This window comes from Cygnus olor, chromosome 13 (genome assembly GCF_009769625.2).
Source record: "Cygnus olor isolate bCygOlo1 chromosome 13, bCygOlo1.pri.v2, whole genome shotgun sequence".
Lineage (NCBI taxonomy): Eukaryota > Metazoa > Chordata > Aves > Anseriformes > Anatidae > Cygnus > Cygnus olor.
In genome coordinates this window covers 21135974-21280152 of record NC_049181.1, presented here as the reverse complement: position 1 = coordinate 21280152, position 144179 = coordinate 21135974, and the positions used below count along the sequence as shown (strand labels likewise).

The 144179-nt window shown below is 41.3% G+C and overlaps 1 long non-coding RNA gene across 1 annotated transcript; it reads left to right on the top strand.

The window, feature by feature from the left end:
• The first annotated feature begins 28300 nt into the window (after window positions 1-28300).
• On the top strand, window positions 28301-141991 carry LOC121077461. Its single transcript, XR_005824058.1, has 5 exons — window positions 28301-28447; window positions 115310-115413; window positions 124849-124923; window positions 140074-140142; window positions 141866-141991. It is a non-coding gene; the product is annotated as an uncharacterized LOC121077461 (long non-coding RNA).
• The last annotated feature ends 2188 nt before the right edge of the window (window positions 141992-144179 follow it).

Here is a 144179-nt window from a genome sequence, read left to right as displayed (position 1 = left end):
TTAGAGCCTGTTTAGCAAAGTAGGCTCTCTGCTCCCCTGTAGAAGGGGAATTGATATTGTAGGAGGTTTAATTTTGCTTCCTTTGTTTCAGAAGACTTGTCAGTGTTCTAGGTGAGTCTTCTGACTGCTAGGCCCTTTGGAGTGGGGAACAGCTGGCTGATCAGAGAGGGAAGAGTGAGTATGATGTCGTCATTCTGAGATTTGGACACACTGGGAAAGGGAGGAACTGGGAATGCTAACATAAAATATCAATATTTGGGAGGTGGGAAAGGGCTGCAGCACAGGAGTTCTCATCTGCTAATATATCTTGAGCCCTGTGCTCCTCTCTGGTCAGTGAATGTGTAACTACTCAGTATGGAATAGCTCATGCAAGTGCACGTGCTGCTTTATTTCATTTTTTTCCAAATAGTCTGGTGGCTAGAGGGTATTCCTTGGAAAAGTATGCTTGAGTCTCCTGAGATGAGGAAGGACCTGAACCTGTGACTTTGTGTACTTGATCCTGGGGTTGGGTTGGCTTCTTTAAAGTGAAGCTTAAAGATGACATGTTTCCTGTGAATCTGTAATTGCTACTTGCAGGCAAGGTCAACAGCTTTTGTCTGTCCCTAAAAAATGTCTTACATATAGCACAGATAGACAAGGAAAAAGTACTTGTTAGCACAGCAAGAAAACAGGGACATTAATTCAAAGAAACTTTTTTTTTTTTTCCCCCCAAAGAGTCAGGAGATTTTTCAAGGTATGTGGGAAGGTGTATCTCTGCAGCTGAGAGAAAAAAGCACTTCAGAGAAATCTCTTCTGTGCTCTCAGCACAGGTGGGAGGCATTTGGAAGTTATACAGGGCAGTGGGAGACATCCAGGGGACACTAGAGTGCAGTGGAGAGCTACGGGAGGCCTTAAGGCTGCACTGGGAGGCCTCGAGGGCATTCTAGAAGACACTAGGGGCCACTGCGAGGCTTTTTCCTTGGGGGGGGGGGGGGGGGGGGGGGCGTGGAGTTAGAGTACACTGGGGTGCCCTGATAGACATGGACAGGCACTGGAGCACACTGGAGATTCATGGGAGGTGTGTAGTGAGCACTGGAAGGACTTTATAGGATGCTGGAGAGCCTTAAAAGGTCTCTAGCTGGCGTTAGAGCACACTCAAATGCTCTGGGAGGCCTTAAGTGTGCACTAGAGAGCCCTGAGAGGCCTACAAGGGGGCAGTAAATGTTACATATAGTAAGGGTCCCTAGGAGGCCTCTAGGGTGTATTCTTGTGTCCCCTTGTGCCCTCTACTGCCACCTCGAGGCCTTCTTCCTCTTGTGAACCCTGGAAGTCACCTAGAACCTCCTTTTGGATTATATCACTTTCCCAAGGCCACCTAAGCCCTGTCAGTTAGCTGTAGGATTACCTAGAAACCTCCCAGGGATGCCAGTGCACTCTCTTATGTGACCTAGAGGCCTCATGGTGCCCCTAGAATTTTCCAGTACTTCCCAGTATGCTCCAGCACCGCCCAGAATCCCCAGAGCCCCCTGGTGTTTTTAATGCACTCTGGAGACCTCAAAGTTGTCTACAGTGTCCTCTAGTACAGCTTAGAAGCCTCCCAGGATACTCTAGAGGCCTACCAGCGGCTTTCACTGTAAGCTCATTTGTTCTATAGTCCTACTAGTGCAACCTCAAGTCTTCCCAGGGATTATTACTGGAATCTACTTCCCCCTAGAGGTCTCACTGCGCTATCCAATGCATTCTAGGACATGCTAGAGGCCCCCCAGAGTCCCCTGGTGTGCTATGTTGCCTGCTTGAGGCCTTTCACAGATGTCTGCTGTCCTCTTGGATGCCCTAGAGGCTTCTCAGTGCAGCCTCGAGGCCTCCTGTCACACTATGGTGTGATCTAATGCAATCAGGCGGACCACAGGGCTTCCCAGTGGACTCTAGTATGCCGTGAAGGACTTGCTGGACTCCCCAGTGTTTTCTAGAGTATCCAGCAGGCTTCCTAATGCTCTTCAATGTGCTATAGTGCTTTCTACAGTCCTCCCAAGCCTCAGAGTACAATCTTGTGTCCCCTAGCTGCTTCAGAGGGCCTCCCAGTAAACTCTATCGCATCCCAGGCCCTCCCAGATAGCTCTAGGATGCCCTAGAGACCTGAGGAACCCCACTGCACTCTAGAGAGTGCTAGAGGTCTCCCAGAGGCCCCCTGGGCCTCCTAGTGTAATCTGGTACCTTCTAGAACATTCCCATAGCCCTCCCAGTGTGCTCTAATGCCCCTGTAGACCTCACAAGGCTCTTAAGTGTGCTCTAGCATCCCCTAGAAACTTTCCAGGGCACTATAGAGGCCTTGGAAAGTTTCCTGTAACCTCTAGTATCCCTTGCAGGCTTCTGAAGGCCCCTCATTACACTTCACAGAACACTAGAGGCCTCCCAGTGCACCCTAGAGTTTTCCAGGGTCTACCAGTGTAGTCCAACACCCCTGGAAAACTGTCAGGGCTGCCCAGTGTGCTCTAATACTTCCCGGAGAACTCATGGGACTCTGTGTTCTAGAGTCCCACAGAAGATTCCCAGGGCCAGCAGAGCACTCTGGATTGCTGTACGGTCCTGCTAGTGCACCACAGAGGCCTCCACTCTAAGGCCTTACACTACGGTTCCCTCGAAGGGTGCTCTAGTGCACCGTAGGGCCCACTAGAGGCCTCCCGGGGTCTCCCAGTGTGCTCAAAGGACAAGTGGAGTCATCACAGGGCTCTCCACTGTCCTCTAGGGGTTCCTAAAGACTTCCAGTTTCCCACGGCCCTCCACTCTGTTCTAGAGCCTCTGGAGCTCTACAACGGCACCCCAGTGCAGTCAAGCTCCCCTAGTGTCCTTTAGGATGTCCTAGCAGGCTTGAGGTCTCCTGTTGCCTTTTGGTGTGATCTGATGCATTCTGGAGGTCTTGCAGGGCCTCCCAGTGGACTCTAGTGCTCTCTGAACATCTTGCTGGACTCTCCATTACTCTCTGGAGTATCTGACAGAAATCCTGGTGCCTCTTGGAGGCCTCCCAATCTTCAAAATGCCCTCTAGTGTCCTGTGGATACTTCCCAGGGCCTATCGGTTTCCTCCAAGGTGCCCTAGAGGAATCATAGGGCCCCCCACTGCACTCTAGAGAGTCCTAGATGCCTCCCAGTGAGCCCTAGAGGCTCCCAGGGACTCCTAGTGCAATCTAGCACCTGCTGGTGTGCCCTAGGGCCCTTTGGAGACTCCCAGGGCACCCAGAGGCCTCCCAGGGCCCTGCAGTGTACTCTAGCACTAGCTAGAGGCCTCCCAGGGCTCTCCGCTGTCCTTTGGGGTGCCCTAAAGGCCTCCTAGTGCACACTACAGGCCTCCCATGGCCCTCCAGTTTGCTGTAGAGCCTCTGCAGGTCTACAGCAGACCCCCACTGCACTCAAATTCCCCAACCTTAAGGGGCTTCTGTTGTGTTCTTGGGAATTTGCATTAATTGCTGCTAGATGGAGGCCTGTAATAACAGACAGTCATGAACATTGCAGATAACTAATAAGCCACAGAGGGAGAAGAATGTGGGAAGGAGCACTGGTGTTATTTTTCTTCTGGGCTCCATACTGGTCAGTGACAACTGGTTCTAACATGCCTTACTAAAATTGGGTTATGTTTCAGTGAGAGACTTATAAAGGACTCCTTGTTTAGTGAAGGAACCTTTGTAGTTCCTCTTCTTCAGTGTGCTGCAGTATTTGTATGGTGCTGAGGGACCCTGGAAGTGTAACTCAGTGTCACACACCCCTCCACAAGGCTAAACAGCTAAAGCATGGGGAGTTACAAAACTCTGCTGAGATGTTTTGTGGCTGCAGTTCTCATTTCATTCAAAATGGTACAGTTCGATATTGAGATGAAAGAGTGTAGGTTTTTAACTAATTCAGCTCTGTTTTTCTTATAATAGTTTAAACCTTAGTGTTCTGAAAAGCATGGTATTTCTCTATCGAAGAGGAAGGTTTATGGTCCATATTTTTTCATTGAACTTCATCCTTATAGAGAAATAGTTCATCACAGATATTTTTTCCTGAGTATTTTTCAAGTACTTACTTGCTTTAATAGAACCATTATTACCATAATTACTTATAAATAAAAATGCCAACTAACCAGAAAAATGTTTTGCTGATCTCCTAATGATGTTTTTCTGGGCTGTATAATGCTGTTACATACTTCATAAGCACAGAGATGCTTGTGTATTTATTTTTAAAACTGGTATCATATTAATAAGCTGAAGGCTTCCTTAAAGCAAGGCTTTAAGACAGCCAGATCTTGCTGAACCTGTAATTGCTATTTGCTGGCAGGGTCAACAACTTTCAGATCTCATCAGAATACTGGATGGTTGCAAAACTGCTATCCAAATACAGCTGCAAATATATTACTGTCTGCCTCTGCTCCACCTGCACATTGTAAATAGCTAGCGAAGGAGAACTGCTGAACTGAAGATTCCGAAATGAGAGCCATCAATAACTTAACCAGTTATAATTTATTTCTTCATTACTCATTGCACTGTGGCTAAAATTAATGTTTTGGGTTTTTTGCTCTTTTCTAACAGTATTACTGTAAGTAAAGATTCCTTATTCCTGCAAATTCAGTGCATCTACAGGCAACAGTTTATCACATCAGAATGAACTGATGTAGGCAAAGAATGGTAGACTGAGAACTAGTCTGCTTGCAAAAACCATGGGCAATCTCTAAAGTGTTTAGGGCACAGGGGGAGAATGTACTTTTAGTTAAGTAACTACTCACACTGGAAATCAGGAGTTTTATTATTATTATTTTTAAGTTACAAAATTACTGATCTAAGGTTTGTACCTAACTCTGAGGAGAACTTGCATGGTTTGCTTAAATCTTGAAAGTGGCTACTGAGCTCAAAAAGTGTCATCATAACAATTGTAGTCAAGGAGAGCCAATGTGGCTTGAGGAAATTTTGTACTTTTTGGACAGTCTGTTCATTGCAGCTTAGTGCTGAATGAAACCTAATTTAGTTTGTGTCAGGAGTTAGATACTTTAACACACAAAATCTGAAGACGGGGTGTTATTCATGATGTTTGGGTTTCTATAGCCCATTGTAGTAATGTTGCGTAGAGAGCATATAAAAACTGAGGTCCTGCTGCTGATATATTTACTAATGCTGTCATAGTTGGTTGGGAGGGACCTCTGGGGGTCATCTGTCCTGCTTTGAGGAGGGCATCTCTTGAATCAGGCTGCTCAGTGTCTGCTCCAGTTGAGTTGTAGATGTCACCAAGGATAAAAATTCCCCACCTACCTGGCCCGTTTCTGGTGTCTGACCACCTGTATAGTGGAAAAAAAAAAACACCTTGCAAATATCTAATCAGAATTTTCTGTGTTCTAACTCACATCCAGTGCCTCTTGTCCTGTCCACATTTCCTTCCAGGAAAATCCTGATTCCATTTCCTCTACATCTTCCCAATAGGTAGCTGAAGACGGCAATTAAGGCTTCCTCCTGCCTTTTTCAGGCTGAAAAAAAACCAAACAAACAGTTCTAAGCTTCTCTTCATATACCAAATGCTCCAGGTCCCCTGACCGTCTGGACTGAATCCAGCATACCAGTGTCTTGTACTGAGAAGCTGAAAACATGACAGTTGTACTCCAGATGTGCTCTCACAAGTGTCAGAGGGGTAAATTTCTTCCTCTGCACTCATGCTGATTGCACCCAGTAGGTGATTGTCCTCCCTTGCTCCAAGGGCACATTGCTGTTAATGTTGTTCATTAGGACCCCCAGCTCTGTGCATACCTGTGTTGCTGCCTGGGGTTATTTCATCCTAGATGTAGCACTTGGCACTTAATGAACTTCATAAAGTTCTCTTCAGTTCATGTCTTCAGCCTGCTGATGACCCTTTACAGGGGTGCTCAGCAGGTATAGTGGTGCTGCTCCTTGGAGCATCAAGTGCTCCCCTCAACTTGGTGTTGTCTCTGAAATTGCTGAGAGTGTCATTCAGGTCATTGAAGGACTTTAAACAGCATTGGCTCTGATATTGATCTCTGAGGGATGTTACTAACGGCACTAGTTGGGCTTGGTGGAATTGAAGACAACGTCGGGGGTTTTTGTTTAATTCTATAAACACAGGAAAACTGGTTTAGGGTAGTAGCTGATGTACACATTTCACCCTGTTGCACATGGTGTGCCTGGATGTACTTCCTCTATTGTTGGCTGACTTTTTCCATTCCCTCCCCATTTTAAAAATGAAAATGCGCCACCTATATTAGTTATGATTGTGTGGCTCATATTTCAAAGAGCGGCAGAGTTCAGTCATGCTGGGCTGAAGGGCCCTTTTCTCTTTTTTTTTTTGAGTGAGCAACCCTAAGTGCATGCTATTCTGTGTATTGCATGCCTTCTATTTCAGGAGAAGCAGATCTCCAGCACATCCTGTGTTTTGGGGTGAAATGTCTCTAAGCTGCTGCTTTGCTGTGTGTACTGCACCAGTGGATCAGGGTGTGTGTTGTACAGCCATGAGGCAGGTAGTGTGCCCAGAATATTAACAGTCATTGTTTTGACTCATTGCCTCGATTGTCTCCTGCCTGAGTTCAATTACTAATGATGGCCCTGGGGCAGTGTTGGCTATAGAACACTGGCTTTGGGAATAGTTTGTTTTAGCAATCATGTATTTTAATTACAAATGAGGGGAGGTTACTTTGCTCCTATTAATGTGAACTGAAGTTTGAATATCAGGTGCCCTGCTCCTGATAGTAGGAAAACAAGTTAGGTGCTGGGGAGCAGCAAGGGCAGGTGAGCTGGAAGCCAAGGGTGACGGGTAGCCAGGTTGGGCAGTGACCTCCCTGAGCTTACAAACAACTCCTGAACCAAGGGGAGAGCCCATGGCCAAGATCTCTCCCACCTCTTCTGCCCCTGTGGCTCTTCCCAGTAGTTGGATCCCAATTTGTCTCTGTGCTGGGTCAGAGCTGGGTTTGAGCAGCTAAGCCTTGCAAGGGAGAGTTTACAGAGCATCTCTGTGTGCTTGGACCCTTACATTACAGCAGGAGATACCAATCTCTTTAATTTGATACCTTGTAGGTACTGCTGAAGGTTAACTATAATACTTGTTTTATAGTCTGAAGCCTTTTTTATAGCTGATAAAGGGAATTAGGACCTGAAGTTTAATCTCTTTTCTCAAGGCTTAATCAGCTATGAGACTGACGATGCAAAACAGATCGCAGGTTGCTAATGAAGATTCCTCTGATCAGTATGAGATATGAGGTGCATTGAGAGCAGACAGGTATGAAAGGAAAACGTATTTTGGCTACAGGCTTGACAAAGTGAGTTAGGGAGCAGTAAAGTCAGCCTGCCTGTGGTATCTAGTCTACATCATATTATGGTACCTTATTTCCAGATTAATATAATGCAAAAAGGGGGATGGTATTTACAGATCAAGAAACTCAAATCCATTGTTTTCCTCTCTCTGACCGAGAGCAGGACCATCTGTTTCTTGCTAGCATTTGTGAGTGTCAGCTTTTGTGGCATTCCATCTTCCTTGCTGCTCAGAGAAAATCACTTGCTACTTAATGAAAAACGCCTCCCAGGATGTAGAAAATGGAGACCTTTCTTTGAACCTTTCTGGCTTTACTAGGACCTGCCTAGCCTTCAGACAGCCAGCACTTACCACATGATGGTACATTTCATAAATGCCTGTAACGCCCCCTCAGATCTTACCTGCTCTGCTCAGGAGAATGCCACTTTATTTGGGAAACAGATGGCCTTCAGTCATAGTTCTGCTACTCTGCTGGCCAAATGACAAAGTATCTCTTGGTTTTACTGCTTTTCTACCATTTTTCTTGCCATGAGATTTCCAACTCCATGCTATTTTTAACAAGTATGTTGCATTGCAAGTGTTTTTGTGGTCATGCTTTCAGTCCCCGCTGGCTCCTCTTTGTTCTGTGCAATTACTATTCACAAATTTAATGTGCTACTTATTTGCTCTTCCAGGTGCTTCAGTAGCAATATTATATAAAATGGAGTCTAATGTTAATCTCTGTAGAAGCACACTTAAATACTTTTCTTGTTCAAGAACACTTCTGCTCAACGTTGCGCTCTGCTTACATTTTCCAGTTAACTTGCAAGCCATCTGACAGTGCTTCTGTCCTAGCCAATTTGATTCAAACATCTTAGTGATTTTTGTGAGGCATTATTGTGGATGCTTGACAAAAGTCTAGATATTGCATCTCCTGTGTTCCCTTCATCTACTGTTTTGGTAACTTGATTTAAAAAAAAAAAAATCCATCTTATTTGGTCCAGTTTATTTCATTGGTTATAGTGCCATTGCAATAGACTCTTCAGGCTCACTCCTATTTTTTGAGTATTGTTTGTAAGCCTCTGGTCACTGACTTGGTCTCTAAGTGCCACAGCAATACGTGTATTAAAGCACTTTTCCTTAGGCCAGGGGGCTCTTCAGAGTTGTCTGAAGGAGCTGCGGTTCTCCAGGGCTAAAAGGAGAAGGGCTGGAAGGTAGACCTGGGAAACTATAGGCCTGTTAGTTTGATGTCAGTGCCAGGGAAGCTCATGGAGCAGATTATCTTGAGTGTCATCATGTGGCACTTGCAGGGCAACCAGGCAATCAGGCCCAGTCAGCATGGGTTTATGAAGGGCAGGTCCTGCTTGACGAACCTGATCTCCTTCTATGACAAAGTGACGTGCTTGGTGGATGAGGGAAAGGCTGTGGATGTGATCTACCTTGACTTCAGTAAGGCTTTTGACACTGTATCCCACAACTTTCTCCTCAAGAAACTGGCTGCTCTTGGCTTGGACTGGCATACGCTTCGTTGGGTTAAAAACTAGCTGGATGGCCGGGCCCAAAGAGTTGTGGTGAATGGAGCCAAATCCAGTTGGAGGCCAGTCACTAGTGGAGTCCCCCAGGGCTCAGTGCTGGGGCCAGTCCTCTTCAATATCTTTATCAATGATCTGGATGAGGGGATCGAGTGCACCCTCAGTAAGTTTGCAGATGATACCAAGTTAGGTGCATGTGTCGATCTGCTCAAGGGGTAGGATCTGGATAGGCTGGGCCGATGGGCCAACCGTATGAAGTTCAACAAGGCCTAGTGCCGGGTCCTGCACCTGGGCCACAACAACCCCAAGCAGCGCTACAGGCTGGGAGATGAGTGGTTGGAAAGCTGCCTGGCAGAGAAGGACCTGGGAGTACTGGTTGATAGTCAGCTGAATATGAGCCAGCAGTGTGCTCAGGTGGCCAAGAAGGATAACAGCATCCTGGCTTGCATAAGAAACAGTGTGGCCAGCAGGTCTAGGGAAGTGATTGTCCCCCTGTACTCAGCTCTGGTGAGGCCACACCTCGAGTACTGTGTTCAGTTTTGGGCTCCTCGCTACAAGAAGGACATGGAGGTGCTCAAGAGAGCCCAGAGAAGGGCGACGAAGCTGGTGAGTGGTCTGGAGAACAAGTCTTAGGAGGAGCGGCTGAGGGAGCTGGGGTTGTTCAGCCTGGAGAAGAGGAGGCTCAGGGGTGACCTTATCGCTCTCTACAGGTACCTTAAAGGAGGCTGTAGCGAGGTGGGGGTTGGTCTATTCTCCTACATGCCTGGTGACAGGACGAGGGGGAATGGGCTAAAGTTGCGCCAGGGGAGGTTTAGGTTGGATATTAGGAAGAACTTCTTTACTGAAAGGGTGTTAGGCATTGGAATGGGCTGCCCAGGGAAGTGGTTGAGTCACCATCCCTGGAGGTCTTTAAAAGACGTTTAGATGTAGTCCTTAGTGATATGGTTTAGTGGAGGACTTGTTAGTGTTAGGAGAGAGGTTGGACTGGGTGATCTTGGAGGTCTCTTCCAACCTCGATGATTCTGTGAGTTGGTCTGGCTGAAAACTAACAGGATGATGAACTCCTGAGTAAAATTCAAGGTAGAGCAACTTTGCTAAACCTAGTCAAGGGAGCTTGTTCTCCCTGGTTGGAATGGGGTCAGAATTATAACATACCTTGGCAAATGCCAATTCCCTAATGCTCCTGCTCCCTGCCAGCACAGTGATGTGCTGCAGTAGACTCTGTATTGCAACAATTGGCTCCATTGCTGCCTTTGTAGTTCTGTATCTTCCCAGTCAGCCTGTGAGCTGATTTTCAGAGAAACCTGTAGCTCTGAAAGTGCTTTTAAGGCCTTTGTATCCTTGACTTTTGTGCTTCAGTGTTGGCACAAGGGAAATGGAGAAAATGGGACTTGGAGTTAGCAGTTAAATGCTCATAGCTTGGAAATGCCTTCTAGTGTGGAAATCCTGCAAGAGGAAAGTCTCCTGTGGTCTCTGTGGCTCGTGGACTGGGAAGGGTTGAGAGAGCAAGGGGAAAACTAAGGCTGGCAGCCTTCTCCTGTGCAGTTGGAGGGTGCAGGGTGCTGGTAATGTGTGTCAGGGTCCAGTTGCTGTGTGCCAGGGTGCTCTCTGCTTTCCTTGTAGTCCTGCAGTGCTGACCAAGCTTCCTGTAATGATTCCTGCATGTGGAAATTCATCTCAAAGCACTTGCTGTCACATCTGTTCAATGTACTTACTGCTTTGCAACAATGACCAGAGCTCTGTGCACATCCCTGAAATGTTTCCTGCTGGGGCACAAACCAAACCGCTTTTAGCAGTGCAATGCCCTGACTTTGTTGGCAATCCCAGCACCGCTGAGGTGCTGTGCTAAAAATGTCCCCCCCCCCAGTACCTCCTGAAAGATGAGGATTCCTGTTTGAGCCTCGTGTGTGTGCTGCCTAACAGCCTGCCTGCGGCTGGCAGCTTGCTGCAAGAGGACCTACATCACGTGTGGGATTTGTGGCTGCAGTTGAGGGGTGTATCGATCTTGTATATTGTGCTGCTGCTGGGCTCTCTGGGATGGTGGGAGGGGAGGTCAGGATTGTTACAGCTCTGCCAGGAGCTCCAGATTTTTTTCCCCCCATCTCCGAACTGGCTAAAACAACCTAATATGCACAGTTTTCTGGGAAATCAGTAAGTAATATGAGGAAAAAATAGCATATGCTCAGGAGCATGTCACCCAAAGAAATGAAATGGGTAATGTTGCCCTGAGCAAATAGGATTTATAGCAATTTCAATATGTGGGTGTGGGAGAAAATGCAGACAAGTGTAATAAAAGAAATATTGGTTGTTTTTCGCAAGCAGTAGCTGTGTAAAATATTGTCCTTGGGACAGAAAAAGTTACCTTGATTCTGAAATAATGCACTCAGCTTCTGGCTGTCAGTGTTATATCAAAGCCTCAGTAAATTTTTTATTCCCACGGGCATTATTTTACAGCTATTGTCCGCCATACCAAACTCCATTCATAACATGTATTTATAGCTGGGGTGATCTGTGAGATTCTTCATAATATATAAAAATGAGGAGGCTGCCACAAAATGGCTTTTGGTTTCCTCTGAGGTTTGCAAAACAGATGTTAAAAGCAAATGATTTAAAGCAGCAATTTTATTAAAAATGTATTATTGCCATTTGTAGCTTTCACAGCTATTCTCCAGAACTACGCTGGGCTTCCAAGAATGAAGTGTGAGGCTTTGAATCTGCAGCTTTGTTTTTAGCTTATTTTAGGCTTTGAGGCAACAAATCTGCTGGACCAAATTTATGCTAAAGAAATGCGTGCCAGATTTATGCCAATAGACCTTCTGGTTCAACCTTTGTGTGTATATATGTAAAAATGTATTCATTATAGATTCAATATATATAAATATATATTCATTCGGCTTTTGTTTCACGTTAATGGCAGACAACTGAAGACTAGCCTTCTAAAGGTATTCAGGCACTTAGTTATGCAGACCACTCTCCAGGTGGATTTACAAATGCCTGAGGAGGCTGTATGTTTCCCTGACATTGGCTTTAGGAGTGACCTGCTTAGGCTTGCCTGAAAGCTCTAGTAAATACCTAGGTACAGTTTGGGAAAATAACCCCATGGGCCAAACATGTTTTTCCCAAAACACAGAATGAGCACATCAGGCAGGGATTTCAGCCCAGGTTTCCATGTTCCGGCTGGTGCCTGCCTCCATTTGGGAGGCCAGACTGCGGCTTTGCACGTCAGGGTCACAATCTGTGTACTGACCCAGGTCTCACTTATTTAGTTTGAAAGGATCAGCATGTACCAGGCTGTATTATGCTGGTCAGTCTAGTGAAGTAATATCACAAAGAGTGATTAAATAGGCCAGACTATGCAGCTGGCAGTGAAGACACCGGACTCAGTACCCAGATCATGCTTCTCTGAAAGAAGTAGGAGTCTAGCCAATGCTAACAGTAAGAAGAGCAGCAAGCACTTGTGTCCTAAGTTCCTGAGCTGGCATGAGAAGACTGATTGTTAGTGTGGTATGCTTCCATTCAAAGTGTAAGACATTTGGCAAATGGGTAACATGTTAGTTTGAAAGTTTAAGGTTTTTGTGTTGTCTACGTACCTGTGCTGGTCCACATGCTCATGTGAAATAATTCATATGGTCAGAGCTCCCAAGCCAGGAAGGAAACACCCCCATCGGGGCAGAAAAAGGGTTTCCTTCTTGCAGAAGATCTGCAAGGAATAACATAACGTATCTTCTGCATTTTCTGGAAGCATGAGGGGTTTGGGTGAAAGCACTCCTGTCCTGCCCAGCTCCCCTTCGCACACTTTGCTTGCAGCTGGGATAGAGCTGCGTCTTTGCAGGCTACTGGAGGAACGTTTTATGTGCTGCTTGGCTTTATGTTGGTTTAGGTAGCTTTTCTTCCATCTTCTCTAACTATTAAAGAGCAAGATAAAATATAAGTGTGGGAAAGACCTTGACAGTTCAGTACAGCCTATTGATAAAGCTGACACTTATGTCAGCAGTAGTGGAGGAAACTCAGCTCCAGTTACAGGGTAATGGTTGTGCTGCAAACCCTGCTTTGTGAGCCTATTTAGTGAGAGAAGACAACTTTGTCTCAAGAAACAAATAAGATCTTCCCTGTTACGTTACGGCATCAAGAAATTACATCATAAATTGCTATTTTTGTCATTAAACCGCAGGGCATTTTTTTGAATGTGAGTGTTCATAAATGAAACAAAATGCAGATATTAAAGCAGGCGGGTTATACTTCAAGGTACTGACTAGATAGCTTTTTTTTTTCCCACCTCCTGTTTTTATTATTCTTTGCTTCTGATAATAGCTTCTTTAGAGGAGGTTTTAAAAATGGATTGTCCATAATGTTCTGCAGTGTCAGATATAAATAAAGGAAAAGTGCCGCATGTTTTCTTGTCGAAAGCTTCTTGTAGAGCTATGTAATCAGGGCAATTATATCTTTGCCTGTAGTTTGTCTTGTGGGTTTGCTGTGCATACCAATTAAATCAGTCAAGAATTGAACGTAATTGCCTGGCCTCCTTGTACATCTGGCAACTTGCTCGGAGTGTAGTGGTTTCTGACTCCCCTGGATCCTACATTATTTATGACAGCAGTTTTTCTTATCCCTTCAAAAATATATTTTGAGGGCTTTCTGCCTCTTGTGTTTTGCATTTCTTTTTCAGTTTAGGGATCACAGTCAAAGATGAATGATATACATCTGGAAAGCCCAGAGCTACTGCCTTTCTCTCAATGGAAGGAAACGAGAAGAAAGGGGTAGTAAAAGCTGAACAGGTGATGTGGCAAAAAAGGATGGCTGACGTGGAGGAGATACAGTGCTTGGGATATCCTGGAAAAGCCAGTATTCCAGTGGAGTGAGACTCCTGGTGTGAGGTGCGTGTACTTGGATGGGGAGGAATGACTCAGTGTCTTCAGACAGTAGCTACTCTCTGCTTTTCTCCATTCAACTTGTCTGCCATCCTAATTTTGTGTTCTTTCTTAATCTTCTGACTGTTGGCATAATGCTCTATACTTACTATATATCTTCCTTTGTGCATGCAAGCTTAGTTCTCCTTTGGAAATATTTTCTTTACCAAAAAAAGTTGAATTTATTTTACATGTTTTCTTTGGAGCGAAGTCTATGTCATGCTCTGCAGAATAGTAACTCTGATGTCCAAATTACAAGAATTCACTGTACAGACCTGTTATTTCTCTTTACTCTCAGGGTTTCCCAGTTTGACACTAGGGAGCTGCTGAGCTTCAGATCAAATTGCCTCCGTGTACCACCTGCCCTCTGCTCCAGCCATCCTTACGTGCAGCAGAGTACCTCGATGGGTAGCATGCCAACACCTGCAGGGAACAGGTGATAGCTGGAGATGGATGGACATTTTGAATAATATAGAAAATTCAGTTTTCAAATAGATTCTTGAAGGTCTTGATTATAGAATGTCATGCCAGCAAAAATGAGGGAAACCAACACTGCCTGGCTGAGAGAACATTATTCTGAATTGAAACTCCAAAATCTGAATTATTTAAAAAAGAAGCCCACAACCCACTTTTGTTTAAAGAATTCCCTATCATCCTATTCTCTACTTCAGCATCAGAGTTGTAGGAGTAATAAAGAAAACAAGATGTGCCCTTGCTTGGAAAAATATTTACTTATATTATAAATGGATTAAGAATGATTAAAGACCAAGTCTTTCAAGGTTGCTTCCAATGCTGTGATATGGTGGCCAGTGAACATTACAGTTGTCTTTTATCAAGCTTATTGCTATGACTCTTCAAAAGCAGTGGAGTTTCTAGGTTTTCTTAAAGATAATGGCTTTATTTGAATTGACATTCTAAATGCAGCTATACTTCTGGCAGGGGAGAGTGGGAATTAATGTCTTGCTTTGTTACGTTATGAGATCTGCAAGTAGATGGCTAATATTTTCCTTCTCCTGAGTTTTGTTTCTTGATTTTAGTAATTTGTTCCATGTACTATTCAATGAAAAACGTATGAAAGGTCTCAATGTTGAAATGAGAGGGCATTCACTGGATTTATCACAGAAATTGATATGTATTGTGAAATATAGGCATCTTGGATAACATCACTTTCTCTTTACTGCCAAGCATCATTACGGGATTGGTAAGGAACATTAGATACTCACTGAAGAACTGGCTATGGTATTGCATAGGTTTGTGGTGATATGGCTACAGCTCATAACACAAGATCAGATTGTGGCACAAAAGCTAAGTAGACTCCCAAGCAGATGAGTAACCTCAGAAGTGCATGAGGTATATGCATTTCTTCAGTCTTCTTGATAGTGGTCAGCAGGACTAGATATCTTATGCTGAGTCTTGAATATCAGCTAAATATGTATTAGAGGATAGGGCTTGAAGAGGAGTTAGCAGTCTTCATGTTTCTGATTTCTAATTTATGAGCTGTAGCATTCAAACATTATTCAGTCTGAGTTTTTGATGTGGTTAGTCCTTTGCACTGAAGGAAGTGTGTGGATATTGTCTGAGAAATTTCTTTATTTCCATTAGTAAATTAAATGACATGCTCAAATATAAGGAATGGAGACCTCATTTTTCAAAAGAATGGTAAAATGAATGCCTAAGTCATTACATATTCCGGGAACACTTGGTAAATTTAGGGCTGCAAGTCTGTTTGCTCATAACAAATTTCAAAATTACATACTTCAGAAAAGAATACCTGTAAAATGTTACTGTATGATGTTTGATTGGATTTGATATACGTATACAATATGACTTTATTTTTGCTTTAATGTCAGAGGTGTTATGAATAGATTATCCATATAAATTACTAGTGCAAGGAGAAACCAGGGAAGATGCCAGCAAATTTCCTCAGCAGATAGAGGTAGAGGAAAACCTCTGGTGCATGGCGAGGCTGTCAGCAAGCAGGAAATACAGACAGAAAGAGCAAAATGGATTCTGAGGAGGTGAGTAAGGGTGTTGACTTGATCTGAGGAAGATATTGCAGTCCCGCCTGGAGATTACCTGTGTCCCAGGATTAATCTCTTACACTTGTAGTTGATAGAAACTATAAAAATTGTTGTCACCTCAAAGATGCCTTTTGGCTATATGTAGCAGTCATGATAATAGCAATAGGCAGTGTTACTGCCAAATGTGCCTGCCATTGTCTCTTAAATACACATAAGAACTAGCAGATGAGTTTCCATTATCACGACATGAGTTTACTGAATCTAAACATTTAAGTGAGATAAAGGAGTTACTAATGATACATATGAATGTATTAAAAGAACAGATTTTTCCTATGGAACTGAGTATTAAAAAAGTTACTTTCTAGGCCAAGCTATGACTCCAGTGCCAGCAGAACTTTGGACACCTCTGTCCGTTTGGGAGAAGGGGATGGTGGTTGGGTGCAGCTGTTGGAAGTGGGATGCTGAGCCAGGCTGCCATGCCAGCCAGCCCTCTGCTAGGCCCTGGGGAGGACAGGAAAGGCTTGTGCATCATGGAACCCCAAAGATCTCAGTGTTTGGCACTTCTGGAGCTCCAGAAGAACAGAAATGTATACAGTAGGAAGCCTCATTTGTGTTGAGATTAAAACAAAAAATAAACAGCTGGAAAAAAGTTGAGGGGGAAAACTTAGCTGTGATATAAACAGACTTGAAGGACAACTGTAGGGACAATTTTGGTCAGGCTTCAAATATCCATACACAAAATCAAATAATCCTACACCACACTTCACAATCCTGCCCAAACGGTTAAGTGAGGATGACAGTACCTGCAGGGAGATAGACAACGCAGCCTGAGAGTTTTTTCTTAATACTAAGGCCTTCAACATAACATAGTAAGATAATATTTAATGATAGTCCTTCATCTAACATGACTTTCTGGCCTTTAGATGGTTAAAACAATTACAGTTTATGAAAATATTGGGGAAACTCAGTTTCTAAAATACCCTGTGATCTTGTGTTAATTTGATTGAACACCGGAATTTCTTGAAAACCCTTGACTTTTGGTAACTGATCAGACAGCTAATTAAACTTGAATTGTAGTAAAATACAAGTAACTTGAGGCATTTTGTCCTCTAAAAGCTACCAGAAAAGGTTTTGCAATAAAAGCTGAAATCCTTCTTCTGACTAAGTTGGGAAAAATGCTTTTCTGGGGGTGGGTGAGGTGTAGAGTCCATTTTTTTTCAGCAAGGTAAACACTACATCCTATCCTTTTTCCCATTAATGGGAACAAGTGTTTTTATGGCTGACTTAATATGTTCGGGGGTGGGGGGGAACAGGGGAAGAGATGTCATAATATGCTTGGGATCACTAACTATGAGCTGCTTCAAGATCTGTAATGGCTTCTTGAAACTTGTTTTGTGTATACTTTCTCTGAAGAGCAATACAGCGTTGTATAATTATGTCACTAAAATGTGAATCCTGCCTCCTCCCTCAATAAATTATAGTGAGATATAGACAACCAGATACAAGTTTCTTTTCTGAGAGTTATGATAGTGGTAGTCCAGGGATTTGCAGTTAGACTTGCCCTCCTCTCGTGCTTTGATTGCACTCCCTTTCTACTGGCCTTAACTGACAATTTTTGTTTTCAAGGAGAAACTCTCAAAAATAGCTTTGTGTGACAAGATATAGCTTGGTAGTAATATAGCTGAAAAGAAAAATATTCTTTTTCAGGTAGTCTTCTAAGCAAGTTGCAGAACTTCTTTAATACACTGAACCCAGCACAAGACTTTGAAGAACCAGCCTTCCAGTCATTAAAAATTAAATGAATAAACAAAACAGTTGTTTTTCACCCAGGGTACTGTCACTGTTAGTTTAAAAGTAGTCATCTGATTTACTTGCAAACCAGAAGTCTAGCATAAAAACTCTTCAGTGCTGCTATAATTGGGTTTTATAGGCAGCAATCTGCATCATCCTTCATTTGCACATATAGTGCAAAGGTATACCTGCTGCTCCTTGTTTGAGTGTAGAAGGACTGGGAGATTAAAGAACAGCAGCTTCTTGAGGTCTCTGCAGTAATGCCTTTTTTACTTTTGGGTTTCTTTCAGGGGGAGAAGATTCATGCATGGAGATTGAGGAGTAAAGGGTATCAGGACTGGCAGCTGGGGTAAGAAGCCAAAACATATTGCAAAGAAATTGAGATTCCATTTTTGAATTCAATTCCTCTTCTTCCTTTTCTCATCTCTCCAGTCTGCAATATTTTGGGTAAAACATTAGTAAAATGTGTTAATTATTTTGTGTGGCAAATAGAAAATTCAAGTACAACTTGAGCTCTATTCTACATTACTGTTTTGAATCAATCCTGAAATATGTCACAAACATCGTGGTCTGTCCCTTACTGATCTCAGAGGGCCTGATGTGCCTGATCCCCAGTAGAGAAGGCAAGAGTGATCCCAAAGCAAAATTTAGGACTGTACGTCTGTACAGCAGGAGCTGTGTCATACAGGACACAAGTTACTTGTGCTTATGATGGATCATGAGAATGCATGGTTCTGTATTTTAGTGGTTTTACGACCTCTTCCTTCTGCAGATTACTTAACTCTGCTTGCTCTGTGAATGTGGTACTTTGCAGCTTGTTTACCCAGGAGCCTTCCTGACATCCCTGCTAGCCTATTGCTTACCATACAAGTTCTGCTGCCATGTAATCTAGTCCAGATATCCCAGTGACTGGAACACAGGACGAGAGCCTCTGCAAAACTCTGGGTGTTTACTGAATTGCAGTGTCAGGATATAAGAGTGGACAGGATATAATCATCTGGGGTGACAGCTGGCAAGACCCTTGGTTTTAAGAGCAAAAACCACGAATGCAAAATCTCTTAATTTAGAAGACAGTCTTCAAGCAAGGTATTTATGAACCCAGATGTATCATCGGGTTATAAAAGCAGGGTAAATAGATAAATTATGGTGAACTCTGACAGAGGTGCACGTTTAAGCGTTTCTGAGAAAGGAAAGAGCTCGCACTAGGCTGAAACACCTAGATATTTCTGATGCTTTTTGACCTGACTGTGACATGTTCAGAGAGTGCAAATTGCCAGGAGAGTAGTGGTTGTCCTGCATCTAATCAATGATTATAAGGGCAATGTGCAATAGGTATCATTACAGAGTAGTGTGGGGCACATGCATGAAAAGAGGCTGGTAAAAGAGAATTTCCTGACTGTTTTAGTCAGGAAAAGCCAGTCTACCAGCTGAGAGGAAACTAAGGTAATAAAACCCCCCTCTGACTAGCAGGCAAGAGGAAAAACACTGAAGTTGAAGGTTTGAGAGCTGCATTTTTTTAATAGAGCCCTCCCTAATGAGATGACTGTTACCTGGGAACAGATGAGTGCCTTTCAGTTCAGCAGAATTTAAGAGCTTAAGCTCCTTGTGGTAAGAGGCCACTCAGAACAGCTTACTCAACTCTCTTTATTCTTCCATGTGTCTCTTCTCCAGGCCTTCATGCTTACCCTACAATCTCTCTTACCTTGTGTCAAGGATCCGCATCCGAATTACAGCGTTGTCATTTTCAGGCAGGAAATGCAGATGCTAATACATGTGGTGATACTTGTTCCCTTCCCCTACTAGTAACTCTCACTTTGTGATTTGTGAGTGTGTTCCACTGTCTGAAGCAGGAGTCTGTTCCTCTGTGCTGCATGTGCTGAGATTTCTTTATAGAGGACCACTGAAGAGCATAATAAAGTGAGCTCATGCATTGGTTGCATGTGGAGAACCTGGCAGTAGCTGTTTTGAAACCTGAGAGGTGGCTCTGTAGCAGTCAGAACAAAAGACACAGAATCACAGAATCGTCTAGGTTGGAAGAGACCTCCAAGATCATCTAGTCCAACCTCTCTCCTAACACTAACAAGACCTCCACTAAACCATATCACTAAGGACTACATCTAAACGTCTTTTAAAGACCTCCAGGGATGGTGACTCAACCACTTCCCTGGGCAGCCCATTCCAAAGCCTAACAACCCTTTCGGTAAAGAAGTTCTAATATCCAACCTAAACCTCCCCTGGCGCAACTTTAGCCCATTCCCCCTCGTCCTGTCACCAGGCATGTAGGAGAATAGACCAACCCCCACCTCGCTACAGCCTCCTTTAAGGTACCTGTAGAGAGCGATAAGGTCACCCCTGAGCCTCCTCTTCTCCAGGCTGAACAACCCCAGCTCCCTCAGCCGCTCCTCGTAAGACTTGTTCTCCAGACCACTCACCAGCTTCGTCGCCCTTCTCTGGACTCGCTCGAGCACCTCCATGTCCTTCTTGTAGAGAGGGGCCCAAAACTGAACACAGTACTCGAGGTGCGGCCTCACCAGAGCCGAGTACAGGGGGACAATCACTTCCCTAGACCTGCTGGCCACGCTGCTTCTTATACAAGCCAGGATGCTGTTGGCCTTCTTGGCAACCTGAGCACACTGCTGGCTCATATTCAGCTGCCTATCAACCAATGCTCCCAGGTCCTTCTTGGCCAGGCAGCTTTCCAACCACTCATCTCCCAGCCTGTAGCGCTGGGAGACATGCAGCTCGGAAGGATTTGTGCAGATCCAGGCCTCTAGCCTCACCTGAGGGAAATTCAAGGCCAACACTGTGTTAATTGTAATCTAATTTAAATATGCACTGTAAGTGTGATTTCTTTCCTTCCTTATTTTCCTGGCATGAAATGTTATTAAACTTACAGCTGTCACCCAGCTCTGTTTGTTGGCACTCTATGGCTCAGTTACTACGTCAGTTATCAAATTAACTTTTTTCCTTTCCATTACAGTTACCAGTCTAATAGCATAATAAAAACTCTACTACCCCCTGGGAGCAGGAGAAACTGCAAGGTGTTTCTTCCTGTATGACTGCCAGGACAGAGCGACTTTAGCTGAAGTTATGGATGCTCAGCTGGTACTGAAAACAGCAACCCACAGGCCTGGCTTTGAGATCTGTATTTATTTTTTTTGTACTTCCAGGTAGCAGTGGTGTTCTGCAGGCTTCTATCCTCTCATTATTAGTAATGAATAATAATTCTGTCCTGACAGGTGTCATGGCATAATCCTTAATTTGCACATTGAGTTTTGCACTGGTTATGAATGTGATGTGCTTGCTGAGTGTGAATAAGGGGCAGTGACTGTGTTGGATCCTACTCCAGAGCCTTTTTCCCAAGATAGGACTGTAGATGTCAGTGTTTAACTAGCGCAGTGTTACTGACAGCCCTGCTGCATTAATTTAAGTCAACGTTTGGTTCTGACTCTTCACTGCAGCGGGGAAAAAATGTGCTTTCAAACTGGGACTCAGCACCTGAAAAGAGCAGTCTTCTTCAATTAAGCAGTGCTTGATTCAAAAGCCCTTTTCCCTCATTCATAACAAAATTCCCACTGTGACCTTGCATCTTGCCACAAAAAAAAAAAAAGCCCTGAATTGCAGGCTTGTAAATATGTGCTGTTGTTTGGAATCTGTTTTTTAATTCATGCGATAGGATGCCATGCACTATTGCCAAATGTTATTCATGAGAAGCAAAGAATAGTTCTGCATGTTTTTAGTATGTCCCAAGTCTTTGAATAAGGATTTTCACCAAAGAATTGTTCAATTAATTTTTTATGGGACAACTGAAGCCTAGTGGGTGAGTTTGAAGACTCCCATTGACAGCAGAAGGCTGTGACTGTAGAACATAGCATATTTTTTTTTGCGCAATATATGCAGTTTTTCATGTCTTAATTATGTAATCGTTAGTCCTGATTCTTATATCTGATTTGAAGGGCACTAAGCATCTTAATTATAGTTTTGAAAATGAAGGTAGGGTAAAATTATCCAAATTCTGGAGCATTTGCCGAACCATGGAATTGAATTTCATACCATGTGAAGGCTACAGATAAAAACAAACTTAACTAGCATGTATTTTGTTCACAAATTAGGTGTGCTGGATGCATTAGAATCTGAAACAATTAATTTCGGCTCCTGTTCCTGCTTTTCAGGACAACAGGCACTGCCTATTATAATAGGCTTTCAGGCGACTGCATCCAATGCTACCCAGCGAAATCTTCCAGCTAATAGGATGAGATGTAAATAGGACTTGAGTTCAACATGCTCTGTTTGTCCTGTGCCAGAAGAAAACCCTGTGGAGTGCTTGTTGCTGTATGCTTGCTTTGGAGTGCTTCTTCAGCATTCTAGTTAACATTTAAGCAGGTGAATAGTATCAGTTCCAGTTGCAATTGGAGGACATAAGTAATTCCAGTAAGAAAATAAAGGAAGATTTCTTGTAAAAGAAATGAGATTTTTCTTCTGGATAATGAACTGTAAAGATATTATGGATGGGAGAGTCAGGGCGGTCCCTTACCTGGTCCTGGTATTTCCACAAGGTGGGGGAGGGAGGGAGTTAATAATTTAATTAGGTGGTAATTTTTGTGTCAAGGTTGTTACTGAAGAAAACTTGTCCAGGTTTGGCCAGGTTGTTCTATTAAACACTCCAGGAGTCCAGCTTGGCCAGGACTCTGCTGCATATGTCCTGTTCAATGCCCTCAGCCATGGCAAAATGGACCAAGTTGCACTGGGTTTGGGTCTCATCTGTCCCCAAGAACCTCGCTTTGATCCCCTGTGGCTTAAGTGTGGAAATAGTGTCTGCTGGGGGGACAGGAGGGAAGAAAACGGGAGTGGGAATCCTGCAGGGACACAGAGGTTGGAAGCAGAGAAGGAGAATTAGTGTGTTTCAGTCAGAGCTGCTTCCAGTGGAGAACATGAATGGGACTTACCAAGGACCCGAATTGATCTCTTCTGGACTATTGTGTACAGCTCTGACCCATATCCAAGGAAAATAAATTGGTGCAAATAGAACCTGCTAGCATGTTAAGGAGAATAGAGAGCTTATTTTATGAGAGGAGAATAGAAGAGGTTGCCTGGCTTGAATAGCATAGTATAATGAAGGCCAGAGAGGATATATTTACTTATAAATATATCAAAGTGATAAATTTGAAGCAGGGAGAGGGCTTCAGCTGGAGGCCAACTAAAGATTAGCTCTGAGTAAAGGCTGTTGGTGGTACGAGGGTGAAGGGCTGGAAAATGACTGATTTTCCTGTCCATGGAAGCGAAAGCCCTGATACAGTGAAGTGAAGCACAGTGCTGAAGGTGGTGATGGAGCAGCATAAGGCCTGGCAGATGGAAGGTCCTGTGACTCCCCAGAGCAGGTTTTGAGGGAAGGGAGCAGCCCAGCACTGTGGTCAGACTGGTCATGATGCACAAGGACCTTCCAGATATAGGAATCTCTGGACTAGATTCTGTTTGTGTTTCTGTTAATATTTATGGACTTCAGTGGAGCTTGCCACAGGCAGGAGGGTTTGCCCGTGCAGATGTCAGACTAAAGCTTGTCCAGAACCTTTTAACAGAAGGATTACAAAGGAAAAGCAAACAAAAGCTAACAAAGGAAAGCAAACAAAAGGATTGTTTGCTTCATGGCAGCCTCCCACTTCTAATTAAATTTAAACTCAGTGAGTTTTCTGGGGTACGGGAGGACTCTGGTGTAAAGCCGGAAATAACAATAACCCAGTTGTTAATTGGAGAGTCACAGAATGGTTTGGGTTGGGACCTCTGGAGGTCATCTGGTCCAACCCCTAAAGGTGTACTGTGGGTTTAACACTTCTCCAGACAGAATTGGGTTCAAACCTTAACTTGGCATCTCATATTTTTGAGTGAGCGAGCTTTACTACAGTGGGATCCAATTTTGTACTCTCTTCTAATCAGTTAGGAAAATTTATTTAAGAAATGCATGTGTAAGCCTATATTGGAAACAGGTGTGTCCTAACCAGAGTCTCTTAGGAAAGTGTGTTAGAGGCAAGAACTGAGAACAGCATGAGCTTTGGGAACTGTGCAACTGGATTTTCCCCGAGTCCAGGTGGTTATTAAAGGTGCTCAGACTACCGCATCCATCTCCATTAACGGGAGGTGCAGACTGTTTCCCTATACTGCAAAGCTGCATTTGTTTGCTTACAGGAGAAGGCAGCTGCTGCTGGCTCTGCTGGTCTCTGAAATCCTTTAAAAGCATTTCAGTTGTTACTGTACTAGTTGGACATAAAGCAATATTTCTTATTTTATCCAAAAATGTTGGTGTGCTGTGGGAAATACAAACTTTTGCTAGCCATTTAGTTAACTTCAAAGATTAATTTCCATTCTTTTTGCACTTTCTCATTCAAATGCACGCTAGGAAATACCACTTATCAGTAAGAGCCTGAGGCTTTATTAATGCAAAATTCTTAATTAAATTTGCTAACAGAAGAGATTTGTCATCACTTATATACCTCTATGGAAATGCTTAACCATGAAAGAATAAACTTGTAGGGTCCAATCTTGCTGTCTAAACATGGGAAGCTCAAGGATTCTTAAAGCAGATGCACGTGGGTCAAAATGGAGCAGGGATGACCCACAGGCTTTTAACTCTACCCAGAGGCTGTTCTTCCCGTGTCATTAATTGCCAATAATTTAACTGCAGTGGCTTTACCCTGTGAGTGTGCTGTCTGCACCAAGGTTCTGTCACTGGGAGCCCGTTAAATTGAAAGCCGACTTAAAGCTCTGCACAGAGCAGCTCCCAGGGGAAATGCTTCACAGTAAAGAGAACAATAAAGAGAAGAGATTTCTCTCTGGGAAGATTTTCTGGATTATATCCAAGCTTTGGACCACTGTACCTGCCATTCCATATAGGAAACGTGTCCAGTTTTCCATGTTGGACTCAAGTTTAACTTTAGCTATAGCTTGAGGCTCTTGTATACTTCAGCATTGCGTAGAATGGCCTTTTGTCTTTGAAAAGGTATAGCTGAAGAAAATGTATTGCTGAAAAATGTATCTGAATCCCAAAACACTTACTACAGCCTATTTTGAATCATTTGTAGAGAGAGTTGTGATTCAGCATCTCCTACAATCAAACCTGGCCGGGTCTCTCCACTTGAACAGTCTCACTCTCTCTTATCCCTTAGCTGAAACAGGATCTCATCTGCTGTGATCTGAGAGTTTCTGTAACCCAAAACAAACTTATTGAAAGTCCCAGGAGAACTTGGGGGTTCACTTCAATACTTCTCCTGCCTATTACAGGAAGAATTGGCATCCAAAGTTCAAGTAGGCAGCCTGTTTCCTGTGTGTTTGCAGCAGGGAAAAATGCTCTAGGGGTTAGCACATTAGCATTTTAGCTTGGATTAGATACCTTTGTTTACCTCATGAGGTGGTCTCAGAGTATATCACCTGGATTCCTTTTGGACAAAACTGAACTATAAAACATGATCTAGGATTGTATCTAGCTTGCTGCAATGACCAGTGGGCGTGTTGGTCTGTGGGACCAACTAGATTTGGTCTGAAGGTGAATCTCTCAAAAATGTGAGTAATGCAAATATTTGGTTTTTAGCACTACCTGTTTTATTCTGTAGATCTGATACCATTGTGCTGTGCTACTTGTCAGAGCAGACATAACCTGATCTCCTTTACAGCCGATAGCAAAGAACCTCTTTGATCCAGGAATTTATTCAGTGTCAAGAAGGTAATCCCATGGAATACATGTAAATTGTCAATAGACAGCCATTTTTTGTAACTCCATAACTTGCAGTTAAGACTTGCATTTAACTTTGTATTATTGGTATAAGTTGCACTGCCTGCAACTCAAGGTAGGACGTTAGTACATTTTAGTAAATATTTAGTACACTTCAAACACTCCAACAAACCTAACTTGATTTTGGGATGGTCCTGAGATAAGCAGCACCAAACGTTGTCATGGGAAGCCAGGCTTTTCATCATTTTTAACTGGTGAGATGCTCAGTAAAAAGAAACAGCAAGCATTTCTAGTGAAATGGAAATGCGGTTGTGCTGGAGCACTCTGTAAAAGGGTGCCTTCCTTCAGCTGGCAGCCTGGCCTTCAGGTAGGATGGTGACCCCCTTGAAGGTAATGTCAGAATTCCTCTGGATTCCACCAAACAAGGCTCATCCATCTGCCAGCCTTTGATACGAGGTTGTTGCGGGGAAAACAAAACCTCTGTTCAAGTCTGCCTATGCTGCGTACAGATTTGCATGTTTTCCCCTAATGTACTGTCCACCTTCCAGGGCTTAGACATTTTGTTCCTGTTATTTCCTTACAGCAAAGCAGAATGTTCCTGTAGGTGGTTGAAATAGGTGACATAATACTGACCTGAGGCTCTGTGTTGTTAAATGAAATGCTATCTCATGCTCTGGCAGGGGGGAACTCACTGAGTGTGTATGTGGCAAGTTCTAAATCATGATCCCCATCACTTTATGTGGGGCTTGGGGTTATTCTGGACAGAGTATTTCCTTTAACTTGATTTAAATCACATCAAATCCCTTGGTTCTGGGGAGGAGAGGAAAGGTGGTGTAATTGCAGAGAATTAAAATCCTCAGGCAGGGTTAGTTCAGAATATGAAAACTCAGTTGCTGGTTCTGGCAGTTACTGGGGCATTGCAGGTTTTCACAACACGTGCCACACACCACAGTTTAGGAGTCAAATCCTTGGTTCACGCCGTGCTATAGCCTCAGCCATCCTAACTTGCATCTGGCAGGCTCGCCTTTATTTACTGGAATAGCTTGTATCAGCCTCTATGTAATCTCCATCATTTATACCCCAATATTTACAGGTAAAGCAGCGTTTCTAGCCAAATGAACCCGTCTGCTTAGACCGAGACAATTCATTGCATGCTGCAGCTTATTTGCAAACGTGCATGTATATTGACTTAACAGAGGGAGCTGTGAGTGAACAGCGTGTGGTTCCCTTGTTTTAAATGTGCCATCTTTGAGGCCTTTTTGTTAAAGGTTTGGTTGCATGGCAGTTTTTCAGGGTTTCTTAGGAAAGGTTCTTCAGTGTCTGAAGTATTCAGAGCACCTGGAAACAGCACTGTTAATCCCCAGGAATTGTAAAGGATGGCAGTAGCGTACTCAGCAGAATGCAACACTTCAGCTTATAGGGTACCACCAAACTGGAGATAAGATCTACTTGTCAGCCCTTCATTAATATGAGCACCCAAGTGACCTTAGGCAATTTCTTCTCCTTGCTTCTGTTTCTATTCCTGTGTTGTTTTTTTTTTTTTTTTCTTCTGACTTTGCTCTCAGTAGAGTGCTTTTCTGGCAAGAAATGTCTGTTATTTTGTGACTCCTGCTATAAGGATGATCTGCTCCTGCTTCACACCTCTGGATGCTGTGACGCAAGTGAAAATAAAAGCTTTTACAGAACAGTGTAATTATGATGATCTTTCTAATACCCAGTTAGTGCTTCAATGGAGTGTCCAAGACAAGCCTCTGAGGTCCTGGCTGGGAACCAGTGGGCATCTTGCTAGAACCTTGCTCCTGTGCTGGTGGAAGTGGGCTTGCTTCATAAGGGAACTGGGAAGCTTGATGATTGTCAGGTTCTCCTCCACAAAAGATTTGTGGGCAAAAGGCAGTATATGAAAACACATCTTCAGAATGGCCTCAACCTTTTGCAGTTTGGATGGCAGCACCCTGAATGAGTGTGACCAACAGTAGTGGAATGCCTGCAAGCAGTTCTTTCTTGTACACGTTTTGAGTTTTCCAGTTGTTGGCTGGAGTACAGCCAACCCCAAACGCAGGCAGACAAACCTCTGAACCCAAAGTCTTTCCTTTTAGCATTCAGGTACTCTGTTGCAACAAGTATGCTAATACACGTCAACACTTTGTGCCAGTGCTTAGCTGCTTCTGCAGTGAAAGACTTCACACTCAGTAGGTGACAGCAGCAGTGGTGTGCAGGTTCCATGCTAACTCTCTGCTAAGGAGGACAGTATGATGCAAAAAAATGTTATCTCAGCTAATTTTGGACAGTATATGTCTTCCATGGGAAGAAACCCTCCCCCTGCCACAAATAAACCCCGACTAGTTTCAGTGAACCCTCTTCCATTTCAGTCATGTGCAAAAGTCTGCTGTGTTAAATGCTGCCGTATTAAAGAATAGTGTGATTATCAAGGAAGTGTTTATCCAGTGGTTTTGAATTATTCACATAAAATCTCCCTGGCTTTCTAAATATTGGAACAATAAGTAACACCAAAAGTTAAACTAGTGGATAACTTCAGAGAGGTCATGCTGATTTCCATAAAAAACTACTAACTACAGAAACAACTTGTTGATTTGTTTACTGAGTGTCAGTAATCTTTCTTTGAGCTCAGACAAATTCAGCAATTTCATGTGGCTTGTTCTGACCTTGGATTTTTTTTCTACCTTGGACGTATATTTGATATGATATTAGAGTTGTCTGCGGTAATCCTTAGGGACGCGTAGTCTCTTTCCATGAGATCAATAGCGCTTTCCTACTAAAGTGCTTTTTTTGTGGGTAGTCATTCCAACCGTGGTGCGCTCCGTATAAAGCCCTCTAAGTGTTATTTGAAACAGATTGAGGTTTGCACCTTCTGTTATAATGTTTTTCAGAATGATAGAAAAATAACTTCTGTACAGAAAGCCTTTTGCTCAGTCATCACAAACGCTGTTATCTTACCAGCTACTGGCCTCCAGTTTTCCTGCATGTTTGTAGTGGGCAATGGACGTGGTATATGTTGGGGACTGCTGATATTCTAATGATGGTTGTGGTGATTATGACACCAAATGCTGACATAATCAGCCTGCAGGATGATGTGTGTACAGAAAAGCCCAGCTTGGGTGGGAATGAGCCATTCTGAGTCTGTTGCTGGATGTTGGTCTGCAGCACTGCAGTAGCAATGATTATATTGGAGAAACATCGTATGCAGGGGCAGCAGCTGTCTACCCACTAGATTACCAGCACGGTAATTCTCTATAGAAATTCACTAATTTCATTTTTTCTCTCTCTGACCATGTAAGCTAGTAATGTATATGTATGAAAAGGATGATTGAAAATTGCAGTGGAAGATTGTGTCCTGAAGGCTTGTTACTTTGCATGTGTAGCTCTTGAAAGAATGTCTATCTATTCCTACAGTTTTAATATCAGAATAAGTGGAAGTACCCAGTTTCTGGTCAATATGCACGTTCTGCAGAACTTAAGATGCTTGAAGTCCTTGAGTTTCCCCTGGCTGTTTGTGTGGGGCTCTCTAGCAAAGTGTGGTGGCTGACAGAAGAGCAGGAGGAATGTGGTTTCCTGGAGGCTTGGTCTCAAGATAGGTAGCCTACAGCTGCCCAGCTGGGCAGTCTCTGGCAACACTCCTGAATGCCTGCTATTCTGGTGGCTGAACGGAAGCACAGAATTATTTCCCACTTTTTTTTTCATGCCAAAGTGCAAGCCCTAAACCTCTTACCCTCTAATTATATTGCACCTTCAGTTTTCAGCTTCCAAGTTTTCAGAGATTCTAAATATCTTTTGATGCTTTTGTTCTTGTTGAGAAGTATAGGAGTTGACCATGAAACTGCAAAGAAGAGAAATGTATTCATTCACCTTAACTTTTGTTCTATCCCTACTCTTTGGAAACAGCCCCCAGACCTCAGAAGAGGTTGTGTGTGGTATAAGGGTATAGACAGTCTGTTAACTAATGTAGAGAATTGGAAGCTCAGGCTGAAAACGAAATAATTTTTAGTCTTTCCTGTAAAAGATGGTGGTAAGTTCACTAAAAGCTCTGATAATGCTGTGTTACTGCTAAAGCTTTTCTGCTCGCCTTTTTTGTGTTACAAGTACTTACTATAATGTTTTTTTTTTTTTCTTAATTGCCTGCTTTTACCTCAACCTTGCTCTACTGTGGTTTTAAACAAGTTATCAGAGGGATCATGCTCTTATCTTTGCATGTTTTGGGGAACTGTAATGTTATCTCCTCTGCCCAATTTGTGTTTCTTCATGACTACAAGGAAGTCACTTCAAGATTAACTGCAATGGCTGTTGGTGAAATGAACTTTTGTATGAAGAAAGCACCTCACCGAAAGGCACTGCAAGGAGTATGGTAGATCTTGTGTGGAAAGGTGTAATAGAAAAAGCACAGCTGGACTGGTAGAATGGTCCAGTAAGAAATATATTACGTAGGGCCTAACTCTTTCCTTTGTAAAGAGTGAATTCTAGTCTTTACCCTGTAATGGTAGATGGAAATGGGGAATGTTCAGCATAGGTTAGGACTGAGCCCTGACTGTCCAAAATTGGTTAAACAAATGAAACGATCAGAAGACTTACAAGGTTGCATCTTTTTTTTTCTCCACCTATTTGAATTGTTGATGGGTTATTGTTCCATGCAAAATAGCTTCAGCAATTTTTCAGAGGGTTCAGTTAATACTAGTTCTGCTTTCCCTACATTTGCTTACTAAACACACTTCAGAGACAAAAGCTTGCAATACTCTGATATCTGCTCCTGTTAGTACTGTTTTATCCAGAGTGCAGCTTCCACCTACTGCAGGGATTTAGGGGGGGGGGAAACAACAACAACAACAACAAAAAACAAGCAAGAATGTATTTTCAAAGTTGTATAAAATGTCTTTAAAGTGCAGGGAAAAACAGCCCAGCAAACCTCCCCTGCCTGGGCACCACAGAAGAACTCATGCTGACCTGCTTGATTGTTTTGCTTGTCTTGTTAGTTGTAGCATGTGGTATGAGCAACACACAGCTCTTGTTTCTCTAGCATGCCCTTCTCTGGCATCACTGGTCTTGTGAGCAAGTACATTTCCTTGTGACTGTGCCCCAGGGGCTGTGGCTCCTGCACAGAGGAGCGGGGTGTGAAGCTGGGCTGCACCATACTGCTGTCAGCTCACAGCCAGCCACCCCCCAGCAGGTGCTCTGTATTCACTTGTGGAAGCAAAAGCAGGTGGAAAGTTGATTTATTCCCTGCCTGGAGATTTCTGCAGCATAAGATTATCTCTGGGTGACATAAAGGCAGCGTAGCTGAATATACAGGGGCTCTGCTGGGAGCTCTCCTGCTTGCTGGCCCTGGGCACACAGAGACAGGAGCGGGGAGAGAAGGACACGGCTGTGAGCCTGTTGTGCTCTGTGTCCAGGCTGTTGGGATAGCCCCTTGAAGGGCTCTGCAGATGAAACAACTTGGCCAGATTGTCAGTCCTTCAGGCTGTTGTGGTTTTTGGCATGATGTGATTTTTCTCTATCAAAACCAAACACAGCCTTTTCTCTGTGAGAAATTGGCCTGCACAGGCTTATCTTCAGCATGGAGGTTGTTGGCTTCTGTTATAAGCTTGATTTAATCATTTTACTTGCTGATATGAGGCACCCACCATGTTGTCCGAGGTATTTTCATTTAGCTGGTGAAGTAATATGTGAGACTTTTGGGTTTGATGCTATGGTGTCCACCTTGGAGGTGTAAGTCTGCAAGGAGGGGACATCGCTGCTGGCCCTCTTGGTCCTCCTTTGTATATGAATTCACCCCTATAAGGCTAGCAAGTTGCAGAGGACCTAGTTATACCTCCTATGCTGTTGGTGACATTGTACCTTGTTCCTGGTGACCACCAGGAAGAAAAGATGCATCCTTGTAGCTACTTATAGACTCCCAGTGTCTGATGGCATGAACCATTGAGTAGGGTGTATGGTTACATGGGGCAGCCCCTTGAACTGGGGTGAATCTCTGACTTTCTAGCCTAGAAAGAGGCCAAGGTAGTTTCTTCCCAGAAAAAAAAGCTGTTCATTTGTACAATTACCATATGGCTTGTAAGCCATTGCCTTGATGTTGCCTGTTCAGGACAGCTTTATTAGTACTTGTGTACCCCTGTTCTTTGTGGGCGCATTAAAAAAGAGGCCTAATTTGTGGAGACTATGCTCTTGGACACGGTAAGAAGTTACTGATCAGTAACTATTTTATGTGACAAGCTCTTGCTGTCCTGATGGTAAGCCTTCTCTGGGTGCCTGCCTGCAGCAGACAGCTCAGCCAGTCCTTTCCTCCCTGCTACAGTTCCTGTGTCACAGCAGCTACTATGCTGTGAGACCTGCATGCAATTCCTTTAATTTAATCTGCTTTCAGAGCCTTCTGCAAGGCAGGTATTTCACCACTGAACAAGAAACGAAGATGATGTTTACTACAGTCACAGTTTGCCCAAAGCCATCTTTAGCAAGACAAATTTATTAGTATGTTTTGAAAAGGTAAAAGCAGGGTTCGTGAGCCTGGTGCCCTGACTTTATCTGAATTTTGGAAAGCCAAAACCAGACAAAATTGTCTGTGCTTCAGACAAGACCTTTGAAAGAAAATTGTTTCCTTTTGCAAGAAATGTTCAAGATTGGAGGACAGTACCTGGCAAGCTCTTCATTTGGAAATAATTATTATTGGGCTTTGGGAAATGAGGGCACACGGAAGCCCTGGGGGAGCCTGGTGTCCGTGGGTTAAGGGGCAAGGGTCACCTGCTGTGACTCCTGTTATGATGCCACAAGTCCAGTGCTGAATTCACTTTCCAGCACACAACGACTGTGAATACTGTTTTTTTTTTTTTTTTTTTTTTTTTTTAAGAGCAGAAATGCAACATGTGATGAACTAACTTTTATCTTGTGCCTCCCTAAACCTTTGGGACAAACTCATCACTTCTGCAAGCCGCTGCATGTTTCTGAGGAGCCTGTCTGGGGATGGCTCAGTGTGTGCATAACAAAAAAGTTAAAAGGGGTAAATGCTGAGAAATGATGAAAACTATGGCTCCAGCCCTTTCTTGAATCCTGGCCTTCATGATAAGAAGCTGCCTCATGAAGCACTGCCTCCTGACTTATTCCACCATCCGTCCTCGCACAGTTACAGTGCCCTGTTAACGCAATATTGAATTTCTTCAGTGTCCAGTGTATTTATCTGGTTAGTGCGGCGAGGGACAGTGCTGCTGACATCCCCAGGAGTGAGCCAGTGCTGCATGGAGAAGCTCGGTCAGCTCAAGGTGACACCAGCAGTCCTTAGTTAAACAGAGCTTCAATCTGGAGCTCCCAGTAGGTTAGTGCCAGAGCTGCGTCATCTTCCTTGCTGTGCCTCCACATCCAACTTTCACAGCATCACAGTTGTTTAATTATTTGTTGGTTGTTGCTGACCTCAGTAATTGTCTGCAGAACTTCCGGAGGAAAAAAAAAAGTATCTAGGCCATTTAAAAAGCCCTTTCTTTGATTAGTCGCTTCTCCAGGCTTTGGGGACTTTGCTACCTCTTCCTTAGCAGCCAGTTGGGGGTGGCAGCGGTTAGAGTGCATCCTTGGTGCTGTTTTAGGTTAGTGCCTCTCTGGCCCTCATGATGCACAGGAGGGTGCAAACAGCCTATTTTTGAGTTGAAATGGGTAATGTCAAGAATACATAGCTTCTAACACATGCTATCTTACGAAGTAAGCATGGGATTGTGTGTTTCTGATTGCTTCTTGACTCAAAGTGATAACAGAGTCATTTGATTGAGACTCAGAGCAGGAAAACTACTAAAAGTCATTTAACTCTTAGTGTGGATGTCTCTTCCTAAAACACATGCATCTCCTGAGAGATGTCTTCGTCTATAATAAATAAAAAGTGTTGTATTATCATAACATCTTAATATGCTTTTTTTCCTGATCTGGGCAAAGCTCTTTGCCTTTTAAAATTCCCTATGATTTCATTCAGGAAATATATAACAGTTTTATACCTATATCTTATTTTCTGAATGGGTTTGTAGTGAGACTGTTGTGATATTTGAAGTGAACAGAAGCTTTTAGTTGTGATTACAGAACTGTTTTAATCTCTCTGTAGTGGTGAATGTAGAAATGCAAACTATTCCTTACAGCATAGCCATGTTTTACTTAATTTGGTGGGATTTTGATCTCTGACTCCTGTGGATCTCTGATTTGTTGTATTGAAGTGCCTCCTGAGGCTCCAAATGAGGACAGCTGATGAGACTTCACCGGTGAAATACAGTGAATACCTTCAGTAGCAATAATTACTGCCTGGAGCAACTCAAGAGCTGGCATGTTATTGAAATGTTCCTGTTACAACTCAATTTCTGTGGAGCTCACAGGAGAATGCTGTCCTCTTCTTTACATAAGATTTCACTCTTTACGCATAATTATGAAGGATCATGTTAGGATGACAGTTTATTTTCATATTTACTTCTCATTTTCCTGTTCTTGAATGGTTTTAGATATCTGTCGTGTCTTTTAGGAACTTCTAAATGAAAGCAGTTGTATCAAAGGAAAAGAATGTGGTATTGTTTCATGCTGTTTTCATATCAGATGTGAAAAATTTCTGGCAGTGCATTGCAAATATACCAGAGTGGTCCTCTGTTCTCAATAGCAGTGATTTGTGCTATTTCCTCTAAGAGGAATTTCATCCTTAATTTCTCTTTTTGTCTTCAGAAATGGTTGAGTTTCAACTGTAATTAGCTGTTCTGGAGATCCAGTTGAACAAAGATCCCCAGATAGCTGTGTCATTATTTATGCTGATAATAAATAAATAGTAGAGTTCTTGTTTAAGGTCCGCTAGCTGTACTGAATGATGAGACGCTGGCATGTTCCCACAGATGTGTTACAAATGAGGGGTAGACTTTTGTTTTGAAAGAACCGTTTGTGGTCAAAACCAGAAACTTCCTGAGGGATGCATTTTTGATTAAATGTAAACTAAGACTTTAAAGCTTGCAGACTTGTATTATGTTTTCGGAAAGATTTTAAAGCTCCCACTGTGCATTAAAGATCCCAGTCTCTCGTTTTCAGGCCTGGCAGTGAAAGAGTAGCTTGATGAATCCCTGTATATGTTTTCAGGATAACGTGTCCAAGGAGATGAACTGTCTCATAAAACTAGCAATATGTGAAGCATTAAATATGTACATAACTCTTATTAACCACAAACAGTCAGCATCTGCAACTGAAATGACAAAGTGCATAAAGCACCAGGCATGAAGGCAGAAAGGAAAGGATGAGCAATGCTGGCATGGCAATTACTCTGCTCTCGAAACTGGGCCCTCTGTGGAGACTCAAACTCCCTAAGTGTGACACAGATGATGGTACTTTGCACTTGGTTTGCACTTACGTGTTCACAGTGCTGTACAAACATTTATGGTAATTAATCCTCAACTCTCCTGTGGGGAAGATTATTATTATTACTTATTCCAGTGACAAGTCTGTAAAAATCACAGGCTACCACTGTCTGGTTATTGTTGTAGTCTTGATGCAGAGATCCTGAGCAACTGCCACTTAATTTGTACCATGACGTCATCAGAAACGTACTAAATATCTCCAGGAGGTCCATGTTATTGCAAGCTTTTTTTAATCACATATCGTGAACATGGATGATCTTAGGACTGTGAACTAGTCCCTTTCCTGCAGGTAGTTTCTCAGCAGCTGTAATCTGTCCAGGGAAGTTCTTGTTGTAAGGACTGTCATTATAAGAGCTCGCTTACTCTCCTTATGGTCCATGCCCAGGTTTTAACACACTGCGCATCATTCAGCATGATATGGCCCAACACTTGCTTCCTGATCTGCTCAAGGAAGAGTGGTAAGGTACAGATGTGCATTGCATTGGATACTGTTTCAGTTGATACATTAACCTTAATGCAGGATTTTCAGAATTTTAGTGGCTTTAATCTTTTCTCCGGTGTCACTACTTCTAGTTTTTGGTTTTGTTATAAAGAGAATAATAGAGGCTAAAGACCAATTGCTCGTGCAAAATACTGCTTGTACATATTACTGGGTCAATATATTTGTACTTGAATTAATGCAAATATGCAAGACAGTATTCTGATCCTGTACTCTTGATTTGTACATGCAAAGTATGTTTGAGTACATTTCCCACGCGTGAATCTGTCATTTAACTCTGAAGGTACTACAGATTTGAAGAATGGTGTGTGTTTGTTTTTTTGGAGACCTCCTTGATGGCTTTGGAGATCTTGCGCTATAGGGGAGGAAAAGTTAACAAGCTCTTCATCCAAAGTGAAGCTCTTTGGAAGAGTCTTTTTTTATTTTTTATTTTTATTAAATCACATTGTGTAAATGAGAGTCCCAAAGGAAAAGACTGTGGCTTGAAACAGAAAAACATCATCCTGAATGTGGAAGAGGGGAAGTAGTTAAAATATTTATTTCTAGTAGGTTGGAGAACAACATATGTTAGGCTGGCTTGACTTTTTCCAGGCATAAACTACTGTGACATGCACTGCTACGCACAGCAACAAACACTACCTAAAGCAGAACGCCCCATGAAGCATTCAGTGAGCACAGGGTGATGGAGGCAGGATGGTGTTTGTTTAAGAAGCTGACGTTTGTCAGAAGATGTGGCAAATATGACATTATTTTTTATTTTCTACACAACCTGTAAGGTATCAGACAGGTTCTAATGAGATTCTGAAATACCAGGCTTATAAATAATGATCAAGGATGTTCATTCTCATCCACAGAGAGATTGCATTTTGCAATTATACAGCTTCACTCATGTGAGCTGTATTGCAATTTGTTCTTCTGTCTCCTTCACAGGAGAAACTGTTCAGAGTTACAGTTCAATCTCTGTTCTCAGTCAACCCTCTTTTGCCACCTCTGTTTCTGAGCTGATGAGATATTTAAAATTGCCTGGTATTTGGAGGATGCCAAACAAGGAGATTTCAAAGGCTTGTGTATGAAACTTAAGAGGTGGCAGCAGTTGTTTTCTGTTAGAAGAACGTGAAAGTTGGTCACTATTTGTCGTTTTAGAGGAAAATGATGTATTTTCACTTAGAGCTTTCTAAAAATGTTGACCTATGCAAAATGCTGTAACCCTGGAGTGCGCTATGCTTCTTGTGTCTTGCAGTGAATGCACGTGAAATTTTGCATTAGTCTTCGCTTAGTTCATCACAGTAAAACCCATCTGAAATTTCCAGGCCTTGTTTAACTTCAGGCTTGGGGAGAGACACAAAATGAAACAGGCACCCTCCCAGTCCCTCAAAACTAAAGAAACCACCCCCCAATGCTCCAGTTTCCTGGTTCACAGCCCTGCTGGTGATACTTCATCAGGTGGGCTTTTAGTTTTTGAAGAAATTTGAATATCACAACTCAAGTCTGAATGTCACAACTCAACAACCTTTTGTTTGAGAGATGCAAGTCTTTCTCCTGGAGTCTGAACAGCGCACTGAATTGCGGGCAGTGTGTGGCCAGACAGATTGCCTTCCTCTCCTTCAGCCTTCACTGAGGTATTTTCACTGCTGTGTCTGAATATCCGCTGTGAGTGATGGCTGACAGGTAAATACTGTCTTGTGAGAGAGAACACAAGCTGTGTAGGTAATCTTTTGCTGCTTGTTTAGTGTTTTCTAAGCCGAAGACAAAGCTTTTGAGTCTGGTTTGAAATGAAAGATACTTAGTGAATGCTGCAATGGGGAGATAATAGCTGACCTCAGCTGCTTACATATAATCCTAAAACAGGGAAGTTGAGCTTTGCATTTCCAGTCTTGAGATGTATACAACTGAATAGACTATAAAATGGAGAAGTGGGTTGAAAGGCACCTCATGCCCAGAGGGACGGCTGAAGCGGCACAGAGAGGTATTCAAGCTGGCTGCTTCTGGTCTGTCTCAGTGCTGTCCCTGGGTCTTGACCTGGTAGAGCTGCCAGGCTGTAATGTCTACCTGTTCCTGTGTCACACCCTGAGCTTTCCTCACAACCCTGCTCTACTTTTCTGCCTTCCTGCACTTGCTTGACCATTTTAAAAACAAAAAAAAAAGTACTGCATGGAAAGTCGATTGCTGTTTGCTGGGGGGCCCCCTTCAAGGCTTCTTGCTGTGGCCAACAAGAAGTTGGCCAACAAATGTTGGCCAACACTGACATGGGGACTGACTGCCCCTTCAGCAAAAAAAAAAAATAGGAAGGGGAGAAGGGAAGGGGAGAATCAAATGGCTTTTCAGAGTCACTGCTTTCCTGTGCCAGCTACAGGCTTCTTGCCTGCTATCCCACAGTTGGTTGTATTTTCTGTTAACAGTAATTTTCTATCATTATGACTCCAGCCTTTGTTCTCTAAATAGAAAATAAGGATAGGCCATGCAGTGAATAGATCAAAGCTGCTTTAATAGTATGCTTTTTGTCAAATGTATGTAGCCACAGCAGAGCTGTATACAAACGGAATGCTGTTAATCTTATTTTGGCACCAGTGAGAGCATGTAAATGAATTAGATATTGAAGTAAAATTACATCCTAAACTTCTTGCCCTCGGAATTATCAGACATTGATTTTTGATATACATCACAGTTACTTCATGCACAACCATAATGCATTTACTTTCTATCTAGTAGAAGGGCTTGTGAATTTACCTGATTCTGGGAGCATGAACCCATGTCAATAATAAGCCAAAATGAAACGCAAGCAAAAATCCAAACCCTTCAGAGCCGAAAATCTACTCTCCTGGGCTGTGATTTGGCAAACAAAGCAGGGCCATCTTGTATTTGAGCCCTTGGAGAAACAAGTATGTTGTTGCAGAAGGGAATGGCTCTTCAGGTGTCTCTGTTCCTATTGATGGTAACACTGAGGTGGTTGCTCTGCCTGGAGATGTTTCTATGTGTGGCTGGGGTGGGTATCATAGCTGTGTGGTGGAGGAGAAAATCCACTGTAGAAGGAACAAGGCAGAGGAAGATGACTCATGACTCACCTCTCCAACCTAGCAGAGCATATCTGCTGTGAAATATGAGGTGAAGTTAAAGCAGCATGAATTTAGGAATTGTTTTTATGACGTGCAAACTGTGCTGATAAATGTACTGTGGGAAAGAAACTCTGCAGACAGTGCCTGTGGTAAGTGGAAGCTCCCCATGGGCTCTGTGCCAGCCAGACGTCGTATGGCTGAGGCAGGTACCATGCTGAAGCTGAGCTGAAATCCTGGCAAGAGGCTGAACAAATCTTTTTTTTGGAAAGAATCTAGAGAACTGGGATTCATGAAGGTGACTGTATATGTTTTGGCCCTCTTGAGCCTATGCTGTGACAGTGGAAATCCCCTGGATATATTCCTATATTGGCCTGGGATGAGGTTTGGCCTGGAATAGGTTTCCTGGCATTGTGCATGTCAGCACAAGATGACTTCAACATCTAATCTGTAGAACAGCTGTGTGGCGTGAGATTTTGCCTGCTTATAGCTTATTAAACTGGTGCAGTAGGATCTACAAGAACAGGTACTTTATCCTTTCTTAGTGAAACGTCTTTTCTATGCAATTAAATACAACTACAGTATTCATTTTTTCCTCTGTGTTAGCAATTGCGTGCTATGTTTCTCTCTCCCTCCTTCATCCCTTCTTTCCCTGATAAGCTGCATTTTACTGGTGGCTGCGGTGGCCTGCTGGATTTTCCCTTCAGAGGTATGTTTCCTACTTTGAACCATCCCTTGCGTCACTAGAGGTTCTTCCTGCAGGTGACTCAATATCAGGCCGAAGCCTTCAGATTCTCTGGATGGAAGAGCTGTGATGTGTAATTAGCTTGAATTTAGAGACATTAGTTGCCTCGAACTAAATGTGTGTAAAACTTCTGGGTTTTTCATCCTTTGATGGAGAAAAGACCACAGTGTTCAGTCTTGGATGTAAAACTCATCAATGCTTCAGGCAAGTGCTGTGGTTTGTGGTGGCACGTATAAATGCCAAATGTGAAGCTCTGCCCGATGCTAAGCTACAGCGTGAAACTATTTGCACTTTGGAAGTCATTCAGTGCAAACACAGCTTTTCCAGCATCAGGCTATGATAGGACTGACAGCAGTTTTTGGATGTTCCCCTAATGCAGTGCAGCATATATGAAGAAATTAAATGCTTCAGAGTGGGCAAAATACTATCTGTAGTGCGTGTTTCCCCCTGATATTAAGAGGGAGTGACTAGGGCAGAGTTTGTACAAAAATGCATTATACTACTCTTCATCAGTGAAGGCTGAATGTAAAGATTTCTCATTGAAATATGACTTGTGGTATGTCTCAAGGACATATGCAGACATGTTCTCTAGGTACTTATCTGTGAAGATTTTTCACAAGTTGATGCATTGCTACCTTACGTTTGTTCAAGGATGGCTCCAGTGTAGAATAAGAAGAACTTGAACAGCTTCGGGTGGTGCTTTTATTATAATTCAAAATTAGAGGGACCACATTTTTCATAATTAGGGATAAAAGCAGGAGCAGTTGACTGACTTTTTTTTATTAAAGAATAACTGAATATGCTTGGCAGATATGTGAATATGAACATGAATTATGCGTTGGGATTATTAGTAATAAGATGGTGAATCTTTCTTGTTAATGCAGGGAGTATGTCCCTAGAATTGTTTCCTTACCTTCAGTTCAGTCCCTGTGTTTTAGGACAAGAAAAATTAACATTACTTATCACTGTCTTTTCACCATTTTTTTGTAGCCAATTATGTCTCGCATTCATAACTCAGATTTTTAGTAGAATATAAATGAAATAGGCAGATTACCTGCTTATTTTTAGTTAATAACATTGCAGCCAATGAAGATAAAAACAAAGGAATGGGAAATCAATGCAACAACTCCAACTAAAATTAGGCAGCCAAACTGTTAGCGAGTAGGGAAGGAGAAGGGAAAAAAATATCAGTATTTGTGCTTAATGATCTGCTAAGAAATGGCATCCTTAGTGAGGTATTTTCTACCTCTCTCCTCGGGAGGTAAAGCTGTCTGTTTTCTGAACTTCAAGATCAAGTTGTTCCTGTTTAGTTTAAATAGGAAAATGTCTGAAATCCCCTAATGATTGACCGGGCCATGCTCTTCAAAACTGTCTCCTGGTAGAGCTTCCTGGCACCATATCTGTGCTGGATCCAAGAAAAATGAAAAGGTGCTTGAATACCTAGCTCAGATGTGCTGGAAGAGAGCTGAGCTCCTGTCACCTATGGTGCTGGCTCGCTGAGGGGAGGGCATGCACGGACACAGTGATTTTCCTTTTCAAGCTGTCAGGAGCAGCTTTTTTTTTTTTTTTTCTGGTTTACAGTTCATCAGTGACTTTTTGCATCAGTAAAGCGCTATTTTGTCCACCACACATCTGCCTGTCACTTCCTGCTCTCCAGAATCAGCATCTGTCTGTGGATTTTCACTGCTCTGCCTAGGGCAGATTCTCCACCAGCCACTTCAAAACTGCATTGTGTGGCTTGAGATGGACAAAGCACTCTGCAGATGGATGACTTGGAGATTCCCATGTGGGGATTTTGGAATTGCATCCCTTGGGAGGATTTGGGTTGCTGCTCTTCCCTTTGGAGCATTCCTGCTATAGGTTCATAAAACATCAGACAGGAGCATCTGTGAAGGATGCTCCTAATGTAACACGAATCACTGACGTTCTCCAGTGCCTGAGGGTGAGTTTCATTATTGTCAGGCTTGGTTTTATCCAGGCAAAGCTGTATTAAAGCAGAATTAGAGCTTGGTATTTATATTCTTATGCTGATTTGAATTGTTTTTAATTTCTTTCTAAGTACCCAGATGTGATCATTAAGCATAATAGATGCCTCTTACCATCTCAATTCATTACACACCACAGGCCAAAATATGTACTTATTAGCTTGAGTTCTTGTTTAACCCTTTTTATCAAGCAACAGTTTTGGAAATGGATAACACAGCCGAGGAAAAAATGTTACCATCATACTGGCTACTGTGGTAAGTTGTGCAGCAGAAAATAATGTCATGTTGCAGCAACGAGACCATAGTCTATTAGATATTGTATGGCTGCAATTTTCACTCCTGCTTTCTGATTATTGGTGCTGAGACTTTAATCACATGCATTTTCTTATTGTGCTTAACAAATTATTTAGCACATTCTACCTTATTTAAGGCACATGAAGAATAACAAATAGGCCTCCATCATTCCCTATCCTGAGGCAGGGATAGAAAGGGAAATTTAAGGCAAAACAGCTTTGTAAAAGAAAAAGAGGGACTCGTATCTAATGGATTTGGGGGATAACAAGGACAGGATAAAATTATCCTCTCAGGAATGAAGTGCACAAAAAAGGGCAAGACCATTTTAGGAGGTGCCTGTGGCCACGTTCATTCTTGGGTTGCTGCTGTAACCAGTCCATTATATGTCATATATTTTGGTAGTGATACATAGGTCTGGCCAACCACTCACTGGCTGTGAGGAAGATAGTACAACTAGGCTGACTTCAGGATATTCTCAGCCATAGCTGCTCATTGGAGCAACATTTGAGTTTTGATGTAAAATCTGCTGGTTTTAAGCTTATGAATAAGGGGTGTGTGTGCATGTGGTCGATGGTGTTTGATTTGCATGGTGACCAGGACATTGTCCAGGACTGCTGGAGCAGCTGAGCACCATCATGAGCACACGTAGGTAGTAGGGGCCTGCCATCATTTTCTGGAGTACTCCAGCAAAGGGTGTAGCTTTGTGGGGGGCCATCATGTGGTAAAACAGAATGAGTGGCTGTGGTGTAACGACCACGTGGACACCAGGGTTCTTTTAGGATCAGTAACTGCTGCTACTCTTTTGATGACATAACTTCATTATATATCTCCCTTATCAAGGACAGGCTCCCTTCTTATACCATTTGCCCCACAGAAGTACTTTTCCACTAAATATTCATTGGTCAACAACTTTGCCTGGCAACCACAAACCCCCAGCAACTTCCATGCCTTAACGGCTGGAGAACAAGCAACTTGAGATGGCAAGGCATCTCCTCAGTCACCCTTCTTTGTTCCCTCTAAACTCTTTACATTCCTGATGGCCTCATCGTTAAGAGTCCGATGTTATCACCAACCATGGGGCTTGTCGACACCCATGGCCACACTCCCACAAGTGGTAACTTGCTTTTATGTCTGGAGGCTGATGGTGGGAAGTGATGGGAGGGGAAGTAGCCTGCCAAAGCTGCAGCCTGGGGAGAGGCACTGCTAGGGGTCCCACGGTTCAGAGCAAGCAGCAGGCTGCAATTACTAGAGCTTCCTTCCCTTTTTGGAGGCTTTCCTGATTTTCCTCAAATTGCTGGTATCAGAAGGGAAACTGATTTAGGGCCATCTCTGAGGACCTGTCACAAACCTGGGGTGAGAGTGTGTGTGGGTACTGCTGTCTCCTTTGTCTTTGGGTTATTGGAAGTACAAACATGGTACCAACATAACCTGATCTAGTGGGTGGAATCACTGCACGCTACAGGGAGTAGAACTAGATGGTCTTCAATGTCCTTTCTGACAGCTTCTACATTGGCATGATGGGGAAAAATAATCCTCTTAGCTGACTGTAGTTGCTTAACTAGATACTTTGAGCCCATGCTTTGCCCATCCTCACATTAATTTTCACTGATAAGAGGAGCAAAAGGGTTGGGTCTGGCCTGGGCCCATGCTGCAAGTATGCAGGCTTGCTGCGGTGCACTTATCTTAGGTTCCTTGCAGTGCTGTTAACAAAATTATCCCATGGGCATATAATTTTTCTTGCATAAACTACTATCCCTTGCTTTGATTTATCCATTAATACAAAGGCTTTATTGTTGCTTTTCTTCTGGAAAAGTAACCCTTTTTTTTCTTTCACATGGCAAAAATATTCATATTGCAGCTCTGTGTCCCCCTCACCTGGGGGACAATCCCTGCTACCAATCCCTGCTACCTTGCTGGCATTTGATATAAATAGATTCTGAGAAGGTGAGGCAGGTTCAGCAGCTGGAGATAAGGACAACGAAGGGAACTCAGCCAGGCTGAAATGATGTTGCGTGGCTGAGAATTTCTTGCTGAAGCAGTTATTGACTGTGAAATGGTGAGAGTTGACAGGTACTGCATGACATCTCTTATAGAGGAGATTTCCTAGAGATCTTTGGGCAGGTTTGAGACTTTGCACTTTGCTTTTCACTACCTGTTTAGGTAAAGAGAACTTGAAAATGGAGAAATGGAATAACTGTACTGATATTTTAACTTTTTACCGAGTACTGTAGATGAACTGTTACATTCATTTCACTGGGAGGAGAAATAGGTAATTGGATTGGGCCAGTGTGAGGCTTCAATACTATTTTCTGATGTTGATACTATTTTCCGATGTTTACCTTGTAGTCTTAAATTTTCATTTAGGTTTATATGAATATGTGACAATTCCTTCTCGATTGCTTTGCATGGAAAATACAGCATCTATGCACGTATTGGAAGGATAAAATAAAGGAGGGTGCACCTTCCAGTTACAGGAGAGTAGTAATAAAAGTGAGCATACCAAATGCTGCCTTTCATTTCAGATCCATGGTGGGACATAAATATTTCTATGCCAGTCTTATTTTCCATTGAGCACAGTAGTTTGTCTCTAGGCATCCTCTTTTGGGCACAGTCAGAGAAAGAATAAATGGAATAAAGCAAGTGTGCTCCAGTCTTTTGCCTACATCAAATACTCTCAGGAATTGATAGTTAGGGTTTTTGACCCTCTGGGAAAGCAGAGATTCCTTAATACATCTTAAGGAACCTGACAGGTTAAATCATGCTTTGGTTCCCTGTCAGATGATTATGCTGGGGAGTGAGCAATTTAATTAGAAAATGGGCTCTGAGAAGCAATATTAGGAGTTGCAAAACTCTCCTATCAAAGCTGAGGGTGCAAACTAGTATTTTGGCAGATGAGGATGACAGATAAACACTAGCTGAGATCTTTAGAAATGAAAAATTTAGAAGCACCTATCAAGAGACTGGGTGGTAATAAATAATGTGCCATTTGCCTGTTCAGATTCAGTATAGACTTGCAAGAACGCTGCTTTCTCTGCTGACAACTGTAATATATCTGATAATGCTACTGGACTCTGGTACTGTGTATAGCTGTGCTGCATATTCATTTGTTTTGTGTATGAATGAGTCTTCTACTTTGTTAGAATGATGGATTATACTCGGTGCAGATGGGACTGGTGTTGGCTGGGGTCTCCTCTCATTAGTTTAGCGAGGAAATTCCTCTCGATTTCAGTGGGAGCACACTTATGCCAGTGCTGGAGGGCTTTTGAAAGCTGGCTTTGGCCCATGGCCACTCGCAGGGCAACGGTAGGCTTTTGTGCCAAGGCAGCAACATGTTATGTATTTGTGCTATTTGTTTGCAGATGAGGCATGGGTGCAAAGATACAAACCCTCAGTTCTTGTTAAATGTCATTTTTCACCCATGACACTAGAATTTGGCATGCTTCCATCCTCTTCAAATGCTTTTGCAAGCGCATGGCATTGCACAGACTGGGAAGTTAGTTACTCCTGGTAGTGTAAAGAATATTGGTGACAGTAAGCTCTTTTTCTAATTCATTTAAAAAAAATAAAAATCTTTGCTGTAGAACAGTTTCTGGATAGCACTGCTTGAAAACAGCATCTTGAAAACATTCTAAAAAGAGCAGAGGAGCTAAATTACTTGGGAATTTGCTAACGAGAGCACTGTGGTCTTTATCCGTTTTGTGCTCTGTGCAGCTACCCTTTACTAAATCTGTGCAGCTAAAACAGCCAAGATCTGCATCAACTTCCCCAAATCAAATTAAGGTCTTGATTTAGCAGTTTAATTACTTAGGAATGAGCCGTGAACTTCCCAGATACTGGTTTATGATGTGTGAAGCTTTAATTTGAGCCCCCAGTCATGTTAGAATCATCAAGTTAGAGTACTTGAATATTTTATGTGCATTTTGCCCATGGAGGTATGGTCAGACGTTCTCCTCTGGCTGTGATCTCAGGTTCCCGGGGAGTCAGAATGGGGACCTCTTTGGGCTCTCACTACAAATCCCAAGCACTTCCTTCCTGACATTCACTGAGAATCCATTTTGTAAGTCTTTGGTAGATGATGAACATATTTTGAAGGCTCACAGCTGAGATCAAGACCATAAGATTCCTTCCCCATCTGATTTCAGTCTTCTCCACTTCATGTCAGCCTGTGGAGTCCCTGGCTGAGACTGCTCTGTAAAATTCTCTCCTGTACAAGTAAGTGTACGAAAAAAACTGGAAGAGGACAGAAAATGTATTCAGATCTTGCCTTCTGCTCCTCTCCCTGCTCTATACTGTTTCAAGAGGTGTATGCAACCCAGTACTGTTGTCTAGAAGCATGTGAATTCTTTTTGCTATATTCTGTCTACTTTCAGCCAACACTTTTGGGGGTCAAGTGAACCTCAGTGTGGTGAGTATTCTTGAAATGACAGGTATCTCGTTTAGGTGGTAGGCTGACTGGTTCTTTACATGATTGTAGAAGCTTGTTAGCAGTAATTTTGCTCTTGGTTTTGTTCCCAAGCGTTTGGCTCATCTGAGATTTAAGTGGGCATGCGATCCTGAGTGACAGCCACCAGTTCCTCATGGCTTGGAGTGGACTGTCTTAAACGAAGAACCAAGTTTCCTTCAGTGAGGAAAGGATTGATTTTTCTGTAGGAGATGAAATGCCATTGCAGAAACTGGTTTGCATATCCCAGTATGTCGGATGTTTGTGTAGCAACACATAAGAAAAAGAAGTATTTCTACAGGTTGCTGAAGTTATTCTCTAAGTTGTTTCCGGAGAAGGAAAATACTTGGTGGAATATGGGGCATACTGAGTTGGTAAAGAACCAAAAGCTCATATCTCCATTTTCCAGCCTTTTGCATTCTAGATACCTGAGCTTGGTCTGAATAGATGAATCCCAGAGCTTATGACTCAACACCATCGTTTCAGCTTCATAGAAGCACATTCCAAAAATACATCGAAAAATAAAGCTGTTCGCCTGGTCTTTTCTAGCAGTAGAAAATGAGGCTTCATGTGATATAGCACTAGTTATTGTGTAGTGATTTAGTAAGCATTTTAAGAATCCATTTATTCAGGGCTAGAGTTACACATTTCTGTCCTGAGCAGCATCTTGTTTTGTTAAATCAAGGCGCTGCTGACAGCAGGGAGGTACTTAAAAGCAGGATGACTAATTCAGGGGTTTTATGTTAACAGTAAATATTTTTGCTTCAGCATTCGTAGGAAAGGTCGTATAGATGTATATTGCTAATTCTAGTAATAATTTTTATTCATTAGCTGGTCAGCAGTGATCTATGTCTCTTCCAATTTACCTGAGCCTTTTACGAGCAGCTCTGACTGACATCTGTGGCTCTCGCCTACCCAGGGCTGAGCTCCTTTGTCTGCCGCTTGCTGTGTTTTAGTGAATCACTCTGCTGAGGAGCTTTCTCCACACCTCTGCTTCTTAGCAAATTGCCTTCTGAGCCCTGGCACTGAAACGCGATTGGTTATGCTTCATTATCTCATTCAATAGAAATTCAGTCTCCTGAAGACTGCAGTTAAGTTTCCTCTTTGTCTGAAAGACACAGAATTTAACTGCAATCTCGTTGGTCTTCTCTGAAGCAGGGAAGGGAGGACAAGGCAGAAAAATACTGAACCAAACCAGAGGCAAGATGCTTTGGCAGACTATTTGGTAGCTTCTCTCCACTGTATAACTTACACGTGGAAGCTGTAAGGGCTCTGAGTGAGACAGCTTGCAGCCACAAGGCATTGATGGTGGCTTTAGGCCATGCTGTTATCTTCAAGGCCTGATGCTTTGGCACAGTGGACTCATGCTGCTCATGCCACCTCCAAATTCTCTGTTTGAGAAGATTCCTTGTATTTATCATGCATTAACTTTATTAGAAGAGCTACAGGTTCTGTGTTCTCCGTTCAGTAAGGATAGTTGTAAACTAGTTGTAAACTACAAAAGTAGGTTGGCTGGTCATAACTGGAGTTAGTTGCCCAAATTTGGTAGTGCCCAAATTGAGGGTAAATGGTTTACTGACAGTAAAAGGAATCCCTACTTCACTGTCCTTAATCCCTGTTCCTGTCTTAAGGGGAGCTGAATGCATGAGAGACTTTTAGCCTAAATCTCTGGAGCTTGAACTCCTGCTGAGGCTAGGGCTATGATTAGTAGAGGATGGAATGACGAAAAGGTACAAATATTTGGTTAATCCTTTTTTTTTTTTCTTTTTTCCCTGTGGAGTGTGGAAGAGGAGGAGGTGTGGTGCTTTGTTCTGTGTAAACCCAGTGCTGCTCTTCTGCACAGGTCCCAGACCCTGGGCCTGTACGTTTTAGCTGCTCCCAGTCCAAACCACTGTCCCCTCCTGGTTCTCCTCTTTTCAGGCCTGCCTCTTTCTGCCTGCTATTCTCAGGCTTGCTGAGTTATTCTGTGCCACTGTTGTAAGCTCAGAGGATTTTTCAGAAGATGGCTTTATTTTTCTCTGATCTTCGTAGTCCTGCCAGACTGCCCTGCAGCAAAATGCATTTCAGGTGTGAGCTCTCACCAGTCCCTCTAGGAATAAGTCACTGCTTCATTTCTCATCCGTAAAAGGGAAGCGATTGCTTCTTCTGTCTCATGTGATATAAGAATAGAAAGTTCATTTGTAGGTATGGGATGTTGGGATTCTGTAGACACGAGGCTGTCCAAGTTTTTAGGAGAGTTGTAGATGTTTTTCAAGGCATTTCCCTTCCCTTCTGCTTTGTTTCTGTAGGATGGTCCTGTAAAAAATCATTCATTAGCATACTATTTTGGAACAGAAGAAACACATTGTTCTTCAGAGAAGGTGAGCAGCATGAATAACACTCCTTTGCCCCCCACTTAAGCACCATGACTATTAGTGTCTGGTTGAAGATGAATGTAGCTTGTACTTCCCAGTTGTGTGTATATTTAAAAAAAAAAGGAAAAAAAAAGCCTATGGGAATTTTTATAAGTTTTGCAATTCTACCAAGATGCAATATAATGTGATGGCCTCACTTCTCTTTAACCCCCCAGATTCCAGAAAATAAGCAAAAATCTCCAGTTACAAATATACCACTGTTTCTGCCTATTTTCTGTCCCTGGGAAGAGAAGGTGAAACTTCATAAAGCTATGCTATGCCTCCTTCCTCTGCATTGCCACCACCTTTATGTGGGCTCAGCTGTAATACTCCTCTGCCCACTGACGCCAGTCCTTGCTCTCCTTTCCCATCCCCTCCTAGGTGGGAGCCATGCTGTGGGGCACTCTGCTCATGACTAGACGAGTAGAGCTGTGCATGGCTGAATTGTCCCGTAAAAGCAAACTGAATCATTACTATCAGGTGTTAAAAGTGAGGAACAGAAGAACAGCTTGACCATGGGATGAGAGGTGTGTAGATCATTTCTAAAGGCTGCTAAAAGCATGTTCAGTGGGGCCTAGAGCTGGAGGAGTGATGACATTTCCTTGTTAGCTGCGTTGCTGAGGTTCAGGTTTGAGGCAAACTAGCAGCCAGCTAGTTTGTTCTAAAGATATTTAGATCATGTTGGTTATTACTGTATGTGACAGCAGTAATATCACCTGACAGGTTTCATCACTGCTAAGTGGTTCCCTTTAGACTTGGCTTTTGTAGCCACCTCAGGTTGTGACATACCTTTAGGACCCTGGGGAAAAAAAAATCTCAACTGTAGTAATCCATCTTGTCTCTTACGTGGCTGGTTTCCACTGCCAGAAGCATCATCTCCCCGAAGACAGAACATCACAGATCTGAATTTCTTAATTCAGACATCTTGAAGTGAAACAGCAAATTGGTTTTAATTTGCAGAATGCTTATGTATGCCAGCATCAAGTGGTGTCTCTTGTCTTTCTTAGTTTATTGTCCAAAGCTTCTCCCATTATTAAGTGACTGTGTTGGTAAAGAAGCTAGGAAAGCCCATCTTCTGAACCTTGGAGCCCTGAATGCATAGTAAGCCTCAGTCATCTGTTACTGTTTGTCTGAACACCCTGGCCCTTTCTGCAGTCTCTCCATATTACCCGACCCTTTCATAGACAAGGATATGAATACAGAGAGAATTTGTGAGGCACTTAAGGCCTCCATTTCAGGTGATTGGAAAGGGACTTAGATGTCTGAATCCAATGCAAGACTGTGCTGAGATGACTTGTTCAGTGCTTTGCAGAGATCTGTGTTGGAGCAGGGCATTAAACAAGTCCATACTGGTAGCTTCGTGGTGGATCATCCTCCCTGCTAAAGACAAGACTACTCAGTCATGCAGGCTGTCTCTGGCCCTTGATAAGCTGCCTTCTATATTGACTTTGCTTGTTCTTGCCAAGCCAATTTTTTAGTCTCTGGTAATAAAGTTTTTGCTACTGCCTGCCCTCTGCCCTGGTTAAATTGCTGATGCATCAGGCTTATGGAAGGGGTTGGAAAGCTCTTCTATCCCGTTGTGTTATGTTGTGATATAGAATGGACTACTTCCAGTTACAGATAGCCGAGTGTAGACATTATTCTTGCATGCACGTTAAATGGTTGAGTTTGCATGTAGAGGAGAGCTGGGTTAAAGGGAGTTCACCTTTAAGAGTAGTGATCACTCAGGATGTTTTCTTGCAATGTTTTCCTTGCTTTTCTGTTAGATTCCTCTGGATTTCTGTTGGTGACAGCATGCCCCTGGCTCTCATTACTTGCCTGCTTTCGTTAATGTATCTTTATTCATTTTTCTAGATTGCCAGTGAAGATTACAAAAATGCACCCTGCTTTTTGGCAGATTCTCACCTTACCCTAGCGTGCTCTTCCTCAACAGATTGGGGCTTTATCTTGTGATGCTCTCTATTTTAATAATGTTACAGAAAACTGTCAGTAATCTGATGTCCCAGCTGTTCTTGGTTTTGAGAGTAAAATTTGAGAGACATTGTGCAGAAAGCAAATATATTCCAGCTGCTTCTGTAATAATAAACAAGTACTTTTGTGACTAGCAGAACTAATGAAAACTGGTTTACTATGGCTTTGTGTCTCATGGTTGATTGGCTTTTTAACTAAATTATTCTAAAGCTATAGTAGTGAGGTGGAGCTTTATAAGCCATCAGAGAATTCACAACAAATGGAGATGAGTTCATGGGAGAGAATATTTTGGTCAGGGGAAGAGCTTTAACAAAGTTTATAACTAAGAGTGAACTCTGGAGGATTCGTGGTAGTGTACAAAAAAAAGTAAGAGGTGGAATTTCTCACGTCTAATAACTGAAAAATTTGAGAGGAATTTTCTGCAATTAGGGCACACAAAGTGAGTTTTTCCCATGAAGGTTTCTTGATGGTTGATAAGGGTTGAGATCACAATGAGGTCTTACAATCTCTATTCACCATAACATTTTTTCTCCTTTACCTGTCTATTTTTCTTTAAGTTTGAAGGATATAGTACCATTGAAGACCTCTATCCAAATGTAGTGCATGAGCACATAGGTTTAAATGTGACCATCATAGCAGGCAGAGAGAGTCTCATGGACAAAGATGGAGCTTTCACATAAAGCCCCAAACCAACCTGGCATAATTTAAAGGAGGTTTGCATGTTCTTTCCTAGAAATGCAGCAAAGCAGGCTTTTTTTGGGAAGTATACATGTCAGGTTACTTAAGACCTGCATCTGTCCTGACACCCTGATGATCTCAGCATTTGCTGTTACTTTTCAATGGTTGCTCTGCTTGTCTTTCCAAACTTCTGCTTGGGCACTGTTTCCTTATTCTTTGTACAATCCTTCCATTTCAGCTCCTCCACTCCCAGTGTAGCTGTTTGGAATAAGGATGTGCTTGTTGTGAATGTAATTAGAAAGGTAGTTCTGTGGTACTTTATCCTGTGGACTGAGGTTCTGTGTAAAAGTTGTTGTATTATGAGGAGATCTTTGGTTTATTGAAATACCGGGGCATTAACTGAACGCTTCATATTTCAGGTATAAAATGAAGTCCACAACTAGGTTTTTGTTGGCTTTTTTCACCATTCTTTAGTATATTTGTCTAATACTTCACACTTCAAGACCATTTTTCTCCAAATACCTTTTGTTTTTCTTTTCCTTGGCTTTTCAGTGATATGTCAGCAGTTACTTATGTGAAAAATTTTCTAGCTGAACTGCTATGGGTGATGAAAAGCATATTGGTTTGGTGAAAGAGCAGCTTAAGAAATAAAAATAAAAAGTGAAAATACTGATGTAAAACATCTCAAAATCACATCTGCTCCAGGAAGTGAAATGCTTTGAAATCCCAGGGAGAGGTAAAGTGCAGCACAAAACGTGTGAGAATTTTTTTTTTTAACAGTAGGCAAGCTACTGACCAGTGATGCTGGCATTGTTTTTATTCCCTCCAGTATTTTTTTTTCCTGTTCATCTTCTGAAAAGCATTACTATTGGCTTTTTCTCCTACCTCAAGACAGTGTGAAGTGTTGTATAAACATGTTGGAGTGCCTGTCTAGTATCTTCCTGAAAGGATTCTGGGATCCCTGGCAGACCTGCTTTGGCAGTCCAGTAGCACTTATTCAAGATAAATAAATAGTTTCATGCAGTGTCTGGTTAAAACATTTTTTTTCCTGAATTATCATTATGTTGTGCTTAGCCAGGTGAAAGCAGTACCTTTTTACACAGCTATAGATAGTTACATATGGATATGATGTTTCCCATATTGAACCAGACTATGGATAGTATGAGGAAGACTGTAGGCTGAGTCCCTGGCATTTCCAGCAGGATTTGGGCTGTTGTTTAATGACATTACAGATAAAGCTTATCCCTATATTTAAATGACTGATGGATACATCCTGTGATCCGTGCAGGCTTTAACTTAAAGTTGAATTATGTGGAGTCAGCCTCTTGTAAGTACCTGGAACTGCAAAGAGCACCAAAGTGATGCATTAGGCATTCAGCTCCACAACTTAGCTTTTCAAAATCCCTCTCCAGCTTCTGCCTAACTGGGGAGGTTGCAGTGTTTTCTCACAAAGTTACTTTGGCTCTTAGTTTCTGATTTCCTACTGCCTGGGCTGGAATTATTAACGTCTTGACACAGCTGCATGGTTAGGAACCCAACTGGCATCTTAGTACGTGACAATCCAACCGAGGCTGGCTTGTGTTTAGAGCTCAGGTTTCCCCCTACTTGCTAATACAGCTTCTTGTGCAGCAATGCTCCCTCTGATGTCACACTGTCCTGGTGATTATCTAATTTTTGCATACAAAGTGGGACAGCTTTAGCACCTCAGATTGAGTGAGAGCGTGTCATATGGGCATTGCTATCAGAACTGTCCTGTGTCTGCACACATCTTATTTTTAAGTTTGTTTTTAATCTGGTACCCTAGGTCACAGTAAGCAATCTGCTTTGGAACAAGAGGAGCTCCATCTTTAGAAAGGTTGTGGTCTTATTCCTAACTCTTTTTCTTCCTGGCAGCCTTCTAGCTCCTTTCCTACGCTGCATTGCCGTGAGCTTGTCTTGTCTTGTCTCTGTACCTGTGTAAACCTCAGTGTAATGGTTTATTTTCAACAGTTGCCACCTGTTTGTATGAGTGCTTCTAAAGGTGTCTTTTTTCTGATGACTGCTGGTGGTGAGTTCACACCTGATCTGTCGGCTTTGAGCCTCCCCCACTCAAAAACTCCTATATGGATCTCTTCAGATGTCCTGGATATAATTACTCTTCAAGAGCTGTACCACCAGCCTCTTCCAGAGGAAATCGTTGTTGTCCTTTGAGGTAAGGAACGTCTCTTCCTCTTGAGATATAAGCAAGGAAGGGTCTCATAGATCATTAATATCCACTGTCTTTCCTTACTTGTTTTGTTCCATGTCATACTGCCTGGATTCCCCAGGTATCAAAAAGATAGCATGACAAAATGATTTGCCTCTTTGTAAAGGATTGCTGCTGCTTTTTCAGTCTTCAGAAGTACCTGGCTCACTTCACCACCTTCCTCACTTACCCGCTATATCCCCACAGTGTCAAAGGACTGCAGTCACTTCAGAGGTGGGGGATTGACCTATAAGACATACACACAGTTCTGTTCAACGCACTTGTACTGTCCTATATGCACCAGTCAAACAGATCAATTTAACTCTTCCTTACTCCATCTTAATGTGGAAGACTGTGAACAGTTTCAAGCAAAGCTTGCCAAATTAGGGGTGGAATACTCCTCTTCTAGGTCACGTTGCCACTTTTTGGGAGCTAACATAGTCTTTAAGAAGAGCTGTTTTGTCCCTTAGATAATGAGATTTTTAACTGAAGCAAGTACTAGCTAAAATCTTTATGGTACCCTCTCCAATGCTTGGTTTGTTCTTTATCTGTAGTGAAAATAGCTTCGTGAAGGGTGTTTAGTCACCAGTTACAGTGCTGAATCACGAATGATGAAGTTTTTGGCAAGCTGGGATGAGGGGCCACAACTGATACTGAGAAAGTGTTGTCATGGAACAGAACAGACATGTTAATTTTTGATTTACTCATAACCCGGGGCAGGGGGGAGAGTAAATCAATCTTTGCCAAAGGGAAATAATTCAATCAATAGGAAAAGACACTTGCTTTTCAAGCTAGTGTTAGGGTATTAAAACATGAGTAAAAAAAAAAAAAAATTAAAAGCCATAAAAATGTCTTGACAGTGTAATTTTAATCTTAAAATTGCCAAAGCATACAAGTGGATTATAATGTTTTGCAATAATAGAGAAATGATTGATGACTTGGATTTGGAGTGACTTTTTGATATAGAGCATGGAGAATAGGGTAAATACACTTTACAGTGACAACACATTACTTTCCTTTTTTCTTTTCTTTATATTATAGCTGTATGGGATGTTTTTCTCAAAGGGAGAAAGACAGGTCAATGTTAGGCAAAGAGATAGAAAGAGCTTCATCAAAAGAATTAAAGCCTAGGGACAGGCAGAGAGAGAGGTTTATGTGAGGTTGAGAGAGACCCAGCAGAGCAGAAGAAAAGAAAAAAGATGAAGTAAAAGAGTCTATTCCAACAATCTGTGTTGCATGAAAAGTATTCCAGGTGGCTAATTTACCAATTTAATTCTTGTATGCTAGGAGGGAGGTGGTCTAGAGGTATGTGGGCTTTCCCACATTATTCAGAGCCCTAAGAAGTCTCTTCCGTTCTTGGAATCAGATCTCCTCAAAGAGAACAAGTGAAAAAAGCTCCTTTTAGCAGCTTTGCGCTCATTTTCCCCCAGTAGTCAGCACAGTACATGTGCTTTACAAGGGTTTGAACATGCTGCTCCTTAATATCCCCGTGGATACTGTTCTGGGTTAGCTTCCCTTCTCCAATGTTTTCCCTGCTGGCTAGTAGGGTTAGTACTTAGAATTCCATTCCTCTTACTCTGACATAATTTCTTGTGAAGTGTTCCTTAATTTTGAGGTACTAAATTGATTTATCCCTGGGTTCTTGATCAATGGGCACACCTAATTATGGAAAACAGACTAAATCCATCCCCTTGGTATGAGATTGAGAAGAAAAATCTTTTCTTGCAAGATTTTCAGCAGCTTTCCTACGGGCACAGCCTGGAAACACTTGAGCTATGTGGATGTTTCACCTGTTTCCTGCTGAGAGTCAATAAGCAATAGTCCTGCTGGCAGTAGCATCACCTGGTCTGCAGGAAGAAGGTACTAATGGTAGTCACCCCTCAAAGACCTGGTTAGAGCAGATGGACGTGATAGCTCTTCATGCTTCAGGTTGAATGGATGAGGCCATCTCACCCTGCGTGTGGTAGTGGAAATGGCAGGAAATTACTGTTTCAGGCCTTGGTGTGTGTATATGGCGAGGCCAATTAAATTAAACTGAGCAGACTGAGGGCAGCAGCTTAGGACTGACTTCTGTGTGTGAGAGTAAAACTGAAAGATGAGGGGGCTCAGTGGGGTGAGCACAGATCTGGGAGAAGGTAGATATGGAGCTTCTCTAGGGCATTGGCTCGTGGCAAAGACCAAGTGAGACATCTGAGTTAGGAGGGAGGTGGTTCCTCTTTTTTTTTTTTTTTTTTTTTTGTCCAGGCAAATGGGATGTTGTAGGTTGTTTAATTGCAATGGCACCGAAGGAAGCTTCTCACTCTCATAATCCCTTTTCACACTGAAAAAGAGCACTCAAGAGTCTTAAGAGTTTTACCTAAGTAATCAATTTCTTAGCCATTTGCATCTTGGAAATGATTTTACAGTCTAGGGCTCTCAATCTTTTTTTCAAGTACATAATGCAGATCTTTTTAAGGCTGTGTAATGCAGAGAAGAAAGGGGAGCTCATGGTTGAGCTGGGAGGTGTTTTTTATTTACTTTTTTTTACATGGAGCTATGGATAAGAGGAGGAAGGGGGAACTGTTCCATATAGGGACTGAAAATCACTATTATAACCTTCTTCTGGAGGTCTAAGTCCTACAGAGGTCTCTGCCTCCGGAAAGGAGAGCAGACCTTCTTATATTCTTATAATCTGTGTGTCTTTGCTATCTCTCAAGCATCTTGGAATGGAGATTCAGGTCTTCGATGAGTTTGTAAAGCATTGCTTGTGTCTGGTGCTGCCCAGGTAAAACTAGCTGTGTGAACCACTATGAAACGAACTTACCTCTGTTCTAGTGCTGAGAATTACTCAAATAACTTTTTATGTTTGATCCAAAAATATAAAATGCTAATGGCAGTAATAAACTCCTGTAGGGATTACGGTCTGTCCCCTGGAACCAATGTTTCCTGGATGAAACGAAACATTACATCCCATCTTTTTTCTCCCGTATACTATGATTTCCAAATGGATGGATAATTGCCAAAAATAGGGAGCTAGAAGATCAATAAGAAGCATGTGGTGAAAGTGCAAATAGAAAAATCATGTATCATTACAATTTTATGTAGTTCTAGTGTTGATAGTCAGGTGACCTTTTAACACAGACTAAAAAAGCTTTTAATAATTTTAATCAACTTCATTTCTAAAGAGCGCCATAGTCGTGAATAAGCCTTTGCTGAGGATTGAAGCTGTTCAGAAGGTTTTGTCTTCCTTTAATTAGTCTTGATAATGAGGCCTCATTTTAGAGGAAAACCTAATTTAATGGTCTTGGTATTGAATGACCTTGATGTGGTTAAGATGCTTGTCTATTATGTGTGTGGGAAATGCAAATAATGGAGGCTCTTTTGGCTCCCAGCCCATGAGCCTCAATAAGGTACTGGATGTTACTTTAAATTTGCTTGCTTTGCAGGTCAGATTGAAGGATGCCTGAGATGAGCAGTAATTTTTTTTCCTGCTGTTGGTAGGTTGAACCTGCTGATTAATGTACCTCTTGCTTTTTTTTTTTTTTTAAATGGTTGAATTCACCCTCCCTTTGAATTTCCTTTGTGGTGCTAGAGGCTTCCAAGATATTTTATTTTCTTAAATATGTGCTAAATGAAGGCTCTGACTCATCAGGGTCTGATAATTGAATCCAAACTTGTAATTTATTTTAATTACAATAGGTTTTAATGTACTGTGCAGAATTTCTGTAACAGGTTGCTCCTGCAAGTGCAATTCTGCTTGAAACAGGAAGGGCATTTGTTTGTCACCCTGCTTCATCCAGAGACCTGTATGTATTACAGTATGTAATATATAGGTACTTTTTATTACACCTTGAGCTCAAGATGTTTATTTTTGTACTTTTTTTCTCTTACATTTAAGATTTCAACTCACTTATTTCAGCATCTGCTTTATTTTTATATTATTTTATATTTTATGTACATCTTAGTTTTTGGCCCTAAACTAGATCTTAAGCAACATACATGAATTGCTTTCTCAAAGTTAGTGGAAGCTCAGGCTGGAGCATACAACAGCAGTGACTGGAACAAGTTTGAATTGTAGAGAAAGCTTTTTATTGCTTTCTGACAGTTGGCTAAGTTGTGAGAACAGAAAGCAAGCTGCAGCTTTCCTGGGAGAACAGCATGAGACCTAGTACGTGGGGCACTGGGAACACCAGGTTTCTGTATCTAGTCTTGCTATTAGTTTGCTGGATGGTGCATGAGTCACTTTATTTTCCAGGATCTGTTTTCTCTCCTTTAAAAAAGAGGAAGATGCAGATTGCCATGCTAAGCTTGGTGATCTACTGATGGAAAGCTTTCTGTAAAAGCCATTATTACTGTATAAGTAGTGTTAATTAGACGTTGTAATGCAAATGATAGGAAGGAAAATGTAAATGACCTCTTAAAACTGAGCAAGAATAGTGATGATGTGGGTGTCTGTGTGGGAGTGAGATGGAAGAAGAGGAAGAAAACAAGTGGAACTCTCCAGATTGTTTCCCTAAAAGGCTGGATTACCAATTGGGGCCTTTTCTGGGTGTGCATGGGTACACAGGTGCACACGTGTGGGGAACTGTGTGGTGTGGCAATGTCTCAGGTGGCTCTAATATCCGAGCCCTTACCATAATTCACTGCATCTTTCAAGTGCCTAATCATACATGTCACCCCAGAAGTTGGTGGGCAATGTAGTGTTAAATTTTGCCTGTTACGATTAGTCTGATGTCCTGCTTCCTTAGACAGAAGGTGCTTTTCTGCCCCACTGAAGCATGGCTGACATAGCTCTCAGCTGCTGGCATCCTGAGATGCTGTGCTACAACATAGGCAGATGTAGCTGAGGAGCAGGGATAAAGTTTGGTTAAAAAAAAAAAAAAAAAGGTAATTTAAAATTGTCTAGATTGTAGGTGTTTTTTATTATTTATTTTTTTTTCCACACTGGTGTTGCTCTGTCTGCTTCTGTGCTTCCTGGCCGTGGATGAATGCTGATTAAACTTTGGTCATTATGTATTTGAACATCATGTGTCTTGACAAGCTGTTGAGGAATGTACAGTTATGATGGATGTAACGTTGGCTTTTCACCAGCTGTGAATCAGGATAGGATCCTAGTTGTGCATTCATTCTTCCTGATTGTTCTGGAGGGGAAAAAGGGAGGAGGAAAAAAACACAAAACAGAACAAGCCTTATGTAATGATCAACCAAATCAGAGCATATGTTAGGCACTGCATATGTGCTGTGTCTGTTCTTGCAGCATCTCTCTTATTGATATGCACTGGGATGTTTAGACCACTGTCTTTGAACATGTGCAGTGAAGTAACGGTAGTAAAATATTTTTACTTAGTGCTATTTTAGTGTGCCATATATTTGCTTCTGCTGTGGCATATTTTTGCTTATATTCTAAATATTGCAAAGTTAAATCTTTGTCCATGAATTATAGTGCTTAAAGATTCAAAATTTTGGTCCCTGAATATCTATAGCCTTAAATTTACAAACCTATAAAACAATAGCTATATTTCTTTGTGATTTGTATCTGACTGTGTTTTTTCAGACTTTATGCATAAATAGAGTACATTGTTCCCAAATGATATCATCTCCCTGGAAACCCATAAAATCATCTTGTGTTTAACTGACTGTTAACACCATTGCCCTGTTTAAAACTAGAATTTTATGAAGATGACTAAGAAATGTACAGATTACATAAGGATTACATTACACTGCTTTGGAGCTGCAGTGCAAGCTGTTTACAGCAGAAATGCAAATAGCTTGACAATCTTGAGCCTTCCAGTCTTCTCTTTGCTTGGTGGATTACTGTGATGGTTCATTTACATTTACTTTGACAATGCTACCTGCCACTGATAAAGAGGTGAGTCTAGATTTGAGGGGAACCGTTTAAATAACAGCATTACTGTATTTATAAAAATTGTCCCTTGGGGGCAGAGCGTGGCTACAGATGAGCAAAACCCATTTTCCTTCATGTAATCCATTACTGTTAATTTGTTGCTCTCTTTAAGAGCCTTCAGCTGGCCAAGTGGGAAATTTTCTTGCCTGTGTACGGAGCCCTCTGAACTCAGAAATGTCAAAGGGAAGAGTAAAAATGGAAGAGCAGGGGGAAGAATCCAGCCTTGCTTTTGTGAACTCTGCAGCTCAGCCTGGGCTTCAGAAGGGCAGCTCTGGAGCTCCCACCTCCTGCCCATCTCAGTTAAGGAAAAATAATCTGTTAAAATGGAGCCATGACAAGATGTTAAGAATTCTCCTAAGCTTACCAGACAGTGAGGCAGAGGAAGCCTTGGTGAAGCTGATCATAGTGGAAGGCTCTGTCATAGGTCAGAGAGCTCAATCTGGAGGAAAGTAGGACAGTAAAGCTGGGGGAACGGATTGTGTAGCATTGGCAATAGCCCAGTCACAGTAATTGCTGCAGAGAAGGGAATTCAGAGTGCAGGAAATGGGAAAGAGAAAAACAGTCCATAAAAATCAAGGAGAAACCCTTACTGAATGTATTGCTGAATGTACAATGAACGTGACCTATACTTTGAAGATGATGGCTTCCCTCAGAATAGCAAAATAGGATTTGTGTTCATGATACCTCCATTCTCCTAAAACAAATATTCTGCTTGCACAGGAACTGATTAAAGGCTGCATTCTTAGTCATTTGGGACATAAGAGAAAAGGTAACCATCCTCCCGTGCACCCTGTCCATGTGTAGTCCATTTGGATAAAGCTGATTGCTCTCTCCAACCTACCTTATGCTGATGCAGATGACTTTACAGGACCATGATCCTGATGCTTCCTTACTGATTTCTTTCCTCTTGCATCTCCCTTCCAGTAACATGCTCCTTAGAGCAGGGGTCTGTAATCTTTTATGTTCTCTACTGAACGTCAACAGCTAATGTGTATAGAAGGGAGGCTGCATGCTGAAAAACTGGGAGATGATGGCAACATGATTTGCAGTAAAAACCAACTATGTTCTGTATGTGTTAGAGCCCTGATGGGTTTATGGCTGTTAGCTTCTGACTGTCAGTAGTGTAGGTGGTCCAGGTCAACAAGTACGCTGCTTGCTCTGTCTGATATGCAGTGGAAGGGGGGAGTAGAGCATAATACAGCTGTTAAAAGTTATGGGAGAATTAGGGTAGTGCCATGACTTTGGAAAATAAGTTTGCTTGCAGCCAATTCTAGTGACTCATTTTCTGTCTCTTCAGCCTCCTGTAAGAGGCATGCTTGCCTTGAGCATGTGTTTTCCAACCACAACTGGCTTCCTCTGTAATGCTCTTAAAACTTCACAAGTTTTTGGTATTGTTTCTTCCAAGGATTCTGACATATTTCAAAGTACTTTGTGGAGGTGAGCTCAAAGCTTGCAGGATTTATTACCTTGTTTTCTACGTGCCTGGGAAGAGCAGTACTTCCCTTTGGAAAGAGATTCTTAGGCTGAGTGAGCCAGTGACAGATGGAATAGAAGCAAGATGATCTCTGTCACTTTTGGTATGTTTTAAACCACACACAGACTATATAATTGCTTGGGACCATCTGATTGAACATCTTCTGTTGGTCCATCTGGTCTCTCCCTGCCTCATGATGGCCTAGGTGACACAGTCCTTAGATCAGTCCTTGCAGTGATCTCCTTATGTTCTGAGCACTTAAAAAGAGCATCTATGTTGGTTTTATTTTTGATAATTTCGCACAACATTCAGCGTGCCTTCTTTTAGTCTGTAGCCTCTAATCTCTATTTCCTCTGCTTCATTTTAAGCCTGTTTATTTTTCTGAAATGATGGATAAACTATTCATTATAGATTTTTCTTCTATGGAGTGATATTGTACCCATGACATGACTGCTATTTTGTAGTTGCATAGGAATTAGAAAGTAAGTCAGTTTTGCATTTCATGAGAAGGTGGAAATTCATAGTTTTTTCCCCCATCTTTAACCAATGTTTTGTCATACAGAATTTGGTGATGTTTCTGCAGGGTAGGCTGCAGTTTTCAAGGTTTCTTCTTGTGTGAATTCCTCTTTAAGTTCTCAAGTCTGAGAAGTTATTGACTCATTTCCTTTGTATCTTGTTCTGCTGTAGGTGGGAGGCTTATGGTTAGGATGTGAGGCTTTCCAGATCAAGCAGTGGGAAGCTGATGCAGGTGAGACACTCTGCATGCTACGTGGATAGTCTTTCATGTTTAGTTTATTGGAAAAGTGAAAACTGTGCAGGAGTGGAGTTTCTTCCTGCTGCATTTGCAGGGGTACAGGAGAGCAGGATCTCTGGTGATGTTATCATAGTGGAGGCCAATTGTGTAGGTCAGGCACACAGGTATGAAAATGATTTCAATCTTTGTCCCTTAACCCTAATATTTTCTTCTTAAGGAATTACATTGTAAGGAGACCAATTTTGAACATAATTATTTCAGAAACCAAAAATAAAATCCACAAAAAACCTGCAGAAACTTGGGGTTAAGGCTTTTTGTTGACGAACTCTTCTCATTGATGCATGGGCATAACGCGTTATAAATACAAATGCAGTGATGTTTCACAAATAACATAGCGTTGTACTTTTGGGTTTCTATTTGTTCTAGGTGCTTTGCCAAATCCGTAAGAGTCATTTATATCCGCAGTGCGTAGAACTTGCCATCAATTAAACTGAACAAAGTATTTGCTGCCTTCTGCGAGGATAAAGCAAGCATCTTGTGTTCTCAGCCAAATTAGCTTTAGAGTTTAACTGTCTTTTTTGGATTGAACCTTGCAAGCTGCCAAAATGACTCAACAGAAAAAAAAAAAGTGAGGCGTTCAGTGAGGTCTCTTCTTGGTATAATGGTTATAACTCTATCGTTAGTCAGCAGCACAGTCTTTAATCACCAAGTGTGCTCCGCTCAGAGCCTGGCTGGGAGAGGGGTGCTGCATCCGAGTGCAGTGGCACAATCTGTCACCATCGGCTGCTGCTTGCAGAGCTCTGCAGATGGTGTTTGCTCTCCCTGTCCCTCCCTCGTCTCACAGGGCTAGTAAGGAATGCTTAGAGTTGAGTGATGTTGAAAGAGGATGCCCTGTACCTCCTCAGGTAGGCATTTCTTCATCTGTGTAAATAAAACAATTTTTTTTTTCCACTTCTGTCTGTCTATGGCAAGGCACAGTGAGGTTCCTCAACTCCAAGACTCCTCTGTTTCTGCTGTCCGCTAACAGCTTACCACCACCAGCAACTTCAGGTGCTCTTAGGTATGACCAAACCCTTACCTCAGGTCTGGGCTGGGCAAACACGTCCACTTGGGAGGACAGGAAAAACACTGTTACTAAATACCTATGTCAGGATCTGAAAGACTGGGACATTCCTGGAGGAAGTGTTACCAATTTTTGTCCTGTTCTAACTTCCCTGTGGCCTCTCCTTACGGCTGCTGTTAGGACACAGGATTAGTATTTCCTCTAACCCCATATGGCTGATCTCATGTAACTTCAAGTCTGAATCTGGCAGCATGAAGCCTCGTCTCTTCCAGAAAGCCAGGCATCCAGTGTGTTGTGGTGGCTTTTATTTCTCTCTTGGCTCTGTGTATGAGACCAACAGATTTATAACAAGTGTGAGGTTGTAGGCTGTTTGGGGTCTTGCTAGTTGGATCAGCCCTGAAACAACCCCTCACAACAGACTTCTTTTTCCTTCTGGCTTCCTAGCCTGGTGCTGAATGAGTTCAGCAGACCCTCCTTGCCCTTCATCAGTGCATCTCCTTTGGGAAGGAGCAGTGGTGCCTTGCTTTCGTCTCTGGGACTTTTTCCTAGTTTTGTCTCTTTGAGAAACATTGGCAGGAGTTTCCCCAGACACTGTCTTGGGGTTAGTTGAGCCCTCCCCCAAATCTTCCTCTGCAAGTCTCAATGCACCTGGGCACCAAAACCTCCCAAAGCTGCTGAGGTTGGGTGTGACAGACCTCTCTGAGTCCTGACTACCAGTAACAGAGATGAGCTGTCCTTGGTACCGCAGCATCAATCTTTTTCAAATAAAAATAATAGACTTTTATTTTATTTTTTTTATTATTTTATTTTCCTGCAAAAGGGAGCAGGCAGAAATGTCTGTGCTCTCCCCAGGGAGCTGCTCTTTTCCTCCAGACTCCTCCCACCCCTAAAAGCTTTTGGCTGGTGTTTTTTCTCTGGGAGAGGAAGGCGCTTGTTCAAATAATCCTGCCTCTCCGGTGTGGTGCAGCCATTGTGGCCGCTGTCGCAGGCTATTCTCCTCTGTAGTCTCAGCAGCACTAACGAGGGGCATGTGCTGTTTAATGCATTTTATCCCTCCTGTCTACCCTGCCTGGGGGGCCGTTCATTGTGTTGCAGCGTTGCTTTTACATGAGGTATTGCATCAGGCAGCACAGGGGATGTGGTGCTGAATTTAAGCAGCTGGAGGTCGTGCTGTGTGCTTTTCAGGAAGAGCGGAAATAGCCACTGGCTCTTTCCTCTTTTTCAGTACAATTTTGTGCATCTGAAGTGTTACGGCTATTGTATATTTCCAGAAGAGGTTGCTGAGTTAGTAGCCAGGGTTTTCAGTGTGGTAGTTCACCTGTAAGCCTATCAGAGGTGTTTTTTTGTCACCACGACAGCCCAATGCAGCTTTCAGTGGGACATAGTTTACTCATTTGACATACTTGAACAGGCTGGTCGTAGCTGGTTTTGATTGTTTTGCAAAGTTTGATAGAGAGCAAAGGAAAGAAGTAGTGTAGGGTTTCTGCCTTTGGTGCACCACAGCAACACAGGGCAAGTTTATGGGGTCATTTTCCTCTGCCCTCTGGAGGGAAGCGATGTTATGCCTTGTCACAATGGCAGAGCAGGGTTCACAGATGATTTCTCTGAGCTAACTTCCCCAGTGTGAGCCTGTGGAAGGAATCTTGGTGGACTACTGACTCGTGTGTGTGCAGGCATCGTGTGTATCCTAGGTTTCTGAGGAAGCGAGGGATTGCCAGGGCTTTGCACAGGCAAACCAGTGGAACCAGCTTGTGTCATAGCTCATCACTTTTTAATGACTACTTCAAACTTGTCTTAAAGCTCTTTGTTAGCATGGCCTTGTGGCTGGCATTTATACATATTTCTCTCTTATCCTGTCAAATTCTGTTTTTTTTTTTCCCATGGTAGGCTGCTCTTCTTTTTCATTTCACAGCATATTTATTTTAAATTTTGTTTTACAGTTGATAGAGATGGTTTGCCTTAAAGTGAAATGAATTGTGTTATCCTTGTGCAGCAGGTTTACCTTCATACTACATTTTTTTGTGATGTTTATAAACCAAATGAACCTAGAGGGTAAAAAAATGCATATCTGATAAGCTATCATTTAGAACAGTTGGTTGCTGGTGTTGCTAATATGAAAGTAAGTAATTCTAAGGCAGACTTAATATCTGAGTATGGCAAAAGATAGAAATTAATTGTCCCGAACTACATGGTTACTGATCTGCATCAGGTCACATTTGCACACATTATTTTCTGTCTTGCAGCTGCATTGTTTTTGCTTTCTGGACTGTGAGAGAAAGGTCTTGGCAGGAACTCTATCAACCAAGAATATTTTAAAACACAAGTGGATGTTACCTTTTCTGCATGTCCATTTTACTTGTAAAAAGTAAACATGTGGATTGGGGTAGGCAGCAGGAAAGCTTTCATCTTCGCAGTGACACAGAGCTACTTTTGTTGCAGACTCTGCGGCGAGTAGCAGAAACTATTGAAGAACAGAGATGAAGAGCAAAGTGCAGCCCACTATGTGGGTCGTAAGGCCATCAGAAGTGAGAGGTGTACTGGGCAGTTTCACTGATTCCCAGTGCCCTTATCTCTTAAGAACTACAGAATCGATTTCTAGCACACATCCACTTCATCTTACTGGTTTTGGTCACAGCTTGTTCCATAGACATTAATGCTATTTCTCCAAACCTTAGGTATCCAATTATAATTATGATAAAGCAGGTTCCATAATACAAATTGCACAGATAAAACAGTGTGTGAAGATAAGACTCTGGGCAAATTCATTGAATAAACAGATTTATTACACAACTTCCCCAACACTGTCAGGGAGCTTGCCCTCCCCTTGTACCTCTAGCTCAACCCAGAGGACTCTGATACTCCCAGGGAAAAAAAATGAGGCAATTGCTAGTATAAATAATTATTTCAGGGAACATGAAAGAAAAAAGTCTGAAAACAGAAGAGAAGTCACTGAAGTTTGTGTGAAAAATACATGCAGATCTCTGTTGGGTAGAGTTGAGCTCTGCAGAAGCATCCCAGTGGCCAGGTTTTGCTCGGTGGGGTGGTGCTGCCTCCCTCCCCTGGCCTGTGCCCCTTCTGTCTGGGTGTATTTCAGTGCATGCAACTCTGACAGTAGCTGGATTCCAAGAAAATTTGAATGCTAGTATAGTCCTTTGGTTCATGGTTCATAATCCTTTGGTTCATAGTGGTGTGGATTGAGTAGTTTCTAAGAGCAATACATGGGGAAGCTTACTCTGAGTCTGCTGTTTTGTATGAATTTCTCAGCCTTTGTTTTTCCTTGGGACTGAGGATTTCTGTTCCAGAAACAGTATTTGTAAAAGGGCAAATTATCTAAGATGCCTTTGAATATATGCATAAGTCTCTGTCCAAAGGAAGATTTTTGGCCTCTGAGGCAGAAAATTATTCAAGCTTCCCAAGTGTGTCAAGGGCCATTTTACACCCTATTCTTGATATACGCAGGGTGTCTTGTCTGTTTTGCTTACATCTATGATGGTCCTTCTATAATACCTTGTTCAAGGTATACATCAGGCTGTTCTGTTACATGTGGTGGCACCCAGGTGGGTCTGCAAGCTGCCTGGACTTGCATATGGTCGGTGGTGCTGGGTTAAGGGCAACACATGACTGAGAGTTTGAGGTATGCATAAAAGAAACTGAGCAAAGCTGTACCTATAGGGGACCTGTGCCAGGCTGAAAAACTATTTCATTTTTACCTCCAACATTCAGAGCTCTTTCCATTTACCTCAGTGTCACTACTTAAGAGGGAAAAAAAAAATAACCATCCGGATTTCATTACCTCCTTGAAAGTAAACAAATAATGCAAAACTCCCTGATAAGTAGTAATAAAACTATTTCACCTACTGTAAAACAGGCATATCACTTCTATATGTGACTAACTTGAGTTTTGAGCACAGGATAGCCTGCAAGGGTGTTTATTTTTATAGTATACCATCTCAGGAAACTTTCAGCCTTACTTGAAGAGAAAATAGTATTTGAATTAACTTCCATAATTTTCAGAATTATAATCAATGCTACCTATCTGACTCTCTAAAATCTTGGAAGTTCTTCCTCTTTGTGGTGTTCCTCTAAATTAGCTGTTTCTTGGCAGTTTGAAAGATATGAGCTCTTTATCATTTTTTTTCCTCTAGGGATTTTTTTTCTTTTTTCTGATACCTTTTTGATTACAGCTTTTGGCAATGATTTGACCATTCCTTCAAGATTTGCTATTGCTTTCCTATGTTTGGGCAGATAAATATCACACTGCTCACTTGTGTTTAAGTAAAACCATGACATTTTTTGTATTATGCTTTTTCAAACAAATAAGAATATTTTGACCTGTAGGTGGACTTTGTGTGTTCCTGCTGTGAAAGCAGACTTGGAGTATACTTCCAGTTCTTCTTTTTGTTTCACCTGTGGCAAGGAAGTAAATACATCAATGTTTACTTCTTAGTATGTGTTTCTGAAATGGGTTTAGACAATGGCACTCTTCTGTGAATTACCCTGTCGTACACAGATAACATGTTATGTTCTGCTTTATCAGGGAATGTATATGAAACATGCTAATTTATCCATAAAGACTCAAAGAAAACAAATGAGTATCAGAAGCATTAATTTAACAACAAAAGTGTCCACTTTGAGACGGGACTGGTGTCAGGGAGATGAGTACTACTGATGTAACATTTCTGACTGGTGTAATAACTGGCTTAACTGTACCTGTTGATGCTTGTTTCTGGAATACCAACTACATAATTTTTAAATGGCACTTACAAATGTCAAAAATAAAAAATAATTTAGTGCAGGAACCTTCCTAGTCCTTACCCTGACACCATATTCCTGCTGATTATTTAACTTCTTTGTAACTGTAATGACGAATTTTGTTCTTTTTGTCTGTTCTCCTTGGTACTGGGGGAAATATTGTTTCTTATACTGTGTTGTTTTGTTCTTTGAAAGGGCAGTCTGTTACCTCTTTAGCAACAGTACAGTAATTGAATACTTCTTGAAACTTTTGGTATGTATGTGTAACTTCAGGGGGCCTACATATATCTTGCTGCTCAAAGTTGAAATATAAAGATATATTTTCCTCATTATCAGGGTTATGTATATATTGTGATGAACTTCATATCTGGTTCCTCTCCCTATTTATTTTTGTAATCTTTATAGAATTGATGCAAGTCTTTTTTTTTTTTTTTTACTGGAAATATGACAATATTTATGCAGCTAATTCTTTATGCTATTGGAAGAAACATAGAGCAACTCTCAACTCTACATGAATGTTTCATTATATCAGTCCATAACGTGCAATTGAATATTGTATTTTTGACACACAAAGTAACTAGAAATGGCATTAGCATTTTTTTCACCTGAAGCGAAGGAAGGTGTCTGGAAGGAAAAAATAAATGAAGCAAAGGGAATGGAGGGTGCATCCTCTTCTGATGCTTTAGTTGGATTTTGTGATTGGTGTGGCCCTGTACTTTGTAAGTGGACTCCAAAATTCCTGAGGACGAAGGGACAAGGTTTTGAGGATCTCAGCCTGGCTTGCATTTTGTTGTGATGGTGAAAAATAGGAGTTGACTGCAAGAACTTAGCTCAGCATTGCAAGCACAGCAAATGAATATCAAAGGCTGATGAGTACTGTCATTGAAATGGCAAGCAGGATAGTCTTTTTAATGTGAAATCAAACTTAAGGAAGATGGCAAAAATACCTGTTACCTAGGTCTGTATTTCTTGATAAGCAAGAAAACTTGTGACTCTGCCCTTAGTTTGGTAGTTTTAAGTTTGGTAGTTTTCATATGTTTTAGCTGCAGCCGAAAGTTTGTATCTCTGCTAGTGTGGTGTACTCCAAAGAAGAGTATTTTTCCTGTAAATGTGATTCAGTGACTTACAGGAACTGTTTTTGCGGCCTGCTTTCTATGTCATTGGTAATGGAAAAATAAATGCAGAGCAAATAAAATTTCATACTGGCTAGAGTTAAGAGGAAAATAATTTCTAATACATTATGAGCAAGTTTTGTTATATATATACAGTAATAAATTGTGGAATGGGCTTTTTCTTTTTTCCATCTGTATCCGTCTTGGGTCTTACATAACTATAACCCAATTTCTTACTACTTTTTAAACTGGGTCAAATTCTGCTGAAAAATTCTTAGTGACACACAGAAGTGTCTTACAAAAAGTGCAAAGACCTAAGAAAGATGAACTCAAATGATTTTATTGATGTAAAATATTTCACTGCAGTCTATTTTCAGAGTGATTTCTTATTTAAGCAGGCAAAGGTACTCTTTTTTTTTTTTTTTTTGCTATAAAACTTCAGCTAGAGCTGAGGGAAAACCTTGTGGTGAATGTTCTTTCTTCTCAAAAATGCTGATTTAACAAGGTGTAAAACTTCCCCAGAAGTGACTTTTTTAAATTAATAAGAGATGCTGTTACCAAATTCATGATGAAGTTTTGAAGTCGGAACATCGTACCCTACATCAGCAACAGGGGCAGCCCTTGAGTGGGCATGGTAGCTGTCGTTCAAGGCTCCTTGGGGGGTTTGGTCTCAGCCTCTGCTGTTGGAGTTGCTCTTCATTGTGTAAATTACATCCTAGTGTGAAGCATACTTAAACGTATGGTCTGTGGTACTCGTTATATGTCATGACTTCTTTGTTTCTTGTCTGCAGTAAACATTCATTTATAAAAGTAGTTCGTCTCTAAAGGAGTCCAGTCTCTGGCTGGCAGTGGTAACTAGAGATTGTATCGCTTACTGGATTGTGCAAGACCAATGTTCAGGAGATTTTTCACTGTCTTGTGAAGCAATTATTCTGGGACCTCATCGTCTTCCCCCTGGAAATTTCTTTTAAATTCCTCCTCTTCCTCCTTTCCCTTGCTGCATGGCACTGCCCTGATAATCAGCCTGACACATGGGCTGCCTACATGACCTTCCTCAAACCCCAGTCTCTAAATGGGCAGTGATGGCAGGAGCCCTTTGCCAGGGAAGAGGGCTGGTTGACACCTTCTATTTTCCTGCTGTGCTGTTATTGAAGGTTAGGAGAGAGCTGGATCAAAGCCAGAGGCAGCAGGCTCAGCCCCCTGACTAGAGCAGCACTGCACACACCATCCCATCTCTTCCCAGGCTCAAGTCCCCAGCAGTTGCTTAGGCATGCTTATTTATCGTTTTGCTTCTGCGTGCAGCAGTCCGATTGTGTAGTTCTGGTGACTTAATGAGCACCTTTGGGATCTGGGCACTGGCATTTCAACCAAAGAAATGCACTTGCTTGAGCTGGTTGATACCAGCTTAGTGTGGGAGAAAGAAACAAATCCCCCTGGCTTGAAATGCATTGGATAGAGAAATAACCATTAAACCTTCTGATGTGGCAGCACCATTCCTGTTTACCACTGAGAAGTTTTTAGCGTCTAGACAAAGAACAGAGTAAAACAAGTATATTTACATAAACTTTATTGGGACGGAACAGTAACAAATGCAAACAGCCATTTGTGCATGTTAAGATAACTGAAGCCCGGTCTCACCAGCTAGCTTTTAAGATGATCCCTGTGGGAGTTGCGCAGGAACTTTCCATTAGTTGCATCGTTTCACATGTAGTAGGTGTATGATGGGGATTTTTTCCTGACACAGCCATTAGCTGGTGCTGTCAGGTGCAAAATACAGCGTGACTCTATTGACCTGCCTTCCTTAGCCCAATATGGACAATCTCATTGCCCTCTGGGTGAGCCAATTTCCATAAGTGAGCTTAGAGGAAGATGATTACTCACTCGTACCACGCACAACAAAGGCAGGATGCTTCCCCTCCTCAAAAACTGATTTGAAAGAGAACAATAGCAGATGCACAGAAACTATTTAGTTCCACTACTTTTTGCCTGCAGCTGCATTGAAAACAAGGCAATGAAATGATCTCACTTTAATGCAGAATTCAAGAAAAGCTGCTCAAACTTGTTTTCTGAACTTCTTTTCTCTGTGGGCTTTTGTGTGTGTGTGTGTATGTCTTAAAAAAAAAAAAAAAAAAAGGGCAAAAAACAGAACCCAGTCCCCTTAGTCTTCCTTTGTGTCCATCCTCTGTCTTGTTTGCAGTATTGCTCTTGCTGGAGATAATCACAATGGTAGCGACCCATTGAGAAGGATAGCTCATGTCTCAGTCTTGCAGCTCCAGAGAAGAGTGGTGATTACTGTTGGGGCTTAGAGGATGTCTGTGACTTGTGGTTGATATCAAAGCCATAGTTACAGTGAATGCAATACCACCCCTTACTCCTGCTAAAATTAGGAAAAGGAAAAGGCAGATTTAAGGTGACTGGAAAAAACAAACAAACAACAAAACAACAATTTTGTGCCAAGGTTGTCTTTTTTTTTTTTTTCATAGTCAGTTACTGAGTTCTGGGAAAAATGGAAGCTTTTATCTTTGCCATATCCTAAAAACCAAGCAAAACCCTCAAACTTTTTTTCATTTTTTTGTATTTATTTTTCATAGAGTAAAACAAACCAAACCACAAACCTGCAGTTTTAAAGCAAGATTAGTTTGTGGTGTTTCCCCTTTCTTTTTTCACTTTATGAAAAGTGTTAAGATGTGTTTTTACTGCTGTATTTGTATTCTTGTGAAGCTCCCTGCCACAGGTTTACCAATCCTTTTAAAACTAAAAAATTGCATCATACGTTCGTGTTTATGGATCACGAAGGTTTGAAAGGTATTGATGGTTCACTGTCTCCATCTAAAACTCCTTGAGGCATACCTACTCACCGTCAGCTGTCCTAGGGGAGTTGTGCACCTTTTCCAAGTCATTGGGATATCCATCTGAAATGGGCTTCCAGGCTGAATGGGTCTTTGATCTTTCTGTCATGTCTTGTTCTGAAGTACTACCTTATTTCTAAAAAGTTTGTTGGAATGATACAGATTCCGTAAGATTTTGAAATTCCAGGTCAGTGGCCATAAGTGGGAGATGAGGTTGCTGAACAGAATAGGGGCCAGGGACTTGCCTAGAAAGGTGCCAGTGGGTGACCAGCTAATGAGTTACTTTAATTCAGCGGAGTGTTGAATTGCCTTTAAGTGCATTCTTACAGCTCAGACCATGAGTAGCCCAAAGGTAGGAGCAGTTTCTTGTATGACTGAAAGTGGTTTTGTTAAATTGGGGTCAGCATCTGTAACACTGTGCAGGAAAGGAGTTCAAAAATTATACTTAAAATTACAATCATGAAAATACCTGCTGGCTGGCCAGCATTAAAGTCACGTCAGCATTGCTAAGTACAGTTAGGGAGTAGCTGCAGCTGGAGAAATGAATGTCCTGCTGGGAGCATGCTGGTACAGTGATGGCGCATGCCCTTTACTAGCAAGAGTCTATATCAAAGCCAAGGGCACGCGTGCCCTGTCTGCAGGCAATACACCAGGCCCTGCTTCCCGAGACTACAAATGCTGAGCTGAAGACAGTTGGTAGTGCTGGGTCAGAGAGGAGAACTTAATTCATTGCTGCTGCCTGAGCCCGAGCCCAAACCATCTGCTGTATCCCTCATTGTGGGAGCAGGGGTTTGGGTGGGCTGTTGGGTTGAGCACCTCTGCTTCCCTCCTGTCCCAGCAGTAGAAGAGTGGTATTAACTCTGCAGTTACATTGCTAACAGCAACAAATTCTGGTCTGTTCTGTTCCAGTAGGATTGTAATGACATTACCTCATTACAGTAGTGCTAATCTTTCAAAGCCATCTTCAATGGGAAATTAAATTAGAAGGAAGTTGTAGAAGTACAGTAAACGGTTGTCCTTGTGGACCTCAATAGTGCATGCAATATTAACAGGGCTGGAGAGTCCAGTTTGCACCGAAGATTTTCCTGCAATGTGGAAGTTGATATCTATACCTACAAAGACTTATTTAAATGTTTCTAGCCAAAGTGGAAAAAATATAGCAATACAGTAATGTCTGAATGGTAACGCAAAGGCAACCAGTTTGGGCAAAGGTGGAAAATTACCATTCCTGAGTTCTACAGAATGATGAAGTTAATAATGTTTCAGATTACTCTCCTACCCCCCAGAAAATGTGGATATAAAAGTGACTTGTATTGTAAAAGAGCTATTTCTCAACTAAACTGTCCTTTTAACTGGTGGAAGGTGTTTCTGCCTTCAAAAGAACTTGAAATAGCTTAGCTCTGCTGATACATAGTGTTGTCTTTCTGGTTGAATATAATGCATTTCTCTTTTTATTAATTTCTTAAGATGGGCAGCTTTTGTGTAAAGGGTGAGTTTGGATAAACTCTCATTTTTGAAGTTGTCTGTGGAATCATCTTATATCCTGTTTGAGAGAGAAGACAATGCTATGGAAATGAAAAATGAGTTTGTGCAAAAAGTTATCTTTCCTCCAAGATACTACGGAAATAGTGTTTCACAGCAGGGTTTATTACTTTTCCCTAAGATATATAGACATGTGTTATCAGTTTAATGCAGCTATTGGATTCATAGAGGAGTAACATCACTTCCAAAGTTGCAGATAATATTGAGTAGATATTCTTAGAGAGTCAAAGAACTTTGATGCCTTAGTTCAGCTTTGGCCTTTGTTGTTTGCATCTCTTGGCATCTCAAGAGATTTTCTGTAATTATTGTACTAATTCTAATTTTCTGTTCATGAAAGTATAACTAATACAATCCAGTTATTTCACTGGAGAGAAAGTTACACTTGAAAAGATATACTAGAATATTTAAATGGAAATGGCATATGGGAGAAGTAAGAATCTTCTCATTGGATATTTGGATTATCTGCATTGAGTGGGTGTTGCACAGATACTTGTTTAGCCCAGGAATCATGTTTCTTGAAAGAAGCAGATCAGTTTTCATTCAGTGAAGAGATTTAAAATCTGAAGATAAACTTAGTCTGCCCCCCTCCCCATAAATATGTATGTAAATATACATAGTGCTTTGGAGATTTATAGGAAGTAAAACTTTAGACTCTCTCCATACTAGGATTACAATAAAAATAATTTCATTCTACTTTTTGTATGAAAAGGATAAGTGCTCAACCCATTTTCTTTCCTTGTTCTTGATATTAGTATTGCCTCATTATATTTAATGAATGTCATCTTCCTGGGTGTAATAATTTCTGAGAGGGAGAGTAATCTTTGGAAAGCCTAAGAGAAAAAAAATCGAAGGGAACAAGATAATTAAAAGGACTGCTACTATCTGATGATACAGGAGTGCATATGTTCTCTGCTCGAAGTGAAAAACCTGTGTATAATCAGAGCTCAAATGTGAACTCACATGCATCTGGATAAAGTCAGAATTGAGCCTAGTGTTGCAAGTGGTGGTGGTTATTCAGGGTAGAAAGTTATTCCCTCCAGTCGTGCTGGAAGCCTCTCTGCTAAAAGTCATAATGCCATTCTTTACATTTTGATTTGAATGCAGTGAATTGCAAATGTCAACTTCAAAAAACATCAGCAGTAAATCGAGCTTCTCATTTGTAACTGTAAGGAAGAATATTACTGCTTCAAACATGCAAATTGATAAGTGTGAAAACAGGCTTTTTTTTTGGCATCTACCTTGAAATTGTTGATCTGTGTCTGCATGGTTGGTGCTCTTGAGAAGTGTAAATGATTAGACCAGTAACATTTGTCTAGATCACTCTGTATTTAGTAGTAAGAGTCTCTTGGGCATTCAACCACTTGGCTGAGTGCAAATTGTGAATCCTAGACATACAGTACAGGAAGGCAATCAAAATGCGGTATCTATCTACTTTCTAACTGTAATGTAAATAATTTTTCTGTGCCAGCTCAGGGAAGAGTGCCTGAAGGTATTAGGAGCAAAAAATGAAATCGTTGTCAGGTGTGCCTTGCAGGGCTTTCATTGTATGAGTTACTACTCAACACTAATAAGAGATGGGACAGCCATTAGTCCAAAATTGCTCATATGAAGTGAAACAGCAAAAACTCATTTTAAACCTTGACCTTTCTGGTGCTAATCACTGCTGCAGGGCAGGAATTACCACTGCCCTTTGGAGTCTGATCATTCAGTTATCCTGCCCACGTGAGCACTATGCCACGACAGTACCTGTGAAGTGGTGAGGAACTTGTGATGGATGCCATTAAATAAAACTGCCTCAAAATTTGGTAACAGTTGTTATAATGATTTCAAGGCACAATGGACAGATCACTACTGTGCTCCCCTTGCCTCAAGCTAAGTGATGAAATTATTTTCAAGCCACCTGGCTAAAAGCAGAATATCCCTTATAGGAAACTTGTACAGAATTTAATAGATGCTTAACAATAACTGATAGTTCTTAATGCCTATAGGATTCTTGGGGCATTTCTCTATGTCCTACTGAATACTAGCAGGCTTGTTCACAGAGGGCACGATGAAAAGTCAGTATGCCAACTGATTTGGTGAAAACACATTCACCCTTATGCTTTGTTTTATTTATGATGAAAGTATCAGAATGTGTTTTGTGCTGCTTGGGGAAGAAAACATAAGGTTGGTGATGTCCCCATGAGCTGGACAGAGGCCCTGCACTTCTGTGATTGAGTGGAGTAACTCCTTGTGAAGCTGCCTTGGGCTCAAAGCAGTCACAAGAGTGCTTACCCATCTTCTGTTTGTCTCAGCTTGGAGTCAGAAAGTTTTCAATCTTTTGGAGAAAACTTCAGAGAGAAATTTCTACTTGTTTTCCATCATCAGTTTCCACGGAACTGAAAGGTTCCATATTGTACCTTTAACAAGAACTGTAAATGGGTGCCCAGGTTTTCTATGACATTGTCTTCTATCCTAGACCATTCTAGGGGTTATAGACCTTGTCAAGCTGGATAAGAAATTGCTCAAAGGGCTGGTGGCAGTCAGTCTTCTTTGAGACTGCTGTTCATGGTATCTTTGGTAGGATCTCTCCTGTTGGAAAGAGTAATGCATTGTCTACTACTAACAGACTGATACCTTTCTTCCTCTTAATAAAGAGGAAAATTATAGTTTATTGTCAATCACAAACAGGTTGCATAAAGAATATTGCTGTTCCTCTTTTAAAGTTAAGACTGCAGCAAACCACGTATTTCTTCATTAATGAAGTAATTTCCCAACAATCTGACTTAATTTGACCTCTGATCATTCCCCATTTTTGTCCTGTCTCATTAAAATAGCTTTTTCACCCATTTCTGAATCCATCCTTCTACAGTTTTGGTGAGGGAGAGTAACAAGCTTTATTTCAAAAGGAATGAGAACCTCCAGAGTTTACTACCAACTTTATTCCCAGAGAAGATGTAAAACCTTCCCTGGCTTCCTCAGAAGATGCAGTGGCTGTCAAGGTAAAGCGTGCTAATTGGCATCTTCATGTTGACGATCTGTCAACTCTTTGCTCCACCAAGGCTTCAAAATGCAGCATTAGTGTGGCTGGAGCTGAATGAACATGTTTTCCCCCAGCCAGCAGTGGTCACAGGAAGCAGTGTGCGGTCTAAGCATGCAATCTAAGCGTTCAGTAGGAAGTCCAAGCTATTTGTACCAAGGGAACTTTTATAAAAAGAAGGGAGATACTTTCTAAGTTTCATGTTTATCTGTTCACATTGAAGAGGTGCCTCCACTCCTTGGATAACTGTGAGAAGATGGTCAGGTCACAGTTCTCCTGACTGTGCCCGTGCTTTGTGTAGGAATAGAATTGATGGGTTTAATTTGGTGCTATATTTTATTGCTCCTAAAGTTTCTGTTAGGGTGTACCAGTTGCAGTGTAGCTTTTTGTCTGCTGGGACCAGGACCAAAACAACTAATCTCATCTCAGGTGCTGCTTTCCAAATGCTTCTTGGTTACTACTGATGTGGACCTTGGTAGAACAGGTGACTAGCTCATCTGGCCAGGTATGAGCAGCCAGATAGCAAAACTGCAAGTGGGTTGTTGAAAAACAAAAAGAAAGCAAGCTCTATGGCTAGGGTGGCTGTTAGCAGTATCCTCCTGACTGAAGCCCGTCCTGTGGCTGCTTGGTGCAGGCAGCTGTGGGCACTGCTGGCCATTGAGCTGCATGCAGAGTATCTGCTCTTTCCACCAGGGGCAACCTGGGCCATGGGGTATCTTGTGGCCTTGTTCTGCAGGGTGCTAACATGCTCCACTGTCATGGGGTGTGGGGGGGTGTATCTCCAGGTCGTTTGCTACAAAGGCTGCTTAAATATTTTTATTTCAAACACAAGAAATGGACAAGTAACCATTGGGCTCGCATGTTGTACTGCCGCCATAGTATTTCTTGTACATTTTTTCTCTAAACCTCGAAGGTACTTTAAGTCTTTTAGCTTTGGTTTCCTTTTCTACAAACTTGTGTTTTATCTGGATAAGCTCAAGCTCTTTTATGTGGTCTCTAATTGATTACATTTTTACTGAGGTGGTACAGACAGAAAACAACTGACTGATGGTTAACTTCTCAGGTTGTTGTCATGTATTGATGCTTATGTGAAAAATCAGTGTATGAGAGAGGTGAAAGATAAGCATTAAACCATGCCAAGTGGAGAGAGCAGAACATAGGTGATAAGCTTCAAAAATATTAATGAGGGCATGTAAGTATTTAGCTTCATTTATGAATAAAGAGCTAAAGTAAAATGCAGTATTCTCTTAAAACTGTATGGCTCAGCTTTGGTGTTTCCAGCTGAGGCTGTCTGATCTCTTCAGTAGCTGGCAAACCCATGGGGCCAGAGCATCATTGGTTTAGGTTGGCAGTCCGTTTGGATTGCGGTTTTATTTATTTTTGAAGATGGCTTGTCCAATTTGGTGGCATGAAAAGGTTTTATTTTGCTGTTCAGCTAGAACACACAGCATTTTCAGGCTGGCATGGAAGAAGGTGGGTGGTTTGTGTGGGAAGTGTGCAGGATAAGCAGTACAAGAGAGGCTGCATGAAGAAAAAATGTAATGTACTATTCAAAGACGTTCAAAAATTAGAGCTATAGATCTAAGGACTTGAATAGAACAATTTGCAAAGCATTTTAGTGGCATTCAGTATCTTGCAAAGTTAAAATACTTCCAGCAGTGCCTTTCTTTTGCCTTTTGCTAGGAAATCCTGGGATAAAAACCAACTCATCTGCAAAGTGGCAAGAAAATATGTATTGATTAGATGGGAAGAGGTTGGACATAGCCATCAGCAATCCAGAGATACAATACAAGTGCCCAAGAATGTTTTAGCTGAATTTAAATGACTTTTATGGGGTAATGTTCATACAGCTTCAGAGTTGTTTAACTATCTAGCTAGCTTCAGAATATGGTAATGAACATTAACATCTGTTATATCAGTGATTTTTATTGTTAGGTAATTAATTTCTGATTTTGTGAAGCTTCCTGTGGTGATAATGAAGCCTGGGGTATGAAGAAATTCTTTAATGTGTTCTGTGTGCATCATCCTGTTCAGTAGCCTTCTTTCCTTTGCGTCTGTCTCCCCCCCCCCCCCATTACATTTTTTGTATCTTGCTACCTTGCAGCAGAAAAGACACAACTGAAGCTGTGGGATTGGCAGGAAACACATGGGTCTCTGAATCCAGTCTGCTGCAGTCACAGGCAGCTGTACAGCAGGTGCTGGATGTTGCTGCGAAATTGTCTCAATTCATTCTTGCACATCTCCTGAGCCACTGCAAGAAGATCACTCAGCAGCCCGCATATTTATTCAGAAAGTGGGGTTGTTTAGGACAAAGACCAAGAAGCTTCACCTGATGTACGTCAAGTGCTGCAGTGGAAGAGAGCAGGAGGAAGCAAACCCAACTCCACAGTGCTGACATCCATGGGAAGACCTCGTTTTCCTGAGCAATCCAGATTGCCTTCCTTTGCATTGAGCTATAAGTCTGTCAGTTGCCTTTAGATACTGGAACTGAAAAACCCATGAGAGAGACAAGCTATTTGTACAACAGGTTGAGAGGGTTTGGGTGCCAAGACTTTAGCTTAATATTTTACAGCCTCTTTTATCCTTTTAACTCTACTGAGGTCACTGAAGTCAGAAGAGGGATGAGGTTGCCCCATTCTCTTTTACTGCTGTTGAAAACGGTTTTATGCATACAGAGCTACCCTTAGTTTCTTTTCCCCCCTCCAAAGTCTCTCTTTTTATTAGTCCTCCCTGCTCTCCTCCTCCATAGCTTCTCCTCCTCATGCTTACTTTCCTTCTCAGTTTCCAAATTGCTACATTCATCACTGTCGGCTTCCCTTTCTTTTGTAAACTCCTTCAGCTTATCTTCACTTCAGATAAATGGTTTTGATTTAATATTTTAGATGCTTCCAGGTTTCTTCTGAGTTTTTTTCTTATGCATCATCTTTGGGATTTTTTTTACGCAGATATAAATATTAATTAGATTTGATTTTTTTAATGTAGAGGGTTGTGAAGACTATTTTGCACTCTGATCCATATTTCATGTGCCAAATTTCATGCAATCAGCAGTGCTCAAAATAGGGAGGATCATAGAGGCAAAAAAAACTAAAGAGAACTTTTCTTGTGATAGTAGAAGAAACTTGTAGTTTAGGAAGAGGCAGAGAAAAGCATGGGTGGAATATGGCATCAGAGCAATGTGTACCAAGAGGAGTTGGTTATTTTTGGTTTAACGTACTCAGGCTGACTTTGATGAAATGCACAGATTTACACTAACGTCAGTCTGTTATTGCTAAGCTTGCTCCCATGAAGATACCAGATATGGAAACGATGAAAGATCTAGAAAAATCAAAGTCTTACAGTGATCTCATCTGTGGGCTCTTAGAACTGCCTAGCTTTCTCTGTGAGCTGGATGTAAGTGAACCTGATGGAAAAGAGCCATCAGAATCCACCAGAATCCTTCTCCATTCTGCTTCTTTTCTGTGGCTTTTGCAAAAGGGACATCTGTTTTCATAGAAAACTGCAATATTTATCAACTCTCAAAAATGGTTTGTGAGATGCTGGCAAAGCCCTTAAGAAAACAAAGATAAGGCTATTAGACGAGATAGACTATTACAGGCTTTTGAATTCCTTTTGGAGAATGATCTACAGAAGTTTTCAGCTTCTCAAACTCCCTCTCTTCCTGTCCTTAGGAAAATTCATTTGAAATGTAGGTGCTAGAACTGAAACTCTTTCAAATTCCCTGACTGTGCAGGTTGCCATCTGCTAAAGCGGCATGCTTACCTTGTTATTGCCTCTGTTTTGAAGCCTGATTTGTATAGGTTTCCTCCAGCACTTTTGTGGTCTATGGGCTGTGCATTGACAGTGCTCCAGAATAAAGCCTGACAAGGCTAATGGGGATAATGGATTGTTCTCACAAGCCACAGTATGGGGTTCGGGAGAGAGATGGGGGTTGTTTTATTTGAAGGTTACAGGGAGGGGGGAAGAAAATCTTAGTTTTGAAATTTATCTCTCTGTCTTGCTCTCTTTTTATTTGGTCATGTCACAGTCCTCTTTGTCTTCCCCTTGCCTCAGATTTAAGCTTCTTGTCACAGCTCTTCTAGCTTATCTGCAGCGTGCCTCCTCACAGCATGTATTTCCTACACAAATTTCTTGATGTGTTGCTGAGTTTTCTTCACGTTCAAAAGTTTCTTTTGTCAACTCTGGGTCCCCTTAAAGGTGTCACAAATTAACCTGGTTCATCAATACTTTTCCTCTGGCTGCCCCTCTATGTCTCAATAAATGATGCTTGAGCTGTGCTGCCTGTAGTGAATCTGGCTGATAATTTTGGGTGTTTGTTTGCTTTTTTCCCTTCTCCTTCATAAGATGCTGACCAAGAGTTTTTTTGCACACCGAGGAGCATTTACAAATCTATAATAACAATCTTGAATTTATTAGCAAAACTTCTTTCTGCATCAGCCCTTTTTGTGATTTCTCTAGTCTAGAACATGTTTTTCTGTTTTCAGGATCTTCTGTCCAAAACAGTGACTATAGCTATAGAACTGACAAATTGAGAGTTTAAATAAAGAGATTTACGAAAAACATGGATGTGGTTAAAATGGCAGGGAGAAGGGAGCTAACATGCTATTAAAGAATGCTAAACATTAAGGAGAATACTTTAAAAAATACATGGCCTATTGCTGGCAGGCTAAAACAATATTATGTTTTTAGTGTTTTATCTGAAAGCTTATATATAATAAATGTCATTGATGTGACTTTGAGTGAAAATATCACCAGCTTTGTAGTAAAGCTGTTGGAGTGTAATGTTTATTTTTTTTATTCCCCTACTAAAAAAGAAGTAATTTTTGGATATATTTTTTTTTAATTGGTGCATTTCCCTCAAAGGACCCAAACAGAAGCTCTAATTTATGGTCTTCATAACCATGGGCAGTGCAGGGAGTTTAGACTTTCACTTTTGTTATTGTGGCCTTATTAAATATGAATGTACTCTTGCCACATAAGGGAAAACTAAATCAGACCAAATTTGTTGCACTTTACATAATTATGCTTTGAGAACAATGTATAATTAATAAAGTAATCGTAGATTCAGGGTATGGAGTGCTATTACCACTTAAATCTAATTTTTTTAAAAGGTGAGAGATTCCTGTGTATATCTGGGGAAAACAAGCAAAACAAACTATAAATAGAGATGTCACCTTAATAAATGAAATCACTGGAGTGATAAATTCCTCTGTCCCGTAGAAGGAAATGGTTTTAAGCTCAGGTGAACCCAGATCACCTGATCTCCCTTCCCCTATTTTCTTAATTTGAATTTTTGTTGTAGTTACGAAGTTGCCTAGTTAAATTTAAATTGATATTGAATTAATACTTTATAGCTCAGTTTTTAATGTGCCAAACAAAAAATACTTATGGACTCTTTCCCAGTGTAATAAGGCAGGAAGAATATACCTAAAGACTGATGAGGAAGACAGGAATTTGTCAAAGCTTGTGAAACTTAACAGTGGATCTCCTATACCTAAAGGGAAAGGAAGAACATTGTACTGTTATATTTTTTTTTTGGTTTTGTTTTGTTTTAAATAGGCTTGAGGTTTCTATTTCTAATGTTTTTCTTCTCTTCTATTGCTGTATTTTAGAGAACTGAACAGATTAAATCTTGCTCAAGCAAATATGCTGAAAATATGCAAAGGAAAATAGAGTGGCACCACATCAGCTGTGCATCCTAGTTCCGCTGAGGCTGTTTGTTTTCCTTGGCCGCAGGAAAGCCTGTGAAAATCAATGCTTAGGACCTAAAGACATCTGCATGGCAGATGGCTGGCATCAATTCTCCTCTTGCTTGTGCTTGGCACTACTATTTCCTTATTTTGAAGAAGAAAACAAACAAACAAACAAAAAAAAACCACAATACCCAAGTATCCCTAGTGTAATAACCCAGAAACCATATTTCTGTGCTCATCCATGTTGTGTTCCTCTTCTCCAGGAGGAACCTGGGTAATGTTTCCAGGACCTTCTGTACATTTTGGCTGGGATCAGTGAGATCCCAGTTTGGGTGTCCCATGGTAGGGTCTGGGTACCAGTGTCATGGTTAACAAGGCTGAAGGACAGTGCTCATTGGTGTTCACTGCATCCAGGAAAGCAAAATCAAAATGCATTTCTTTCCTTGACAGCAGGGGAAGAGTTGATTGAATGTACCTTAACTACTAACAAATTTAGGATCTTTCACATAGTTATAAGGCTGCTTAAATTAGTTCTCTCCTCTAATTTTTAAACAGAACAGATGCAACTTCTATTCAAGTGCCTCTTTGTTCTGCTGTTAAGAACTGTTCTGCTGCAGTTCTTAAAAGCAGCTGTGAAGACATTTCTCATTGAAACACCATAGACAGAAAGAGCTTTAGGTTATGTTTCTCCAGTCTGACACATGATCTTATTTATCTTTTCTCTTGCAACACCACAATAATGAGCCGTGTCTTTGTTTGGGAATCAATATTGGAATACATTCTTCTCAGCAACTGAATTTTGGAGCAGTCCTGAGAGAAGGTTTAGGGGGGTAGCCTGATTCCCTCTATAACTATACTTGCTTTATTAGTTATAGCTACTGCTGGTTTATGCTGTGGGTGGTAGGTGGAAGAAAAACAATACAGACAGAAGCAGAATCCAAATGGAAAAGCATCCAGGCAAGAGTTATTTCTTTAGAGTGGTTATGAGTGGACTATTTGGTGGTGGCATTTTAGTGGAGCTATGTTGGGGCAATTACTTAAACATAGAGCTGATTTATTTCCTTTGAACCAGTATGAACAGGCATATAGCTTTACTAGCTAGCTGAAACTGGTGGCATCACTTTTAGAGGGGAAAAGTAGATTTCAATCATAAAGATAGCTTGTCTTTTTCACAGATTACGATAGAAAGATGAAACCAAAGTTTACCATTTTTTGTCCTACAGTCCTGATTTCCATGTAACACTACTGCTGTCCTAACTCTTCTCAATCTGTGCTGTCAGGGCAGGGGGGGTAATGAATAAAATGGTCACTCGAAGTTTCCACATCAGATAGGTTCAAAAGAAGTAAATCAGCCTAGAGAGTAGAGATGATTTTTGACAGCTACAAACAGGGAAGAGATTCTGCTGAAATTCTGTTGAATCAACAATGTTCACCAGCTCCTCTGCTAGTTTCAGATATACTGTGTGAATAGTTCTTTTCTGTAAGCTTTTCCCACAAAAATAACTTCATGTTGGATAACCAGTGGCTGCCTGTTAAAAGCTAGCAAATTGAAATCGCAAAGAATGTTTCCCTTGTGCTTACACAGGAGATAATAAAAGGTTAGGGCAGGAGTACACAGTATTTTTTTTCTCCCTTTCTCTATTTCCTTAGACCAAGAGTCAAAGCTTGCCTATAGTTTAATCCATCTCCAGATACTGGATTTCAATGTGAGAGAAAGTGAATAGAATTTAAAGGTTGTTTTCAGGCTGACAAGACCCAGTGTTACTTCCTGCCTTAGTATCTTCCTGCCTTAATACGTAAGAAGGAAAAAAACAAAATCAGAAAGGAGCAGGATCAATAGCATCTCTAAATACATTCTCTTATAGTAAGATATATTAGATTCATTTCTGTCCCACAGGAGCCTACTCAAATTGGATGGAATTTTAAGGATGAAAATTATAAATGTAAAAACTCTCTCTCTGAATAGAACCTGGAAAGTTGTGAGGTAGCGGAAACTTCAGGGAATTAGTGTAATAATTCTTATGACTCTACAAAATAAGCAGCCAGCCACTTTGTTTGTTAAAGCTTCTGAGTAGCCTTCAAGGTTGTGTGAAACAATTACAGTTTTTACTCATTTGTACTTGCAATTCTTTCACCTATTACTGCAGCCTGTGAGACCCTCTGCATCCTAAAAAAAAAAAACCAACACAACAAACCAAAACAAACAAAAAACCCACAAATGAATATAAAAATATTAACATATTACTAAAAAGTAGGTGTGTTAGTTCCCAAATTATCATCTATTTGTATCACACCTGTCACCATGGAGTGTGGTTAAATCCAGCTTTAGGAACAACTCTGGATATTCCGTAGTACACAATTCAAAAGCAAAAATGTGTGTGAATCATCTCAAAATTATTTCAACTATTTTGGCTGAAGTTTGAGGAAAAGTCTATTTTTAATTCCATTTGTCTTCCTGCAGTATACCCTTGTAAGGCTGATGTATTTCAGATGTTTTTTCCTTACTTAATGTTCCTGACCCTTGCGTAGCCTGGACTGTGTGGCTGGGTAGAGCTGGCCAGTGACACGTTACACCTGATGCTCATCTCCAGCATGGGCTCTGGGGCTTCTCATTGATTTATCAGACAGTGCAGAAAAAGCTCCAGGCTGCCACATCTACACACCTTGGCTGTGATGAAATAACCTTGCATCTGATAAAACAATAGCGTGTGACTAAATGGCAGGTAGCATGCAGTCCTGACATTTACACTGCTGGATGAAGGATTCTTTCCCTTCTCTGGCCAGACAGCAGACCACACGTACTCTCTCAGCATGCGTTCAGGAACAGCCAATGAATAATTACGGCCTTTCCTAAGCCAGCCAGCTCATCAGCTTGGAGAGAGTATTTCTGCACTTATTTATTTTCCTTCCTTGTCTGGCTTGGTTTCTCTTGCCCCCCCCCCCCCCCCCCTTTTTTTTCAGCGGGGTCTGCCATGACACACCAGACCAGCTATGACTATCTCAGGGGGGTGACAGATGCTTTCTTTGTGCTCACACAGTTTCACTTCCAGGCCATCACCACAGGCATAACACACTCTCTAAGCTGGATTTTTCACCTCCAGAACTAGAGGCCAGATTCTAAAAACAAAAAACCCCAAACCCCAGTTTCTTTCATTTAAACCAAGTATAGGTGCCAAAGTCTATTAGAGTGATCTACAAAACAGCACCTAGTTGCTCAAGTGTTTAACAGCTCACCAGCTGCTCCTGGTCTGTCAGGTGTTGCTTTGGGCCTAACATTGTGTTTCTGTGCACAGCTGCAGCAGCACATGTCTGTAGTCTGTAACTAGGAACGTCTCTCTGGAATGCGCAGGTGAGATTAAAGATAAGGGGCCTGGATGTCACAAGCATGCTGTGGCCTCTTATAACCCAGCAATGTGGTGTTCAGCACAAGGCACCCTGTGCACAGCTGCGTGGCAGCTCGGGCCTTGCATGTGGGAGTGCTCACCACCTCTTACTTGCTGGTTAAAGCACTTTCTAAGGATCAGGGGCTCAGGGTGAAGCTCCATCCCTGGACTGTTGAACCCACACCCCATGTCTTCCAGGAGCATGCGAACTTTGCCATTTTCTTGATGTTTTCTGTGGTGCTTGTGGGTGCAGAGCCTGCTGGCCTGGGAGGGCACAGTGAGGCTGTGGCTCTGCAGGGCACTCACCTGTTGGGATGAGGCCTAGCTTCCAGTGCCTCCTTCACCAGTGCTATTTCCTCACCTTAAAAGCAAACAAATGAGAAAAAACAAATCCCTAAACCCTTGGCTACTAAAGGTACCGTGCTCCAGAAATCCCATGTTGCCTATCTCGGCATGCTTAATGAAAAGTAATCAAATAGAATGATAACTTTGAAGCAGAAGATGTGGAGATTTTAAGGGAACTGCCCCTCTTTTCCTTGATTTCACAGGCTTCTGTTTTCTAAATGGAACCTTTCAAGTCATTTTCTAATACTAAGTATCTTTATTTGCCTTTTTCTTTCCATTTAATTAAGTGTTGGAATTTGGGTAAACAACCTTTTATATACAAAGCCTTTGTGTATAACAAATGATATAGGGAAGTCATAAAGAAGAGAGAAGATGGGAAAAATACTGTTTTTCTTGGCTTGTCTTCACACCCTGCAGGCAAGATTCAACGTACAAAGTGGATAGCCACTGATATACTGTTTCTTATCTAAATGGAATTTGATATCATTTTTTTTTTCATTCTAATTCTTTTAACTTTACACTTACCTGGCTTCTGGGGAGGCAAACACCTCAGTTCCTTTCTCTCACTTTGTTTCCTTGTATTGCAATATGTTGGAAATAGGGCTGTGAAATGAAAATACTGTTACACAACAGTGAATAATACTACAGTAGCTATATTATGCTATACTAACCAGGAGAAGATTTAGTATCTTCTCCATGCTTCAGGTCAATTAATTAATAAAATGAGAACATCTTGTACAAGGACCAGGATAAGTTGAAATTTGAGACTTAAGATCAGTTGTATGCCACGTTTAATTAAGCAAATATAATAAATTGCAAATAGTGATTATGGAAGAAAGAAGGAGGACTAGAGGAAGGCCACATATTGGGAAGAAGCTTTTCTGCAAGATTCTTAGGAGTAAATGAACCCTTTCTTTAATGATCTGTGCTAGTCTTTGAAATGAGAATATCTGACTATAACAGTTCTGAAAAGCTAAATTAAAAACTGTGAGGAAAATCCAGTTGTGCTTAGGAAGTGTTTGCCAAGATGACTTTGTAGTCTACAATGGCAAAAACTGAAGTGAAACGTGGGTGGCAGAAATCCCAGGCTGGGCTCACCCCTCTCTTCTTTCAGAAAAGAGATGGAATTTTGAGGATAGTGATGAGCAAAGCCAAGGGGTCTTAATGATCCCTAATGACACAGTTACTGGATTCAGGATACTAAAACAGAGAGAAGCTCCCATACTGAAAGATTGCTTCTGGATTTTTGGGTATTTGAGTGGTAATAGCTTATACCCACTCTTGGTGGGCTGTTAACTGATAATGTTTAATAGATTGAAGTGAGGAGCATAGGGGAGGTGGTAGTGGTGATGGGGAGGTACTGAGAGAAGATCAACTGTTGCTGCTTTTTATATAGTGTAAAATAACAGCACTGAGGTAGGGCAGTTCTGCTGAAAGCTTGCTCTTCCTTGGAAACTGAGGGTTTCTCCAGTTCCCAGTGTTAACAGGACTTTGGAAATGCAGCATCTTCCCTTGAGGCAGTATTTAGTGGTATCTAACAGTGTTATTTTGGTTGATGGGGTGGTTTGAGAGATCTTTAATTCCCACAGAAATTTATTGCTGCTGGAGAATGATAATGGAGACCTTGCACGGTAAAGAGGCTTGTAAGAAACAGCTATTTGTCTTGTACTGCATTTGTAGCCTTTCATTAAACCCTTAGCCTAACTCTTAAGCTGAAGATTGTCAGTGATGTGGAGTTTTTCAAGTCAATACTTTGATCCATGATATATTTTTTTCCCATCCTGTCATGTGTTGGACAAGTACAGCTAATGCAACTAGAAGCAGTTGAAAGAATATTAGGAATGAGCACGAGGAGAGGAAGGAAAGACAGATGGACTAGACATTTTAAATGCATCTACAAGTGGTATATAATTAACACCAATTACAAATGAGTCACTTTTTGATTGTACAGGTAGTGCTTACATATATTTGCATCTCTTGCTGAACTATCATTTTCAAAGGCAAAGTTCTGTCAATGTATGAAAGATGATTTTACACAGAATGGAGATAAGTTAATAGAAACCACCCCAGAGTGAACCAAAACCTTGGATAAACTAAAGAAGATCTAAAGGATTGCATATTAATCAAACTGTGACACATTGTTGCTGAGTATTTGTGCTGCTGTCACTTATCTGTGTGGAAAGTCATTTTAACACCATTCTCAACAGAGTACAACTGCCTTTCCTAAGCCTTGTTAGAATCAAAGGTGCCATCAATCCTCATCTGATTTTGGAAGGTAATATAAAATCTTTTTGCTTCTCAGTTTGCCATGATGTACAGTTGTGTGTGAGGGAACACTTCTCAATATTTTAAACCTTAATTTATTGTTGCAAATGCAAAATTTAAAATAAACTGGAAAAAAAATACATTTGTTCTGTGAGTCTGCTTATGAAGAGGGAGTTTTATTAGTTTTTAGGTCTCACTCAGTTAAGCAGTCTTTCTCAAATTGGTAAAGGCATCATTAAGTTCTGCATGAAGATGATCTGTATTATGGTAACAAGAATTATCATCCCTATCTGTAGCCAAGCTGAGGTTGACCAGGAAGTTCTTTGAGATTCACTTAGTTTTGCTGTTCTTTCTCCTTTGTTCCTATTTATCATGCAGTAACTCAGCCTACTGTTTTTCTCCTCCTGTGACAGGAGGCATAAGTGTTAAAATGCTTATTAACATAAGCCAAAGTTACAAATTTAAATACACCCACATTCAAACTGGAAACTTTCCATCTGGGCCCATCTCTGTGTAAAACCTGTCTCTGGTGCTGTTTTCAGACTGTTTGGAATGAAGTACTGGAAAGATCAAGATGTTTTGCTCCCAGAGGTCTGTGGGTGCATTTTGGAGAGTTCTGTATAAATGCCTTTTTCTTTAAAAACAAACAACAACAAAACAAAAAACAAACCCACAAACTTAACAATCTCTAATTTATATAGCTGTCACTTCTTTCATCTTCAACACAGATGCAACTGCATTAATGCTGCCTTGTAGAGATTTTCATTTGCTATAATGTAATATAGCACACATAACATGTAGGCTCAATCACAGTTAGTTGTTTAAGTGGTTTTCATTTGATTAAATACGTAATGGTTTATTTGGCAAGCCCACTAGTTTGATTGCTTCACTACTGGCAACTCCATTTCTGTTTAATTTGCTGGGTTTGTGTTTTTCCTTACTCCAGCCTCTTCCTGAAAAATGTTGAATGATTACTGACAGTGCTGCCTTAAATGCAAAGAGAAATAAAGTGTGATAGAAAGGTGGTGCTGCTTAAAGATGCTGTGCTGGTGCTGGATAGAATATTTTAAGATTTGTTTTCATCTAGCATGAGTTAAGTTGAAGGCTGGATTCATGAGATAAAATGACATCCACAGCTAGGTTATGCTGTTCCTATGAGTCTTGCATGGAAATCATGATGCAGACTTCACCGTATGAATGGTAGCAAAGTTCTTGTAAATGCAAATTCTTTATAAGAAAAAGTTAGCTAAGATTTGTACTTCGTTGGATGATGAGAAGCAAGGTTTGCAGGAGGTTAGCATCAAGCAATACAAGTTCATAGTTAGTGAGGGGGGAGCTAAATATTGTAGCGTTACAATCTTATGTGCTCACTGCATTTATTTTGTATGTCTTTATTTTGTATATTCCTTTTCCATTCAGTTACAATATCCCTCATCAAAATAATGCTCATCAAAATAACTCTACTAGGAAAAATCTGAATACAGGATTTCACTGAATATTGCTTTGCTTGTGCTGCTAGAAAAACCCCTACAGTGAGATGGAATTAAAGATGACATGCTTGTAATCATCTGAGACCAAAAAATTATGACAGAGGATATTAGCTATCCCCCAAACAAGTACAACACATCAGAGAAGTCATAATTTACCATTAAAGGAAATCTTAATATTTCAAAACATGGAAATACAGTGTTAAAGGCCCAAGTAGCATTGTGACAATAATAAACCTGCTCAGTAGCAAAACTGATTTTCAATAGAAGTATTTGGTATCAAATTAGACTTTAAAAAAAGTGAGGACCTTTTTATATTAATTTCTCTCTTCTCATCTTGGAAAAAAGCACTTGATTTAAGAAATGAATTGCTATATTATTGAGCAAGTGAGCATTGTTAACTTTGTGTGTAAATATGTTTGAGATGTTTGTACTGTTTTCTTTCATTGGCATGGGATAGCTTAATGTATTAAGCCTTGGTAAGGAACAATATTAACTTATTGATGTTTCTCTATCATCTCTATCTATCAAGATGGAGATGGATTAGTAGGGGGGTGCAAGTGGATCAGGCAGTAAGGTTGGTGCAGCTACATCAAAACATTTATTAGACAGATTTGCTAGTGTACTGAGTGCCAAGGTCTTCCAGTGCCTAGTTCCTCAAGTAATCAGCAGCTTCTGAACCTTCAGCAGGCAGTCTCAACTGAGCCAAGAAGAACAGCCAACCAACAATAAAACTTACTGTGTCAGTGCTAGGGCAGATAACTGCAACGTCACGTGTTCCACCAAGTTGCAGCAGGACAGACTAGCTACAAAGGGTTATTTATTTAAGGATTACATGTCAAAATTTTCTGGGAAGAAGCCCAATGCACCCCAGACTGTCCTGTGTAATGCTGGTGAATTTGTGTTCTGAATCCACTTAAAAATAATTTTCATGTATTTTTATTTTTTGATTGTTTTCTCCTCCCTGTCATCATACCTGTTTTGTATGCTTGTTTATGAGCACAGAGACACGTAGTTGCTCTCTGTTAATGTCTGCAAGCTTCCTGTCGTACAGCTCTTCAGGAATATACTGGGCAGAATGACTGTGAGGTCCCTTCCAGCCCTGCATCATTCTATACTTGGACATAATATACATGATGCTTTAATGAATTTTGATGATGTGGAAGATTATAAGCATCTCTTATTTATTGAGATATAAAAAAGTCCAACACATGCTAAATTTCTTTAAATTAAACTTGAGTCATTTAAGTCAGTTAAACTAACGGTTTTACTTATGGTCTCAGATCACGTAAGCCTCTCCTCCCCAGACATGTGCTATACTTCTCATACCTGAAAAAGCTTAAATCTTTATTAAAATAGGGAGGAAGGAACAGAATACACTATTTCTATGGGTTGTGTTTTTTATTTTGATAAGATATAAGAAATACCAGCCTATTTGTAATGTTTTTCAGGACAAATTGATTTATATCTAGAAAACCTATATGACTTCCCAGCACAGAGTTATACTGTTGATTCATTTCCTTCCTTCCTGTTTCAACATGTGCTGAAAAATAAACACATTTCATGTCTTGGCAATGATCATGAACTACCTCAATTTGTTGAGACCCTTGAGGCCTGTGTTTAAACAAAAAAAATGGACAGAATCGGCAAGTGAGCATTTCCCTAAATGGAGAAATAATTGCCTAATTTGTGGCAGGGGAATGGTGACTACCTGACAATTACAATTTAGTACAGAATGAGACTTTCTAATGCTTATTTGCATTGTTCAAGAGGACAAGAGAAAGAAACGATCCTCTTCCCTTTCCCATATGCTCAGAAGTCATACATCCCATGGGAAGTGAACCCAGCACCCTGCTGGATGCCTCTCGAGGAGCATAATGGGGTTGGCACTGCTGCCACAGTGGGCTGGGCACAGGCTGGGAGAGCACCTATTTCTGTCTTGCTTCTTGGCTTTTGCTTTTTTTTTTTCCTATCATTTTGTGGATAAAGGAGTAAATAGGAGCTTCGGGGTAGATTTCCTTAATAAAAGGTTGGACGAGTCTTCTCATTGCCCCCACTTTCATTCAGGGAAGTGCAGAAGTTTGCTCCTAGACCTGTGCAGCTTCACTGAGGTATAAGCATTTGTGGTAAGCTTGGGAAGTCACTGGACTCTCACAGGTGTTAATACTTATAAAAATACTGCCAAACCCAACTGGTGCAGCAGTCCTGCATCATGCCCAAGAGAATCACGTCGTTTGCTTAGACTTTATGTGAATGTTATTTTTTTAAATTGTTTTCAGTTTTGAATGGCTTAGTGGTTAGCTTTTGTGGCTTTATAGGAAGAAGTTAAAAGGACTCAAAAAAATAAACAAGCAAACAAAGAAACCACACAAAACAACCAGTGAAACTTAAGAATCTCTCAGGAGCTTGAGCAAGGAGAAAACATAAAATGCCACAAGTTAAAGTGTCATCCTAAATGTAAGCATCTCATCGTTCAGCACTAAAACAACTAATTTTCTTTGGTCAGGGAATCATGCGATGTTATCTGAACTCAGCAGTGTGATCTGAGTGAACTAGATTATCCAAACTCTTAAAAATAATGAAACAAACAACTGTGCCCTTCATTTAGCATTCAAAAGCTGCTTCTAGTTTCACCAACCTCCAATTTCTTCTAGGATATATCACTAAAAACAAGTTCAACTCCAGCATGTATGTCAAGGGAAAGCCTCTAAAGAATAAACTACCTCATTTTAATATTTTCTATATTTAATATAGGAATGCTTTGTTATGTAAAAACAGTTCAAAGGTATTCTGTTAATCTAGTATGGAGAAAGTGGTGAAAATCGGTGCAGTCCAGGAAGCTGAAAATTTTTTAATTAAAAATGCCAGGCTAATTTGTTTCACTCCGAGCTGTTGCTATTGTGCTATTGGGCTGTTGTGCAGTCTTGTCGGCTATTTGTCTGAATATAAATAACTGTAATTTTCACACTTGTCTCTCCTACAGTTTCTCAAAACGTTTGGTTATAGCATCAAATTAATTTCATATCTGCTGAGCAGGTTTTTATACAAAAAGTTTTCAACAGCAAATTATTTTATCTTTCATAAAAACAAATAAATGGACTAGCTGAGCAAAGGAGTATTGTTTGCAGGCAGCTTGAACAAAGCTCTTTCTGTAAGCTCACGACTCCCAGGCAAAGCTGCTCTTGCACCATCAGGGCTGGGTGGGAGCCCAACTCTCCGGGCTGCCTGCAAACAGAGAGATGGAAGTGAACACTTGTGACAACGAAGGGAATGGGTGTCCCGAGTCATGCTGCCAGCCTCCAGCAGCTTGTGGGCTTCCGAAGCTAGAGGTGGTACCTGCATATATATCTGCAAAATATCCCTGCATGTTTTAAGTGGTTCTTAGCACTCGTTTTCCACCTCAGGCACGGGAAGAAGCTGGGACTGGGTGCAGTGTAATTCTTCTTTGGTGATAGTGGAAAAACGTTACACTGGGTATCTGCATGCCAGTGTTTCAGGGGCTTTGGATTAGTTAATCAGCTGACCAAAACAGCAAGATGTCTCTTCAAGCAGGCTGATTTCAGAAGGCTTTAAATTATGGCTATTTTGGGAGCTACAGCTGCTTTTTTGTATTCATGCAGCTGGTGAGAGACTGGTAATTGGGCTCCCATGTAAAAGTTTCCAGGTGCATAATGAGGAGGAGCAGGTACCATTATACCAGATGTCTGAAAATGTTCAGAGTAAAGGGTTGAATTTTGTGAAGTTGAAAGTTTTTTTTTTTTTTTTTTTTTTTTTTTTTGTGGAAGTACAATGACAGGAAAACCTTTAGCAATAGCTTATGTAATCTCATTTCTCCCAATAGGATGCGATTAAAAGGAAAAATGTTGGGTTCACATTTGTCCCAATTATTTGGGGAAAAGGATGGATGTACACACTGGAAAAGCAGCAGCAATCTGACTCTTTCATTACTGACTATAAAAATAGCTGGAAAGGAAAGTCAGTTGACTCGATACCAGCAGTTTCTGAGTGTTGCGGCCCGCCTTGGAAAGGTATGGCTTGTCTCTCACCTTCAGGCAAATTGGCACCTATGACACCACTGTCAGATAATACAAGTTACCTGTGGGAATCAGCTGAAAGAGTGAAAAAACAAACAGAAAAGTAGTAACCCACGTTACTCCCTTAGCTGTTCCCTTCCTAGGATGGGAAGAGGTCCTCCATTGTCAGGAGCTATATTGGCCCTAACGGGAAATGAGAGCTCTAAAAAAACTAATAAAAAATAATAATAATAATAAAGAGGCTCTACAAAGAGCTGCTGGAATCCCAAGTGTGCAAGATAATGAGGCAGTAATTACCTAGCAGGAGAATAACAGGTTTTCTTGCATATGGCTGATCTTAACTCAGCTTAAAAGGTCTAAAGTAGAAGGTTGTTGACTGCTGCTGTTCTTACGGCTTTCTGTATTTGCAGGCTGTCCAATATCTGTAAGCAGTGGTCATAAGCGAGAAGCTTAGTGATGAGAGAGCTGAGCAGTCTGGTTCTTATCCACAGAGTTTCTGGTGTTGGTGTCTCAGCTTGAGGAAATAATGGGGTTTACTTTTTAAAAACAATAAGGTTAGAATTTTATTTATATTCTTTCAAAACATTGGTAGTATGCCAAGATTTACTTTATCCAACATGAATATCAAAAGCATGATTTGCCATATCATGGTAAAATTGCTGCTCTCTTTAATATCTACTTTACCAATACCCTTGAGCTACAGGTTGCAGGCAAAATGTTTTGGCCCATTCCAGTTTTCTATTTATTTCTAGAAACTTAGTTTGGTCCCAAAAATGATTAGTAATGATTTGGAATGAAGTGACATTTCAGAGGCTTGCAAAAGCCATTTAAAAAAGTGTCCTCAAACCAGCTTCTTCTCACAGAGCTCAGTCCTTCAAACCCTGCCCAGTGTTCTGGACTCCAGGTTTCAGTAAACAGTTATAAACAAATTATGAGCAGCTCCAAAACTATTGATGTCTGACTGGATCTTCAGTGTTGTTTTTTGCTGCAGACACTCAGGCTGTAACTGCTAAAAGAGACTAACAGGCGTACTTGTGTAAGTGTTCTTTAGAGACACATTGAAAAGCTGATGTTGTGGTCTGTAAAGTAGAAATACGTTAACACGGAGGAATGGGATGAGATCCCCCACAGCATGAATCCCATTAATCTCTGTGGGTAATGCTGTGTTACCCCTGAGATCCTAGAAGCATTAATCCCAGCTGTGGCTAGGGCTTGTGTCTTGGTGGTGATGTTTGGCCCTAGATCGCTGCGGGGCACTCTCAGGGCGTAAAGACCCATGTAGGGGGAGAAGCAGCGTTGCTCTGTTGTACTTGTGAGCAGTGCATGGGCCTGCATCTTCTTTCTCCTTGGCTCCAGGTGATGTGCCTTCATCGACTTTTTCAGTCCCAGAAGGTCCCTGTTGTGATAGAGGCAGGGTTAGGCCCTGGGAAGCCACGCTGATGGTGGCTTCTGTACCTCCTGCCATGAGCACAGCTCTGCCTGCCTTTGTTTGGGAAGGAATTTGAGGGAAAAGGGGCAGGGACGTAGGAGCAGCAAGCTCTGTTCTTATCAGTCCTCCTTTACTCCAGTGAAGTGAGATTAAAGATGCAGGTTAATTGAAGAGCACTGGGAAATCTTGTATCCTGCAAGGAATCCAGGAATGTCCTAATGATGGATAATCATGTGAAATCATGTTGGTATAGCTTAACTGCATGCATTGAGGTGCCTCTGCGCTTTCCATGAATTGTAAAGATTTATGAAGCTTCTGCTCGTGACAAGTGCTTGCTTTCCTTACTTGTGCATTTCCATATTCTTCTGTCACATCCATCCCGTGAGCCAACTGCTGCTCTCCCTGGGCTGCACACAGCGAGCGCCCAGCGTCATTTGCAGGTACCCACGGGGTGATTGTTTCCGATGAAGAAAGATGAAATACTTAGTCACCTCATGAAGAATAAGTGAAGGTACTAGAATTTAGCAAAACGCATTTGCAATCTGTGTCTGAAATACTCATTCCGAATTTATTGTGAATATCGGATCATTTACAGGAATGGATGTTTTGTGGTATGACTGTTTGGTGGCAGAGTATATAAAAATTCACAACCTGTTTGTTCTTATTTAGTTGTAAGTCCCATCTACTTCAAGGCTTCCTGGATCACACCTGAATCACCTTTTTACTAATACAGTGACATCTCTTTATAAATCAGAAGGTTTATGGCCTTGACTCATGCTCTTTTTATTTTCCATCCATCTAAACAACCCACGACTATTACTAGATAAGTACCTGAATGTTCTTTCCATCAAATGTGCAGTATCACAAAATATTGTTCAACTAAACAGGTTTTCTGGTGCTTTTCAATTTTTGGTACGAACGTATAACCCTAGGAGGTATTACAGGCATTCCTCCTCCTCCCTCCCTCTTTCTGTCCCAATCCATAAACTCCATTCAATTCACTTTGGAGCACGGATGGTGAATTACTGTAATGCAGAAACCTAATGTGAGTCAGCGTGTGTTTATGACGTTTGGAATCCAGTACCTGAAAAATGCCTTTGAATCTGGCAAAGGGCAGTGACAACATGAGGACTGTACACAGTACTGGAAATAAGGGAGTGGGGTACTTCTGTGGAAATATTGGAGCTTTGGTTTATTCTGGCTGTGGTTAATGCCATCATACACCCAGTCTGCCATCAGTACCTGCTGTATGGTAGAAATTACTTGTTAGTGCATCACCGTTTTTATTAGTGTCCTTGGTGGACTAGAGATCCAGGAATTATACGTTGAGAGAGGTACTTGTTCATTGATTTTATTAAAATGAAAAGAAATAATATCCTGGGAACATTTTGATTGTCTTAGCTTTTGCTAAAGCTTTTTATAAACCCCAAATTTTGGGTTTAATATAACTTGGCCGAATGTGTCTAACTTCTCACCTTTCTGTGGCTGTCAAAAACCACTATTTATTAGTGCCTACAACATAGCTGTTTCTGCACTTTAGAGTTAAACATGATCTTTAAAAGTGGCAACCAATATAACACTGGGTGTCAGCAGTACATCCATCATGTCAGAATGCTGTTTAGGAAGACAAAACCGATGAGATGTTATTCTAGCAATATTTACATCTCCTTATTCTTCATTTCTATAACAGCCATTTCTGTTTAGTGTGTGTTTAGATCTCTGCTTTGTGCAGGTGGAAACAGGTGCAGTGTTCAAATTATATCTTGGTGCCAGGCACCTCAGGGACACTGCTTTTCTGTAAAGGGAAATTTTGGAGGTTTTAATCATGACAAGAGAATTTTTTTTTTTGGGGGGGGGGGGGGGGTATTAAAAAAGTATGAAAGCATTTAAAAGGCAAATGAAAGTCCCTAAACAATGTGAAATCTGTTCCCAAATCTGTTTTCACTTAAATCTTTGACCAGGATTTCATTCCTCTGATGTATCAAATCAGTTTATTAGGGATCACTTGAAATCCTTTCTCCCTCCCTGTGTAACACCTAAGCCCAAGGTAGGATTTCTCCACTTGCCTGTGAACGTGTACTTTTTATTCAAGGAGCCATCCAATGAGTCATTCTTTCATTCTTCTGATGGTAATCAATTTCCTATTGTCTTTTTCTGGCATATTTCCTTCTCCCAGGATCTGGGATAAAAGTGATGATAACATTCTGTCACAGATCTGTACGTTCTTAAAGACAAGTTCCCTTGGGAAAGAACGTAATACAGGTAAAGATTTTGTTTACTAGTCCTGTAATACAGCAATAACTACATATACTAGAGCTCTTTTAAATATTCTGGCTCTGGTTTTTCATCAAAGACCAAACCCAAATCCCATCAGTCAGCGGGAACCTACTGACTTCTTCAGACTTCCATTAGAGGTACAGGGACTACAGAGCACTTCAAGGAAGTGCTTATATTCAAACACCATTCTTCAGAGCATCTCTTTTTTTTTTTTCCTGTTAGCAGAGACAGGATTATGGATATCTTCATCCCTAGGAAAAAAGGTTATTTCTTTAGATGGGAGTTCAGAAGCATTGGCCCAGTTTGGTGTCGCAGCACAACTCGTGCCCAGCAGAAAACTCGGGGGAAGCAGGGAGAGGTGATGACGGTGGAGTGCCCTCTGTCAAGGCACTCGTTGTGTTCACAGCAAGCTGGACCTGAGTGCTAGGTTGCTAGGAAGGGCTGAGTGGTTTCTGCTGAATCACTGCAGTGAGTTTCTTGTGAGCAGAGCAGCCTGCATGGTGCCCTGGCAGTCTTGCAGGGACCTCCTGGTCCAGTGTGCATGGTCCTGTCTATGTGCAGGTGTTTCCCTGCCTGGCACCGGCCACTGAACTGCAATTCTTCCTCACAGGGCTGTGCCTTATAGCACATAGATAGCTTAGAAGTTTCATTGGAGTTTGTGAATTTCTGGGGAAAAATAAAGACTACACCAATGGTATTCTTTTAACGCTTCTGAAATTCACATCTTTCTAAAACTGGATAGTTGTTGCTCTGCAACAGATTTGCTTTCCTATACAGTTCTGCTCCTAAAGTATGTGCTTCGAAAGGATGGATTTTGAATATTTGTATCTCAAAACATGAAGTAAAAGCAAGTATATTCTTTATAAGTAACCTCGTTTATTCTGTTTTCCTTCCAATTACCTGTGCCTGGAATGTTCCCGGTTGGTTCCCCAGTTCCAGGTGGTTTCCCTAATTGCAGGTTTCCCCAGTGCAGAGACAGAACTTCAGCTTTAATTACCTTTCTAGTAGTGCATAAGGATTTTTGGTTGGCTAATCTCAACTGCTTCATCTGTTGCAGAGTCTGAGATGAGCATTTTGCCATTACCATGCTGTCATAAGACAAGAGCAGCTCATGTGCTCATACAGAATCACAGAATCGTCTAGGTTGGAAGAGACCTCCAAGATCACCCAGTCCAACCTCTGACCTAACACTAACAAAACCTCCACTAAACCATATCACTAAGCTCAACATCTGAACGTCTTTTAAAGACCTCCAGGGATGGCGACTCAACCACTTCCCTGGGCAGTCCATTCCAATGCCTAACAACCCTTTCAGTAAAGAAGTTCTTCCTAATATCCAACCTAAACCTCCCCTGGCACAACTTGAGCCCATTCCCCCTCGTCCTGTCACCAGGCACATGGGAGAACAGACCAACTCCCACCTTGCTACAGCCTCCTTTTTAAGGTACCTGTAGAGAGCGATAAGGTCACCCCTGAGCCTCCTCTTCTCCAGGCTGAACAACCCCAGCTCCCTCAGCCACTCCTCCTAAGACTTGTTCTCCAGACCCCACACCAGCCTCGTTGCCCTTCTCTGGACTCTCTTGAGCACCTCCCTCCATGTCCTTCTTGTAGTGAGGGGCCCAAAACTGAACACAGTACTCGAGGTGCGGCCTCACCTGAGCTGAGTACAGGGGGACAATCACTTCCCTAGCCCTGCTGGCCATGCTGCTTCTTATACAAGCCAGGATGCTGTTGGCCTTCTTGGCCACCTGAGCACACTGCTGGCTCATATTCAGCTGACTATCAACCAGTACTCCCAGGTCCTTCTCTGCCAGGCAGCTTTCCAACCACTCATCTCCCAGCCTGTAGCTCTGCTTGGGGTTGTTGTGGCCCAGGTGCAGGACCTGGCACTTGGCATTGTTGAACTTCATACAGTTGACCTCAGCCCATCGGTCCAGCCTATCCAGATCCTCCTGCAGAGCCTTCCTACCCTCGAGCAGATTGACACACGCACCTAACTTGGTGTCGTCTGCAAACTTACTGAGGGTGCACTCGATCCCCTCATCCAGGTCATCGATAAAGATATTGAAGAGGACTGGCCCCAGTACTGAGCCCTGGGGGACTCCACTAGTGACCGGCCTCCAACTGGTTTTGACTCCATTCACCACAACTCTTTGGGCCTGGCTACCCAGCTAGTTTCTAACCCAACGAAGCATACGCCAGTCCAAGCCATGAGCAGCCAGTTTCTTGAGGAGAATGCTGTGGGAAACGGTGTCGAAAGCCTTACTGAAGTCAAGGTAGATCACATCCACAGCCTTTCCCTCATCCACTAAGCGCGTCACTTTGTCATAGAAGGAGATCAGGTTTGTCAAGCAAGACCTGCCCTTCATAAACCCATGCTGACTGGGCCTGATTGCTTGGTTGCCCTGCAAGTGCCACATGATGACACTCAAGACAATCTGCTCCATGAGCTTCCCTGGCACTGAGGTCAAACTAACAGGCCTATAGTTCCCTGGGTCTACCCTCTGACCCTTCTTGTAGATGGGCGTCACATTTGCTAGCTACCAGTCGACTGGGACCTCCCGATAGCCAGGACTGCTGATAAATGATGGATAGCGGCTTGGCCAGCTCCTCCGCCAGTTCTCTCAGTACCCTCAGGTGGATCCCATCCGGCCCCATCGACTTGCGTACATCCAAGTGCTGTAGCAGGTCGCCAACCATTTCCTCGTGGATTGTGAGGGCCACCATCCTGCTCCCCATCCCCTTCCACCAGCTCAGTGTACTGGGTATCCAGAGAACAACTGGTATTGCTGCTAAAGACTGAGGCAAAGAAGGCATTAAGCACCTCAGCTTTTTCCTCATCCCTTGTAACTAAGTTTCCCCCTGCATCCAGTAAAGGATGGAGATTCTCCTTAGTCCTCCTTTTGGTGTTGATGTATTTGTAAAAACATTTTCTGATATCTTTAACAGCAGTAGCCAGATTGAGCTCCAGATGAGCTTTGGCCCTTCTAATTTTGTCCCTGCACAGCCTCGCAACAGCCTTATAGTCCTCGTGAGTGGCCCGCCCTCTTTTCCAAAGATTATAAACCCTCTTTTTTCTCCTACGCTCGAACCACAACTCTCTGTTCAGCCAGGCCGGTCTTCTTCCGCGCTGGCTCGTCTTTGGGCACATGGGAACAGACCGCTCCTGAGCCATTAAGATTTCCTTCTTGAAGAGTGTCCAGCCTTCCTGGACTCCTCTGCCCTTCAGAACCACCTCCCAAGGGACTCTGCCAACCAGTGTCCTGAACAGCTCAAAGTCAGCCCTCCGGAAGTCCAAGACAGCGGTTTTACTGGTCGCCTTCCTGACTTCGCCAAGAATAGAGAATTCTACCATTTCGTGGTCACTTTGCCCAAGACAACTCCCGACCACCACATCTCCCACCAGTCCGTCACTGTTTGTGAACAGAAGGTCTAGCGGGGCACCTCCCCTGGTAGGCTCTCTAACCAGCTGCGTCAGGAAGCTATCTTCCACGCTCTCCAGAAACCTCCTAGACTGCTTCCTCTGGGCTGTGTTGTGCTTCCAGGATATGTCTGGGAAGTTGAAGTCCCCCACGAGAACAAGAGCTGATGATTTTGCAACTTTTGCCAGCTGCCTGTAGAACTCCTCATCCGTCTCCTCATCCTGGTTTGGCGGTCTATAACAGACCCCCACCAGGATGCTTGCCTTGTTGGCCTTCCATCCGATCCTAACCCACAGAGACTCAACCTTATCAGTCCCAGCCTCAAGTTCCACAACATCAAAACACTCTCTGATACAGAGAGCCACACCACCACCCCTTCTGTGCTGCCTGTCCCTTCCGAAGAGCCTATAGCCAGACATTGCAGCACTCCAGTCATGAGAGTGGTCCCACCACATTTCCGTGATGGCAACCAAGTCATAGCCTGCCTGCTGCATGATGGCTTCCAGTTCCTCTTGTTTGTTACCCATGCTGCGTGCATTAGTGTAGATGCACTTCAGTCGGGCCACTGCCTTCTCCCCCGGCCTTGCCATTGTTCCCCCTGGCACAGCTCCAACAAGCCTTATTTCAGCCCCGTCCCCCTTCTTACCTAGTTTAAAGCCCTCTCAATGAGCCCTGCCAGCTCCTGGGCTAGGATCCGTTTTCCCCTTAGAGATAGGGATCCGTTTGCAGCCATCAGGCTGGGTGCCGAATAAAGCGCCCCATGGTCAAAAAAAAAACCAAAATTTCTGTGTTGGCACCAGTCTCTGAGCCATGTGTTAATCAGGTGGGCTTTCCGTGTCCACTCTGTACCCCTCCCTGCTACTGTAGGGACGGATGAAAACACCACCTGTACTCCAGCTCCATCCACTAACCATCTCAGTCCCCTAAAGTCCCGTTTGATAGCCCTCAGGCTTCTCTCTTCAATATTACCACTGCCAGCCTGGACTATCAAAAGCAGATAGTAGTTCCCTATGGGTAGGGTCAGGCCGACAAATAGGGCCCTTTGTCCCCCTGAGAAGGGAGTCGCCTACAACGCTTATCCTTCTATCTTTCTTGGTGGAGGCAGTCTTGAGGCGTGGAGTCGACCTCCTCGCCCTAGGTATCCTCCTGGGTAGACTTTCTACCTCATCTTCACCCACCGGTCTCTCAAGCTCTAGGGCCTCAAACCTGTTGTGTACACGCACCTGGGAAGGTGGGGGCGGTAGCAGGGGTATCTCCTGCGAGGTCAAGCAGGGACCTGTCTCCATTCCTCCTTAACTCCTAGGCCCCCTCCCTCTGCCCAACAGGGCAGGGGGTCCACCCCCATTTGGGGTGTCTCACGCCAGTACCTCTCCTTCAGGCCCTACAGGGAGTTGCTCCACCAGTCTATCTCCCGCTCACACTCCCTGATAGCCCTCAACCTCTCCACCTCCTCCCTGAGTTCTGCCACCAGGCGGACCAGGTCGTCCACCCGCTCGCACCTCACACACACAGTCCCTCTGCCTCCCCCAGATGGCAGCAACATGCTCAGACACTCCCTGCATCCAGAGACCTGAACTGCCGCATTTTTGAGCAGGCGGTCAGTCTGGGTGGTTACAGACTTTCTAGAGAGAGCACTCTGCCTGGTGTAGACCATTGCAGCCCAGCTAGCGGTCGACAGCCGTTAGAGGAGTTGTTCGTATGGGCGGGGGGTGAACGTTCTGCGCTCTCTGCCCTCCCTGCTCACTCTGCCTGCGCGCACTGCCCTGTTTGCCCGCCCTGGTCGCCGCGCTCCCTGGGGGCTGCTTTTGAACGGCCGGGGAGGGGGCGCTGCGGGCTCCGCCTACGCCTCGTCAGCCTCCTTCGCGAGGGCTGCCGGGTCCTGGCGGCTGCCTCGAGCGGCCTCGATGCCGGAAAAAAAGCCCTGCCTGTCCCGATCCCCCGCTCCGCTGCAGAACGCGCCTGCCGCGGAGCCGATCGCCTCAGCAAGTGGAGATACTCACATATATATTGAGAGTATCTTTTTTTGGTAGCTGGTATTTATCCATGATGACTTTTGTGAGTACCTCCTAACTGGTTTTGGATCTATCCCTGTATTTTGCAGGATTTGGTTTTAGGTACTGTAAGAGGCAGCAGAACAAGCCCTGGGATATGCAGGCAGGTGGAAGAAGCAAGGAAGAGCTTTTAACAGGAAAGAGCCTTTAAAGGAAAACTGCTTTCAAGGAGAAATTTATTAAAACATTTATTTATTTATTTTTTAACACCACTGCCTGGAAAACAATTTATTTTGATCTGTAAGACTTTATTCAGATTAACAGTTACCCTAAAACCATAATAACCGTTACAAAAAAAATGTGATAATTCCCATCCTAAGAGTTTGGGAGTAATTGGATTTGTCTGGGCTGCTGTTAGCAAAGCTCTCACCTACAAACACCTGGGACGAGGAGCCTCAGCTGGTGTGGTGGAGCCCTGCTTCCGTATGGCTGCAGGAGTGGGAGCGAGCTGGTGTTTGCAGACTGATTAGCTGTTGCTGTTCCAGTTAATGATTTTCCCTTTCCAGCTATTTCTCGGAGTCTGTAATGCTGTAAAAGAACTGCGTAAGAAAAAAAAAATGACAAACACAACACAAACAAACATGCCATCATGTTTTATTAAGAGGAGAACCTGGGTTTGGACACTTGGTGTTTCTTCTTGATGTGCAAACACGCAATGTCATAATATGGACCTCAGATACCAAGGTTTAGCCTTAAGAAGCCATTCTTGAGGAGGGTCATAAATCTCTAAAGGGAGATAATGACAGAATTGCTGATGCAACCTGATTATATCAGTCTGAATGCAACTGCCAAAATACAATTAAAGAAACAGCTTATATTCTCTGTCTCCTAGGCAGGATATGATTGTTCATGTCATTACCACACTTGTTATTTTCTTGGTGACAATTGATTTAATGTACTGTTTGGAAAACGTATGTGCTTATTCTCCAAGTGCTGATTTATGACGTGATAAGAAAGTGCCAAATTTTTTAGCAATAAAGCAGATCCTGTGCAGTGTGGTATATGGTCAGCATTTCATCCTCTAGTCCCTGAAGACTAATGGATAGATTGAGAGAATTACTGTTGGCTGCCGTTTAGTACGGTTGCATTTAATATAGGTGATATGTGGCACTAGTCTGCCGGATTCTGCTGTTGTGCCTAGAGTTTTGGAAAGCAGAATTGCTCACTGTAGCTCTGCTGTGCTCCAAAAAGGCTCAAACTTCACACAGCTTGTGGGCACGAGCACTGGCTTTGCTGGGAAAAGTGGTGGTTCTTCCACGTAGTTCTTCCACCCCTGCCCTATGTCTGCTCAGGGGATAAAATTCTCTTGTTGTTATCTTCTGTGGGCATGCTAAAGTAGGGAGGGTCCAACCAGAACTCATGACAGTCAACGGGAAGGGGAGCTCAGGTTTGGGGAGGTTATACTGGTGCGTTTTGGTGTTCATCGGGTAAGTCTAGAGAGCATTGGTGGAAATGGGTGATCTGAATCAGCAATCAAACACCTTTCCACATTGTACCAGTAGTATTCTTGTCTTTTATTTATATTCTTAAGGATTATTTTTCTGAAGGGAGGTTTGTACTGATTAACTGGTAAACAATTAGAATGTGGATTTTCAATGGAGTAAAGTCATTATCCAAGATCTGGCACTTAGTTTTACAGAGTCAAACGAGGTATGTGCTGTATCACGTGAAAAGATGCATAGCTCTGACACACATTAGCTTGGCTCCTTAATTTTACAGATGGCTTTGCTGTCCAGGTTGTAATAACTCTTCTTTATTTACTAGACTCATTTTGACTCTTCTTTGCTCTGGCTCTTGAATAGAAGCTGGAATTAAACTTAGGCAGAAAAATGGTGCTTTAAAGTAAATCAACAGTAAATGTGCTGAGTAATGAAGAAAAATATAATCAAAATATATTTCCTATTTTCCTTGAAAGTGTCATCTAGCACAGATTTATAAAAGGAAATGTTTTCAGCACTTGGTGAAGTGAACTGATTTCTGGTCAAAAATCTTTTTCTTTTGATTTCAGATTGTCCAAGCTAGTTTTTATTAATAGATTATAAAAGGGAAAAAATCTGAATTTTTGAATCCTAGCTGTTCTTTTACTTTGGAAAAAAAAAATATTGAACTGAACTGGAGTGAAGGAAAGAAAAAAGCAAAACTAAAGAGGATATATTCTTGAAATCTATTGGAGAGGTAACTAAAATGTCAAGGCTTGGTTTGTTACATAATGAGACTCCAGCTCAAATGCTTAGACAGTGACTCCCTCACCTCATTTTTTCAGAAACTTTGTCGATAGCATATAATTGCAAAGATTAGCACTTAATTTGTTAATTTGATTTGTTTCAGTAGGGACCCAGTAACTTTAGACAGTGATGAATATTTTCATAATACATTGAAACTGACGTCTATAAAGAAAAATGCATGTTTGAAATTTAAACTATTTTGAGTATAACCAGTGCTTATTAACTGTTGAAAAAGACGAAACAAAATCTCTCGAATCAATAAGTTCCAATCATTAGATCACCAAATACCAGTCACAATTTGCTCAGCTCCATGGCATCAAGATGCCCCGCTCTCCCTAAAAAAAAGGGTATTTATGTGCATACATAGTGGATGCCTGCGTGCTCTGCTGTACTGCAGAACCGATGTTTTCTGAAGTCATTGCTTTCTATGTTGGTGATCTGGGAACACCCATCAGTAGGGCACAGAGTAGAGCAACAACCTGCTGAGAGGCGTTGGGCATCCCAGGAGCTTGGGGGGAATCTTAAATTTGGCCACCGAAAGGGATGGTGCAGGGGGTTTGAGACAGGCTCTTCTTGGAGGTGCTCCATGAAAGGGCAAGAGGCAGCAGACGCTTAAGGCAGAGCCCTTGCAAGGGCCCTTTCAACCTGAATTATTATTATTTCAACCTTTCAGGGTTTTGCATGAGGGCTTCGCTGCCTCCAGCTGTGGGTTTGCAACTGGCTGATGGTGCTGTGCCCTCCTGCCATGCCACCCTGAACCTCTGTAGGTGCATATTCCATATTTTTCAGTCTTTCTGTTGTGGCAACATGTATTCTCTCTACGTGCTGTTGAGTAATGCTGCAAGTATCATTAATGCGTAAGGATTTATTTAAAACTATTCTCTCTGAGGCCTGAAGGAAATTTTCTCATTGTTTACCAAGCTGTGTGTATAATAAGCACTTGCATCACTTACTGAATTCCTAGTGATATGGGAAATACCCGTGTATTTCCCAATGGGTTGGTGAATATTGTTGCAAATCAGTTTGCTTTATGAATGGCTTTGTATTGACTGTCGGTTTTAATTTTGCTGGTTTTGTTTGAGTGTTTCACAGATAATGGCTTTTGCCTTAGATGGCTCATAGAGTAATGGAGATTTCTTTAATGAGGATCATTATTATTTGTAATGCACTGACCTGATCATGCATCAGGTTTCCATTGTGCCCTATAAAACCACAGGGCAAAAATATTTTCAGTTTTAAAGAATATCCAACCAAAGCATAGGTCAAATGTCAGCAAAGCTGACTACAAAAAACAAAAACAAAACAAACAAAACAAAACAAAAAAACAAGTCATGTTAATAAAATAACTTTTGGGGGATGAGAAGGAAAACAAATGTTCATGATTTAATTAAAGCTGCGAAGAAATCGGATGCTTTGAAGTTGTGTGTTAATGTTTCTCTCTTGTATGGAATCCACATTTGACCTTTCAATAGAATAGAGTATCTCGTTGGAGAGAGAATGACTCATTAAAACTGAATGTGATAGATAGCACCTATTAATCAATGGTATGGAAATTCTTTAGGCTTCAGACTAGGTGTTTAGATGCATCTCTTGGGAATCAATATTGTTTCCAAGTAACTAAAACAAAATCAATAGGGGACATAGATTTCATTTTGGTTACAAATCATTAATTTCCAGTGTTTCTGAACTTTAAACTACAAACAAAATCTTTATAAAAGATTTTGCCTTTTAAAGAATAAGCAGTACTCAGGAGATCCTGACAAGTTATGTCATTTGAGGTACAGCATCTTGCAAGCATCTAATTCACTATTCCTGTGGTCTTGCAATGTATTGGTACTGCAGATTAGCTGTGAGCAAGATCCTGATGGCAAATACTCGATCAGTGCACTGAGGGTCTGTAGTAAAAACTGAGATTTTTCTGTCATTCCTTTCTATGTTATCTTATCCTTATACTCTTTGGAGTGTGCTCCTGTAGAAAATGCTGTTATGATATAGAAATGCTGTGGCTTGGAAGAAATTTTCTCTCTCTTTTAAAGAAACAAAAGTGAAAACGCCCTTGAGCCATAGGGATGTAAAAAGCTAAAGCAATAACAGCCTTTAGGTTACTGCTGAAGACTTAAGATGGGACAACAGTTAAATCCTAAGGAAAACAAAGTGGTAACAGAGGAGGTTGGGGGAGCAGATCATGAACTTCTCTTCTGGGAACTTAGAAGCCAGTGAGTCATCTCTCTTTATTCAAGGGGCAAGGACAGAAATGAGATTTTTATCCCACAAATATAAGGAAGTGAATTTTGGGGCATTGCCTGTACTGCACTGCAGCATTACGTAGTCACTACCTTATGCTGTTTTGTTGAATTTTTATGTGAGAAAGTTAGCAACTCCCACACTGAGCACCTGACCTGTAATACTGGTGCTCAGGAAAGAATAGGCCTATTGTGAAATTGTCTCCTCATTAGCTGTAGCCTGCAGAACATTCATCCTGCTTCCCATCACTTAAAGCCTAATCAGTGTCCTTGCTTTTATTTTGTTAGATGATGCATACAGAGAAGAAGGCATTGCTGTTCTATCTTGGTAATGCTTTGTACAGTTCCACCTCCCCACCCCCTTTCTGAAGCTAGGTTTGTTTGAACAAATACGATACTGGGAAAAAGAAAAATTAAAAGTGGGCTACAGAATTTTCACTTTTCTGCTACAAAAGGTCAAGAGCTCTTAACATAGACTTGAATCTCAAGGTGTAATGGAATGTTATTGGAAATTCTTATTGGATTCATATTTGCACTCTTTTGTTCTTTGACGGTTTCAAGATGTGTATTCTCCCTGCTCCTCTGTGGTGCTTTGCAGTGAAGATTACTAGAAAAAGAGAAACACAGTCTAACTTCCTCTAGCTGTTACTCTGTTGATATGTTAAGTGTGCAATTAACACAAAACCAGATTTAATACAAAGCATAACAGAGACTTGCAGCAGAAGTGAAACTTCAAGAAATCTGGTAAAAGCTGCCAAGAGGAGGAGAGGTTGCTGCAAGAAAGAAGTAGAGCTAAAGGAACTCTGATTGGAGTTGAATGAATGCAATAATAAAATATTTGAGAATGTTCTTGTGAATAAAACCTGCTGATTTGATTTGCTGATATTACGTGTGATTTTAATCACTTATTTGCAAGCATCTGGTTGAGCTAATTCTTATTCACATGAGCAAAATATAGAAGACAAAAGTGCCAAGAATACTTGCTTAGATTTCTGAGGTATTCCCACTAGAAGTGACTTAGTCCTTTTGCAAAGCTTTTTTTCTTTTAATTTGCACCAAAGACTATCAAAGTTACATGTGTAGTGAAGGAACTCTTGAAAATCAGTGTGTTTGTTGACCGTAAGTTAAAAGAATGAAAGAGCTCTGGCAGCGTAGATCATAAAGAAGAGAAAGGGGTGACTCAGTGTGACTGTCCTGAAGATGTGAGTAATATGGGGCTACCATTTTATGGACAGAAATGGCTGGGGTGGTTATTACTGCTCTCAATTTAAATATTAATCCAAAGCCTTCAAGAGTTAACCAATTAATGATAAATCTTTGGTACCAAGGGCATTATATGAGTATTTAATATGGCACAGCTTATAAGACAGTAAATCCCACTTCTGAGAAGCTGTAGCTGTTTGCAAGCCTTTGAGAAGCACCACGGATTTGTGGTGTGCAGCATTAATCTACAGTGGCTTGGCCACTTCAGAGGTGTTCCAGGTGTATTGATGGGTTACCTGAGAGTGATCAGGTTTGCGCAGGCTCAAGTTTTGTATCTTCTGCTCTCTTAATGTTATGCCAGATCAGATATCATTCACCCTTCCATAGCAGGCACTATACTGTGATGCATATTATAGCAATATAATGATATGTGTCCTCAACAACTAAGGAGCCCTTTCTGTACTCTGAACCACATATTCTTCTGGTCTTTGGCAGAAACATCATGCTGTTATTTTTAATTTTGTCCTTTTTTCAGACACACACTGTGTGGTCTTTAACATCCACCTGAGTGACTGTGAGACTCAGCTCAGAGGGAGAGTCTTTATTAGGTCAACATCTTTCAGCTTCTCTTGCCAGTTTTAAAATTCTCTGTGTGAGATGTCATCTACCCTCTCCTCCCTGAGGTGTGTGAACCCTGTCCCCCATAGCAAGGGAAGAACACACAAAACCTCAAGGGGCTACATGGCGGGAAGGAGACTGAGTCCTTGTCCTGTATGCCCCTTACCCGGGATGGTATGTGAGATCACTGTATGGGATTTGCTCTATTATGTAGGATATCCAACTTCTCTGACTATTTCACACTTTCATTTTTTTCTTGTGCACAAGTAGATGAGGAAAGGTGTAAGAGTCCACACCCTCTTCTAAGGCTTGTTTCTTCTTTTTTTTTTTTTTTTTTTAATTGTTGCAGCTTTGTCAGTTGGGTCTGTCACTCCCACCCCATCCCTTCACGGCATAGGAGCAATTACAGCAGAAGAAAGTCCTCTTGCCTGGATGGTTCATAGACCTCAAGGAACTGTTTTATACCTATATTATCTAAAGAGTTGCTGACTGGAGTAGTTTGGCTTTTCTCATAGCTGAGCACTGAGAACAGTAGCAAGGTCTTGGGCATCTCTTTGGGCTCCCTTTGCTCTTACATTCAGCTCTGTGCTCTGCTGTTCTCCCCTATGGCTGTTGTAGCGTGCTGAGGTTTGTCACTGTCTTTGAGGCTTTGTCAGGTGTGTGCTGTCCCTGATAAAATCAACACTGAGTTTTACTACAATAAAATATTGATACACTTAAAATGAATCCCAAGTTCAGATCCTGCTAAGACTTCTGTATGTGTTTAACTATTTGTGGTGGGTGTCTTCTCTGTCTGTATGTAGAGTTGAATACATGCATATATGCATGCGGGTGGGAGATTGCTGTGATTTTGTCATTCAGGTTCACCGTTTGTTCGTGTTTACATTTATGAGTAAAAAGAGCTACAGAAATTCAGTGGAGGAAAATATTCTTTCCCCCCCTCACATTGTTAGTCTAAGTCACAGCAGTGTTTTTTTGTTTGTGCTTACAGGTTTCTTTGCTAGGGCCCTGCTCTCATCACTAAATTGATTATTTTTGCTATAGCTTCATATTTCAGTATGCAGATGTACAAAAGAGGCTACCTTCAACCCATACTCTGTACCTGCTGAGATTTGATTTTGGAATGACCTCGTTCTCTTGAAGACTAAAGATGGTACTTTGTAAATTAATCTCTTCTCAAGGCCCAATCCAATCTACCAAGTAAAGATTAAAGGAACCTCTTATAAAAAGCTTATGATAAAGTCCAAATGAGACCACTGTAAATTTCACCATGTACTTCAAACAAAGAGAAGTGATTCAAAAACATTTATTCAATGTCTTCTTTGAGACCAAAGGTACCAATTAACTAGGCCTTGCTGCAAGTTGAATTCTTTTTGCTGTCAATAACCGTCATGCAAGATGCATTAGTTCTCTTACAGGCACTTACCACGGGAATTTTATGCCTACCATAAATTTAAACATGAGTTATTGAGAGAGAAACATACAAGGGCTCCTACTAAATTATATGCATCACAGTTAATACAATCATTTCTTTCATGACCTGGTGAAACAAATGACAAATAAATGGTAGGTCATTTTGCTGATAACAATGCAAATATGTTGTTAAATGGCTTTGGAGCCAGATAGAGAACATCATTACCTTTGACCTAATGTCCAGCTCTACATTGCCACTTCCTAACTTAATCCTGAATAGATCCCAGTTAAAATCAGTTTAGTTGAAGAATATTTTAGGACAAGTTTGTGTTCATCTGCTCAATTATATTTTCCTAATCAGGTAAACTTTAGTATCTGTCATCATTGATTCCTGAGGCTGGAAGTTGAATATGTCCACGTGTGGGAGCAAATTTCAGCTGATAGGACTTTCGTAGCCTTCATTATTGCTCTCACAAAAACTGACAAAAAGCTTTAATCAGAAGCTGCTAGAAGCAAGTTAGTCAAATAAGTCTAAAATGAAAAAAAAAAAGTACTTTTCTTAAGGTTACTTTTGCAACAGTACAGATTTAAACAATATCTTCCTTTCCTTACTATAGTAACAATTGGAAAATAAATGAAGTTTCATGTCTCATGGTGAACATATGTCTGGAAATGGTTTAATTAGGAGACTAGAAACAAGTTTATCACTTACACTGATACTGTGCTAAGGAGCTGTGAGGGGCATTGTCTGGTGTCTCTTCTTGTCTATCCAGTGTTTATGAAGAGTGGCTTATTGGTTCCAAGGTTTTTAGTGTCTGATGCATGAACTGAGGTGCTCAGGCAAGCTCAATTCACCTCTAGCAAGTTATTTTTGCTACCAATAATAAACTGTATAGCACTTTAGGAAGCTGTAGAGTTTATCAGCTGCCATGATTAAGCACTAATGCCATCAAAACTTAAACTTGCTATTGTCCTACGGACTTTGTCACGCTGAACTGTGTAATACAGTGGGAATGCTCAAGCAAAAAGAGGAAGAGTAGTTTCACACCTTGACTTAGCAGAAGTAACTCAGTCTGTAGATGTTTAACCTGATCGATGTCTTCTGACAAGGAAATCTCAAGGTTCATTTTGTATAACTTAGGGCTGGGCATGAGATTCTTTAGTTGTCACTCTTATGTGGTGGGGAAGATAGCAAATTTTCAAGACTGGGAGAAGGCAGAATAATGGCTTTATAGGCATAGTTAGAGGTATATAGGCTCTTCTCTAGACTACTGGTAGGGGATAACTTGGTCTTAAGTGGAACACCCAGTTTTAGCTGCACTGGTGGCTATTCAGTATTAGTTGTTTATAGTTTTGGTATGTACTGTTTGCAAGCACATGCTAAAGCTGGAGATGCCTAATGGCTTTGCTATTATTGTTTATGCTAGATAGATCTAGACAGCATCCTCCCAAATGTGATTTTGTTGCTGCAAGAGAGGAGGCAGGCAGTTATGCTGTAGATCATGCAGGATTATTGATTTCAAATTCAATGTACACAGACTTTGATAAACTCCAAGAGTTTAGGAGGATTTCCTTTGCTTCAAATCTCTTGTCAGGTTTAATCAGTCTTGAAACAATTTTAAAGAATATTTTTAGGCTATTCTTGAACCCAGGAAGGAAGTGAAAAAAAAAATCCTCTAATAAGCCTTATTCCCTATGTTTTTATAGTAGTTTTTAATTATTATTATTAATTTTTAATTTTTAATTGGCAACAAGTGTATTGAATCTAATCTTAAACCACAGTTACACAGGCTCCCATGCTGCTGTGGCTGCTTTTCCAGGCTGGATGTGTTATCACAAGTAGAGATGCCTTAGGTGCCATATAAAAAATAAATATGTCCTGGTAACTTGTTGGGGCTACCACTGAGTCTGCAATACATGAACAGGAATGAATGAGTCTTGAATGAGTCTTTTTTTTTTTTTTTTTTTTTTTTTTTACTATTTTCTTTTTATTTTTGTGGGACTGGGTTCTTCTCCAAACATTTAGAGGCGTCCCTGTCTATGACAGACTTCATAATTTTCATGACTGAATTATGTTACATTACTGTTCCACACAGACATTGTAGTGATCGATAGCATAAAAATAAGATGTGGCTACAATTCCCACCGAAGAAAGATTAACTGCCTCTATAGATTTCAAAGAACAGAAGGATATGAATGGAGAAAGGAAAATAGCCTACTTTTTCCCCAAATGCATTGGGTATACAGAGGGCATCCCTTATGCCAAATTCCCTGTTGTACATGTGAGAGAAAGGTTGGAAGTATCAGGTGAGTTGTGAGGACACAGGTCGGCTCTCTGCGAACACCGATTTGCTGCGAATGGGTGTTTATGCTGATCCCAGGAGGTGGTTCATGACAAAGGGATGGATGTTTTTGGCTCAGTTCTGAGTGCTCTTGACAAGTAGGAAGATTAATGAGTTGAATAAACGAAAAATGTATCAGGAGGATATTTGTTCTTTGGAAAGATGAAGAATATAGAATGAGAACGCTTTGGGTGTAGGTGTGCCAAGACACTTGCAGAATGCAAAGGTGTGGTAGGATCATCGAGACTGCAGAATGAGAAGCAGCTGCAAGGAAGTTCCTGAGGTTCCCCGTGGTGGGTACCACTGCTCTGAGCACTGCCACGGCGCTGTGCACCTACCCAGAGGTCAAAGCTTTGCACACTTTACTGACCCCTACTGTTTTGTGAGGCTGATGAAGTGAAAATGGGAATTCTATCCCTCTCAAGAAGCATGAGCCTTGGTGATGGCCAAATGATGCACTGAATGCTAAACATGGGCTAATCTGTGGGGCTGGGGGGGCTGTTACTGAGTCAAAGTGCAGTGGAAGGGAAGGTAGGCACTAAGCTGCCAGCTCTACATGGATTCAAGTGGTTGAGAAATTCTTTCTGCAAGGGTGAGATCTGTCAGGGCCCCAGTATATCTATAGGGGTTGCATGTCCCACCCTGCCTGGGGGTTTGGCTGCTGACGCTGAAGTCTGACCCCCTGACTGCTCAGAAGAGCTAGGAGAAACCTCATCCACCCAGAGCCCCTGCCCCTTGGTCCAGGAGGTCTTTGTAAGCTCAAACACCTCTCCTTTGGCCCTTGCCTGAGCTGTGCTGTAGGTAGACCCATGCCTTGCTGGTCCTGACCTCGTTTGGCTGACTTCTTGGCTGGACCTGGTACCTGCCTCTGGTGGTCACTTTGGCTGCTGTCATGGAGCTGTTCTGCTTCAAGTTCCAGCAGGTCACACTGTGTGAATTCAGGGGCTGTGTCCTCTCTGCATTTGAGTGAGTCACTGTCAAGTCCTATGTAGCTCGACTTGGAGAGTCTGAAAGAGAGAAGCAAAGCTTCAAATCTGATTTGGGTGGCCATGGGCTACCTGGAAGTGCAGGCTGTGGTCTGCTGTTACCTATCACTTGGGGGTCTGCTAGGAATTCCGTGCAGCAAGGCTGGGAGGCTTGCCTGCCCCATGCAGTAGTGTGGGTGAGAAGGGTAGAAAGGTGGTTGGAGGAGCAGTAAGCACCTATCTTACTGCAACTATATTAATCTGGTCTGTGTAGCACTTACCTGGGTTTCTGTGAGGATTTCTTTTCCACCAACTGACCTTAACGATGACAGTGCTGCCATTTGCTGTAATCTGTTATTTTTCACTGCAAACCCCAAGTGTGTAAATGCTGAAGGTTTTGTGTTTGGTCTTGCTAATGACCTACAGAAAATCTGTTCTGTTTGCCCTTGCACTTCTCATTCTTCAGTTTGTTGAAAGTCCTGTGTTTAATTGCAGTCAAACAGCTGCTGTTTCTCTAGAAACATGCACGTTAGAGACATGGACACTTACAATTAATAAATGTAGCGTGATGAACCATTTAGTGTGCATATGATTTTTATTCTGTCTGAGGCACATAACTGAGCAAACATGTATCACTTGTTCTGCACCTTCCAAGAATGAGCAGAAAACTCCCTTTTCTCTATGCTTTGTGAACAAAATTCTCTCTTTGCTAGTTTTCTTCGATGTGAGCAGCACCAAAGCTGGGTTTTGTGGTCGCCTTGTTATGCGTGTCTCAGTATGGTCCTTATGTCTGCTGAGTGAAATTTACTATGTTCATGATGGCTGATTTGTAGGTTTGGTCCACATCACTGAAGACATGCCCACGTGTGCTAGCAATGGTATGGGAAAGAACATCCTAGTATTTCTAATGGTACCTGACACGACACTGAATAGCCAAGAGGGGATTCTGACATGGCTATGTGGCTTCTAGGACTTAATGTAGCTTTTGAGAGCTAGCTTGGGTGTCTCTGTGCAAGTGCTGTGTGCAATCTTGTAATAGAGATATGACTTACCACATGCAGGTAACCAAACAATGCCGAAACACTCAGGAATTTGCATGCCTGGTTGGCAGCGTGAAGGATATTTCCGTTTTATCCTCTGTTCAGGACAATGTGGAGTCTGACTGAAATCATTGTAGGATAACAGTTCTGCAGGTGCATGCATGCTTGATCTTGAATACTTGGTAGGAGTACTGAAAAAGGAGCTGGTATTGGTGGAGTGGGGAAGGGTGGGAGACAGTGTGGACCCTTGTAGCTCCACACCTTGATTTCACCTCAGAAGACTTCTATGTCAGTCTTCCAAGTAAAGCTCAGTTTATGCACTAAAGCATGATTTATTGCAAAGTTTAGATCACACTAGGTAGTGTAGAGTCCAAGGCACTTCCCCTTTTCTGTGAGCAAATTTACGTTGTTCTACAGGATCCTAGTTAAAAGACAAAATATAAAATACTATTGGAGGACCAGTTGATATTTCCTGTAGTGTTTAAACCTGAGCTTTCAGATACAGTTGTATACAGCCATAACATGAAATGCGGTAATGTTTGGGAGCTTTAATATTGAACCAAGAGGAATTGGAAACTCAACAGCTGGACATCAATTCCGCAGCATTAATTCTGTCACAAATCAAATACATCAGAAAAAAGGTCTTGTCATCAATTGTTTATTGCCATGTAAAGAATGCAAATAATTCCACACAACTGTGCAGTTTCTTTACAGGAGCTATTTTAAACCAGAATCATTAGATGCAGTACTGTGTGTTAATGGCAATTAGCTTCTGACTACCACTAAGGGTTCCTCATCTACCATTGACATTAATTATTCTATTTTGGCTCATTGACTTGCAAAATCACTAAATGATTCCTTTGTTACAAAACACCACATTCAAAGAGCATATCTGATGGAAACACAGGTCTGCTCATCATCTTCTTATTGCTATTGAGAACTTGTCACTTTGGAGAAGAATTGGAGAAAACAGAAATTTTTGCAAATGGTTTTCAAAAGAAATTAAAGTTGTTATATTTAGAGTATGTCTGCTTGTCACTCATGCTTTAGCTATCTTACAGTAGAGGGCAGAAGTGAATTCTTTTCAATTTGCAATTTTCAGGCTTGTAAATTGAAAAATTCACATCTGCCCTTTCTAGCTTAAGAAGGATTGACAGCAAAAGGTCACATTTTCAAAATGAATATGTTATGCATTACCCCTTATGTTGTATCATTATTTTCAGATTTTATATTGGCCCGCTGCAATAGTTTTTGAGCACCCAGTAATCTTTAACGTAGTTATACTTGCAACACCCATATGACAGAGGGAAGTCCTATTATCTTTCTGTTTGTAACCAGAAAACCCAATTGCAACAAGTCTTGTTGACTTGTCTGTGGTTGCATGAGAAATCTGTGATAAAATCAGTTGTCATGTTACTATACAAGTTGCTTGACCCCTGATTATGTTGTAGTGTCTTCTGCAAGGTGGGACTCCATCTCTGTTTCTAAGGATGAGGATGCAGGTTTTATCTCGCTCTGTGTGCTTTCTGATTTATTGCTGTAAAATTTCTGACATATTACCATACATTTGAATGTTTTACAAGGTTTCTGACTTGAGGCACTGACAAACCAAGGAAACAGTCGACAAAGATCAGCAGTCAGCTGGTGCATGACAACAAACAAGAGCAGGAATTCCAGAGAGCAGCAGGTAGAGACAGTGCAAATATTTGTGTTTCTCATCTTTGCAGAGATCACAAATTTGGGTTGCAGAATGTTAATTAGACACCTGCTTTGCTTTGTCTGAAGACAAAGGGGAAAAAAAAAAGGCTAGCTTTCTCGTGTGTTATTTTTTGACAGCTTGAAGTAGTGTCAGATTTTTTTTGGTGGACAACACTATCATTACCTGCAGTTAAAATCTTTTTGTGGCATTCGTTCCTAGACAGTGACAATCTAAAAATCAAACCCATTTGGGAATACAATTCATACTTGGAAGGAGGAAGAGTCTGATATGTATAATTTAACTAAGTGACAATGAAAGGTCTGACTTAATCAGACAACTGTTTTAAGAGTATGAGCAGTAAGCAAGGAATAATTAGTCAGGATGGATTGAGGGATAAAATTAGGAAAGGTCAGACTATAAAATGGTCTCTAAAAGGAGATTGCAGGAGACACTTTAGAAACAACAGCGGTAGAATTTTACTGTAAGTACTTAAAAAATGGGTACCACTAACCTAATAAATAGTGATTTTGCATCTAACGTTTGTAATTCATGAGTGTTGGGGAGCTTGGGGTACCTGAGTGGTTTTCCACTAGAGCAGCTGAATGGCTTCAGCTCAGGTGCACACCGTGCACTAAAAGCTGTATAACAGTTGGTTTTTGGAGATGAAGATTACCTCCTACTCTGGAGCAGAGGAATGGATAAGAGAAGGTTACAAGGGAGCATGGATGCCCAGGCTTCTGAGGCAGGGTCTAGGATGAAAAGCATGAGTTGTACCAAAAGGGATGGGAATGGGAGTGGTGGTGATGTGGCAGTGGAAAAAAAGGCAGCATCTGGAGGCATGCAGGGAAGAGGCAGTCTCAGAGCGAGGTCAGTGCAGATGCCTCCTTTAAACAGAAGCAAATGGAAGTCTTTGGGGAGGCTGGGGAGGTCCGTCAGTTGGAGAATGGGGGAAGAAAATGAGAGATTGCTTCTTAAGGCAGCAGAGGGAATGGCAGGCACAAATGCCTAGTGCTGGGACTGTGCCTGGACAGAGTTGAGAAGTTCTGTGCTTCAGTTGTTTTTCACATCATCAAATGATTTTATTCATGTGTTTTTGGGAATTGAAAATTTCCTTTCATCTGCAGTCTGCAATTTCTCATTGGCTATTCAACATATGTTTCTTTTTGGGAAAAAATAGTGACATTTCCGTTGGCATGAAGTGCTACCAGAGGAGTTGCATGAATTTGCATGAGCCACTTTTTATTTGTCAAGTGCTTGAAGATGCTTCTGTGTTTTTAAAATATAAAATTCTCACTGAGAGAAAGTGTGTGTCTGGGTGTAACCCAAGAGCCTGATTCTCTTCACGTTAGCCTCAGTTTCATACCAAGGCAATGCCGTAGACTTGTCTGAGTACGGGCAGTCTGAAACTCAATATCTCCTCTGTTTGTGATAGGAACTGTGTAACAGTAATAATTCATGTTCATAGCTTAAAGAAAACGAACAAAAAAAGCCCAACACACCACCACAAACTTGTTTGGATAATAAAATGTTCAGTAATGAAGTAATCATAGATCAGTGGGATCACCTGAGGGTTTTTATATATCTGTCTCTCTTCCTAAAATGTTTTCCGCTTTGCCTAACCATCCATTCATGCTGTTTCTCCTCTGCAGAAACACAGCACAACGCTTCTGCTGACTGGACAGAGGGTCAGATCAATACAGGGCAAATTCCTGTTAATGAGATTTTGATTCTTTGACATTTCCAATCAATGTTTACTTGAAACACATGGTGGGAGTCTGATGTTAGCAATCCGGTTCTCAATTGTTTCTCAAGTAGGCAATCAGAGATACTGGTGTCTTTTATTTATTTATTTATTTATTTATTTTAAATGGAGGTCATAAATTTGTGTTGCTCAGTGTTAATTAGCTCCTTAATATGCCATTGGTCTGCATACCACTGAAAGCTTACTTTTGTGTTGGTGCTAGCTTTTAGAAAGAAAGTTTCAGTTTATTTTACTAGGCAACCCCCATGTCTCTTAATTAGTAACTTTCCCTAATTTAATTCCATGGCAGTGACTATTTGACAGATGAACTAGTCTTGTGTGTGCACGCGATGCAAACAGCATTTTTATTAAACATCAGAGGTGCACAACCAAGCAACACATCCATCAGTTACGTTTCTATTTGCTGTGTTTTGCCAACATCTAGTTTCTGGGGGATTGCACTTTTCTGTTACCAAAAATGCATCTCAAAGGTGAAATCTGTCATTTCATGAGAGAGGATGAGGTAGCTACTTTGATGTTAAAACATTACTTCTTGTAGAGTCTGGGCTGTCCTTTGCCATTAACATGTAACCTGGGTCACTTTATGTCCAGATCCTGCTGTATGCAGGACAACGGAGATCATCAAATGACTAGTCTCTTCTTTTTTGACCAGGCTTACCTCTAAGTGGAGTAATGAGAGAACAGGCAGCAGAAGAGCCAGGAACAGGTAGTAATGGTTGGTGTGTGCCCAGTTAGATAATGTTTTATCTCAGAGAGGGCTGGAATGCCACGAGACATTGAGTGAGGACATGCACAATACAGATCACTGGTAGGTTGTAGAGGTATTTGCTGTGATATCAAAGATAGATGATATCTTCTGCACTGGTGGTTGCATTTTGAGAATTTCTTTCAAAAACTGTTTATAGGTGTGTATCCTAAGGAGAGTATCTCTTTTGGATCCAGAGTGTGTAAAGTAACTTAAACATATAATACTGTGTAGTGCTAGCGCATCCCTAAGATGCTGAACTCTAAGTGTGAGTTTTAATCCTGGCAGTCTTAAATAGAGTCTAAATGGTTAAAACCAGAGTACCTGACTTGCATTGACTGTGTCCTGCATTAGATCTCATTTGACAGTCTCCAGTTGTGGGAACTAGGACTGCTGCTGTGTTCTCCCTGTTAAACAGGTCATTTGGAGCCATTCATTATAGCTCACCACTTCCTGCAAGTATAAGGAGTTTTTCAGGTATCAAGCAATGTATATTCTGTAGAGCTACTGCAATCCTTCATTTGAGAGGGGCTTGTCACATCAGCCTGGCCATGAAAGGCCTCTCCTTAAATGTTTTATTTTAAAATAAAGTGTAGCTCAAGGCCTGGTACGATAACTTCCAGTTAGTTAAAAAAGAACTTGCTGGAGGGCAGCGTTTTGAGAACAGACAAACCAGCATTTGGAAATTCGGCCAGACAGAGGTCTACAAAAGGTCGCTCAGAGATGCAAGGAGAGAGTTGTTCCAGATGCTCCCTCTGTGCTCTGTCTGATTTTTCTTGACTCTGGGGACCCTCTGCATAAAAGAATGAAAAGAGCCACGTTCTAGGAACGGGGTGACCCTCTGGCCAATGCAGATCGGTCAGGCAGCTGCAAAGCAGCGGTCAGAATACAGTCCCGTTAAACGTGATGAATTATAGCTTCTCTTTCTGAAGAGGGAAAAAAATCCAAATCTACTGAAATTGAAACATAATAAAATAAAATGCCTCTAATGCAGGGTAATCATGTGAATTTGCCTTACACATCATGATTTATAGGGCCTTAAATGTACTTCCAATTTCTGTCCCTTTTATTCTGTGCAGTCTTGGAAAACTGATCGGTTGAACTTGGCTTTGAGAATAACACAATGCAGCCAGCCTAGCTCTGCTCCCAGACAGAACCATGCTTTTTATTCAGATGAAAATATTTATTAAACTCTTCTTGTGCTGGCTTTGCTATCCTTCAGGATAAATAAAAGTTTCCAGTCCAATTAATAGCTAACCAAAAATGAAGAATATTTGTTTGAGATCTTGGTGGATGAAATGAGTCTCAGCAAATGCTGCAAATTACTCCAGTAGCATCTTTTCAGAAATATAATACTGAGCTGCAATTGTAGTAAATTATCAGCTTTTCTCTACAATGCTTTGATCCTTAGAGCAAATTTTTTTTCTTTTGCTAGTATGCATACCCCCAAAAAAGAAATGTAACAAGATGCTTAAATTGCTGAGTGTTGTGTGTGATATCGATTGGGCTCATTGATGCTGCATTATCTAAGACTAAATTGGCATCAACTTTTTTTCCCTCTGAATCCTGAAGATTTTGTGTTCTTTTTAATTGTTGGAGGAAGGTCAGCACAGAGTGTACCCTCTGGCTTTTAATCTTAGACAGAAATGTCCTAAATGAATAGAAAACTGCACGTCAGCGAAATGAACTCTTGCTGAAAGCAATGTGTAGGCTTCTCATGTTTTGCGTTTGTGATGACACAAGCTTTGACCTTGGCATGTATCTTTTTGAAAGAAGAGTCACATTTGTTGCCTTCAGCCTAATAGCAGTGCTGATGGCAGAAACTATGCACTTGCATGAACAGCAGCTCCTGACCTACTGCAATTTGTAGCCCTAGTTGGAGAAATGCTTTAATATTGAAGTGCTGTTCTCTTGTAATATCTCAGCGTAAGGTTCCCAGCTTCTGTCTTTCTGCAGTCAAAATGGAAGTGGTAAGAGACATGGATGGTTAGGGCTTGATCTGGTAAATTAATTTCTTTGCCCATTTGGCTGAGCCTGGAGTCTGGTAGATGTAGAGAGCTAAACTTGTGGACTGGACTGTTCCTACAGCCAGAGGGAATTTCTGAGCTCATCCCGTATCTTTTTTTCCAGCTATGGCAGGCAGGAAACAGGAGTCCTCTGCAATATCTCAGCCTTTGGTCCCAAAGAGCAGCAGTGTGGTGCGTGGGTGGAAATGGATGCTGTGGGGCAAGGAGTCCTGTTTATTTCCCCCGAGCATTCAACTCAGCCTCCACGGTGTCCCACAATGCAGATCTGAGAAATGGGAGGAAATACAGGTCAAAGTTTTAACTTATAAACAACTGGCAGGCCGGAGGTGCCAGCACAGGCTGCGGTGGCCTTTGTGCGAGAAGGGCATCGAGCCCAGAGAGATTCATGTCTCTGTGCCGGGTGATCCTGTGCTGCTGCACTGGGAGGAGATTAATTTCAGCACCTACTTCTGAAATTATTTCAGGGTGTTTGCATCAAATGCTGTGGCTGAATGCAATCAGGTTGAATGCACAGGGAGAGAAGTTTATTTTCCATCTACCTGAGCTTGCCCAAAATTAGGAAAAAAAAAAAAAAACCTCAAGCCCATTTCCCTCGGGGTTTTGGCTCGTATTTCTTTGTTGAGACAGGAGATTCATCAGTAGAAGAGTAGCTTCCCATCTGTTAGGGATGCAGAAGAAGAGAAATACATTTGGTACTCTGATTCCCCCCACCTAAGTTCTGCTCTCCCTGAGGAGAAACAAATTTGGTTTTCCCCCGAAGCCCAACGAGGGCAAGAAGAAAGTGGAACAGCTGAAAAACTTCTCAGCATTTTAAAGAATATTTGGAGGATAAAACAGGCCTGGAGGCATCACAGTGACTTTGAACAAAGCTGGAAGCATTACTGGCCTCTGTTTGCAGAGGTCTGTGTAAACAGTTTCCAGTTGGGTGAATTTAGAGGCTTCCCTGGTTTGATTTGAAATTTCACTTAAATTGTCCCCAGTGTGTCAGGGACACACTCAGGCAATGGCAGTTGGGAGATTTTTCATGTCACCAATTTGACCATCTGCCTTTGACAATAAAATGTGTGCAGCAGTTGATGAGATGTTGCAAGAAAACACAGAACACGCTGGGAAAAATGCTGTGAGCAGTTCGTGTCTCATTTCTCCCCGAGCCTACAGCCAGGGAAAGCTGTGGAGCAGATGCAAGCCCAAAAGGAGGGGATTTTGTGCACTAAATAAATGAAAGTGAAACACCAATCTTCAGATGTGAACCAGCTATGAGAAACATTAGATGCTTGCACAACGTTTATGGGAGTCTGTACAAAACCTGTGTGTGAAATCTCTATACAGTAAGCTGAATATAATGCTTTTGTATATGGTTCTTCTGAGTGCTGTTTTGTCAGCAAGAAGATGCTGAAGAGTTTGTGGTTTCTGCATGTGATTTAGCTTAGGATATCCAGGTGGAGTTTAAACACTTCATCCATGGGTTCCTGGAGACAGCTGACGCTGAGGGGTGCTCTGTATCCGGCAAACCTGGAAAGTGTGTGACTGCCAGCTCTGGCTTGGAGCGAGGGCTGGGGGATGCAGAAAACCCTCTGGCTCCAGCTCTCTGTCCCACCAAAGTGGGCCAGGTCTCTTTTTGTCTCCCTTCCCATTCCTGTTTCTGTGGTTTCCATCGAAAAGCATGCTTCAGCCTGACTGCACACGGTCCGTCTTCCAGCAGGAGAGGCTGGAGAAGAGATTAGAAAAAGAACCAGGTTCCAATTTCCATTCAGAGATCCCCGATATGGTCCCAAGGGCTCTGCTGTCCATGTGCCAAGCTGTTTAAGTGTGTTACTGTTTATGCATGTAATGTGTCCTCTTGGTTGCTAAAAATATGATAGTGTAAAGGGAATGTTTAGTTGTTAGTCAAATGTCTTAATGGCAAGAACTGTTTTTTTCAGAGATTTTTCAGAGCTGAGCCTTATTCATGCATAGAAAGAATTTCCTTTGATTTACACTGAGCTACTTTTGTAGGACACATTTCTCTGGTGGTTAGTACGGTTTTGTTAATCTTTTGTTGTGCTGTGTTAAATGCAGTTATTTTCTGATGGGCAGAGAACTAAAGAGCAGCATTCTTCAGGAGACCCAGCTGTGGGTGTAAAGGATGACCTCACAGAACCTTCCATTAACAGGAACCTCTGACTGAAGCTGCGCATGGGATGCTTTGCTCATCCTCTGATCTTTCTCCTTGCCATTTTTTTTCCAGCAGCAGCAGCATGCTTCCTTCTTTCTCAGTCACTGGGATGGCCATGCCTGTTTCCCTGGAAATAGCACTGAAGCTGAGGCCCTGCAGACCAGCTCCTGCGTGCTCTGCTCTGAACCATCCGACCCCAGCCAGAATTCACCGTGCCAGATCTTTGGTCTGTTTACTCAGCACACCTGACACCAGGCTCCTGAATTAATAGCTTTGCTGTGTTGAGGTCTGATGTGAGGCATGGCCCTCTTCTTCCCTCTTTTTCTCTTTGAAACCATGTTTAGGAGACCTGGATTTATTTTTGCGGTTCTGCAGAGCTGTAAATAAGGGGCTCTACACAGTTATTAGTGTTTTCCTGCCCTGTAGGCTTCAGGAGGTAAGATTTTTTTAGCATATGGGAAGATCAGACTTTTAGAGAGACTGCTGTGAAGTGTTATGTGAAACACTTTGATTTCTTTTCTTGCAGAGCACATTATGGGTCATGTTGCCCTGAACTGTTCTTACACCCACCTGCTGTCTTGAGCTCTTTTCCTTACATTGAGAAAGTACCTGGGAAAGAATTGACTCAGAAAACAGTTCATGGTGATGTAATCCTATAAGAGTTTAGAAAAGTAGGCAAAAGAGATGTTTTAAATGAAATAGTTTGTCATTTTGGGCACTGGAACCTGCACTTGTAGATGTTTTTTCACCGGTAGGGGAGATCTGCCTTTTGCTATGCTTATACCGTAAGTTTTTCTGAGTTCTTTGAGGAATCTTGGACATAGATGCTAGGATGTGAGGTCACATTTCTACATCAGTTACACTGATGTAGAAATAATATCGTATATGTTATATATAACATACATGTTATGCTAGTAACATATAACATATATGTTATGCTAGGATGCAAGGTCACTCCACATTTATTGTGTGGAGTGAAGTAATGGAGAGCCAGCAAAGGCTGTATATAAATTGGTTTTCTAAGCACTGTTGGGCTGTTCTAGAATTTGTGCTGTGTATTTCCTAGCATTTCATCTGCACATTTAGCAATCTATACTCAAGATCACTTTTCAGTTTTTCATTGTCAGTTCATGGCCTGCCAGAAGAGTGAATTACTTTTCTACCTGATCATCTGCTTATGCAGGCACAGAAGAGAACTTTTAGATCATGTTTCTGCTCTGTATTGTAATGTCCAGTGTTACTACAGGTAAGAATTTTATTTTAACACAGTGTATCTCTCAGATTTCCAGAACAAATCCCATATGTAGCTCTGTTCCTTTCAGAAGAACCCCCTAATAACAGACGTCTGGTCTTTTCCTGTATGCATTAATTTTGCCTCAATAGCCAATAAATGTTTGATGTGCACGTAATAATGCAAAGAAAAAGTGACTTTCTGCTGTGTTGTATTTGCTTTCATTAGATATTTCGAAGAGGATGTAATATTTGTAGTGTTCCCAGATGCTTCATGAAAACAAATACTAATACCTAATTACTGCCTTACAAACACTTTGTTCTATGTGGCAATAATTTATAATTGAATAGTATTAATTAGACCAGAGACTCGGTCCTGATCTAAGAGGTATCTGCCTTTCTGATCACATTTTTCCCCCCTTTAGCACATACATCCTTGTCATTTTCATTTTGTAATAGAGACAAAAGAAGTAGAATCTTTGTTAAAAATACATTGTTACTTATGATTTTGTCAAAATTTTACTTGAGTTTCTAGAAAAAGAAAAACAGTGAATGAAGTCAACAAGTTGTCTGGTCCCTTTCTCTACGTTATCATGTGTCATCGTGTTAGCTTGAGGACTGGCAGTGGGTTAATGTCCTAACTAAAATAAATTATTTCAGAGAGTGGTATCTGTAATCGAATCAGAAACCGTTCATGGAAAAGAAACCAAGCACAAGACAAAGAGTTCAGACATAGGAAACACTGTATATCAGCACAAATCCAATAAAAGTAAAATCAAACCAACAGTGACATTTTCCTAGTGACAGAGAAATGTGGTACATGCAGCAATGAACTCACTTGCCTGGGGACCCGTGGTGACCATCAGCCTGCAGGCATGATGCATGATGCTGAGTGTTTGACTTGCAAGTGTGCTGCTAGAGATCCTTTTTGCTGTTCCTGACTGAAGCCAAAACATTGTTTTAAGAATAATTTACAACAATGTATTCTGGTTGATGCATTTATATCCTGTAGTGTCTTCTTTCCATGAAACTCAGACCGTGTGTTTTGTGTGATATAGGACTCATTAAAGCCAAGCATTGTCAGTTAAGAAACTGTTCTCCTTGCACAAAATAGTAAAATGGGCTTTTGATGCAAGTGAATTCATATATAGGCTTGGTTGCTATAAACTGAGCCTTGTATATGCAAACTACTAAAAATTTCATACAAATGCTAGAGAATGTACCATCCAGCTATGTTTGGACTCTAGAGATATTCATATTTAGCTTTCTATTGTGAATATGTTTCTTGACAACCTGGTAAAATACAAGATAATAAAGAGACACAAAATGTAGCTAATGTTCATTGGCAACATATTTCTACGTATGTTATTGTCACAACTGAATTAAATTATATAAAAAAAAAACAAGCTTGCTAGTAGGTTTAAATTATTACTTAAATCATGAATTATGTCTGTTAAAAAGTCTAATCAGACTTTTCAGAAAATCTATATTATTCTATTTTCAGATGGACTGGCTGCAGTGGTAATCAAGAGAAGAAAACCATAATATTGTCCACTTGAAACCTGGGGAAAGAGAAAAGGTAAAAGACCTTGAATTCACTAGTTGCAACTTTTTGGTTGTTTCTTTGGAAGACCATATCATTACTGATGAATGGATTCTCTGATAATGTTGAATAATCAATTTCTATTTGTTATAAACCCACAAGGAAAGAAAATTATTTCTTTTAATCAAAAAGAAAAAATGAGATGGTATAATACACCATTCAAAGAGGCTAGGAAATACTGTAGCTGAGTTAAACTACTTGTTATGATTGACAATAATGGCTTTTATTCTTAAGACAAGGCTAATATTACCTTGGCTGAAATGTGTGTTAGGATTATATGGTAGAAAGTTGTTTTATTATTAAAACTTGATTAGGCACGAGAACCATTCATTGGTGAATTTGGATGGCAAATTTTGTCCTTGGCGACTTCTGCTTTTTGGGTTTTCCAGTGGGTTTCTGTCCCATGCACTCAGGGAACAGGTAGGGACCAGATGCGGGTCAGGAATGGGAGTCTGGTGACGCCCTGGGCTCTCCTCAGGGACATTCTGGGTTTTACGATCACCTGCTTATGTGTTACCTTTTTGGTTACTTGTTCGTGCTGTGGTAGTCATTGGACTCTTTGTTGCTGAGGTCTTGGTTTTTCTAGATGTGTTTTGGAAACCTGGGATCCTTATAAATTTATTTAAGATGGATTGAAAAGCAAGGAAAGAAGAAACAGAAAATATTATTTAGAGGCAATATTCTTAGCTGGTGATGCCATTCCTAACCCAGCTAACAATGGAGTTACACTGTCCTTAGGTATCTGCATATGTTGCTCCTGTCTTTTGCTCATACATCTGCAAACTTAGCAAATAGCCCAGAAATTTCAGTGGAAGCTGTAACAACCCTGTAGTGCTTCTTAGACCGATTCAAGGCTTCTCAGCAGAGCAGACAAAATTCTATTTTCTGATCCAAGCCTGAGGACTGGAAGCACAAGTGGGACAGAGAATGGTGCAGGGGGGAGGTCTGAAAAACTGGGTCACTGACTCATGCTCCCTGGGGAAGCTGGAGGGAGCCGGGAGGCTGTGACTGCTCTCCAGCCTTGGAGAAACCTGTGTTTGTCCACTTCGTTTGGGCCAGGAGCTGCCCTTTTGTAAGAAGGTGAGAACAATCTGTCCACCATTAAAGTTCAGTCTTGGTTGCTATTATCTTGGGGTGACTGAAGCCAGGCAGCTTCTGTAGAGATGCTCGTCTTTTCCCATTTTTTAGCAGCTGTCTCTGGTGTTTTGTTGTGTGTGCCCGGTCTCTGAGTTGTTCCACCATTCTCTGTTTTCAGCCTTTTTGAATTGAAGCATCTTTTCTTCATAGTATTTATTGTCTTGCTGAGACAGGGAACATCCCTTAAGAGGTTTAGGATGCCAGACGTACATGATGGCAAATCTTCCTGCTGCTGTGGAATGGTAGCAGTGCAGTGGTGGATGCTGGCTGATATGTAGTGTTGCTGCCCACAGCCAGGAAAAAGAGTGTCCAAAAGGTAACAAAAACGTTCTTCTTTTCTCAAGTGGACTTCCTGAAGGTCTGAAAATGATCACTTTTTTATGTTCTTTCTCTATTGGACATGTACTCTTCCCAGGGCTTGCATTCAAATTTTAAGTCTTGCAACATACTTATAGGTGAAAATGATTATTTTCATACCTTCTGTCTCTGAGCAGGTGAATATATTAGCCCCTTTAGGAATATTTTACATATTTTTCTCTTTCTGAAGCATGTTTGTAATGCACTTCAATGAGCAAGGTTTCCCAGTGTTAGCTGCATAGGGATTTATGCAGAATTTAAGATTTAAATGTATTTATTTTTTTTAGCATCCTCTTGTTCCTCTCATGGCTTGATATATAATGGCTCACAAAGGAGACCAGGTGCAAAGTGTCCATAGACAGCAGGTGGAGTTTGGGCTCTCAAATCCGCAGGGAAATGTTCTGTTATCCCCTGTTAACATAAGAAGTTTCATGGCTGATATAAAGTAACACAAGGGTTCAGATGACAATCAGATTCACAGATGCTGTTTCTAGAGAGACAAATTGCAAAGGACTCTTGAAGATGCTAAACTTGCGCTGTAGTTGCCTATAACGTGATTTTGAAACTGGAGCAAAGAGAATAGCAGAGCGAGCTATTAAAATTCAGTTTTACAACCGGCAGGAAAGGTAGCGTGAGCTGACTTTCACTGGCATTTGCTTCTGCTCTCTTTTGTTCTTGTTTTGCTTAATTAAAGAGCACAAATCTAACCTGAAAATGTCTGTACAAGTACAGCATACCTCTATTTCCAGGGTTTGTCTGCAGTAATGTTAAGATAGAAGATTTTTTCTTTATTATCATCTTTTTGCAGGCGACTTTTATCTAATAAATATAATGAAGGCAGCGAGGCAGCTGTGTGTTTCAGTTTTCAGATGGTGCCGGCCATGATTAACATAGAAGCAGGCAGTAAGGATTAAACGACAAACTCAAATCACTTTCAGGCTCTTCCTCAGGGCACTGTTTATTAATTCAAACAACAACAACAAAACAGAAACTCACAAGGCAACACAAAATGAAGCATCATTCCTCAACCAACACAGCTGCTGGCTGCCTCCCTCGCTTGCCTGGGGCTGGTTCCGGGAGTCACCTTCCCCTGCTAACCCTGGCAAAGTAGGAAAGACCTGGCTCCCTGCACAAGATGGGCTGAAAGAAGGGTCACTGGGTTTTTTAAAAGTCAGGCCATGTTACATATACAGTTAATACGAGGGTTTGTGGAAAGTGGGGATTCAGGGTTGGGTGCTCAGGAACACACCCTGCATTGCTCTCAGGGGCAGGTGTCTTACCGTTGACCCTTGAAGCAATGTAGGACAGCTCCTCTCTGAGCTTAGGCAGTAATCTATATCCTAGAGGCAAGGCCATGTGGGTGACTCCTTGAATTTCCTTTTACATGGTGGAGTTGTTTCTGTATCAAATCTTCCGCATTCTGTAGATGAATATCACGAATTTTGTCAGTGAACGTTAATCATGACTGTGTCCCTTTAACAAATGTAATGATATATAACTAGGCCCACAGTAAGTAATTACTTGGACTCTCTTACTAATTAATTACCTGAGGATGTTTATGGTCTGTTCAGCACAAGAACAACTGGCATTATCCATTAAAAAAAAAAAGAGCATTTGCAGAAACGTTCCCAGTGTAAAGTGTGTTATCTTAATGCTTCATTTCAAGAACAAATGTTAATACATTTTTTTTTCTGTTGAAATAACTTAATTCCAGCCCCTCTGGTTCATAGACAAGTCATTCATTTACTCCAAGTAAATATTCCAAAGTCTTCCATTATGAAATTGTAGAAATTAGAGGTGAAAATGATGTGTTTATTCCTACAGCCCAGTCCTTTTCCCTCACAGAGTTGGTTCCCCTAGAATACATGCTGATTTTTGATACCACAGAATAGCCTCCCCCTGGGAGTTAGACAAATTGTGTTAAATTCCGACATTACTGAAATCAGAACTTCTGTTTTTATTGAGTGATGATTTCATATAACAGATATCAACTCTGCTGTTAAGTATGGCAAGCAGAAGAACTGGAAATTCTCCTTACTTTGACTTAGTGATGCAGTGGGGTGGATGATCAGATCTTCCCAGTGGAAATTCCTCTAGGTGTGGAAAAGCAGTACAATTTTATGTCTGTGTGTCCTGCTGTTGTAACATCCATGGCAATAAGTCGATCCTCTGAGCCATAGAATCTGCTCTCAATATCAGTGCTTAGAAAAAAAAAAAAAGTAACATTTACTAGTCATATTTCCTAGATGAACAATGGAATAGAGGATTGCTCAAAAATATTATTACTGATTTCTGTTGGTTTGGCTCTCCCAAAGGCTGGGATGATGAAGGTCTGTGCCTTAACTGAAGCATGAGGCTTCGTGAGTTACAGTGACCCAAGCTCACAGGGAAGCAGGAGGGAGGGTAAAGGTGACGGTAGAAGGGAAGAAATGAATGGTGGCGATAAAACAGTAAGTGTCCTTTCATTTAACAAGTGCCAAGGTACTGTGGAGGCTGGGGCAAGTGCTTGTTGGGTGCTTTCTGGAGAGCTGTGGCTTGGGAGCTTGTGTGGGGTGCTCAGGAAGGGCTGGAGTAGGGTAGCAGGAACACAAATGAGTACCACCAAAGTTCATGGGTTGCTTGGACCTCAGTCTAACAATCCTTGCAAGGATTTTCTTGTGTCACCTCTCCCTCAGTTGCTACATAATCCCTGAAGTGTTTTTATTTTGAGTGCACAGTGCCACAAAACCTGATTTTAACGGGTGAAGTGCTACCAGCTGTCACTCTGTTACCTCCCATGTGCTGACAGTGGCTCTGAATGTGGCTGGCTGGTTAGTGGGTCTTTGCATGAGGTCATTCACATACTCCAGAGGTTAAAGGGAAAATTTTCTGGGTCATTCAAGCCTTTGCTTGTTTGAATGTTTCTGCCTGGACTTGATAAAATAACAGCAATTAGTATCATCTTTCTGAGAAACAGGAGCGATCTTATCAAATTTTGGGAGTAGGTTAATGCTAATGCATGATATTTATATGGCTTCGCATTGAAGAACTTCAATTTGCAGCATGAATAGTTCAATTTCTATTTAGGTTACAACTCCAAAGGAAGTATAATTACAGTTAAGGGGTGTCGCAGAACTGGTGAAGCATGAGGTTAAGAAAACACAGGAGATATTTTGTGAACACATTTTAGGGTTATGCCTTCCTAAATATAGAAGAGGCATAACTAAATAAGAAACAACTTACCAGTTGGTTTGGGCATTTCACCTCTTAAAAAATGAATGAATAAATAATGCTGCTCTTGACTTTGTTCACTTGATTTTTGAAATATCCACTTCTGCTAGAGCCAGCACATATGAGACTATCCAATCTCCCCAAAATATACATAATTAGTTGCACCTATATCAGAATTTCTTTTACATCTGTCACGTTTGAGCTATTTTTGTTAATGAGAAGGTTATTCAGTACCTTGTCAAAGCATACATAAATCTGCTCAGTGGCAGTACTTATAATTCATTTGAAGTGGATACAATTGATATTCATTTAATATGGACAAAATTTGAAGATGCCTATTTTTCTTCACCTTTCCAGTTTGTTTTCCCTTGCACAGCATGAATAGTTCGTAGTGACCGTGATTGTCCCCCATACACACCTGTTTAATCATACTTTTTCTTCTTTAATCCACCCATTTACAGCAATCTTTGCTTTTAGCAAAATATTGAGATGCAATCAGGCAAAACTGTCAGATTGTTCTGTGTCTGAATGCAAGATGCTGATTACTGTTGCCACTGTTAGCTGAATAACACTATTAAAGGCTTTTATGAAGTATTTGCATTGCTTGTTCATACAAATATAAAATCATGGCAACACCACGGTGAGAAAGGAAACAATGCTCATCTTGTGACACATTTCTTCCAACACAAGACAGCAACAATAATCTGTGGAAAATATCTGTATACACAGCACATTTGACAGTGTCTTTTGGTTTGTTAATTGCTAAATTGTTTAAACAGCAGCACTCTCCATTGCATGCAGATTGTCGAACAGCTCTCAGCAAAGAGGGCAGAGTTGGTAGGGATGTGCAGATCCTTGCCTCTATGGGATGTCCACACTGCTGGTGCTGTCCTGGAGGATAGGGAAGGAAATTGGACCTACAAATATGAGGTAGAAAATAGGGTAGTGGATTGTGTCATTGCAGCAGGTTTGTCTGTGGGACAATATGCCTACTGTTCTGTTAAGGTTTATTACCACTGGATAAATCGGCAAGGAAGACAATGCAATGTTGGCTTAGAAAATACAGTCTTTGGAGGTGCTGAGTGAGGGAGCAATTCCAGAGAAATATCACCAAGCTAGGAGGTTTTCTACCTGAGGCAAAGAAGAAGGGTCTTGGTTTGCATTGCAAGACAGTAACACCTCGAGCTCTCCTTGCTGTCAGCTGCAGCTGTAAACGTAATGTAAATAAAAACACTTGCAAATGGCCAGGAAGCCTGTGTAGTGGTGCTGAGGCACATCTGCTTGCTTCCTCTGTCACTTTGGTATTGTTGTATTGTTTCTTGTATTCCCCCATAGCAATTATGCCACTATTACAAAAGAAAGTATCCCATTGTTTAGTAAGAGTCATTCATGATAAGCTTGATTACAACGCCATTCAGCAGCCAGAACTCAGCAGAGCACAGAAATCTCTTGCTGCAGCCTCATCCATGGCAGCAGGGAACGCCACAGCAGTATGGCCAAGGTCTGCAGTGGCAACACACATGAAGAGTAACTGCATGAAATAGAGATGTTAGAAACGGCACAAAACCAGAATCCTTGTAGTGACCTGCTGATGCCCCTTGGCACCTGTCTAAAAAGCGTCTGTGTTACAGTAATACACTTGGGTGAAAATTGTCTGCCTTGTCTTATGTGCTTTATTGCTTGCAAATGTCATTCTGAAATACTTGCTGGTGCATTTCTATTGTTTAATAGCCACTGAATAAGATCGGATAAAGATTTTACATTTTGGCTTTTGCTTTCAATTTAACAGGCACTGTGCAGTGCAGTAATGGCTCTAGTAATCAGTTTTCAGTGTCGCGTGACTGAGAGTACTATGAGTGTGTCTGCTCTTGTCCAGCCATAATCTGAAGTTATAAACACTTCTTCCCATACAATTCAAGAAATTGCCTTTGTACTTCTCACTTTAATTTGTGCCAGTTACAGATGTAGGACTTTCAAGGAACCGTGTTGATCAAGAGTAATTTAATACCTGGTTATTCTTGCAAGCTTTATAATATAATGATTTATCCTATGCTTTAATAGTACCTGTTTTCATTCTTACTATTTTGTGTCTTTTGGCTGATAAATACTTAGAATAGAATAGAAATAATTTTGAACTAGCACCCAGTTATATCTTCTATGCTCTAATAAGAGCTGAAAATATGACAAAATAAATTCAACTGACCTGAAAGCAAATATAATGAGAATATGGAATGAAATAGTTTCATTGTCAATGCAGGGCAATCCATAGTAGCTGTGTGTTTCCCTTTGAAATGTGTTAGAGCCACTGAGCTCACTTTATAAAGGATCTGCTCCTTTTGAAGTTCCCAACCTAGAGCAAGAGATGCAGACCTGAGGGTCCTGGCTTCTGCTTTGGAATCTGCCATGAAAACATGATGCCTATGCTGTGTATGCACCTTTTCCACTTGGCCCCTGTTTCCCACCCGTCGCCTATTTGATGATAATTAAAGCAGAATGAAACGTTCTCACAAAAATTCCATAAAAATTACATATACGCGAATTGGCCAAATATTTAGTAATTTCACTCTGGTTAGGCCATATCAGCCCATTTCTATCTGCCAGTTTCAATTAATCTATTGCTGAAATGCTTAACAGCATGCAAATGTCTCTGCTGCCTCCTGTCTCTCCACTTGGCACATGAGAGTTTGATGGGCTGAAGACTCTTGTCATCCCCTTCTGATGTGGTTTGCCAACAGATGGCAATAGGTCTTTGAGGAGAACCCTGTTGTTGCTACTTTCAGCATCAACATGAAATTTCAGCACTGTCTGGGAGGGGAACGTGACACGAACCTGAGCTGGTTTCTGTCCTCAGACATTCTTTTATCAATTAGCAAAACCGATGATGGATTTGACACAGCCTTGGGAGTGTCTGTGTCCCGCAGGGTGCGATTTGCTGCGCATACTGATGATGATCAGATCCACAGGATATTGGGGGATATAGAAGTTGAATTTACGGTACAATTTTTTCCTATTGGGTAGGTAGTTTTTCGTTTATTCTGGAAAGGATGGAGTGCAAACCCTGATGCTTTCAGGAGGCACAGTTATGCATAGTATATTAGGTAAACATCTCAAGTAGAAGCAAACCTTTTCAAACCTTCACTCAGGCAACATTTACCGAGTAGTGTCTTCAGTTCAGTACCGTGTAAGTGTTGGTTGGTAACCAAATGATGGTTTGGGGGAGTGCTGCTTTAATTAATGTGATCAGTATTTCACAGTGTAAGATACAGCACCCACGCTGCTAAATGGAGCAAGTGCCAACACTGGGGTTGGTCGGGACTTGGCTTCCAAGGTGTGTCAGTGACTCACTTCCCCACCACTGACCCCATCACATTTGCCTTTCTCACTGCAGACCCTGTCATGAGCCCCAGGATGAATAAATTATACGATTCATCGAAGGAGAGATTGTAGCAGTGCACAGTGCAAGACTGAGGGTTGTCAGCTGAGGCCATGCTCTTGTAAACAGTCAGGAGTGAGAAAAGAGTAAGGAGAAATAGTCTTGTTAAAATAAAATGTTTGGAGAGTGCTGAGACAAGAGGTGTACTGAAGCTTGGCTTCATGCACGCTCCATCACAAGATGGATATGTCAGTATTGGTCTGCTTTGCACAACCCTGGCTTGTGGCTCTCAGCCATGTCCAAATGGTGAGAAACACACAGCACTTCAAGAGTGGTCATCCTGAATGTAAAGGAGCTGGAAACAATTCTGTTGGTGCTCAGACTGACATTTTAAAACAGATTCAGAGCCTTAGTTTTGGCCTTAATCATCGTCCTCTTGAGCACACATATGTGTTCACCAGTCTTAGAGTCATGTCTGGCCATATTCTTATACCCTCTAGATACCTTCAGCAGCCCCTGGTAGGAAGCGTGCTTTGGTGTTTTGGTCACCTTCATTCCCCTGTTCACCATATGCTGTCACAGATTTATTAAGGATTACATCTGCATAATCACCAACCTGCTTTATTTCATCAGCTGTTCCAGTTGGCAGCACCAGGTGCTTTCACCAGTCTTCCTGCTTTTTTCCCTTTTGGTTTTGATCACAGCCCACAAAGCACATGGTCCTCCTCTGACCACCTAAATGGCTGCCATTTTCTTATTACCATATGGCTCATCCCTCAGTGGATCGTACAGTGCTCTCATATCGCCTAGCCAACAAGCTTTGCTGCCTAATGTTCCTCACAGATTCAGGGCTGTTTGTGGTCGTTGTTTGTGTGACTTCTTATAAGACAAAGTGAGCTTGGTGTTGTGCCCTTCCCTGAGACTTCTGCGTGCTTCATCTTCACATAAATAAGCCTTTTATTAGTCCATACATCTATCCTCTTAGTGAAATGGGATGGGGCTTGCCGACAAATGAGGAAAAGCTGGTTTTACTTTTTAAATTAACATTTCTGCCTTCAAAATAAAATAATATGTTAACTCGACCTGTTGACTGTCTCTTAGTAGAAAGAAGCTTTTGTTAATGTCCAGGTAGTGGCCATGTAAGGATTGCAATAATAGCCCCAACCTGAATTTATATCACAGATTTTGATGTGTTTTGGGATTGTTTTTATGTTTTTTTTTTTCTTTATTTAGAACGTAAGGTCCTTGGAAGCCATCTGGGACCTACTGTGTTGTTTACCATAGAGATAATACAGTGATACATTTTAAACTGCTTTTTAATATGTTTTCTGGCAAATTATCTGTTGCTGTGCTAGGTGTGAAATCATCTTAAGGGGGACAAGTGGTATTGACATTTGTGCAGGCTTGTTGTTTCTAACTAACATTTGCATTAGATTACAACGGTAAATGCTGTCTTCAGTGAAGAAACATTTTGCATGTTCTCAATGGTATTATAAAATGGAGTATTGCTAGTTTGAATATGAGTCAGCTGAAATTACAGAAAATGTTTCCTTTAAAATACCATCTGAATAGAAACAGCTGTCATATCACACATAACCTGAAACAAAGCCTAGCACGAAACTTGTTTGGCATGTAATAACCCTAGTATTAGAATCTATAATATTTTAATTTCTTCCTTGGAATATCTTTTGTGCACTTGGCATAGTGCATTTGCATCTGAATGGAAAAAGCAAAATTATATTCCTAGGTTCATGCAAAGAAGCTGATTTCTAATGCTATCAATAGGGGAACTTCATTTTTATTTCTAGCATCATTGTATCAGGCTAAAACTCTTCTTATTGCCGTCAGTATGTTTGTCAGATGAAGTTCTGAGATCATCTAAATATTTTATGAAGTTCAATGAACAGTGAAAATAATCTTGTTAAGACCTGTTTCACTAGTAGATTAATCAGTACTATAGTTTCTCTTTCTTATAGGAAGTTATTACTATTCAACTTAGCTTATGGTCATCTTTATATATATATATATATATATATCTCTTTATATATATATATATACATATATATATATATAAAATAAATATGAAGAATCATTCTCTATATGTATAGAGTCTGTATTTAGTTTTATATGGCAAACAAATGTGGGGGAAAAGGTCAGAAATGGTATCTTACATTGGTCCATTTTGATGCTATGGAATAATATGAAATACCATTTTTAGAAGGGTGATTGAAATGAAATCTTGAGTGTATTTGAAATCAAAATGATCTGAAGGCACAGCAAACACACAAGACATTTTATTTATTGCAAAGAAGTTTCACAAAGAGGGAAGATAAGAGTGACTGGGTAAGCAAGCAGCTTTTAGATAGCAGATAAAACTGTAAAATGAAAGCGGTAGAGTGAAGGACAGAAAATATTATACGTCTATTCTTTGAGCTATATTATCCATTTCATGAATGGTGAAGTAGCAGGCTGACTTCCTCACCTCTCCTGCTGGCAATGTAAAATGGCAGCTACTGTATTTAGTCAAATTGTCACTTTAGATTAATGATTTCAAGAAACTCAGCACTGAAATATAATCAACGTGCTGAAACCCTTTCCTGAAAGGGGAGAGATGGCTTATGGTAAAAACTGAGTGGAATATTCAGAGCAACCCTTACTTCATAACATTTAGGGCTGGCACAGGAGATAGATGAAGAGCATCATAACCTCATGCTGCTCTTACTGGAGGCCTCATTCTTGTCAAAATGAGGCTGTGTTTGGGTCTTTAAAAACGTGTGAATGATGAGCTGCACTAAAGGCAATTTGCCTCTAATATTTTTGTGTTTTCCTTTCAGCGTGGTGAGGATTTCAAAATTCAAAACCCAAGGGTAAAATGCAACCAAAAGAAAGAGGGAATGCAGATTAGATGTAACCCACTACTCTGTGCTCATTGTCATTAAACAAGCTCAGAAAAACATGCTTTGAAGCCTGTATAGATCTTTTTGCACTAAAGCAGTTGGGCTTTACTAGGGTTTATTAAGCAGTCGGGATGAGCCACATGCTTCTGAACTTGGCGTGCAAATTGAAAACCTTGGTTTGGGGTTAAAAGAATGAATCCAATGAAAAAAATAGTTCTGGGAAATAATAGGGAAATGTTTTAAGAATTTTTCTTATTCCTGACTTACCGCATGGTACCTGTGTGGTGCAGGGGATTGTGATCATCAGGCAACCTGATATAGTGCATTGATTCAGGAGCTACAGTCAATACAAAGAAAAAGGATGCATCAAAGATGGAGGGGGAGCCTTTCAGTATTGACTCTCTTGTTTCTGATGGCCCAAGTGTCAGAGTTGATTCTGGAAGAAGTTTAATTTCCTTTGCCCTCTAGGTATTGTCTTAAATAAAGAAAATAGTGTAGCAGGAATTGCATCAAGACCAGTGAAGATTCCCCAGGTACTTTTGTCTTGTAAAATCTCTTCAAAAATTTTACACAAGATTTTGGGCTATGTGGTAGGTTTTAGGCTATGTAACAGGTTCTGAGCTATATAATAAGCATACTAATCTGTGGCCATTGCAGTAACTCTAAGATGTCCTATTTGTCAGCAGCTATCTGGAGTAGAGGGAGAAGGATACCCAAGTGGAGGTGCATAACATGAATAACACGAGGACTGGGAGTGCTTCCTATGTAGGATAGGATTCAATTAATGCTGATTAAAACATTTGGGAGTCTTTCCAGATACAGGGATCCTCATTCATACAAAAACTAGACAGAAAAGAGTAAAAACAAAAGCAAACAATGACAACAAAACAAACAGGTGTAGCATAATTTAAATACACTGAAGGAAGGGAAATGAAAGTGTAAGTACCAGTTCATTTGTCCTGAGTGTCTGATAGCACAGCTGTTTCTGAAAGACATGGAAATTGCAGTATTGCTGTGCCTACTAATAGTAGGGTGCAAAATGTTGGAACCCAGTTGTGGCATCTTTGAATTCCCATCAAATTGCTAGCATTACTTAAACATCCATTCTCATGACTGCATTTATTGTCCAGTGGTGGCTTGCTTGCCTTTCACTGTGTGAGCATCTCAGTCCTAAAATCAAATCATGCTTACTTTGCTTTTTCTCCTTGGTCAAGGATCACAATCCTTTTCATACTGAGTATTTTGGTACTTAACCAATTAAAACTCCCCTTCTCTGTCTAGTAATCTACCCTCCTGTCCTTTCAGTCCACTGCACAAATATTACAGATCTAGAAGACTTTAAAGGTTTTATATTACTTCCTTTATACTTTCCCAGAACTGCCTAGAGGTTTTTTTTTTTTTAATTTTTCTTTTATTTTAAATATTCTTCCCTGTCCAAGACCTCTTGTGATAGTACCAGCTCAAGGATATTGCTTGCTGTTGAGTTGTAACACCCCAGGCTCAAAGAGGTTGCTCATGCTTTTGCTGCTCATGCTGTTGTTACAGAAAGGGCGGGTTGTACCTGCTGCACCAAAATGATACATTTGAATCTGAAATCAGGGATTTTGTAGTACCCAGAGAAACTTGGATCTCCTTTGGTTTTCATATTTATTTTAAATTCATTTCAAAAACATAGAATAGTTAGTGGGCCGTATCTGTGGAGCAGTAACCATGTTTGTTGATTAAAGGGTTGTTGTTTGATCAAAAGCATTCATAACAATTACAATCAAGATAACAGCTTTAATTCCTCAAACACCTTGTAGGCAGAAGGTTCCTCAAGCCCCTGGCAAAAATATACACTGTACAGAAGAATTGTTTTATCTTCACTGACTTCCTATTGCCTCAGGGCTATGATGCAGCAGTTGTTTCAACTGAGTATGAGTTAATGCTGTGCTGTAGATAGGTTTTATTTGGATTTTTCTTAGGATGTGTGTTAACAGTATTTTTTCATTTGTATAAAAGGCTTCAGCAGTACAAGAAGCAGATTGATCTTGCCTGAGCTCTCACTTGGGAAGAGAGCATCCTGTTGCCCCTTTTTGTGGCATTGTCTCTTAGCTGTTAATATACCTGCATCTATTGTGCTCCTTTCCTTGTTCTTTCAGTCTGGCTGGCATGTCAGCATGCGCGGGTACTAATCTATACATGTAGGGACAATATATTACAGATGGAAGAATTGTCTGTATATACTAACAAAAATCTCTTCAGTTCACAAAGGTTTTTTTTTTTTCAGTAATGTAGCTGTTTACTTCATCCTAAAAAAAAAAAAAAAATCAACTACAGAGAAACTACAGCTTCTCAATAGTGGGGAGGCTAGGCCCAGAAATTTAATTTGTATTGCATTTAAACAACATTTAAAATAACCAAAAGCAGTATTGGATCTCTTCCACTGAGATTTTAGCAGGAAAAAAATAATTTAAAAACATGTAGAAAGGAAGGGGAATCTGTGCTTAAGTGGTATTCACTAAGGGGATGCTATTGTTCTCTGACATATCCTATTGTTATACAAAGATAACATCCTTCATCAAGTACATGATCTTTCCATGAATATTGTGATTCAGAATCAGGCTTTTATTAAAGAAGATAGGAATAAACGTATCAACAGAGAGGGATTTTCCCATGCTCAGGCAGAGCTGGAATTTATAATTCTGTAGTATAGTAATGGCTTGTGGTTCAGGTTTGTGCTCAACTGCTATGAAATGAAAATGGACATGTGGGGTCCATCCAGTACCATCAGAAACATAATGGAAAAAAGGAATAAATGCCTAGTGGATCACCACTTTATGTATGAGGAAAGAGCAGCCTCATGTGCTGCTGCATAGTTTATACTAAATGGAGAAGTAAAAAAAAAAATAAGTATTAAACACTGGCAGGTGATGAGAACTTCATAGTTTAGAAATATGCACTTGAACAAATGATCTGTCCATGTTAATCATGGGTATTCTTGCATCCCAAAATTAATGACATCCATAGTGAATAATATTATCTAGCCTAAAATAATTCCATACTCTATCAAAAACAGCTGTCTTCTCATTTTTTGAAAACACCTTACCTTGATTCTTTTATTTCAGGTTTTAGTTTTTATTTCAGGTTTCAGCTTTTATTTCCATGTGTTTCAGATACTTATGCTCCAGGGGTTAAAGAAACGGAGCTGGAAACTCTTCTGTACAAACTAATACATTATAGGCACTTCTAGTGTCCCTTCACTGACCTCAACAGCAATCATGTAGGCACATTTTCTGTTCAAGTAACAAGTGTTGTAATTCACATACTTTGTGAATTAATTCAACTTCGATAAGCAGAAATTGCTAAATGGTGTCAAGTTATGAGTAGAAGTTTTATGAAGCAAGAGCTTTCCCTCTAGAGATGAGGCTAACAAGTCATCTGGTCTGTTTCAAGGAAAAATACATAAAACCTGGTAGGCCTCATAAGACTTTGTATTCACAAAATCATCTTATCATTGTCTAATTTTCACATCAGAACCAAAGTATGCTAAGCATGTCTCAAAAACTATACTGTCATGCAGTAAATTTTGCAAAACACATTGTTAGTTTTATACTTGCTGCTACATTGATTCGTTACTTGCATACCGGATAAATGTCTTTTTCTATATAATAAGGATTTCAAAAAGCAGTCAGTCCTCATTTTAGTATGATGATACCATACAAATGTCTGGCTTTTCATTTTTTTGGTGCGTGGCTTCAGAGAACATATAACTTCTTGTCTTTTCTCCAGTTGCAATGCAATCCGTTTTGTAGTTGTAACAAGTTCCAGTTCTGTACGTGACTGATTTTAGTTAATAAAATCCTTATTGCTACCTTTTCCTGTAACGGACTGTTGGACATAGTCAGAATTTTATCATCAGAGCTGCACATATTTTTATAATGGATTCCATTACGGAGAACAACTTAACACAATGCAATGCAAATCCTGATCAGTGCTCTCCTCTGGTGTCACCACCAGAACAGTTTGTTAGAAATGGGGACAAGGGCAGGCTGAATAAAAACAAAATAGGGCACTGTCCTTGTTGAGTTATCTGAACTTTGTCTTTCTTTTTCAGCTCTTCAGCTCATTTCCATTTCATTTACTTGCTCTAGCACTCTGATTTTTTTCCAGTGCTTCACATATTGACCACTTCCCTCCTGCCTTCTCTGACGTTGTTCTTCTACACAGAGACTTTTACAGGTAGATGAGGATTTTGAGTACCTCAAAGATAGCTTTTTATGAACTGATTGTGATCTGACTGTGTATCTAAGTTGAAGGAGTTTATACACAAGCTGTCCCAAAAGGTGCACTGGATAATGTTTCTTACATAAAAGAAAGTAGAAAGCAAGGTGAGGAAATTGGTGGTTCAAGCCAATAAATGCTTTCTATTGTGTTTGTTATTGTACTTTAGGGTTAGGAACTCCAGAGGTCTTGAGTGAAATATTGGAAAGGAATACAGCATCCAGATAAGGAAGCTCTGTAAAACCCCATCATTACAAACTCTGAGTCACAGAGATTTTCATTTATGGTTAGTTGTCTAAGAAGAAATGAGCCCTAGGTAAAACAGACCATTAATTTCATCAGCTTACCACAAATTCCTAATATGGTAGATGTAAAAATCAGTGATATGACTATGGCTTTGCACAGTGGCTGCTTATGAGCTCCCAAGAGGCTGCTTGAACCACCTTTGCCATACTGCAGAATCTCCCAGCAATCGTATTTTCACTTTATTTCTGTCAACAGAAAATCTGAGACCCACTAAATTCAGCTGAGGACATAGCTTATTCAGTTGTCTGGCCACCAAATATATTTGTTGTCTCTTTTGTTTTCTTCTCTTTTTATCTTTTCTAAGCCTTTTTTGAATGATAAATGGCTGCTGTAATTAGCTATTCAGCAAAGGTAAGAACTTGAGCTCTAGCAGCTACTGAAATTCCTTAATACGTGTCCATTTAGGCTGAATGTGATTTATGTACCATAGAATGGTTACTAAAAAACCTCCTATTTCATGAGAAAGGAACCATTCTTTTTACTTCAATTGAAAACATTTTTTCTTGTGTTTTGCAAAATGTAACTAATTTCTTTTACACTTTCATTGATTGGATTTTGCAATTCAAAACATCCTTTACCCATACACTTGTACGTATTAAAGTGAAACAATTCGTCTGAAATGAGATGCTTCACAGTCAATTGTATCTAAATTTCTCATCTACAACTCTTGATTTCAATCTTCGGTGTCTGTACAGCTATTGAGGCTGAAACAATGTAGAAAGGAAACACTGTTATTTTCAATTTGTAGCAATTATACTCAGAGTGAGGCAGATGTGTTTTTCAGCTTTTGCACATGGAAAAAGGCAGGCGACGTGGAAAGGTTGGCTGATTTCTGTTATACCTGCCACTATCCCCCTGAGTATGCACATAAGGTCTGAAAAACAACTCCTCTGGAAGACAGCAGTGCTCAAAGATGCTTAAGATCACTTAAGCATTACCATAGCTAGGCCTTGAGTCTGCGCTTATGATGAATGATTAATTGGGAGAGCTTTCTTGAGTCGGGGCCATAAGTAGGTGACTAAACTTTTTTATTTTAATTTAAATGTGGTGAAGTCAGTGGTATTATGTACATGTATCCTTTGAGGTAGATTAGCAAGATATCATGAGCATTAGTGCAGCCTGGATGCCCCTACTCCCAGGACACACCTCCCATGCCCAAGAATAGTAAAACATCATACCCAGATCTTATTAGTACAGAATCTGGAATTAAGCACCCACCAAAATCCTCCCTACCATTGAATAGTTGTACACTAGAGCTGAAATCCTCAGAACAATGTTGGGAAGTTATAAGTGTATATATGCCTGAACTGGGAGGTGTGTAGCCAAAACCTAATTCATTGTTTCAATAAATAATACAGATTTTTCATCATTTTAGAGCTTCTCATGGAATGCTGTTTTAGCACCCATCCTGGGCATCCCTAGAGTCCTGAGCCCTAGAGACAGTGAAAATGTGAACCCAGATCCAGGTCTTTTTTATTCCTAGCTCCTCTTGGGATGGTTAATGGAGGCTTGTAGCACCTTGTGAAGAAAGCTGATAGTCTGCACTTCCAAGATGAGTGCTCATACAATCTCTGATTTGTTCTGTTTCATTGTTATGCCTAAGGAGGTAGTACCAGCTCAGGACTTTCTACAGAATATTTTGTTGTGGTTTGGAATAGCTGTGCCCCTTAAAGAGTGTGTTTAAAAGTGTCCGAATCTTTAATCTGTGTTTGCTGTGGTTGTAACTTAAAAACTGCATGGGAATTTAAAAGATGATGAAAGCAACCTAGACTGGATCTAATGAGCTAGATTCTGGAATAAGACAGAGGACACTACATAAACCATAATGTGCCTGATCTTATGCCTATTGTAAAGCAGTTGTTCCTTGTTGACTTTTTTATTATAACTGGTATTCTAGTTAATAAAGTTATTATATATAATATAGGACTTAATAAAGTTCTGGAGCACATTATATGGATTTTTTTTCTGTTTTTTTTTTTTTTTTTTTTTTTTTCCCAGAAGATATAACAAGAATGTTATTTTGTCCAAATAGCATTTAATGTGACATTTGTGAATGACCTTGGAGCAGGGCCTAGAAACTACAACCTTCTGCACTTAGTGATGTCAGCCTGCAGAGCTGTGCTCCATGCTGTTCTCTCTGGCTCTGTGAACATTTCTAGTCTAAGAAGTAGAACAGCTCTGAGAGAAGAAACAGAGGGCAAATGTCATCATTGGATGTTATGGCCTCATAGTGGGAAGGTGTGCTTGCAAAATAAAGGTGATAGAGAGATTATTTAGAGCATAGGAGAAGGGCCAAAATGACAAGACTGACTGCGAAGTTCAGGACTTCTTTAGGTCCCACCTTACACCTAGGGTCCTTTCTGGGAGGAACATGTGTCTGAGTTGGCATCAGGAGATGGAGCTGGATACAATTCACCATCTCCTGGGTGAGTGCTTTGGCTGCTGTGTTCCTGGGGAGGGGACAGGGAGGCTCTGACTTTCCCAACTCCCTTGTGAGTCTGTGCCCAGTCTCTAGGAGAGTTGATAAAAGAGCTCAGGCCATGCCTTTAGCAGAACACTAGCCTGTATTGGACAGTCTGGTCAAGTCCATGCTCCAGGAATAATCTCTTGCCTGCTTTAAAGCAGAGCTAGTCAAAAATAGATTCTGCAGCAAATTACTCCTTGTTGGGATCTGTAGAGAGAGACAGTGCTAGAGACAACACAAGACATTGAGCCACCTTGACCTTCACACCACTCATGTGTACATGGGCTGAGGGTGAAGGCCCCTGAAAGGTCAAGGACAGGACAGCCTTTTCCAATTTGTGGTCCTTTCCCTTTCCCTTTCCCTTTCCCTTTCCCTTTCCCTTTCCCTTTCCCTTTCCCTTTCCCTTTCCCTTTCCCTTTCCCTTTCCCTTTCCCTTTCCCTTTCCCTTTCCCTTTCCCTTTCCCTTTCCCTTTCCCTTTCCCTTTCCCTTTCCCTTTCCCTTTCCCTTTCCCTTTCCCTTTCCCTTTCCCTTTCCCTTTTTTTCCCTTTTTCCCTTTCCCTTTCCCTTTCCCTTTCCCTTTCCCTTTCCCTTTCCCTTTCCCTTTCCCTTTCCCTTTCCCTTTCCCTTTCCCTTTCCCTTTCCCTTTCCCTTTCCCTTTCCCTTTCCCTTTCCCTTTCCCTTTCCCTTTCCCTTTCCCTTTCCCTTTCCCTTTCCCTTTCCCTTTCCCTTTCCCTTTCCCTTTCCCTCTAGACACCTGGAGTCTTGCCTGGCTGCTTTTGCTGCAAGTCAGCTTACCTTTCTACCAAGAGACTTCTTGATTTATAACGTTGCATTTCTTTTCTCATGTGTCATCTTCTATCCCTCCTGCCTTCTCATCATTTGTTTGGCCAGCTGGTTTTTGGTTTGGTTGCCACCCACACAGAGCTTAAATTTGAAACAAACAACAAAAAAAATCAGCAAACGGAATTGCCTATGATGAGAGACATCCAAGAGTGTGTCCTTTAAAATAGAAAGTTACCTAATTCTGTCATCTCTGTGCTGTTAATCCTCTCCTGTCACCCTTGTAAACTGTAGTTCAGGATGGGAGATGGCAAAGATGAGCTGTGCAGTCAAAACATAGTTTGCAGACTGACACAGATTTACAAAGAGTTCATATATTGTACACTGGTTCCCAAGGCATGGAAACTCCACGATCAATTTTTGCTAGTTATTTGGATGCTCATT